This window comes from Acanthochromis polyacanthus, chromosome 3, assembly GCF_021347895.1.
Source record: "Acanthochromis polyacanthus isolate Apoly-LR-REF ecotype Palm Island chromosome 3, KAUST_Apoly_ChrSc, whole genome shotgun sequence".
Lineage (NCBI taxonomy): Eukaryota > Metazoa > Chordata > Actinopteri > Pomacentridae > Acanthochromis > Acanthochromis polyacanthus.
In genome coordinates this window covers 16,064,226-16,207,047 of record NC_067115.1, presented here as the reverse complement: position 1 = coordinate 16,207,047, position 142,822 = coordinate 16,064,226, and the positions used below count along the sequence as shown (strand labels likewise).

At 41.5% G+C, this 142,822-nt stretch overlaps 4 protein-coding genes across 5 annotated transcripts; all 4 read right to left on the bottom strand.

Annotated features, from left to right (window-relative positions):
* Window positions 1-1,364: 1,364 nt before the first annotated feature.
* On the bottom strand, window positions 1,365-20,849 carry slx4 (SLX4 structure-specific endonuclease subunit homolog (S. cerevisiae)). Of its 2 annotated transcripts, none has more exons than XM_022189449.2 (13): window positions 19,908-20,849; window positions 19,171-19,378; window positions 18,509-18,724; window positions 17,993-18,237; window positions 16,184-16,479; window positions 12,462-12,690; window positions 11,098-11,297; window positions 10,437-10,583; window positions 9,167-9,336; window positions 6,221-8,496; window positions 3,498-3,597; window positions 2,982-3,269; window positions 1,365-1,999 (listed from the first exon to the last, which is right to left on the bottom strand). In XM_022189449.2, exons 1-13 carry the CDS (start codon window positions 20,332-20,334, stop codon window positions 1,618-1,620), a joined length of 5,184 nt encoding a protein of 1,727 aa, XP_022045141.2. In that variant the 5' UTR covers window positions 20,335-20,849; the 3' UTR covers window positions 1,365-1,617. The 2 variants fall into 2 exon arrangements, with proteins under 2 accessions (XP_022045141.2, XP_051801665.1); XM_051945705.1 differs by having other exon boundaries at window positions 1,780-1,999; window positions 2,947-3,269.
* A 1,443-nt stretch (window positions 20,850-22,292) lies between these two features.
* crebbpa (CREB binding protein a) lies at window positions 22,293-68,526 on the bottom strand. The gene is given in 32 exon segments (XM_051945703.1): window positions 22,293-25,928; window positions 26,174-26,455; window positions 26,763-26,924; window positions 27,331-27,498; window positions 27,698-27,863; window positions 28,019-28,132; window positions 28,230-28,376; window positions 29,124-29,274; window positions 29,726-29,793; window positions 29,883-29,960; window positions 30,761-30,817; window positions 31,268-31,348; window positions 32,657-32,745; window positions 33,126-33,365; window positions 33,487-33,605; window positions 34,272-34,443; window positions 35,393-35,572; window positions 35,907-36,218; window positions 36,524-36,736; window positions 38,369-38,490; window positions 39,047-39,109; window positions 39,472-39,643; window positions 39,800-39,917; window positions 40,083-40,220; window positions 40,794-40,893; window positions 41,281-41,547; window positions 42,836-42,949; window positions 49,378-49,645; window positions 50,419-50,598; window positions 56,060-56,218; window positions 56,221-56,792; window positions 67,600-68,526. Coding segments are annotated over 32 exon segments (7,449 nt in total). The 5' UTR covers window positions 67,688-68,526; the 3' UTR covers window positions 22,293-23,639.
* Window positions 68,527-69,364: 838 nt separating this feature from the next.
* Window positions 69,365-116,148, bottom strand: adcy9 (adenylate cyclase 9). Its single transcript, XM_022189445.2, has 11 exons — window positions 111,804-116,148; window positions 86,873-87,069; window positions 86,255-86,362; window positions 85,829-86,103; window positions 85,118-85,220; window positions 83,799-84,016; window positions 82,774-82,933; window positions 79,066-79,208; window positions 77,407-77,436; window positions 75,344-75,620; window positions 69,365-74,863 (listed from the first exon to the last, which is right to left on the bottom strand). Exons 1-11 carry the CDS (start codon window positions 113,686-113,688, stop codon window positions 73,853-73,855), a joined length of 4,407 nt encoding a protein of 1,468 aa, XP_022045137.1. The 5' UTR covers window positions 113,689-116,148; the 3' UTR covers window positions 69,365-73,852.
* A 6,465-nt stretch (window positions 116,149-122,613) lies between these two features.
* LOC110948056 (sarcalumenin-like) lies at window positions 122,614-140,301 on the bottom strand. Its single transcript, XM_051945944.1, has 8 exons — window positions 140,217-140,301; window positions 131,277-132,404; window positions 129,544-129,645; window positions 128,657-128,752; window positions 126,136-126,252; window positions 125,814-126,047; window positions 124,432-124,781; window positions 122,614-123,818 (listed from the first exon to the last, which is right to left on the bottom strand). Exons 1-8 carry the CDS (start codon window positions 140,299-140,301, stop codon window positions 123,318-123,320), a joined length of 2,613 nt encoding a protein of 870 aa, XP_051801904.1. The 3' UTR covers window positions 122,614-123,317.
* Window positions 140,302-142,822: the final 2,521 nt, after the last annotated feature.

The following is a 142,822-nucleotide window of genomic DNA, read 5'->3' as shown; positions in this document are numbered from 1 at the left end:
GTTCCATTTAACCAGCCCCTCAGGTCTCTTTGAGGATTTTGGATGGAATACTCGGTTAAACCAACATTTTAGGAGCATGTCCAGGGATTTTTGGTGGAATGTTGTGGATGTATGAGGACCTTGAAGGTGGAATACTTCCTGAAACCAACCTTTTAGGTCAACATTCAAAGATTTAAGGTGGAATATTCCTTTAAACCAACCTAAATTTCATGTTTTGATCTTTATCAAGTGAGAAACCTCAATCCAGACTCCTCATAAAGATGTTTGAGATTTCTGCTGCTGTTGTTTAGTCCAGACTAAATGACAGAAATCCACAACTGTAATTTTATTTCAGGACTCGGTTATTAAACGTCGAAACAATCCATGTGACTAAAAATTCAACAGCTTTAAAAACTCTAAGATTAAACTCTCCACAAGGATCCAAAATAAGTTGGACTTCTACATGAGAGCTTTAATGATTCTTCATCTACTTCCTGAAAAGTTTGGTCAATAAAAAGGACAAAAATTAATATTTTCAGCTGAACTAAAGACTGACTTTGTGATTTTTCTGCTCACATGTTATGTTGTTGTAAACTTACTCTTTCAAATAAATAGCCACCTAACCCCTGGAAACCAATGTTTGTCCTTTTTTGTGCCGCTCCTTGGCGACCCTAGACAGATGGTCGTGATGTTTTTTGAGCAACACACCATACTATGACGTTTTTACAGTGAAGGTTCTATGAAACCAGTTTGACACGTTCAGGCGTTCTATGTGTGAAAACTCAGAGATTTCAGGTATCAGAAGGTGGTTTTCAACTTTCTACTTCTACTTTAAACTCCCAAACCATGGGAAAATCTGCAGAACAATTACTTGCACTGCTGGCATTTTTTGCACTTTTACATTAATTCCACAAGCCACTTTTTGCTGATGTCATTTATTTGAAGTGTAGTAATACTCTATTTATTCATTTTTCATCCTTCACTCTGTATATATTGTATATATTATTGTTAATATAATTACTACCTTTACTGTGCACTGCTGCTGTAACACGGGAAATTTCCCCAGATGTGGGGAGTAATAAAGGATTATCTGATCTTTGCTGTAAAAGAAATAATGTAGCCCAGTTTTCTCCAGAAACTGGGGGTTGTGTAGGGGGAAATTACAGCTGTCCTGCTGTAATTCACTCCGTAGCACTAATGGAGTTTCTTTTCCAGAGAAAGCAAGGTTTCTGGTCCTGGTTGATGTTCAAAATGACACTTTGATGTTGTTTTCAATAGCATCCAAAGGGGAAGGGTTTCTTACCTGACTTGGTATCTCCTCTGGAATCCCAAAGACCAAGCAGAGTCCGCTACATAATATTTAACTCAAAGCCACTATTTGTGACGACGGGCCACAGAAACATTTATTTTGTTTTATTTTCACAGTGGGCTTTATAATAAATGCAACATCTGCAAACACTTAAAACCTTAAAATCATCTTAAACCTGCCCTCACTATGGATACAGCTGTTAAGAAACAACTTTAAGGCCTCAGAATCCTACATTTCCACATGGTGTATTCAGCCTGGAGATTATGTGCAAACAAATGTTCCAAGCTCTGAAATAAAACTTGCCACCTCGAACAGTTTTTGTGTAAAACTTAAGTCATGGCTGCAACAACTTTTTTCCTACTTGCCCCTCGTCCACCTGTTTTTGCCCCCCTCTCTGTCCTCCTGCCCTGCCTGCGGCTGGGTGCAGAGTGGCCCGGCTTGGCCGTGGTGAAGGTGATGCACTGAGAGTCCAGGTAGTCCACCAGCTTGGCGGCTCCGAGGCGGATCCCGGCCGCCTTAAGCTGCTGCTGGAGCCGGGACAGAACCAGCGGCTGGTACTGGAGGATCTGACTGTAGAGCTGGGAGTCAGACAGAATGAAGGAACGCACGGCCTTTAGGCGATCCTGGAGACGGGACGCTGCTTGGGAACACGAGATGCCGGCATCGCTGTCAGATTCGCCATCAGAGGAGACGCACAACTCTGGGTTGGACCTGATGGGAAGAAAGTGGATAGATAGTTTATTTATAAAAAGGTTTAAGAAAGCTACAACAAAAAAAGGAACACTGAGCTGCTCATAGTAAAACTCAAACACAAAACATAGAACACTAATTTATATGTCACTTTGTATTTGTATAGCACTTCTTTGTGTATCACTCCTCTTTCTAACTTTACCGCATGTTGTAAAAGGAATTTAAAGGGGATGCAAAATATAGGATAAGTTACAATAAAAACCATCCTGTTCATCTAACAGAGATCACTAATTTGGCTGCAACAAAACAATGGACAGAAGTTGTAGCTGTGTCACGTGTCCTATTTTACTGACGGCATTTTACAACAGCTCCGAGGCGAGGACGTCTAATTCCGTAAATCCCTGTTGTGTTGATTCCTCTCTTCTCACGTCTCTGTTACTATAATGGAAGGAAAGGAGTTGAGGATGTACGAACTGGGACGTGAAAAGTGGCGTATGACTCTGGCCTGTGCTGTGTTTTAATGCACCGAGTCACAAGATATTTGTTCTAGTCTGCACATTTTTATGTTTCAACTGTCAAAATTTATGTGAAACATGCTCAGAAATATGCTGTAATGCTACCTAGATGTTGGGGTGGGGTCAAATTGATTAATCAGGACATCTTCTGAAAAAAACTAACAACTAAACAGGTGAGATTAACTGTACTGAGCTTTACAAAAGTGACGGCAGTAGATTCTACAATTCTACAATTTCATTTAGCAGACGCTTTTGTCCAAAGCGACGTACAACACAAGCAAGAACTCAGACATGAATACTACTTGATACTTGAGGCGTGAAGTGCGAGCAAAAGTGTGTTCAGTATCAGACGTTCTGCACCTGAGCAGTAAATGAGCCGAAACAAACTACAGCCGGACAGTATCGATTTGAGCTTTTCTGAAGTCATGTAATCAGTGTGCAGATATGCAGCACCTGAGACAATCTGCACACTCAAGTACACCGAGCACCTTTCAGATTCTTCGCTGGCTGCGGTTGAAGAGGTGTTGGAGCCCTGTGAGGCCGACAGCGGCTCTGCTTCGTCTTCTCTGCGCTGCTTCACAGGAGACACTGCAGCGAGTGGTTCTGTAAACTTGACGCTGGAGGCAGGTCTGCTGACAGGAGGCTTGATTTGAGCCGTCTGGCCTGCAGGGGGAGCATCGTCCTCAGAGTCGGAGCTGACCAGCTGGTGGGTGTACTGGTGGATCTCCTTCAGTTTGAGGATCATCTGGCGCTTTGGTAAAGGCCGAACACCGAACCTGCGCCGAGGACAGAGTTGAAGGCATTTGTGATGCAGAGGCAAACAAGCAGAGGGGCAAAAGGAATGCAGCCTGAGACAGAGCAGAGCTAGACAGGTTAAGCTGTGACACTGGGGGAGCTAATCAGATAGTTCCTCACCTAATCGCCTTGATGAGGAAAAAAGCCCTCGGTCCTTGTATAACCTTTCTTTAAGGTAACGTAACAGAGATGAAAGCGAACCGACCAACCTGTTGAGCTTGTTCTTGAGTTCTGGTGTGTCCATGTCAGAGTAGTGCGGCATGGGAGTGATGGGCACCAGGGAGCGTTTCCTTTTACTGCATGTTGACACTGATGAGACACAAACAAGAAGACACTGTTCAGTCTGATTTCAGCCCTGGAATTTCTGAAATAAATAAAATTGCATGCAGTGACAACAAATGTTTAAAGTTCTTTAAATAAATCCCTGGAACATAAACACAGGGTAGCTTTAACACATCATTTACATGATATTTAGGGTAGAATCAAGTTCAGTAGTTAAGTGTTTTAAATTAGATTTTAGTTGTTCCTTATTTGAATCGAGGATGTAAGAACAGAGAATATCATCTGCTTTGTATACTGTAAAGCCCTCAAGCCCCTTATGATTTGTAATATCGGGTAATACCAAATTAAATTGACTCGACAAAGCAATTTATTGAAAAAACAACTGCAATTTAAACTGATAATGACTTAAGTTGTGCCTTAAGTTAATCAAGCATCACTCACTGCTAGCAGTTAGCTTTCATGAATCGAAATTAGATGCAGCAATAGAAGATATATTACGAGAAACTACATTTAAGCAAAACAAGGAACTTGAATTAAAATTTCTCATACACCTCATTGAAGTTCTTAAAAAGAATTTGAGGTAGTGACTGTGCAGGCTGTTCAGAGTCACTGATTCAAATATGTTCTGTTCATTTTTGGCTGTTTGTACTTCTGTTGTCTTGGATTGTTTTGTTTTCTTGAAGCAGCAGTCAGACTCTACAGATATAGTTTAGGTCTGTCACCGTCATGAAATTAATTCATTGATTGATGATGAGTTATAATACAAATAATTTGGATTAAGACTGTTTTTGTCTTTTTCGGTTCATTGTATGCCTTTATTAGGTTCCGAGCACCGAATGGTGCGAAGACCCTATTGAAACCCTAGGGTTTTTTTATTATTCTTTGTCGGCCTCGAAATTGGCCTTTTTGACCCCCTAAACATATATGAAAATGCGTGAAAATCGCCACACATATCAGGGCCAGCGAAAAATTTGATATTTTAGGGGAATGGCACACGTGCGTGCCAAAAGGGCTCAACAGCGCCCCCCAGAAAACTAAGAAAATTCAAACTCCGGACAAGGTTTCACTTAGAGCCACGAAATTCGGTACGCATGTCTAACTCGCCAAGGCGCACAAAAAAGCCTCTTGGACCATTACCCATAATCCAACAGGAAGTCGGACATTTTGAATTATGACTCATATTTTGGACAGTTTTGTGTCATTTTTGGACACTTTTCAAAATCTATAAACTGAAACAGTGTAACCCCGAGAGGGCTGAAATTTGGCCAGGATGTATTCCAGTCTGGGTGATCAAAAGTTATCAAAATGCTCCGCAAAAGTCTGAGGGCGTGGAAATGGCGACCCATGGAATGCGGCCATTTTGAAATATGATTCATATTTTGTCATTTTTGGACATTTTCAAAAATTATTAACTCAAACAGTGTAACCCCAAGAGAGCTGAAATTTGGTCCGGATGTAAACCAGTCATGGGTGATCAAAAGTTATCAAAATTGTCCGCAACTGTCTGACGGTGTGGCCATGGCAACCAGTGGAATGCGGCCATTTTCAATATGATTCATATTTTGGACAAAGTTGTCATTTTTTGACATTTTCAAAAGCTAGAAATTCAAACACAGTAACACAGAGAGAGCTGAAATTTGGTCAGGATGTACTCCAGTCATGGGTGATCAAAAGTTATCAAAACACTCCGCAAAAGTCTTAGAGTGTGGCCATGGTGACCCACGGAATGTGGCCATTTTGAATGTCTCGAAACAAAACAGAAAGTGCTGTCTAACTAGCCTGTAAATGCTCCAATCTGCTTCAAATTTTACAAGTGTCATCCGAGTCCGGCCCTAATCACATCCATGTGACACCTGGTGACCATTTTGGAATTATCGCCATGAATCAGGAAGTGCTGTGTACCTAGCCTGAACGTAGTCCAATCTGGCCGAAACTTTTCACTCTCAGTTTTAGCAGCACCTGGTGGACATGCGTGGGCCAGCCGGGCCGCTCGGATGCAAGGACCCGACCAACACTGCTTGCAGCTTTAATTAATATTTGTCACCATTTTTTGGGGCATTTTATAGACAGAGCCATATTCAAGAAAATAATGGACAATGAAAACAATAGTTTCAGCCTTAGTGGACATGATGAAACACAATATGTAAAAAGTTTCTGTTTTCATGCAGGACAAGAAACAATATTCTATCAATTCTGAAAAACGACCACTGTCAGCTCAAATCATTGTGACTGGATGATAAAGTAATAATTGTGTTCTTGTGCTAAGGCCTTTGTGTACCTTTGGTCTCCTTAGGTCCAATCTTGTGAGTGCATTAACTCAATAGGTATGATGACAACTTTATATGCCCATCACAGGTTGCTCTGCAGAGGATCTTATTAGATTTTAAATTACTTTTAAATAAAATTATTATATCAATGATGGAAATGTGACAAAGAGTCTAAACTATTGTATACTAATGCTTTAATCATGCTGATATAGAGAGCACTACCATTCTTAGGTGAAGAAATGTTGACATTAGTCTGAGCATATATGTGTTCATGATTTAGGCCTCAGACTTTTCGTAGTATGTAGATTTACAATATATTTGTAAATTACAAAAGAATATTTGTGCCAGATCACAAGTGCTGGATGTAAAGGAAAACTGCTCACCTGGGGTTTTGAGCTGTGCCGACGGGTTCAGCCTCTGAGAAAGAGGAAGAACCTCCTCTTCTTCTTCTTCCTCCTCCCAGCTGTCCCATATTTTGGAGTCCAGGAGGCCTTTATCAAACCCTGGTGAAGCTCGTGCCTGTAGTCTGCTGCATGGTTGCTGACCTTTCGGTGGTGCAGGAGGAGTCACACTGTCACGGGTGTCTAATGACTGAACACTGCGCTTAGACGGTGGAGAGGCTGTTTCTTGTTGTCCTGAGCTGTGCTCTTGTTTGCCAGATCGTCCGCTGTCCTCCAGCCTCAGACTGACGCAGCCTGGACTGTTGTCCACACAGGCGTCCAGACCCCACGAGTCATTAAAAGCTATGGGAGGCTCATCCATGTCCAAGAAACTCTGATGGAAACTGGACTCTGCACCATCTGCCCCTCCAGTTGCTCCTTTTGCATCTTCCTGCTCTTCACCTCCCCAGTCTTTATTATCTCCTTCTAACTCCTCGTTTCTTTCTTCCCTCCTCGTCAGCTCAACCCCTGCATTGTCTCTGCTGCTGGACTCAACAGAGTGTTGACTTTGGCTGGAGGACTTGCTGTGTCTCTTTGAATTTTGAAGACCGCTGTGAGAGGAAGAAAAGAGTCGCTCTGAGGGGTCGGACAAAGGCGAGAGATGGAAGCTCCCTAATTCTGTTGTTTCTGTTCTTTCTAAAGGTGCTGACCTCTGCTCATCAAGATCAGTGTGGAGCGGTGAGGCAGCGAGAAGAACAGGGGGCTGGTGGAGGTCAGTATGAAGGGGAGTGCTGCTGTGAAGCTGTGGCTGCAGGTGGAGGGGGGTATCCTGCTTTAAGGAAGCTTTGAGGGAATAAGAGTTTGTAGATTTGGACAGGAGAACCGAAGAATTATTACTTTTATTAGGAAAAACACTGAGGTCCAAGCTGGAGCTGCTGGGAATCATCCTGCTCAGCTTTAACCTGGAGACACTGTCCTCTGTTGGGCCAACATAGGCAGAAACTTTGGTTGGACTGTTGGAGGTATGAAGCCTGCTGTTGCTCGGTAAAGCAGGAGAAGAGAAAACAGAGGCTGAAGGTGGGGAGGCATCACCTTTAGGGAACAGTTGCGTCCTGCACATGCTGCTTTGGGTCTGAGTGGAGCTGCTCGTGGTGCTTCTTCCAGGATGGACTGGTGTGGACGGGATCAGCCAGGAAACCTCTGGAGAACACGCTAGTGCATCAGCAGGACTTAACTCCAAACTGCTGGACTCTTTATTCTCCAAAGCAGGCACCTTACGTGGTGGGATCTGCTTGGACTTAATCTCTGTGCAGCTCTGGACAGAGGGTGAAAATGGCAAAGGACTGTGGGAACTAAGAACAGCAACATCCACCTCCATCTCCTCGCCGGAGTCAGACAACACTATGAGCTCTGGTTCCTCTTTTTTCTGAGGTGAATCAGTGTGAGGCGGGATGCAAATACTACGAGGACCTTGGCTTTCTCGCTTTAAAGGGACATCCTGTTCAACAGCTTCTTCTCCTTTGTCTCCACCCAAGTCACCCACTGGACCGGGGGACAGACCTGCAGTGGGCATGTTGGATGTACTGGGTGGAGGGCTAAGGGAAAGATCGTCGACTAAACTTGCTGAGGACTGAAGCAAAATTCTGCCAGATAATTCAGAGGATGGTTTATGAAGAGATTTGTGTTTGGACTGAGTAGTCTTTGTCCTTGTAGAGGTAGAGGCAACAGAGGAGCGATCTCCTTCCTCGTAGACCCCCCAGGAGTCTGAAAAGAGACGATTGTAGCTGCGATCCAGGCTGAGGTTTGGTTCAAGTTCAGAGTTGGGCTGCAGGCTTTTTTCACAAAAGCCTGTTTTGTGTTCTCTAAGTTTTGTAAACACTACATCACCATCTTCTTCGTCTAACCTCTCCTCCTCATCCTCCTCCTCCTCCTCCTGGCTGTCTGTCTCCTCCCTCTTCCTCTGCGTGGCAGCAAACTCGTAGATCTCCTCCAGCTCTTCCTCATTCACTTGTTCCTCACAAATCTCTCTGTCACCTGATGCCACCTCGTCAGCTTGACGGTCCTCCTCCAGACGCCTCCCTTCATCATGTCCGTCTGAATCTGCCCCGTCGTTATCTTCATCCTCTCCGTTCCACATGGAGCGGAGGAGCTCTAGGATGGCCTGGTCTGTTCGGCTGTTGTAATTCTCCTCCTGGCTTGTGTAATCTGCCTCATCTCTCAGAGCTGCTGCCTCGTCTGGGTGGAGCTGACAAAGCTGCTGTAGCTCCTGCAGGTCAAACCTTAACAAACACAAAAAGAGCGACAGAGAAGGGTTGACACAACTCAGTATGAACACTCTGTCACAGTTATATGCCTACAGAAACTTCAACATACACTACTATCCAAAAGTTTGGACATACCTTCTCATTCAATGGTTTTTATTTAACTATTTTGTACATTGTAGATTAATACTGAAGACAAGGAAATGATAAATGAATACATATAGGATTATATTGTAATCAAAAAAGAGTTTATTTTCAGTATTAATCTACAATGTTGAAAATAATACAAATAAATAAAAAGCACTGAATGAGAAGGTGTGTCCAAACTTTTGACTGGTAGAGTAGGTCAGAAAATTCCAGCAACAATACAATGATTTTCTGTGTTTTATTTGGGTTTACTGGGATCAAATCATTTTGATTTAACTCGAGGATAAAAGGGTATTCTTCACTGTGATTATAAGACAGCAGCAGCAGATAATTTATAATCATAGTAAACAGTTTCTGGTTATCAGAATCCATGTTAATACAGAGCATAAACAGCAAAGGAAGATCACAAGTTAGATTTGTGTTTATAAGAGCAACTTTGGATTGTACAAACCGCTAGAGCTGGAACTGAAATGTAAAACTGGAACTGCAAGAGATGCCCGCTTTCTGAAAATGCTTACAATTGTCAGGACTTTAAACTAACCTGGACGCCAGCTCCAGTAAATGAGGCTGCAGTGATGCTGGGATGGAGCAGTGGGCCGTGTAGAGGTACTGCAGCAAAGTGAACACTGCCTGGCCGGGGACGTCGTTTATTAACACCCTCTTACCTGCAGGCGTGTCTTCCTCCTGCACTCCAAAACCACTTTCATGCACCTGTGAGAGGATCGAAGATAGAGAAAGTGTTTGGAGAGGATGCATACAAGAGGAGAGTGCTCATGACATGTCCAAGCAAAGAGGTTTTAATGTAGAAGTTAATTTTCAAAGTGACAAAGGAAACCACCAATCAACAACCACATTTCAGAATAGTAGAATTTACCCTTAACATGCCTTACAACTACGTAAAATAACACATATTACACTTTCCATCCAAAATGAAATTCCTCATCCATTTTAATATGAATTTAAAGCAACAGAAATACGTCATAACTGATTCACATTGTCTCTGTGGTATCACTGACACAGACGCTTTGTGTTTAACTCACTCTCAATCTTGACAAAACCATTTTCAAAAGCCCCTCTCTGGTCATTAAACCGCTGAAAACTCATTTCTGTGGATCAAAGTTCAATATTTAGACATTTTCTTCATGAGAATAATCCCACCTGCCTTCAAACGGTTTAAAACTAACTCCACTGTTTTCTCTAGAACATCTATCATGTCCCTGCCTCGCTCCATCCACGCCTCCCTACTCACTGCAGCTCGAGCACACCAGGCCTCCTACAACTCTGCTCAAAAGCTGAAAAACTACTCTAAAGTACACAATGATACGTTTGACTACTGGAGGGGTATTCCTATCACGTTAGAGGCAAAAAGTGATTCTGCAGAAGAACAAGGACATGCCAAGTCCCATCCCACAAGTTGTCAGAAATGGTTCTTTAGGTTTGTTACATATAAAGCCCCTGAAATCCATGCTTTTGAGACGGCATCAGTACACTGCAGCTTCAAGGTGGAAATGCTTCACCGTGGTGTTGACTGCTTCTTTTGTTCATTATATGTCTTCTGGCATACAAAAAAAAACCCTATGGACATGATACCAAGGTAAACAACTTGATTTTCATCAGAAAGCCTCTTTAATTTAGCTCTCTTTCTATTATATGATTGAAATTATACAACTTAAGTGAGTATTTACAAATTATTCTTATATGAAACGCATTATTTTAAAGCAAACCATGATGACATATCATTAATCTACACAATTATGTGTCCCTGGTCTAACAGCAGCTTTGCAACACGCCAACAGCAATAATTGTTTTACCATTTCAGCCAGCAGGGGGCAGCGAGCGTACACCATGAAGGAATGAGCAAAGTAGATCTCTCCACTGTCCACCTGGAGCTGCACGTCACTCAGCTGAGGGTTGTTCACCATGCTGCTCAGGTCTGACGCCAGCCTGGACAGCGTCGCCTACAGAGGAAACAGCACACTGAGGTCAGTGCACAGTGGGCACCCTCGACAAGATATACTACAGCAAACTGTGTGTGTGATATCGGTTTGGAAGTTGTCTTTAAAGTGGATCTATCACACATCAGGAAGCTAAAGCTAAACAGAGCACAGGAGGCATCATGTATCATACAATATAACAGTGCATTTGTTTAATTATGATACATGTGAGCAGACTTGCAGTTTCTACAATTGAAAAACTCCCAACTAAGTGTTGAAAATGAAACCAGAAAAGGCATAATTTTCTTCTCTATTTTTCAAACTGATTTGCAGAATCTTATTGGGTGAAATGAATAAAGTTAAAGAGGACAGTCAGTTTACCATGTAGGACAGTAGTGGAATGGAAAGCAGTGAGTGCAGTTAAGACAAAAGAAAACGCATCGACAAGATGTGGTCAGAAACAATGGATGGAAAAAAAATGAGAATGAAGGACCCAGATGGGAAATAGGAATTCTGACTCTATCATGAGTTGTCTTACCGATTGGTGCCTGTTTGTTTCTTTGACTGCTCTTGGCTGATCAGTCGTCCTCACCACTTGACTGTAGGTTTCCTCTAAGTCTGCGTTGGTCTTCTCTGGTAGAAAGCCGCTGGCACAGAGATCAACCTGCTCCTCCGACTCCTCCTGGATGAAGCCGCTCAGAGGAAGATTTGTGGACAGACCCGCATTGATCTGGCTGCCTGTGGACACAGACGTGATCAGGACCAAAACTTGTGGCTGAGTAAGCTGCTACCACAGATAACAACACTGCAGCAGCACATGAACGAGGTCCACAGCGTAAATTAAACCGTGTGCTCTTCTTAGAAGTAATATATAATGACGGACTCGCTGTTTTCATTCTTAGAAACAGCGCCAAAGTTCTAACCTGAACAGTTGAGCTAAAAGCCATTTACACCCAGATTTTAAGTGTTTCCTGCAAACAGAAAGCACTGGCAATATAAACACTGTAATTTACAATAAATGAGGTTACTTTGTGTCAAGTATAGCTCAGAAATAGCTTCTGCTAATTGAAAATCAACTGTCATCTAAGTTTTAATTTTCAGTTTAAACACTCATAATCACTATTTTCAGATGCTAAAAAGTCTAACAAAAATGATGTACCCTGAACGCATACCAAATAAAAAGAAGTTTTATGAAATATTTAGCACAACATTATTTGAAACCTCACTGACTGACATGCAAAGATATGGGAGCGAGTATTCAATGCACAGGGCTCCAGACTGCGACCAAAATGGTCCCATTTGCAATCTTTTTGTGAGAGTGTGAGTTGAAATTTCAACGGGTCACATTTGTGCAAAGAATGACGAATGAAGAAAGAAAGAGTGCATGTAGAAAAAAATCAATCCATTTCATCTGGGACAAATCTGACATTTGAACGTTCTAGTTTACTCTTTTCAGGGTCATTTTTGGTCACACACCTGTCTGAGCACTGCAGCTACCACAGAATGTAATGTGGGGCATTTAGGGAGAAGCAAACGAGAAAGTTGGTCACACCGGTGATACCAGCGAAAAAGTTAGTCTGGAGCCCTGATTCATCGTAAAAGATTTACAATTACAGAGCAAAGAGCAATCATTTCTCTAACAGGATGAATAAAATTCACTATAAAACTAAAATATGCCAGTTTCTCTGCTTGTAGATCAAATAACAGGAAGTAGTTCATCATTTTAACTACTTTCAGAAATCTGACTTCAAAGCAGTTCTTATATTTCGGCAGCATAAAGCAATAAACAGGTTTCACAGCTTTTTTAAACAGGCAATATGAAATGAACAACGCCTTTGGATAAAGTTACACCTTTGCGACACTGGTGAGCAAATATTTTAGAGTAACATTTGTGCGTTGTACCTCTGGCAGTGTATCCATACTGTGAGAGGGTCATGCCTTCTTCGGCCAGCTCCATCAGGTCTCGGAGAACCTGGCTGCCCACCGGAGTGGAGGGAACTGGAGAGCAGGAGGCTGTCCTGGATGGAGAGAGCAGGATGGAGGCCCTGGTCCCTGAGAGAGGAGTTCTTTCAGCCACGGGTTGGAGAGAAGACTCAGGCTTGGTGTTGGTGCTGAATGAAGCTGCATCGGTCTTAAAGTAGAGGAGGACAGCACTGATTTAACTCAGCTCTGATTTGACTCAGTTTTGTCAAATATTCAGTGCATGTAAGCTCACATTTTACTCACTACATACTGTTTAAGTTAAACAATAAAATGTGTAACAAATCTATGTGAAATGGTGAAATAGCTGCTGATTTTTTTTCTAGTGGTTTCTTGCATTTTTCAGTACCGAGTAGACTTGTGAAAAATGTATGTCCCACTGTATGCGATAAACTCTGGGTGTCTGGACATACACACGTGGACAAAATTGTTGGTACCCCTCAGTTAAAGAAGAAAAAACCCACAATTCTCACTGAAATCACTTGAAACTCACAAAAGTAACAATAAATAAAAATTTATTGAAAATTAAATAATCAAAAACAGCCATTACTTTTGAATTGTTGATTAACATAATTATTTAAAAAAACAAACTAATGAAACAGGCCTGGACAAAAATGATGGTACCTCTATAAAAGATTGAAAACTATTTGACCAGAGTGACATGATTAACTCAGGTGTGTCATTTAATTGACATCACAGGTGTTTCCAAACTCATAATCAGTCAGTCTGCCTATTTAAAGGGAGACAAGTAGTCACCCTGCTGTTTGGTGAAAAGGTGTGTACCACACTGAACATGGACAACAGAAAGCGAAGGAGAGAATTGTCCCAGGACATCCGAAAAAAAATTATAGACAAACATCTTAAAGGTAAAGGCTATAAGACCATCTCTAAACAGCTTGAAGTTCCTGTGACAACAGTGGCTCATATTATTCAGAAGTTCAAGACCCACAGGACAGTAGCCAACCTCCCTGGACGTGGCCGCAAGAGGAAAATTGATGACAAATTGAAGAGACGGATCGTTGGAATTGTATCCAAAGAGCCCAGAGCAACCTCCAAAGAAATTAAAGGTGAACTCCAAGGCCAAGGTACATCAGTGTCAGATCGCACCATTCGTCGTTGTTTGAGCCAAAGTGGACTTCATGGGAGACGACCAAGGAGGACACCACTGCTGAAAAAAACTCATAAAAAAGCCAGACTGGAATTTGCAAAAATGCATGTTGACAAGCCACAAAGCTTCTGGGAGAATGTCCTTTGGACAGATGAGACCAAACTGGAGCTTTTTGGTAAGGCACATCAACTCTATGTTCATAGACTCAAAAACCAAGCATACGTAGAAAAGAACACTGTCCCTACGGTGAAACATGGAGGAGGCTCAGTAATGTTTTGGGGCTGCTTTGCTGCATCTGGCACAGGGTGTCTTGAAAGTGTGCAAGGTACGATGAAATCTGAAGACTATCAAGGCATTCTGGAGAGAAATGTGCTGCCTTGTGTCAGAAAGCTTGGTCTCAGTCGCAGGTCATGGGTCTTCCAACAGGACAACCATCCAAAACACACAGCCAAAAACACCCAAGAATGGCTGAGAGAAAAGCGTTGGACTATTCTAAAGTGGCCTTCTATGAGCCCAGATCTGAATCCCATTGAACATATGTGGAAGGAGCTGAAACATGCCATTTGGAGAAGACACCCATCAAACCTGAGACAACTGGAGCTGTTTGCTCATGAGGAGTGGGCCAAAATACCTGTTGACAGCTGCAGAACGCTCATTGACAAATACAGAAATCGTTTAATTGCAGTGATTGCCTCAAAAGGTTGTGCAACAAAATATTAAGTTATGGGTACCATCATTTTTGTCCAGCCCTATTTCATTAGTTTGTTTTTTTAAATAATTATGTTAATCAACAATTCAAAAGTGATGGCTGATTTTGATTATTTAATTTTCAATAAATTTTTATTTATTGTTACTTTTGTGAGTTTCAAGTGATTTCAGTGAGAATTGTGGGTTTTTCCTTCTTTAACTGAGGGGTACCAACAATTTTGTCCACGTGTGTAAAAGGGACAGAGCTGAGTGACACAGGTGTACATCTGTATCTGTTCTACACACGTTTATGAAGGTAATATATACAATGAAATTAGTTTAGGAAAATAAAGCCACTTAGTCACTTTGCAGGGTTGCTAACATATAGTGTGGGGTAGTTAAAAAATCTAAATAATGAAGGTACTAATAATGCAGTTTGTAATTATACCAACTGTTCCAAAAGGCAACATTTCATGTAGGGCAGGGGTCAGCAAGTAGATGTGGCTTCGGGCCAAAAAGTTTGTAAACAATCGAACAGCGGGCCAACCTGCGGGGGGGTGCGCTCCGATTCCGCGAGTGGGGGGGGCGATACCGCGAGCAGCGGAGCTTCTACAGCTGATCGCTGCTGCTTGGGACACACGTCTCAATTCTGATCACAGATGTATTAAAAAACACTCCCGAGACACACACGTTTTGCAAACACTGTTGCTCAGTGAAATGTGGCTGGTACAACCGTGTAGCGCGAACGCGGAAATGCCAGGCAGCAGCCGACCACGAGAGTTTCGTGTTGCGGTGACGGACTGGCTTGGTTCCGTGCCAAATCAAATTTTCAAAATCATCTGGTGGACAAGATATTATTCCTGACGGGCCAGTTTTGGCCCGCGGGCCGCCAGTTGCCGACCACTGATGTAGGGAGACAAATAGTATTAGTTCTGATGGAAGAACTGATCTAGAGGTGTGTATGAAGAAATTTGGTTGCTTTAGTGCAGTTTGGATGAGATTAGCTGTAGTGCTGCACCAGAGACATCCTAAGGGAAAGACTCACCACTTAAAGAAACCTGAATAGGAATCTATTGCACAAAGATGGAGGTTGTTGGACATATCTCTTGCCACTTTCTTCAAAAAGTCAATTGCTTGCTTTGCAACAGCTGAACCTGGAAACATTCAGCAAATCACAAGGCACTAGCCAAGCCCTGTGTTCTGAACCAGTCCCAGTGATTCTACACATGCAGCCTTAATGTCCCAATTACCACTGATATTGCAATTATGGCTCTTTGTCCAATAATTCAGACTTTATTTGGTCATTTTAGACTGAAATAAGTGTCAGGGAATGTAACTAAGACAGCTGATGAATGGTGAGACTTTCTTAGGAACTTTAGCTGCGTTGCATGTAGGTAGAGAGAAATGTGTATGAGGTTTTGAAAAAGTGAACCTTGGACTTAAGAATGTAGGTACTCAACTATAAAAAGCTACAAATGAAGCTGAAAATTATTTATAAGGATGTAATTTGAACAGAAAAAAAATGTTTTTTTGGTATCTAGGCAAACTACTTTTAAAGCCAAGGCCCATATTAAGAATAACTGTGATTTTAGACCAGCAGAGTAACATTTGGATCCGCTGGCAGCTGTTAAAGACAAATAAAACACTCTCTCACTGTTTCAGACACTTCATATGCTAACCTGCCCAGTGTTGTTTCCAGAACAGGGCAAACTGCTGTCTGTCTCAAAGGGCACTTGATTAAAAAAAATGAGTAGAAGCCTCACGTTTAGTATGATTTAATTTCCCCAGTCAGTTCAACAACAACAGAAACAATAAAATAAAGTATAAAAACATGTCTTCGCTCTCTTACCGTTACCGATTCCTGAGGTGTGAAGAACTCCCTGAGTTGTGGAGCATAAAAATCAGACATACTGGTGGAGCCTCCGTCCAGCAGTGCGCTTTTCTGCCAGAGGGGGGCAGCACCGCTCCAGCTGGGCAGAGTGCTGGGGCAGAGGGTCGGGGTGGGAGGCGAGGGGGCCCGGCTGCGTAGAAGAAGAGCAGAAACGCGCTCCTGCAGCCTGGTCAGGGCCGCCTCAGCATCCTGAACCAGGAGGAGAGGAGGAGGACGAGGGACGGCCCCCTTCTTCCTCTTTCCTCGTCCTTTCCCTGCACCAGGAGAGCAGAGGGTTGTAGGTGCTGATGCGTGTCAAAAACGCAAATCTGGACAAAATTTGAGTATTTAAAACATAGTCTCTATTTTAGCCTCTGCACAGTTGAATTGAAAGTAACTCACTTTGATCTAAAACCAGTGATTTAAACGACTTCAGCAATACAGTTGAAAAATGTCCAGCAGACAGAGGTGTGTACACACTGCTGCAGGCCTTCCCAAAGGTAACATGCAGACACATAATACACAAACTGTTTTCTAAAATAATAGTTTACCAATGAGAAAGACAACATGACAATTTCCTCTAGGTATAACAGTTCCTCAGTTTAAATAAACCTGTTTATAACAATATAACAGTTTGTTTTTTTTCAAACACACAAGTTAGAGCCTTAATGTGAAAAAAAAAGTCTTCCTCTAACCTGCAGCAGTTTGTTTGTACCTGAAATGGTGCTGTATACTGTGAATGGGATACTCTGTTGTGTGTCTATGGAGATGGGCTGCATGATCGGGGGAAAAATGTTCTTGCAAAATTTCAATTTTTTAAAAATTATATCTATTGCCATATTAAAAAACTGTGCAGGATTTTTCATTAAATAACCTTTCTTAGATGGTGTAACACTTAAGAAGGTATTCAAAACAGAATTTGCTGTGGATGGCATTCAGACTGGGCTTTGCTCTCATCTTACAGAGCTCTGTAGAGTTGATCGAAATGTTTCAACTAAATCTTGCTACATGCAGTGGCAACATTTGCAAGACTGCCAACAGAGTATCCCCTTTTGGTCAGCATCCTCCTTTCCCTAGCTGTCATATTTCCATACCACTGACACTGTTTGTTGTTTCGGGTTTTTTTGCCACCTTCCTTGTCAGTGTTTCTTCCTTATTCTTCTAGAATTTTACAGTGCACATATGGAGCTGTAAGTTAACAAGCTGTGCGTCTGGTATATAAAGCTAGTGTATCCAAGAACTTGAAAACTGGAGAAAACAGCGTTCAATCAGACAGATACATGTTGCAGATTAGTCATGGAAAATGAGAAACATGTGAGTTTTCTTTTTGCATCAAGCCACAAAAACAGTTGGAGCATGATGTGTTTGCGTTACTGCGACTGAGTTCACATCCCTTTTTGTGTGAATCACGACTTCTGCACCTGCAGCATTAATGTTGATACAACAGTGTATATCGTGCACACCACCACAGAGAAATGATCAAGCAAAGTCAAAGGAAAGCTATGAACCAGGCAGTGTTGCAACTGGATGCACAAGGGCATCAGAGTGGACTTGGATGAACCAACACACCCTCAGATACAGTGAATGCTGTTAAGTCTGAATTTTAAGAGATAAAACTGAACACAAAAAAACTAAAATATCTATAAAACGAAACCAATGATTCTGACTTTGTAAAATTTAGTTGAAAGCTCAGATAATTTAAATTACTGTATAGCAATATATGTATAGCTGTACTAACACAAACGGTTTCTGTCTACACAAACAATGATATTAGTTACGTTAACATACCTGCGTCTGTCCTCCACTTCAGCAGTGGAGTAATGGAGCTGTGTGAAGCAGCAGTCTCTGGTTGTAGCTGCCTCTCTGCCTCCGTCTCTCTCAGCTGTTCCTTCTGCTGTTCCAGCAGGGAGGAGGACAGAGCCAGAGCCACCATGGTCTCTTCATCCATGGGTTCAGTCTTCTTCCTGGGCTTCTTCCTCGCTTGAAGTCCCGACTTTGATGGGCCTTTCCTTTTGGTGCCCACAGTCTGTATGCTGAGGAGAAAAAATAGACAACAGCTCGATTGAAGCTTTATTTTAAGTATTCAAATACAGATGTCAGGTGATATGCAAGCTCTTACTACAAAACTAAGTTAAGTAAATTCTTTCTGGTCATTAGGATTGGATGTTAAACACTCATCATGAAAACTCAGGAACAACTAAAAAAAAATTAGAGAGGTGCATCAGTTATTAAGGGTCGACTGTAACCTCACAGTAGCAGAATACTTTGTTGTGGCTCAGCTGGGAAACTCTGAGATTGACTCACTGTGTGTTAGCAGTGGCGGTGCTCTTGTTCTCTTCAGCTTGTCTTTGCAAAGCCTGCAGCAACACAGCTGGAGAGACGCCCATATCTGAGGAGCAGCGCTTCAGGTGGGCCGAACGACTCTTCTGGGATTTGAACTTTTTGCCACAGATGGGACAGTCGGGGACACTGGGAGGTGGAGGAGGAGCTGGAGCACTCTCTTCACTCTCATCTAAACACCTGCATGAGGGGAGTAATCACAAATATTCAGAGTTGTAGTTGAGATAAATTGCATAAATCTTCAATAGTTAAGAATCAAACATGTATAAAATTGTGAGATAAAAACACTGAGGACAGGAATTGAAGTATAATATGTTCTTGTTGTGCTAAACCTTCTCCATTATAGCTTTTATTACGGTATTTTAAACTGATTTCATTCCGTGTGTTCTATCCTTGAAGCTTCCCTTTCTGGTAATGTATGGCTCATTATAAATAAAGATTTATTGTATTCAATTCAGCTGATGAGTAGTTTAAAATGCAGGAAGGTATTTAATTCACAGGTACATCCTCCCATTAGAGAACCAGTACATATTTGATATTGTAACTACATTAGTGACTGAACTGTTTAGAGGTTCTTTGAGTACAAACATAGGGCAAACACCAAAAATGAATATCAATGTTCAGACCTGTTGAGGTGCTGTGTGCGTCCTTCGGGTGTCATGTGTGACAAGTCTTTGTGGCAGATCTGACAGAAGAAAAGGCCTCCATCCTCCAAGTCCACAGTCTGGGCCTCGGCTGCCTCCCTGTCCAGCTGCTGCTGCAGTCGCAGGGCCAGAGCCTCATCGCTGTCTGGGGGCTCTGGGTGAAAAACAGAGCTGAAGGACTCTGTAGTACCTGCAAACAAAAGGAATCGCTGTGATTATGTTGCATTTTAACTAGTTATTACAATTGCGTGATATACTGACACACTATAATTTGCAGTTACAATCCTGCAGAGTATATTTAATAAAAGCAGTGATGGAGTAGGGAAGGAGACCACATTTTACCCTCCTTACTGCTTACTGGCTAAAGGATACAGTAGGGATGAAAAACATATTAATTTCAAATTAATTTAAGCTGTTGAGTCACTGATTTCAGACAAAACGTTATCCACTCCATGTGCCTGATACACCCGTTGATGGGATCACATCTGTTAAAAGTCCAATGTTGAAGGCTATTAAATGATTGCTGGTTAACATGTAGTCTTAACTGGCTGCACTTCAGTCATTTTTCAACATCACTTCGTTGCCTAACAACAGGGACAGAAAAATAAATTTAAAGTTTAGGTTGCACTGAAGCTCAAGGGGCAGTCAAAATCAGTCTGCTATTCTCCTCAGCCCAGGATACAGTTTAATAGAAAACACTGACCATCGTATCAACTCACCTTCTCTTTGTTGCTCTGCAAAAGGAGCACAGTCCTGGCTTGTTGGCTGGCTCTTATCTGAATGCACCATCTTTGGTGGACTGGCTCTCCTGAACTGCTGCATTCTGAAAAGTACTTTGTCTTTTGCTCTTTGGCCTCTGTCAGATCTCGGCCCTCCAGCTGCAGAAGGCACCACCGATGACCCAGCATCTCCCGAGTCATGTCCAGTCCCTCCACTGTCCACATGCTGCTCTGCTCCAGCACTTACAGGTTGGCTAGCAGAGTCTGTATCTTTTCTGTTGTTCCTCCTCCTAACGTCTCGATCGCTTGTTTGACTGCAGCTCTGATGTTGTGCTTTCCTTGGCTGACTGGACACACTTGGTTTCTGTCGGACTCTTTTTAGCGGCTTCGAGCAGAGATCTACAAAATCCTGATCCGAGTCGTCCATGATGATGTACTTTTCCTCACATTAAATAGGCTTGCCAACATATTCCCAGCTGCTGCGATCAGTCTGCACAGACAGCTAGTTCAGGCAAGATTTCCCCTGCGACTGTTTAATTTGCATATTAGCAAGATTTGCGCGGTAACTTTAGAATTCAACGACAACAGCTTAAATGCAAGCTCAGATCTAGAAACTTATGTTCGCACCGAGGCCATTTCTTAACACATAACGTGAAAACGTACGCAGGCAGTAAAACATATTAGCCACACATAAAGCAGTTAGCCAGCTAGCTGTTCATGCTAACTCTTTCTTCTTACCCAGGTTTCATGAATTAGCTTTTTAACTTTCCGCCTCATTGATTCAACAGTCTATCCAATAATTCATAACGTAACTATATGTCGCGTTGTGAAGTAATTATTTGGCTAATAAAACATGTAATAACCAAGCAGGGTTTGTTTTCACTTCAAAACTAGCAACTCATGTCAGCTTCCGGTCATGTGACGGTTTGCGAACGAATGAACGGGCGCCTCCCTGGTCATGTGACTGCAACGCGTTGACTTCAGTTTAGTCACTTAATAGCGTTTTTATTTTTCTTTACACCAGGCCTCAAGTATTTTATCGTATAAAAAGCAAATTCTTTAGCATCTCTGATTATAGGTGAATTATATTTAAATGAACTTAAAATAATCTATAGATCCTTGAGCCTTAGATTAGACCATAGACTGTATATAAAGATGGATTAGACAGATTTTATTTTTGTCACAACTTTAGCTCTAAATTAAGGTTAGTCCTCTTAATTACTAATACTGGTCTGAGCCTTAATATCTAAATTCTTCTAGTTAATCTCCATAAATAATACTATATGGGTGGCTTGACTATATTTATCACATTGCATATTTGTCCTTGGTAAAGTACCAAAGTACAGCCTTGTGTGAAGTCAATAGATTCTAAATATTAGGTTTGTCAGTCAGTATGTGCAAAATAGAAATAGAAATTTGCTTCATGTAATCCAAATGGACTTTAAAAAAAGTCACCAACTTAAATCACATATTTCCTAAATTGCCTAATTTTTGTCGGGTTGTAACTACACCGATAAATACAACTTAACTTTTCATTTTAAGATGGGATACACACAAACACCAAGACTCATCCATCTTCGACTAATTTGTCAAAATGTGTTCATGAGCCTGGAATCCAGAAACGACTTTAGATTAACTCAAAATCCTCATAACAGCACATTCGGAAATGCTTCAGGAATCAAGTGGGTACACCTCATGCTGCATAATGTCAGCCAGGGACCCGTGTTACATGTCATATCGCCACGTTGCCAGTCTGCTTCTTCATTTGACTCATCAGTAAAGGCCAAAAATATTTTTAAAAAGCAGCATGTGTAGAAAAAACACTCAATATTTACTTTAAAGAACACATACCTTGAATTAAAGGTAGGGATTCAGTTGTGACAGAAATTCACTCAAGATTTAACTACAACTTGACTTCAAAATGTAGCGGAAGTAGTTTAGATTTTGTGCATAAATGAATCTTCTCAATTATACACAAACATTTTTTCAGTTTGTATTGGAGCCATTTGATTTGAATTGATTTTCTCATTTCATTAGAGCAGATCTGACTTGCTCATATATAATGCTATATTCTCTGCAAGTTAGTCAAATGAGACATCTTGGTTACCACATCCCTCATAGTAATAAATAATTAACTACTAGAGTAACTTCTTTCCCCGCCTCGACCTGCAAAGTGCTGCAAGTCCTATAAAATATCAAAGTTATATTATAAAAAGAAACATATTAGAAATAAATACGACTGAAGGCATACATGAAACCACTTGGCTTCAGTTCAGTTGTACAGGAAGAGTCCTTGGACCGCTATCAAGTATTTTTGCACGCTCTGATCACAAAAGATAAAACACTAGTGATCTGAAACAAATGAACACACACCAACAGGAGGAGTGATGCCTCATTATTGAGTCAACAGAGTACTGGAGTTCTTCTGTTGCACACAGTTTATTTAACAATATGGTATATAAGTAAGAAATGAGTCTTTTACCAGTTTATACAGTGATTTCATTCTCTCTTCCTTATATTTATAGTATTTTGCTTAATAACTTGATTTACAATAGGAGAAAAAGTAAATCCCCCTAATTCAAGTTTTTGTGAGAGAGGAATGAGGGTTGATGACATTTAGTTTTCCTCGAGGTGAATCTCAAATGTGCCCTTCATCCCTAGATAGCACACAACTTAGTGTAAAATTTAGAGGACTGGGCGTCATCCGAGATGTTGCCTACAAACAACCGGTGATCATTCCACCTCAGCTTAGGGGGCTGGTCTCTTTCTCACACTCTCTTTACACTTTACAACATTTGTATGACAAAAAAGTAGGACAAATTTCTTTTTGATGTCAAAGCAACAACTTTCTACACCCGCAAGACAAGATTTTCCAAACTCCAGGCCACTGAGATGTAAGGTTGCAGTCCTTGTCGTCTGTGTTGGTGAAACCATTCGGAGCCGTGTTTCTCTTAGTGACTGTGAGGGGTTTGTATCAGTGTCTTCATGTGCGCCTGCATACATGCTCCGTGTATACACAACCTGCTGCAGGCCATTTCTTACTTTAATACAACTGAGTGCTCTTCATACACACAAATAGGAAGGGAGCGGTCTCTGTCCCTGAACGCATCGTCTTGCAGTAATGGTACAACACTAGATTACAACTGCCAGGAAAAACAGCTTGAGAAGAGAACGAAAACCTGGCCCGATTCCCAGACAAAATATTTTACAGTTTTCAACACAAAAATGCTTTAAGTTTTTTTTTTTTTTCCAAAGGTACAAAATAAAAAGATATGAATAATATAATGCAATTGTACATTTTCTTAAAAAAAGAAACGAGAAAGGCATGAAACCATACCAAGAACAAACCAAAAATAAACTGAGTACTGAACACATTTGGTCTGAACCAAAAAATATATTCTTTGTGATTTAAATTTTTATTTAAGAAGCAACTTGCAAATCCCTCAACATCTTAAGGAAGAAATACCCACCACTTGGGTGAAGGAAACAATTACATTCCCTAGAAGTGTTGACTATTTTTTTTGTTTTTGCTTTTTTTCTCAACCAAATTTTCTTTTTTCTTTTTGCAACAGTTGAAACTTTTTACATGTCAGTACAAAAAAACCGTTGTCAACCTTAGAAAGAACAAAGCCCTCTAACGGGATAAAGAGTCTGAGGGGAAACTACGAAGATGAAGGGCAGGAGGAGAGTCCCTGGGAGTGAGAATGTGTTCTTTAGTTCCCAGCAAAAATGCTACAATCCCTCCACAAACTTCTCCAGCGTGTCCCCTGTAGCATCTCCCACCATCCCCAAGTCACCACTCAGCCCTCCTCTGTTGGGTGTGTTGAGCTGCGGTAGCATTGCGCTTTGTTCTGGCGTCCCCAAATGTCCCTGCTCCATGGACTGCAGCGGACCCCCGAGCCCTGGGTGGGGAGAACCCGAATGGGGGGGAGGCGGGTGCTGTGGCGAGGGTTGAGGCTGGCTCTGGATCTGCGGTGAGGGACTGGAATGTGGCGGCTGTGGCTGCTGCTGTTGCGAGGGTGGACAGGGGGACTGGACTGGCGCGGGGGAGCGGACCTGGTTGCTGAGGGCATTGGCTAGTGCAGGCTGGCCAGGGAGGTGGGCTCCACCCTGGGGCTGGCCAGCAAGCAGGTGGGTCTGGGGGCTCATGGGGCTTGGCTGAGCAGGGGAGCCCATCTGCTGCTTGAGGACGGCCTGCTGCTGGGGAAGTTGCTGCTGCTGTTGCTGCTGCTGTAGCAATCTTTGATGCAGCAGGTTCTGGGAGTCCATCCCCATGCCAGGCTGGGCCATCTGTGCCATGGGCGGGAGCTGGCCCATGGATCCCCCGGCTGCTCCTGCTCCTGCCTGCATGGCTATTTGTTGCTGTTGTTGCTGCATGCGGAGCTGGGAGTACGTAGTTGTTGTACCCTGCGCCTGAGCAGGAAACTGGCCAGGATGGCCCTGAGGCATCACTCCCTGCTGTTGCTGCTGCTGCTGCTGCTGTTGCTGCTGCTGCTGTCTTAACATTTGCCGACGGTAGAGCTCCTGGATCTGGGGGTTGGTGTTGTGCGCAGCATTCATCAGCGCTTGAGGCCCTAACTGAGCCATGCCCTGCACAGGAGCCTGCTGGGGCTGCTGTGGAGGCATCCCTGGTCTTTGCACTGCCCCTCCTGGCATAGCCATGGTCTGCATTGTTGGCATGCCAGGCTGCTGTTGCTGTCCTGCTTGCGGTTGTTGCTGCTGTTGTTGCTGCGGCTGGTTGGCATGGTACTTGGCTGTTCTCTGTTTGATGAAAGCAGCCATTAGCTGAGGGTTGGATTTGAGGATGTTCAGGACTTGCTGCTGCTGCTGAGGCGAGCTGGGAGACTTGAGGGTGCGGAGAAGGTCCTGCAGGGCGTTGGGGGGTATAGCACCAGATCTCTGGGGTGTCTGTGGCCGGGCACCAGGCTGCTGTGGTATCAGCATCCTCTGGTTCGACTGAGGTTGCTGCCCAGGTGGCATCATGGCTCGCTGCATGTTGATGGTCTGCGGAGCGGTCTGGCCTGGAATGAGGCCTGGTTGTTGATTCGTCTGCATGGACCCTGCAGCTCCAGGCCACTGTCCTGGAGCCATGCCAGGCTGCATGACCTGTTGTCCCCGGGGCCCTGGAACCATCTGCATTGGTGGTTGCATTGGTCCAGTCATGCGTGGCTGTGTCTGCTGGGGATTCATGGGTAAGCCATTCATGTTAGGCGGAAGTCGGTAGTTCTGCTGGGCCTGTGCCATCATTTCGATGTGCCGTGCCATTTTAACTGCAGCAAGTGGAGGCTGCTGCGGTAGCTGCTGAGGTGGCTGGGGCGGCTGGGGGAGAGGGGACTGCTGCTGGTGTAGAGGGGAGGCCTGGGGTCCAGGTTTGCCCTGGGACACCGGTGTTTGAGGCTGGCCTGGGCGAGGTGCATTGGGAAAAGAGGGGGACATAACACCTGCTGAATTGGGGGTCTGTGGCTGGTTGGAAAGTGGCTGCTGGGGTGTTTGAGGAGTGTTAGGCTGGGCATGGGAAGTGGGAGTGCTGGGGGCAGCTGAGGCTGGTGGGGACGGTAGCGGCATCGTTCTGCCTTGCATGGTGGCCATTCTTCTCCTCATCAACTGGGCCTGCTGGAGCCTGTGCTGCAGCTGCTGCTGGCGAAGCTTGTGCTTGATGTTCAGGCAGAACGGGACAGGACACTTGTTCTCCTGACAGTGTTTTGCATGGTAGCAACATAAAGCAATAAGCTGCTTGCATACGGGGCAGCCACCGTTGGTTTTGCGCTTGCAGCCCTTGGTGTGCTGCACCACTCGCTTCATCTTCTGGCAGGACGGTAGAGAGCAGTTGGCATTGCGACACTGACAAGCATGGACCAGGGACTGAATGCATCGCTGAATACTTAAGCGCCGGCTCTCCTGCGGGCTCTTTGAGGCCTCTCCACTCTGGCTGTTGTTGTCATCATCCAGGCCAAGACCCCACTTCACCATCTGGTGCTCGTGGCCCTTCGTGTTGTAGCAATTAATGCACAGATCAAAGTCCTAAGAAAGAACCGAGAGAAGGGGACATGGTAATTAACCAAGGCTGATAAATATATTTATAACAAGTTTAACAAATGACCTCTTCAATCTAGTCCATCTATGTCACTCCGGATTCCTCTTCACATCTGTTCAAGTCTGTATATTTAAATGACAGACTTCCACTGAAAATCAATGATCTTTACTGTGTGATTCTGACTGTCTAGAACATGGACACACAAGAAAAGTCAAGGACAGCAGTTACTCACCTCACACACAGTGCAGTGCCAGCGCGTCTCCACATGGTGCTTGCACTCATTGCAAGTGTAGACAAAGCGATCCTGTCCCTGGTTGTGCAGCTCAACCAGCATACACATGGTGCTCCACTTACACCTCCTGAGGGAGCTGAACTCCCAGTGTTTGTCCCTTGCCAGAGTCAGGAAGGCATCACGGCCATCCATCAGGTCACAGGACAGCAAAGGGTCGGGGTCAACGATGGGCGGCAGGGTGTTGACCATGGGCCCGGAGTGAAGGTGGATCACAAAGAACACCTTTAGCAAAGAAAGAGAAAGAAAACACTAAGTTAGAAGAGCGAAATAGAAAAGTATTCCGACGTATTTTAGGACCACATCTAGTATTATACGTCATCTGATAACTTACAGAGGTTAAACTACAATACTTCAGTAATACTGTAGAATGTTTGACTGTTCATTTGCACGTCTTTTTGGGGGGCAAAAGTTTAAAATAATTTGACATTGCCACAAACCTTCTGATACATAAACATTCAGAAAATGCGTGTCCATTACCTCCAATTTTCAGTATTATCGAACATTTTATGAAGAAAAACAGAAATCTGACCTCTTTGTGCTTTTCCATGGTAGCATATAACTTCTGGGACAGATCATTAGCTACATTCGGCATCCCAGGCTTCTTCTTACTGGCTCGGCTCACGCTGCTCTTGTTTTTATTGGTCTTCTTGTTGTTCTTCTTCTTAGCGTTTTTGCTGTCACTTGGTGTACCCTGTGGGATAAATATGACATATTAAATAAAACCTTCATACTTTTATGATTTTTTAATCATTATAAATCCTCGTTGTTTTATTAAATGACAAAATCTCTCCACCTTTCAAGTTTGTGCTTTTTACCATTAGCTTTATTTCATCTTCAACACACCCTGTGCTTTTTAGTAACTGTTAACATTAGGTGCACCTTAACCCAATTTCTCATCAAAATTCTATTCAAAATGTGTTCACAGGTTTAAGGAAGTAGTACATGAGAGCACTGCTTTGTTAAGTCTTGAGTATTCAATCTTTAGAAGGAATCCAGCACAAAATGGGTGTAGAAGATTGCAAAACAAGACCAAAAAGTGCAATAGTAAATTTAAATCTCCTCTAGTATGTCATCAATCCATGATACAATAGTCGCACCTCTGGAGTTTCAGAAGCAGCTGTGTTCTCCTCCTTCTTCCTCTCCTCCTCCTCTTGTTCCAGTTCCTTGATGCTCTCCTCGAGCACGTTCGGCCAGAAGTCGCCTTCAAAGTATGGCAGCTCGTTGGCGCTGGTCAGTCGATCCTCAGTCGCCTGCTTGAAGATGTCCTGAGACAAAGAGGGCAACGTAAGTTATTGGAGCCTTTAGTAGCTGTCTAATGTTTTCAGCATCACTCATTTTGTATTTTTGATATTTCCACAAAATTCTACTAGTAATGCACTAAGGAAAGCAATACAATGATCATACTCCTTTTCAATTTTTGTTTTTGCTTGCACATGTAAATTTAACCACCGTCTCTTCTCTTACCTTGTAGTCATGCAGGATCCTCTCTGCAAAGGCCTTGTCCAACATCTTCCTGTACCACTCCTGCAGTCTTTTAGGCTTGGGGATCTTCTGGTCGGGAGGATGGCAGTGGAAGATGTAGTCGTCTCCTTCACTGGGAGGACATGCCCAGATGTGGCCCTGGGCGTACCTGTGGACACATGCAGGCCAGAGAGATGGTGTAGAGGTTGGTTTAGTGGTCCTTTGTTGGAACAGATTTTGATGCTATCACAGAGATACTTTCAAAGAGTTTCGCCACTTTTGTAAGCTCTCATATGGTAAAGCAGACTGAGGGGTGATACTTACCCAAGTTTCTTGACATATTCAAGATAGCCAATGAGGATCTCATGGTACACCGCTGTTCGTAGAATCCGAGGTCTGAAGAAGTGAATACTGTCAAGGTATGATATGTAGACCCGTCTGCAGAAGATCAGAGAAGAAACGTAAATTTCACAGACAAAAAAACAGCTTAAAATGCATTTCCTTCATTTCCATGTACATAATTAAATGTACACACCTAGTGTTGGGGAATGGGCACTCGGAGCCGTATTCCTGCACGTGCATGCCAAAGAAGCACACGTCCACACCGTCAATCTCCTCAAACGCAAAAAGTGCTTTGGTTCTGTAAGGAAAGGTCTCAGGCATCTCACCCGTGTCCACAAACCTGTTGTAATGAACAAAAACCAGGCATTAAAATGTGTCAGCAGCATAATGACAGACAAGTCAGAACATGATGTGATTCACCTCAATGCACAGCTCTCGACACAAACGCTGTTTAATGCAGTACCTAACCAGTTTATAAGCAATTTTCTCTCATTTTATTGTGACTTTAAAAGCTTCTAAGACACAAGAGTCAGGAGCTGTTTGTCGGCGCTTTTAGCAACACTGAAGAGCATGATGGGAAAATTCACGTTAAGTGGCCTGAGTCAATAAAAACCCAACAGCCTTAAATCAGTCAACCTGAAGATAACAGGTTCTTAGATGAGGGACTCCTCCTTGCAAGGATGGGACAAGCATCGCAGACTTTGATCTTGTGTGAGGAAACCGTGAACAACCCTGTGTCTGTGCTTCTCTGGGAGGGTGTGCACTCCATCTTGTAAAACATGCAGGTTCCACAATTACTCTGAGTGGGTATAAAATCTTTATAGAGTACATTCAGCTTTGTATGGCAGAGACAATAAAGAATAAGCAAAGTACAAATACGAACTATGCCAGCGTATCTACAAATCCAAAAGGTCAAGGCTGGTATTCGGTATGCCTAGTCTTGATTGTTGACTCTTTGGTTCTTCATTGGATCAATGCAATTTTAGCAGATGAACAATGAATAACATACCAAGCATGTATTGGTTTGGTAGATTTTGATTCAAAACATGAAAGATCACAATTTCATTTTAATCGCAGATGTTCTTACCTGGTTTTCATGCCTGGTTTAACCTCCACTGTTTTGTCAGAGCTTGCCACCACTCGTACAAACACCTCTCCAGCCTCTGGGTGGTTTTGTCTCTTCAAGTATTTATTCACACGGTCCTCTATGTACATTCCCAATCGTGTTGACTGTAGCCCTACAAAGAACAAACGCATGGGAGAAATATTTCAAAACCGTCCAAAAAAAAAAAAAAAAAAAAAAAAAAAAAGACGACAAGCAGGCGTTTAGGTCTTAAACCTGCAGCAGCCTTACATTTAAGCAAAGCTAAAACCAGCTGAATGATAAAGCACTGCTGTTGCTTTATGTAATACGGTGAGACCTCAACTCTGTTCACATCATATGCTATAAAGAGCAGATATGGTCTATGAGGCTACAACATAAAGGAAAATACCAGGGAAACTACAAAGCCAACAACAACAAGGCTGCCACTGCAAGAACAGCCACAGAAAGAGACATATGGGGCCCATGTGCAGATGGCAACTGTCTGTTATTTTGTGGGACAAAACTGCAATAATCTGTTGACAATTTTAACACTCAACAAAACATAAGAAAAGTTGCTCAAAGGATCTGTAGAGAACAGTACGAACTTTTTGCAGAGAACTTGTTTTCCTTCCGTGTTTTCCCGCTCTTCTTCAAACAGTTGTCACAGATGAATCTAGAAAGAGATGATTATAATTAATACAAATATTTGAAAGAAGAATAAATTATGTAAACGGACAAAAAAAATAAGAGCTGACGTCTCACCCAGATGGCCAGATGACCTCGTAGTGTAAGACGCATATCTGGTGCATTTTCCGTCCACAATCTTTACATTCAACGAACCTGAAGAAAAGCAAATATATGTGCAATGTTTGATGCATTCTCACATTTTGAAGCAAAAAAGCATTTGAGGGGACACTGAATGAGTGCGAAGTGTTAAAAATGCCAAATTTAGCAGCAATAATCAACGGCAATTATCCAGTTCATGGAAGATTTGAGATTTTCCTGATGCGTCATACACCATTCGAAAACCCCCTGTTCCAGTTCTCAAAGTTGCTCATGTCAAGTTCCCCATGGTCATCATTTGTATGAATGTTGAAATCTTAACTGCTCAGGCAGCAAGTAACACAAAAAAATCTCCATTCAAGTTAATGTTCCTCCAGTCGTTACGCACTTGCAAGCCAGCCAATACAAGAGCGCCTTTGTGGGAGGTTTAGGGAAAGAACTGTGCATCCTATTTATGCACACAAGTCACAATTAGAATGCAATAATAAAGTAGGTAGGGTCTGTCTCAAGTCAATCTTGTCATTGGACACACAATTTTGACTCAGAGTTCCACTCAGCAGATGGTGCTGCTGAGTTACCACTGAGCTTCTCTGAATCCAAAGTGATTGATCTGAGAGCTCTAGAAAAAATATGCAGCCTGTGCAGACACACACACACGGACAAAAAGTACAAAAACAAAGCCAGATGTGGGTGACAGATTAAACAGTTAAAGATGTGATCGGCTAGACATGAGTAGGAAAAAGCTGATTATTCATGACAAATGAGAGTTACTCCTGGAAAGGAAGCAAAGAAAGGACACGTTCTTCTGTCAGTGCGAGTCCCTCTTACTAAAGGGTGTGCGGTTTGTGTCGACTTACGGTTCAGGGTCGAGTACGTCATTCTTCTTCCGCTCAAACTGGTCTTTTGATATCATCCTGAAGTGTCAGCAAAGTAAAAGGAAGGGAAAGACAAAATGAAGCAATGGTGTGAAACCCTTTTGCAGTGCATGTGTTGAATCTGAAAGTTATATCCAATAAATAAGCTCAACATGCAAGACGTATGTCAGCAATGACATGGTTTAACAACTGGAGAGACACTCAACATACATGCTGGATATTGCAACCATAATTGCAAGATCAGTTTGTTGTAGCCTTAATATATAATGAAACCTGAGAAAACATTGTCTTGGGCAAGACCATATCTATGAGCTGCTTGTTTTGAAAATGAACCTTTAATCTGATTTGAACGGGGTTAAGTGTTCAGTCATATACATACAATAATAAACATTTATATACTTTGATATGTTTGACAAATAATATCAAGAGCAGAGAGATCTTATCAGAACAGGCTCCAAAGCTTATGTGACTACAGCTTAGTTTACTTACGTCTGTGGCTGTGCAGGATCATCTCCTAACGTCACACTCTCCCCCTGGATCTCATTGAAGCATTTTTCACAGAAATGATACCTGCAGGAAAAGATATTCCGCTTCCTTAACATATGTGTAGCTGAACAACAGCACAAATAATGGTCTTTTTCAAGAATACAAATGTGAAAAATTTCTACTAGGTTGCTGCTAGAGGTACGGACCCGTACCTGTAGCCTGTGGACTACGGATACGGCACTTTCCATTTGCCAATCAGATACGCGAGATCTGGTCACATGACTCCCGGTAGACGCTAGCTGTACGGACCCGTAGCATCGGTACTACAGGTACAGACCCTAAACCTAACCCTAACCTTTGCTTACCTTTCAACAGTTTGCAGTGGTTAGCCACCTCTTGACTCGCGAGACTCTCGTACGGGTCCGTATCTGTCTGGCAAATGGAAAGTGCCGTATCCGTAGGCCACAGGCTACGGGTCCGTATCTGTAGACACTACCTTTCTACTATGCAGCTACTTGTTTATGTGCATCCAATACAACTGTGCACAGAATAACACTTGTTTTTTATGTTTTTTAACAGAGAGCAGGGAATCCCTGAGCTCCCATTGAGAGTGTAAATGGACTGCGCTGCAGGAGCCTCATGCTGTCTGTCAGGCTATGCTGTTTCACTACTGCTGCTGTGCTGCTCTGCTCTCAAAGTGCCCAGTCAAAGTGTGAAAATGGGGCTGCAGTTCCACAGTCTATACAGCAGGGGGTGCAAAGGAACATGGTGTACACAATCATGCTGGATTTCAACTGTGAGGAAAAGCCAATGATGAGCAAGGCAGTTTGTGGCTTATCCAAAGCATTATATTTTCATCCATCGTACAAGAGAGGGGGCAGAAACACTGAATTCACACAGTCCCCTGATAGATGTAGCGAGAAAAAAAAAAAACTATCTACTCGCTCCTTTTTTGCTTTCAGTGTCTGACAGTCTTTGGGGTGCCGGGTCTTCAGAGTGTTTCTCTTTTGAGCAACGCTGAAACCTGGCAGTTAATAAATGTTGTGAGCAAAACCATTTTGTAGTCTCATGCTGTGCCAGGACTGGGAGGCAGAGCCATTAAAGCTGTAGCTGTCAAGATGACAGCACTGCCTGGACCACCACGGTCCCTCTAAAGCTACAGAGAAACACAACTCAGACTGCAGGGGACGAGCATCACAGCCCAAACGGCTGCTTCTACTGCCATTAAAACTGTAAATGCCTGCATGCAAAAGTGTGACAAAAATTAGAAAACTCAGTGAGAATTTCAGCTACTCCAATAGTATTTAAAAAACCCAACACCTGTGTGAGATCAAAGCTACCCATAAGTTCAAAGATATTCATGGCAAACAACATTCATTTCCACACAGATACCTGTTCTGGTAGCTGTAGTATGTGCCTCCAGTAGGTATGGTGCACAGCTGCTTTCCATAGCAACAGAGGGTTTGAGGGGAGAACTCGTACTGCAAAGACAAGTGACATGGCAAAGGTCGTCAATAATGTTCAAACAAAACAGTTACGTAAAACTTTTCAATCACAAGCAAGAAAACTGGTTAGTCTGAAGATGATCATTTTTGGCTTTAGTGTAGCATCTCAATATGCCTCATTGTTCAGTTGGTGCTTGACGATGTGGACAAAATGTGTAAAAAATCTCATCCTGACAAATCAACCATTGTGTGTTTTGATTATATTAAATACAAAAGTGAAAGCAGAAGTTAACTTAGCAGTCATGCTACAAAAATAATCACTAACCTAACAGTTGTTTTATGAAAGACAAATAAAATTATACTTAAATTGTTTATAGAATCTTTAACTTCCCCATTGGCCAACCCTTCCATCTTACCTTCCTCCCGCAGCAGTAGCCCAGGCCCTCCATGACAGGATCAATCTCTGATTCAAACACCTCAGCCAGCTTGGAGCAGTACTTGTAAACACGGGATGTTTTGCGGTTGTAGAGCCAGGCGTTGTTGAACATCAGCCACACATCGTCCACATATTGCCAGGGCTCTTGGTACTGCCCGGTGTCCAGCTTGCGCTTTATTGTGGACAGGTCTATTGGATTCTTAACAATGTCAAAGTAATCCTAGGGAGACAGAGACAAGGAAAAATTTACACACTCGTGGAGCTGAATGATATGCGTGCCCCAAAACAAATCATTTAAAAAGGTTTTCTGTTCATGTCGCCAGTGCTTCTGTGCTACCTACCGGGATACCCAGCAGCATGGGGTCTACTGGCTGCCTGAAGGGCAGCGACTCGGGGTCCTGCCTGTAGAGAGACTCCAGAGTTGGCATCAGAGCCTGGCGCAACTCCTCAGGCTTAAAGACTGAAAAATAAACAGTAAAAAGACAAGGTAAGCAGCATAATTAAAAAGACAGGCAGATGAGGGGAAAAGGTTTCTTTTAATAAAGGTTTCATACAAAACAAAAACAAATAAAACAAGAAAAAGAGGGCCACTGTAAAAAATTTTTATACTGAAACGCAGTCGTGTATCTTTTTGAAAAATTTTGAATGGCTTCACAACTGACTTACAGAATAGACCTGGTGACATGTTAGCAAACTTTACCCTTTTGATCTCTATTACAGCAATTGTTACTAACAAATCTGAAACATACAGACACATAAACACCAAAACTATTCTTAGAATGTTCAGTCTGAGCGATTAAAACGGCACATTGTAATGCTCATTCCATGCCTATGCAGGGTTTTATCTTATTTTCTTAAGCACACATTGGCCTGAGCCTGCAAGTCAACCAGAACTGAAATGGTACAAAAGCTGACCTTTCAGCAGGTATCAAGGGTATTTTACCAGCATGTGTACAGTTTCTTGATTATTTCTGTTTAATACTGACACGATCTTAGTCTTATGGGACAGACTAATGATGTCATTAATTAACATTACAGGCAATAACCAAAACCATCTCTCTGGAGCTCATTTCTGTCAGTCATGGCTTCTACATGGGTTTTAGTCATCCTTTGGCCTCAGACTCACTTTTTCGCCGTGACTGAGAGGGTGATGAGGAGGTTGTACTGTTAGCTCCACCCTCTTCCTCTTCTTTGGGTTCTGTCTTCATTTCTGGCTTTTTCTCTTCCACCTCCATTGGCTCTGGCTTTTCATCAGGCTCCTCCTTCTTCACCATCACTGAAGCAGAGTCGTCCTCGGTCTGGAGACAAACAGCACCAAGGGGGGGGTTGGTAAATAAAAAATTTGTCTCTGAAACATTCATAACTGTAACAATCCACAGGGAAATGTTTTCCTTTTCATTTGTTAGGTACCAATAGCAGCCAAGGATGAACAAGCTCACCGTCTACTGACAAGGAGTATGTTTAAAGTTACCAACACAACTTAAGACGTACAGTGTCAAGTGTGATTTTTTTGTTCCAAATGAATCCACAAGACTGATGCTAAATGAGGACACAGATTGATTAAATATATGGACGGATGCAAGGATGCAAATTTAAGCCATTTAGCATACAGACAGAAATCAGGAAAACACAAAAATTCCACCAGAATTTTAAGATGTACAGCCCTCTTTCAATCTCCATTTTCTGTTTTGAGTCCCTCCCACAAGAGCATGCTTCATACACGCATAGACAGTCAAGCTAAAAGTCAACATTCATTTGCGGCTTCACCCAGGATTTGATCCCACTCCCCCAAGTGAACATCCTCTGTCTAACTCATTGTACCTCCGTATCCTGCTCCAATTATAAACTTTGTTGTTACATAATACTAACTCAACTACTCTTGGGGGGGGGGGAAATCACATTTAACAGGTGTAACTGTCCTGTTATGAGCTAAATTTTCTTAAGGAGGAGGTGCAGAACGCTATTTTCCTCTCAGACCACTTCAGTTACAATATGCTGGAAAGTCTGTAATGACTCTTGTCTAATAGCAACAAATACTCCCTGCCCAAGCTTGAACAGAAAAATGAGGGGTAGATGAACCAGTTGCAAGTCTGGATAACGTACACGATGACTGCAATCCACCAAGTGTGCTAGTCAAGGAACCCCTACAATTCCAATTTCAGACAGGGTTTCACATGTTTGACCATCTGACAGGCACTTCATTTCAGCATACTGATGGACGTATTTGAACACGCAGCCCCAGCTCACCTCCATCTTGGGCTCAATTTTGCCGCCAGCGGGCTCAAACTCTTGTTGGTCGTGGTGTGGCTCTGCTTTGACCTCCTGGACAGGCAAGTCTGCTCCAACATGCTGTGAGTGCAGGTCGGCGCTGGCGGCTGAAGCTGGCGTGGGCACCCGGTTATCCAGACTGGCTCCTGGTTGAGACAGCTGTAACACAAAGGAGGAAGGGAAGGACAGAGATAGAGAAAGAAAAGACACATATGAGGTATGTGCAACAACTTGTTTGCTTTCTTTGCATGCAGGGCTGAAGCTATGACATGAATGCACACCTCCTGTATTCATATCATTGCTCCCCTAGGTTAAAAGATGTAACATTCCCATTGTGATGGAGGCTACAAACAGTAGTGAAGATGCAGTTATCAGACAGAAAGGTAGGTGGATGTGAATGGGATGGGTTGGTACATGGCTGTCAGAGGGATGGGAGCTTGCACGGGAGGGTGGAGGGTCAAAGTGGAGGGCATGCGGAGGGACTCAGTCTCACCGGCGTGGTAGGGGGCTGTGGCGGGGGCTGCGTCTGCGCTGCTGCAGGGAGCTCCGCCTGGGGTTGGGGCTGGGTGGGGCAGGGCGGGGTGGCACCCTGGGCTGGGGCTGGGGCAGGGCCAGGGAGGGTGGGGGTAGAGCTGCGGCTGGAGGGCTGGGGGTGCGGCAGGTTAGTGGCCCCCACAGCCGTGGAGGCGGAGGAGGCAGCAGGCGGAGGCGTGGAGTGCAAGGGGGTTTGGGAGGAGGCTAGCTGAGGGCCCAGCGAGGGGCCAAGTGCATTCATGGGGAGGTTAGCGCTCTGCTGCTGCTGCTGCTGGAGAGAAGGACACACACAAAGAGCAGGTGGACACACGCAATCACACACACAAGATAGGCAGACAAACATACAGTCAAAAGGTCAAACAGACGAACACAACACCACACACATTTTGGGGTTTAGAGAGCAACTTGTGATTGACACGACCGCAATATAAGAGCAATTAGTGTGTTGTATGATTGGTTAAAGTAGCTGGAGTTTAGTTCCCCGTCTACTAGTTGGAATTAACAGGACTTTGCAGCAAATCTACATGGGTTAGCATTACGACAGCTCAACGCCCCTCGTCTCTCTTCGTGGCTCACCTGGGTCACAGCAGCCTGTGCTGGTGGCTGGCCCATGCCGGGCCCCACAGTGACATTCATGGCTCCTGTAGCAGCCACTGCAGCAGATCCTGGAGGGAACTGGGTCTGAGACATGAACTGTCCCTGGCTGGCCGTTTGACCCACCATGTTGCCGCCACTGTGTCCAGTCATCATGCCCTGGGCCTGAGGCATCCGGGAGGGAGACATTCCCATCTACAAGGCAGGAGAAGGAGATGTTGCTTATGAGCTAAGTGATGGGAGTTTCCACTGAACAAATCAAAAAGCATCAACCATGGCAAAGCCCAATCACATTACTGGTATTCCAGCTGCATGATAATGAAAGAATAATGGGCAATGAATTCCTTGCATCTACAATAAGACTTTATGAGAGGCAGTGTGTGTATGCATGTGATGAACTGGGTGGAGGGCTGAAACAGGGTTCTCTGTGTCTCAATTGTTTTTCTTCACAGTTTCCCTGGTGATAGCGTGGTACAGCTATAGTGATTATTAGAGTAATTAACTAATGAGAAAGGCTGTTTAAGTGTTTGATATCATGTAGACTGTAAATTACTGAGAAACACTGCGACCTTGACTGTCTAAATTTTGACTAATGACAGACAGCATAAGGACTTGAGGAGCAAACATCATTAATAATTCAGCAGTTAAAATTAAGAGTCTGAAATCTGTATTATTTGTGCTCAACTGTAAAAATATGCCATGCCACCAACTTTTTAAACTTTACAAAGATGAAAATCAACAAGTTGGTGCCATACAGCATTGCCTTTATGTCAACCTGCAGCATCTCAGTGGAACTCCTTCAAGACTGACAGAAAACCATTTCAGGTGACTGCTATCATCGAGAGAATGCCAAGAGTGGTGCAAAGCAGGGATCAAAGCAGAAGGTGGCTATTTTGAAGAATCTCAAATCTAAAATTTGTAAAACAAAAAACATTTTTTTACTTTTATCACATTTTTTGTTTATTAAACAATCACGTGTTCATTCATAGTTTTGACGGCTTCAGTGAGAATCTACAATGTAAACAGTCATGAAAATAAAAAATATACATATATAGCTGATGTGTAATAGCATCACGCAAACATCACAAACAGTTGAAATGTCATGTAATCCATCCATCCATCAGAGCACTAATAAAAATTGTTGATATCAATGTTCCAGTGAATGCACATCTTCCTCACAATTCTCCAATAACTACCTTTGAAACTGATGCATTTGTTAGAAATAGCATCTTTTGTGTCACATATGTGTCCACGCAAAAGTTCACATTAATGAAACCTTTATTAACAAATGTTGAAAGGCCAACAGCTGGAACAAACTGCTTGTCTCAACCCAAAATTTAAGAAATTACTTTCAGTGGAGTTCGGTTAGTATTTAAATTGGTCTCTGACAAAAAAAAATAGCCAAAACACAGTCTGTGCTCAGTGCTGTCCTGTTCTTTAGACAGGCATGTAATAACAGGACACATTAGTTCGTACTAAAAGGTAAATACCTCTAATTTACATCTGGTTTGTAAGAGTTCTAACAGCACATTCTAAAATCTACACTTTGCAGTTAGACAAGAAACTCACTGAAGTAATAGCCTGTTCTTGTCTTTGTAATTTGCCTGCTCCTGCTAAAAGCTGGTCTTTACGTCCACCTGGTGAAGGGACTCATCCATCTTAAAAATCTATTGGCCACTTCTGAACAAGTCTTAACCAGTCAACTACATTTTTAAACAAACTTGAAGCAGATTGTGCAGACCGAGCGGGAGACTGGGAGCTGGATGATGTTACTTTTATGTCTGTATGTGTACGTATAATTTGCGTGGCTCTGTGTACCCTCCTCACCGCTGGGACAGAGCTCATGTTCATCTGCTGTGGGTGGTTCATGGGTGAAGCAGCTCGGGCTCCCATCGGTGCCGGAGACATCTGGGCATTGGGCAGAGCCATGTGGTTGAACTGGTTGATTCCTGGACAGGAGAGGAGATCAAAATGTTCAGCAATGGACACATAATGGAGCAAGGAGTGCAAAGGCACAGCACATGGCTGAGATAGTGGACATTTTAATTCACTTGGGAAGGTTATACAACACAGAGACATTAAATGAAACGGTTATGATGCAGCACTTGCACAGCAGAAATCCAGCAGGTGTCACATAACCTCAGGACCGTTTGACTTGCATGTTTACTTGAATGTGTACTGTGGGTTCCGCTTCACTCATCCTATCCTTTCTTCATACTACCAGATATTTTAGCTCAGCGTCTCTCTTTTCTATCCTAATTATCTTTCGTCTTCCTCTTTTTTGGTTAATCATCGCCATTTCTGTATTCTAAAACTTCCTTATTCTTCTTTTGTCTCTTGCTCCTCATTTCCCTTTACATAAATGAGACTTTACCGTATATTTTCTGCATTGTTATTAGAACTTGTGTGTTTTGCTCTAATAGCCACTGTCACTGCAATTTATTTTATTTGGTTTCCTATGTCACCTGAAAGTGACAGGTGCAACCTATAACATGGAATAAGTACCTTGTGAAACCTGCATGCGATTCATGATCTGATTTGGCATGTTGGGCAGAGGAACAGGTCCATCTGTAAAACAAACAGAAATTATGAGGACAGCTCATACACATTTATATAAATAACCACAATTCAAACTGTAAGGGAAAACTCCACTGCAGCTTTTTAGATTTCCATTTGCATGCCACAGTGGCTAAATATATAGCACGGCAATATGGATAAAACATTTTGGCTCGCAAATATAACTGTAAAGGTTGAATTTATGACTCTGCCATAAATCTTTGGAATTAAAACAGACCGTACAAGTGTACCACCAAATTAGCCAATGGGTGTATATTAGCATTTTGAATAGCCCTAGTTGGGTAATACATCAAATGAAAAACCATGAGATTTTACTTGAAAGCCTATATTTCATTATGTAGACTAGTACTCACTCTGTGGTCTTGGGCCCAAGGCATTAGGCTGGGAGAGGCCAGGTTGTTGGGTCCCCTGAGCAGTCATAGGTGCCTGGTTGATGATCTGCTTTTGTAGCCTGGAGCGTCTCTTCTCCTCCAGTTCCTTTTGGATTTTGTATATTTTCTCAGCCAAGAAGTGATAGTACTCATCCTAGAGGGAGGAAGGTTGGAAATGGAAAGTTAAGCTGATGAAAACTGTAAGTATTTTGTGAAATTTGGAGCTATAAGAAAAGACTCTGTGTGATTTTACATGAAGATAAGTATTTCAAGTTGGGCCCTGGTTTTGGCATCTTTTCAGAAAACTCACCCGGCTGTTAGCTGACTCGTACATGTCACCCTCCACCTTTCTGGCGTATGCCACCAGGTTCTCCATTCGTCTGTCCTTCAAAGCTGCCGGGTCAGGGGTAGGGAATATGGCTTGTACTCTGCCATAACAAACAAATAAATAAATAATTGTAGCCATGAAGGTCTTCAGCAAGTTTTACGACTGCACTTCAAAATTTTGACTTAAAAATGCAGTTTTGAAACAAGAAGCAAAGAGGTGACTGACAAAGAACAGTTGCATCTCTCCAGCAGAGGTATGCACTTACAGTTTGTGTACGAGGTGATTGCGCAGGTCCTGAGTGACGTGCTCATGCCAGGCTTTCCTGGAGCCTGTGGCAGAGATGGGTGCTGCTGTGGGGAGGCTGCCCATTGATCCCACAGCTGACCCGTCTGACAGCAGCTGACTGGACATCAAACAGGAGAAAGGATAGAAGTTACATACATACACTGTCGATCAAAAGGTTGGGGTCACTTAGAAATGTTATTTTTAAAAGAAAAGATGCTTTTTCAATGAAGATAACATTAAATTAATCAAAAATACAGTCTAGACATTGCTAATGTGGTAAATGACTGTTCTAGCTGTAAACGGCTGATTGTTAATTAAATATCTACATAGAGGTACAGAGGAACATTTCCAGCAACCATCACTCCTGTGTTCTAATGCTACATTGTGTTAGCTAATGGTGTTGAAAGGCTAACTGATGATTAGAAATCCCTTGTGTAATTACGTTAGCACATGGATAAAAGCGTGAGTTTTCATGGAAAACATAAAATTGTCTGGGTGACCCCAGAATGGTCACTTGAATGGTAGTGTATATCCTAACAGACATCCATCTGTTTTTATATTTACATCATTTTATTTTCTACAGTCATAATACTATCAGATCCAATAAACATTTATAGTCTTTAAAGCTGCTTTCCAACAACTTAGGTCAATAAACGAAAGGCTTTTTATGTTGTACTTGGCTGGAACTGACTTGTTAGTGTTGAGACTGTTGGGAAGAGAGTCCGTGTGCAGGTTTGTCTGTTCCGAAGTTGTCACGCCCATTGTTGCACCTCCGAGAGCCATCTGGTTACCTGGAAATACAGAACATTGCGAGTAAACAGCACTGCCTTAGTTTAACATCAAACTTAGTGCATGAAATATGGCTTTGGTGTCTTTTCAGAGCTTTTTTTCACTTGCACTTTCAAAATTTAGATACCGGTGGATAATGTCAGATTTGTTCTACATACAATCTTAAGTGCTTGAGTGGAATTATACTAAGCTGTGGTTATTGAAAGTGTTTCTCTTCCTATCATAGAGGCTTCCGTAGAGGCTCCCCTTTATGAGCCTCACAGTTTGGTGTAATAAGCATTTATAAATCCATCAGCACAGACATACATAAATCTGACACAGGACCCAGTATCTTCTTCCAAAAGGGCACATGAAAAATCAAGGAATTAATTAAACTTATCTGACTTTACCAAGTGTATTGATGGGTCTCATCTGCTGCGGTAGCTGCTGTTGTTGGGCCTGGGCGTTCTGAGCACCTGCAGTCTGCCCTGGGGCCTGCTGGGTCTGAGCCTGCCCTGGTGCCTGGCTGCTGTACGGCAACCCAAGCGCCGCATAGGCTCTCTGCATTGAACTGGGGTCTATGGGGGTTGAGGTATTGATGGTGGGAGCACTGGGCTGACCCACACCAACGGAGCCAATGGGGTTCTGGAGGCTTGTATTGGGGGAGCTCAGCATGGCTGGGGAGAGAGAGAGCGTGAGAGCAGTCAGTCCACAACACCCACATATAATCATACGGTCTATGCAGCTAACAGCTTGCAATGTTGACCATCTTGCTTCCTCTAATGCTGCACCAAGTAGGGTGGGTAAACAACATGCAAATGCTTAAGCTGTGTGCCAAGTCTGAAAAATATGAGGAGAATATGTTTCAGTCAAAATAGGGCAGATAAGTGGAATAATTCAACAGGTAATACAAAGTACACATGCATTAGCATACTTTGACCTCTGGCAAGATTAAGTCATAACATGGAAGCATGATACAGTGAGAACATTAATGTAAGGCTAAACGCTTTAAAAAGCAAGGAGCTGAATAAATGCATAAATCCCTTCAGGGGACAAAGCATTAGCATATTCTTCTGAGTTCGGGATTTGGTCGGGCTAAAAAAGCTCTGAGATTGTGCAAAGACAAAAATCGGAGGAGGCAGAACAAAGAAACTCTGCACTCTGTTTGCGTTGGCAGGAGCACAAGACGGCATCATGTTTTTTAACACGCAAGCCAATCAGGGACAGACTCACACTGGAATGCTGTAAGTGATGAAAGATGCTCAGCAGAAGAAAAACGGCAAAGAAAGTTTAAGTCTCTGCACAGTAAAGAATCCACGGAGTACAGAAAAGATGGTAGAGCACAGACAGACTGTGAACCCATGACAGCAGTTACAACAAAACCAAAAGAAAAGCAGTTCTGATAAGCACACAGAGTGTTAAACTCGGCTCTGGTCTAGTGAGGGGTAGCAGTAAACAAACAAACAGCCAATCGCTCTGTGGGACTTCTCTAGCACACACTCCGTTTCTTCTCTCTCACCCTTCATCACAATCCTATCCCTCCTGTGTGTCAGATTACAAGCCCAGCAGGACTACTCTCTTACTCATCGATGGCTTTGCATCATCACAGAGGAGCACAAACCTCGAAATGAATTACTTGGTCGACTCTGAATGGCAAGACATACACCTATTCTAGACAAATGTATTTGACTGGTTTCAGGAAAGCTAAAGGGTATTTCTAAAATTGCCACTATGGACAATTAAAGCTCAGTATACCGCCACAATATCCTGATAACGACAGAGTTTAAAAAAAAAAAAACCTGAGGCTTTCGGTGGACAAAAATCAGAGCTCGCCAAGTCTGGAAGTCCTGCTACCGAACACAATCAATGCAGGCAATTCTGTCTTGTGTTTGGTGTCTGCGATTACGATGAGCGGCTTGACAATGAATAAGCGACAGCGGGCCAGAGATTTCTGCTTGTACTTACGCTGCTGGGTGCGCTTGTCGCTGGCATTTTTCAGCGGCAGGCAGACGGGACAGTCGTGTCGTGTGCAATTTTTCCAGTGGGAGATGATCTGTCTGGACGACGCACAGTGAGCCACTGAAAGGGAAGGAAAGAAGCAAGGTTTAACATCTTGATGCCGACTGTTGTTCAGATCGCTGACAATTTATACATCAAAACTAGGTTATGCAAAGACAAGTATGCTTTATAGTTGTCACAATGCAGCAGCAAAATAAGAGGGGTTAAGGCGTCCACATCATGTGTCATGCGACCAATTGAGAAAGCTGGCTCAGTGGTACCAGAGGAAAAGTCAGGGAGGAGATTTTTAAAGATTTTTTTTTCATATTTTAAAACAAAAAAAAAAAACACCAACAACGTTCCAAAATGTAACTGAGAGCATCATTTGTTATCGTAACGCATGTTAATCTAGAGATGATATTAGGCAGCAGATTAGTTTTGCTCGTAACTGAAATAAACAAATACACCAACCAGAAACTCTCAGGACCCACTCAGTTTTCCTGCACGTATGCATTAAGGCAAACCACCTACATTTTCATTAAATCTTAAACATTTTATTTGGTGAAAAAAATACAATTTTGATTTTAAGTACAATAAATGGTGTCAGATTTCTTTTACAATTATGGTATCAATAATGATTATAAACAATGTAAAAAGTACAGTAAATAATTTCCTTCCTTTAACTTTAAACACTGACATCATCATCTCTCCATCAAATGGGCACTCTTGGTAAATTTAATCACTTCAAACGGTCAAGTTGAACAATTCAGAGCATCTTCTCAGTGTACAAACAAAAATGCAAGCACACATTGACAAATATGATTCACCGATTTTGACCTTTTCTGTGATTTTTTTTTTGGTCAATTACCCAACTGACCTAACAGTTTATTTCCAGAAATAACTTTTAATTATGAGTTTCCTGGGCAAGGTACTTTTTCTTAGTGTGCCTGAAAATGGCATATACAATAATACTACTGCACAGACAACGCTCAAAACGAAGACACAAATGATTGTGACAGTAACACAAATAAATGATGGGTTTGGTGGCTTTCTGTGTAACAGAAAAAGGAGAAAAATGCAGATGTAGGGAGACAGAAGGACAGCAAGAGCAAATGACAGGAAGTTTAAAAACAAAAAAAAAAAAAAAAAAAAAGGCTGTTGTCCAAAACCTAAAGACCTCAGTTTCAGCATGTTGCTGTAACTTTCACTCTTGAAAGGCTGCTGGTTTGGCCCAGAGACAGGGGAATCTAAACTGTATTTCATAGCGGGAAACTGAACAAACTGGGGTGCTTCATTTCATCTGTGGCCAGGCTAATGTAGTAGCAGCTAATCTAAAAAAAAAAATCACAACAAGCCTAAAAGCTCTGTGAGATACCTGGCACTTGTGAGTGCTGTTCCAAATAGAATGACTACATGGCTTAAAGGGCTATGCACCAGTAAGCGTAATAAAACTTTATTATCTTTGTAAGAAAGCCAGTAGTACGGGCTCAATCTCAAACATGGCAGTGCTATCATACTCATATCTTTTTTGCAGATTCAGTATGCAGTGGCAAACAAAAAAATAGGCCTCAGATTTAAGTCCAGCTCCAATCCAAGCACAACTCGTACCACAGACTCTGGGGTTCATCAGGTGAAAATGCACTAAGCCAACATCACATAAATCTAAAATGCTAGAGATAACCGTGTTGGGAAACAAAATCTCTCTACACGGTTATTTCAGTGGTACTGAGAGGCAAGGATCCGGAGCAGAAGGAAATGAGTTGGCATGCAGAGAGCAGAAAGACAGACGCCTTCACACTTAACACACCTCGGCCTCTTGTGTGTTTGGCCTGCAATTTAGCTCAACAATTCTAGCCCAAAAGTGGCGCAAAGACGTGGAGCCAAATTTAAATGAGTGTAGCTTGAGGGGAATTTTTCATCACGGTAATGCTGGGATTGGCACACAAAGGAGCAGAAAGAAACAAACACAAAGAAACTGCACTAATTGGGTCAATGAAACTATTGGGGGGGAGAAACAGCTGACAGCCACAAAGGCCAAGCAGGTGGGAGGTCAGTGTTTTTGTTGAATGTATGGAAATTCCCCTGTGCCAAATCTGGATTAGGAAGACACACAGAATAACCAACAAAGATTAATAAAAGTGCATCTAATACATACTGCCAACCAAAAACATTTAGCTTCTATTTAAGTAATATATATATATATATATATATATATATCAACTCAAGCTGGACATAGAAACGTTAAACGAAATAAATGCATGAATGTAAAAATAATGTCATTAATTTAGGCAGATCATTTGCATGCAGATAATTCTCAAAGTATTCAAATCTTTTTTATTTTGCACTTTACCAGCGCTCGATTTAGACGGTCGCCATTTGCGACTAAAAAACGATTTTGGCGACCAAAAATGACAAAAAACACGCTGGTTAGGGGCCCAAATATTTTGATTTGGGCTACTGACCTCCAAATCCAAGTTTCAGGGATGGCAATTTTCCGCGGATCCCCGCCGATTTAATTTCAAATTTGAACACTTTATTGTCGCTGATGTTAACCTCGTTAACATCTCGCGGGAGTCCGCGAGACTCCGTCAGATCCAGAACCAGCCCAGAATGTGGTGGCGGCATCCGGAGGACAACACCAACTGAGCCCGAGCACCGTGAACGGAAAGCACCAAGCCACCGGAGCTGTCTTTTTTAACTCGGCGGGTCCGCCGGCTGCTCTGCCCGGTCACAGACTGCTCAGACTCCCCGGCTGGCTAGCTATCCCCCGCTAGCTGCTCAGCTAACACCTGCTGCTCCTCGCCGCTCATCTGCCCGGGACAAACCGCACCTGCTCCGGCTGTCAACGTCCCAGTCGCCCACTAGGAGCTCCGGACAATGCGCTGCTCATTCGTGGGTGACTTTTCACGGCCGTGGGGGCTTTTAAGGCACACTTTGCCCAGCGACCAGTGATAGCTCGGCGGCTCCAGCTAACAAGTTGACGTGGAGGAAGAACTGGACACCCCCCCCAAAAAAAAAAAAAAAAGTAGGATTAATTTTTTGGCCACTAAAAGTTGATTTTGGCTCCTAAAAATGTCTAAATTGACGTATGTTGGTGGCCCAAAAAATGTCATTTGGGCGACCGGACCTCTCGGCCTTAAATCGAGCGCTGCTTTACTATGTTGTAGATTTCTGTTTGTTTAGATACCAAATTGCCATTTTGTCTATCAATTCATACTCAGTAACCCATAATGACAAAAGTACAGTTTTAGAATTTATTTTGCAACTTCACTGAAAAGCAAAACGAGAACTGTCTCATTTACTTAAGTATTCAGACCCTATGCTGTCTGGAACTTGATAGGAGTTTACCTGTGGGAAACTCAATGGACTGGGCTTAATTTAGAAACTCACAAAACTATGTAGATATCAGTGGACACACATTCCCATCAGAGGACACAACAGGGAAAAACCAAGCCATTAAGTTCAAGGGAACTATCTGCAGAACTCTGTGATTAAGCTGCTGTGAGCCATAGATCAGGGAAGGTTATAAAACCATTTCCAAAGCTTTGAGTGTTCCCAGGAGCACAGTGGCCTCAGTAACAGTGAAACTGGGTATAAAAAAAACAAAAACAAGGAGAGCCCTATTTAGAAACCTAACACTCATTCAACATAATTTCAGAAGCCCTCTGTAGATACAGATGAACCCGTCATCCATCAATTAGTTTTTATAGTAAAGTAGCAACGTGACAGCCCATTTGGAGTTTGGCAAATGGCTTTAATAGAATATAAAACACAAGGGAAGAGATATTTCTGTCTGACTAGATAAAAATTCAACACCTCTGGCAGAACTCCAAGCGCTATGTCTGGCAAATACCAGACACTGCTCTACACCTGGTTAATGCTTTCTCTACAGTGAAGCATGGTTTTGGCGGTATCACACTATCAGACAGGAACAGGAAGACTGGTCACACTTGAAGGAAGGACAAATGCAGCCAAATACAGAGGTGTACCTGAAGAAAACCAACCATTCACCTTTCAGCATGACAAAGACACAGCTTGAGTGGCTTTGAAACACCTCTATGACAGTTTTCAAGTGGTTAAACTGCCCACACTCAGGAGCGCAAAGCTGGTGGAGACTTAACTAAGAAGACGACTCACAGCTAAAATTGCTTCTAAAGGATTTTCTACAGGTACTGATTTTTAATAGATTTGCTGCTACTTTCTGAATCCACTGCCTTTTACCAAGATGATGGCAAAAAAGAAACTTGGCCTAATAACAGCAACACAGATGGTGACAATACGACAAGACGGACAAGAAGAGGAGGAAAAGTTTCTAGCTACTGCTGCTCTTAAAGGGGAAAGTAAGTAAGTATTTGGTCAAGTTAGTATAAATCACTACATGTCTATCCACTCTGATCAGAAGGTATATAACAAACACAAAAAATTAAGCATATAAAAGGAAAAAGAAGATTCTTTTGCGTCATTTCTCCAAAGGGTACCACCATCTTTGAGTACAACAACCTGTGACGTTGTTAGCGTCACATGTTCAGAGACAAGAACACTAAAACACAGACGGTGAACAACAGATCGTGGACAGTAGAGAATGGGAAAGATGGAGGCTGGGGAGCCACAGACCATCAGAAGATAAAAGGGAAGCCACAACTGCATTGCTTCTGGATGCAAGAATGAATTTTGCAGGGTTAACAGCGACTGAAACAGAACAGTACTGATGTGCTGCTAGAGGCACAGAGGAGAAAGGGTCCTCTGATGTTCTCTGACTCCAGGAAATGTAGTGAGCACTTTCTGGAGTAAGATTACTTTGAGGTGAAGGTGGTGGAATCCAGTAAGCTAATCGTTCACCAGACTAACAGACTAAAGCCTGGCGTTGTCCCATCAGTGCTCAGTTTCACCGGCTATTACATGTGCTCTACCAACCGCCCAGCTCTGGAAACAGCAGTACAGCAGGGAAAGGACGCTAAAACACACCAGTCAGGCGAGGAAGAGACAGGAAGGGAACTTAACTTTCCTTCCAGCATCAGAGTTCTCTGATGGGAGCTTGGCAATACATACAGCAGCTAAAATGACTTAACGCTTTCGAAAGCAGTCAATCAAGACTCCAAACTTTAGATAATCCTCAGGTATTTCCAATTCTGTTACCTTCCTTGTGTTTCCTCCCTTTGCAAAGTGTGCAAAAAGCCTTTCAGCTGGCTGTCAAAAAACATTGTGTCATGCAGCGAATTACTATTGCACACAGTAGTGTTTCAAATACATCCATCAGTGGGTGTACAGTTGTCTCAACTGGTCTGTCAATTTCATCTTGTTCCATTTTAACAGGAATATGTCAACGTGGTTCAGAACTGCTTCATTCTGTCGACTTGCTAACAGAAGCAACCGACAATGTTACGTACATACCGACGTCACTTCATCATGGCGACTCACTGGCTCAGTATTTTTGATTTATTTAACCTTTATTTTAGCAGGAAGTCCCTTGAGATGTAAAAATTTCTTTTCCGAGGTAATTAGAAAACAAACTTGTCATATCAGTGGTTTCAACAACTTTTAAAAACAAAACAGACTTTAGACCAAGTGTTTTTCTAATATATTTTGGCACTACCAATGCTAAAAACATCCACATTTCATGTTCCCCTGAAGCAGCTAGGCTAAATATTTCTTCTGTTACTAATTAAGTGTCAATGTGAAAGCGATTTTTCTGAGATCTTGACCACATACAAAATAACTGGGATTATCATGGTGCTGCTACTACCATCTGCTGTGCCTAAATAAGGTACACATTACATTTGGTTGTCAACATCACTCATAACTAACACCACACGCACTCTCAACACCCAACATGGGCAAGATTTTACCATTAGGGGATTTTCTCAATTTTTCAAGGCATTTTTCCCCTTATAATGTTCTATGGTTTTCATAGCTTGCTTCTGGTTTTTTCACAGCAGGTGCTTTTTCCACCTCTGGCTTAAAAAATGTGATCAGTTTAAAATCCAGCCAGGCTGTCACTTAAAAAAAAATTACAGAAAAATTAGGTAGAATGCCAGTCTTTGTGTTTAAAGTCTGCTGGCTTTCTGTTAGTGTAGCTGCACACAGAGGGCTGCTTAGAAAGTCTATGAAAAAAAGCTTTACATATAGTTTAACATACAGCAACAGATAAATGTCATTAACATTAAATTGCTAGTGACATATAAATAAGGTTATGAACACAATCCTCAAAGAAATTCATATCTTTTGTCAAAGCTTTACAACGTAAGCATGGCCGGAAAATAAAAAACCAGCTTGCAGCAGCGAGATTTCAATATTTTAAATGCTTTGCCTTTGATTTGAAAAACAGGTCCAGTTCAAAACAAAATTGCAACATTCAGAGGTGAAATGGTTTGTGATCTGAACAAAGTGACCCTTAAACAATGTGACCACATAGCAGCAAAGCCACGAACAGTAAAACAGAAGTAATTTCTATGGACTATGCAACATCTAGATGTGATCAATTTCATCGTGTTTCAAAAGCTCCATCTCACCCTGGCAGGATTTGCCGGCCTGGCAGTGGGTCATGTGGTTGAGGACGTTCTTCATGGTGCGGCAGTGAGGCAGGGCGCAGGCCCTCACCTCCCCATTCGCCTGCTCCCGTCGCTGGCACTTGTGTGCATGAAGCAGCAGGACCAGCTGCTGCTGGATCAGCTTGCGCTTCTCAGGGTCAGCTGTGGGACCTGCCGAAGGCACTGCCACTCCACCGCCACCAGCCAGTGGGAGCATCGCTGCCTGTTGCTGAGGCTGCTGCTGGAGCTGCTGTACGAATGACAAAAGCAAACAAATGTCAAAGTTGTAGTGAGTCTACATCAGTTCCATCAATGCAGCAATGGCAAAAAAAATAAAAAATAAAATCTAATCTCAAAGCAGTCCTTTAGAAGAAGACAATTCTTCATCTATGACAAAGGCTTTAACTGATACTACAATAATAAAAAAAATAATAAAAAAATTATAAAATAATAATAATCAACATATGGCAAATTTTATCTTTACGTCGACTACGTGGCCTTTAGGCATGCTTTGAAATGCTGCACAAAGTTACAGAAAGCAAACTGAAATATTTCTCAGTTCATTTTTAGTGATTTCTGAGCCTTTTAAAAAAAAAAAAATGTTTGCCACTAACGTGTCTATGTCCCCCGCCGCAGACAAGGATTTGAAAGTCAAAGTCAACAAACGCTCGGTGTGACCTTGAAAATTATTCGAAGGTCACCCAAATTGACTGGTGTCGGGGGATCATCCTAATACATGCTGACATCAAGTTTGACGAAGATTCGACAATTCCTTCATGAGATATCGCGCAGACAAGGATGCGGGCATCAAATATTTTAGCCCCAAATTTCAGTACTATACAGTACTTGATCAATTTAGATCGTCAAATTAACTGATCACTTTAAAAAAATGCAGTACTCAGATAGTACTATGCAGACACTGTTTGCAGCTCTATGAGGATTTCACTACATCAAAGAACACAGAGAAATATGCCATTTTATTTTATGTATGATAATGTTTGATTATTTGCAGAAAGTACTGACCATGTTTGGCACGCTAGTAACAGCAGCCCCTTTGAGCTCATTGGGGAAGGGCGGCAGGCTATTGGCAAGGGCGGCCTTGTTCTGGAGCTGCTGCTGAGGGTTCAGTTGCTGGCCTGGTCCTGCGGCTCCCTGACCGTAGGGCTGAGCTCCAAACGGACCGCCATTGCTGCTCATGCCCATCTGGAAATACAGACAAATTAAATGAAAGTTAACATAATAATTTAGCAGTGTGAGCAGTGTTAGCTTGATAGACTAACCAAACAGGCTACTTTATTGCCTTAAATCCTGCAGGGTTGTATTGAGCTTGATCAAGGTATTCATGTGTTGAAAATCCCGATTTGATACGCTTCAATGTTTCCCTGAGGGGTGCACTGTCCGACCAGTCATTTACAGTACCAGTGTGCCAACAAAGGTTCCACCTCCATCTCAATGCCAATTTGTCATTACAAGTCCTCCTCTGCCAAGACAAGCACTATTGTAGCTATGCCAGGATACTTGTGGCTGTCGAAACCAGTCCAGTGATGCTTTGGCACCGTGATGGCTCAGCATGAGACCGGCTATTGGCAGAGAAGACTTGTCTACCTCTTGCCTACAGAATCATTTCCAACCTGATCTCCTCCTCCTACTCCTACTCCTCCCTTCCCCATTGAAGCTAAAGCTTGAGTTTGCAATCACTGAGTCTGCTAGACACAACACTATTAGAAGCATTACGAACACTGCAGGCAGTCAGTAGGTTAGGGAGTTACCAGCAAAATGCTCTTTTGGGTTGACTGCTCTACGTTTCTTTAATTAGACACTTAAATTAACCACCCAATTAACCATAAGTTGACAGTTGTATTTTAAGATTCTGTTGGTTGTAAAAGAAATTGTTATGTTCTTAGATAATTAGAGCCCATTAGTGACAATTTCCTGTAAACAGATATTATCCCAAAGGAAGACAATTATATGAAAAGGTTATGGGGCATCAGATTCTGTGCTTGGCATGTGTGTCACAGCAACAAAAGGAGAAGTGAGCACACTATGCTTCAGAAATAACTGTCCTGGCAGACCTTAGGCGGACAGCTTTGGTGTATTGTACAGATATAGTATAGTACAGGGGTATTCAACTAAAACTCAAAGCCATGAGAACCCAACATCTATTTTAGTTGGTGACGCAGAAATCGCATACATATGTTTTTAAGTTTGGTCTGTTTAAACTGCTTGTACTGCAGCTGATAAAACACAAATAAGAAAAGTGATTAGTTTATTAGTATTTATTACAGAGAATATTCCATAAGTAACGTTGGTTTCACTTTGATTTCGCAAAATCTTTCATTATGGGACAGTGATAGACCTAAATGCACTTCAATGTAATATCATGATTGAACATACGAAGTTTGTCAGATCTGGGGTAGAGTATGTAGTGGCAGTACAAACAAAGTCTTGATTCAGAGAATTTTGCCTCAAGGAATTTTAGTAATCAAACTATTCGAATAATTCGAGGAATTGTTGCAGCCCTAATAGCCTAATATAATTCAAGAACATAAAAGTCTATATACTTCTAAACACAAATGCTTCTGATCAATTATAGATCAATTAATTATTGATAGCAATTTTATCAATAAAAGTATATTAACAAACAAGGCATAAGTAAGGGACATGCAGCTTAACTGAGGGAAAAAGCATTGTAGATTTTCTGCAGCACATTGCATCGCCAGCTGGATGCTTTTACTGTTCAATGAGATGTAGCTGTGTTGGATAAGAAACGTGAAAGGTCTCAGGATAAGCATCGTATAACACTATTGCACCTCCTTAACTGCTCAACATGGCTAAAGTTGATTATTAGTCGTGGCTGATGCTAACATTAAATAAACTAGGATAATGACACAAGCCGAAAGTGAGCCTGAGTGTCTATGAGCAGCAAGCAGCCATAGCTGCCAACACTGCTAACGTTCAGGAGCAGGACTCTCATTACAAGCTTAGAATGAGATTAAAACTAAAGTTGGAATAACATTAACTACAGTCAAGCGTCACTCTGTCATCAGGTATGACAATCATTTTGATATGAAACCATTATGGCTCTAGTCCGCTGTTAACACATCAATAGCATTACAGCTTGACCGGGACAAACAGCAGCAATGTGTATGTAGGAGACAGACACTTTATCGCCAGCAATAAGAAAACAGTTTAAATGAATCTTCGATGGTTGCACTGAAATGCACTTGTTGCAAACCGCTGTGAGGAAAAAAAAACGGCAAGTTCAGTTCCATGAACAAACCGCAAGAATGCTTCCTCCCTGGCTCATAGCAGTTCTCCATATCTCTCTTTAATGGTGGCCTTTTATCCTCCATCCTCTCCTGTGATTTCCATGCAGGTCTCCTAAAACACACCGATTCAAGGCTACCTGTGCCTCTTCTCACCTCTGTCTACACTTGCAGAACTCCCCTGGTGGAACCTATGGCTGGTGAAGACTGGTGTTTGCCCTTGCAAGACAGATTTCACGGTCTAAAAACAGCCACGAGCCAGTGACTCCCACAACCTTCACCTTAACAACACACTCCTAGCAGCCTGCGAGCAGAAAGATGACGAGCAGGCCTCGATGCTGAGGCGCACGGGAAGGCTGGTGCTGGGTGTCCGTCCAGCGATACCTAGGACAGGCTGGCCACTCTGAACCTTAACTTGCTCACTGTGTGGCGGCAGCTTAGTCACCCTCCATGGTCTGTGGGTTTTACTTGTTTTCTCCACATAATATGTATGAATGTAAGATTATTCCTTTCCCCATATGTATTTTTTTTAAAATGTATGTATGCACTTTTTAAGTGTGTTTTCATGCTGTTTTTCATTAAAATGATTACACATGTTCTTTAACAAATAGGCTAATTCAAAATAAACTATTTTTCCCTTCTTGACCTTAATTAAAAGCAGGCAAATTAAAAATGACTGATATTGACTCACATAAAAATTTTACTGTGATACTGCATGATTTTACTGTGAAAAATTTTACAGCTTATTTACATTGGAAGACTGCAGTTCAATTGCTGTGTTTAACTCTTCGGACTCTGCCAACCAACTATTGCATTACTTTTTTCCCCTATTCATTATTAATAATATATAATTCAGTAATCTAGTGTTCACTTTATTTGTACTTCAAATCACTACTATCACCAAATCAATTTTATGATAAACATAAGTATCAGCAGTTTAAAAATACTACTACAAATGATTCATTTATCTATTATTAATTTTTTACCATAATGTAGCTTCATGAAGGTTCATCAGAGTAGGGTTTACATTTGACTGCATTACTAGATGTACCTACAGGAGTGGCAACAGAGTGCATATACAAATCACTGCATGAAGTTGTGATAAAGAGTTTTCCCATATTGCCCACCCTCAGGAATCATCACTGCATATATTAAGATGTGTGTCACCAGAGGGAACAAACATCCTTGTTAGTGTCTTGCTTTACACACTGATTAACTTGCTGCTGCTCTCTCTTCCACGGAGCTGCTGGAAGACCAGACCAGAGACTGCCATGCCAGACCAGGCTGTATCCCCTCAGGCTGTTGACACTGCTCCAACAGACCAGATAAAAAAGACCCAGCTGAGACGACCAGACACTGGCAGTCTTTCAACACAGCTGAGCAGGCGGACATACGCAGTCACACACACACAAACACATACCCCCTCCGTTTCACTCCTTCCCATTCAGCCCCCCCACCCCATCCTCTGACACACTCCACACATCGGCAGGCAGGACGGTTGCCAGCTATCATCTCGCCGCTCTGCTGCCAGGCGAGACTGTTCAGCTGAGTTGGCCACCCTCCTTCATCCTAAGTGCACTCCCCGCTGTCATTTTAACTGATTAAGTGGTTTACAATACCTGTCTTTCTCTCCTTCACTGACGGGGTAAGCAGCCACCCAATAAGCGAAAGAAAGCAAGGGGAGTGTTCACGCGTACACAATAACAAAAGCAGCATGTGGCTGGAAGGAGGGACAGAAGCCTCTCACCAACACAAATGCTCAGAAAGAGATTTACAACCTGTGATTAAAGCACAATAGAAGAAGCCACACACAAAGTCTGGGTCTGGTGATTTTTTTTTTCCTCGATAGCAGTTGGTGACATGACAATCACCCAACACCAGCTGAGCCTAAAACACACACACAGACACACTCAGACAGGCCTTTTCTTTCAAAAGCTGACAGTCCCCTCGCCGATACTTCCAGATCAGCTTTTAATCTTTCCTGTGGTTACAGCATGTCTGCAGAGTCTATCTCAAAATGAATCTCAAAACACACATTCACTATCTCTGCTCAGTGGCTTGGGGCATCTGTCTGTGTGATGTGGTTACGTACAGCTTTAGCATCTTAGTGCTGACACACATCCAGTAAAATAGATGGCTTCCTACTGAGTTCTTGCGAAACCACATTGATTGCAAGCTCCCGACTAGCAGTCAATGACACTATGAACTCTCTCACACACATCATTTTCAGTCCCAAGACTAATCTTAACAATGACTGAGCTCCCAAGTGAGAGTAGAGGTGCCAAGTGTGAAGTGAATATCCCTTTATTGAGCAATGACAACACTGTAAATGAGGAGAGAGGGAGAAACGACTGCATAGATGAACCAACAGAGCAACCAGTGGAGTGTACAGATACATCCACTACATGTATGCCAGAAAAGCAATTTGCAGTGTGAGGCTTAAATTAAGTTACATACCAATGATATGCAATGAATGGACAAAGTCATTCGAGACCATTTGTTAGTGGTGTTACAGGCAGCCACAGAGCATCTCAACTTTCATTCATCACCTAATGAAGAGCTAAGTGAAGATCAGCACCAGCAGTCATGTCATATGTACTAATGTCTTTTAAAATAGCCCACTGCATGCAAACCATCACAGCAACCAGTGCTATCTAATTGATTGCTAATACTTCAACATGGGCCACTTTGCTGTTAATTTGGAGTAACAAGCTCCTAAATTAAAAAATGTAGAGTTTATACAAGCACCCCACCCTCTGCCTGTGACAAACTGGAGAAAACTAAAGACGGATGAAGGCATTGCCGTGTCAAGTGTGACGAGAGAGGCGCTCTACATTGTTTGCATTGCACAAGGATGATGAGATACGCATTTCTACCCATGGAGGAGAAGAACTGTACTTTGGCAGTGTGCCCTAAACACTGCAATGTGCCAATAACAAGGCAAGGGCAAGTCTGTGTAAACAATACTGGTTTAAACAGAAGCCTTTGAAACTGTTTTAGGAGGTAGAAGAAGTGTTTAACATGGTTGTTTGTGTCAATTTAAACACGTCATGGTGTTTTGGTGAGAAACAAAACCATGTTTGTTTACAGTGAAATCTCCATAGGGTAATTTTAACCTGTGCTGTGTCACTCAAATAGTTACAAAAAAAAAAAAAAAAACATCTCTGTTGTTATAAGGCCATGTCAGCTGACCACATAGGAGCTGAATGAATCATATTTATTTGTGCTCACTATTAAAACAGTTTCCACCCACAGCTGAATAACAAATTGATAATTCTATGCCAATGACTAATCACTGCCTGAGACATATTCTTTGTGTGCTTTAACACAATCTTGGCTCAAAATGTGAAAACACTACCCCTAAAAGAATCGTCATGAAAAATGGGGGTGTGACTCACCTTGTTCATGTTGCCTGCTTGCTGAGCTGCGTTGAGGGTGGTGTGAGCTCCCATCTGCTGCCCACCCTGGGTGAGCGTCTCTGCCAACGCACTCCCTGATCCTCCTGGTCCTGCTGCAGTCCCCTGCATTGTCGGTCCCTGGTACTGCATGCCTGGTACCCCGCTCCCCGTCCTCTCCCTGCTCCAGGCACCAGACCACCATTCATCACCTGCCCAGCTTGAGGCTGCCCTCCCTGGGCCAAGAGACCAGCGTGGCCCTGGCTATTGTTAATCATTGCCTGGTTAAATCCTGTTGCGTTCAATCCCATAGCTGCAGTATTATTGTTGTTGTTCTGCCCTGCTACTCCAGTTGGTGTTCCCGCTTTTTGGGCCTGGGGAGACGGGTGGTTGTTGGGGGAGCCCTGGCCAAGGGGGCTCTTACCCAGTGGTGTTCCCAGCTGTGGCCCCATGCCGCCTGGCTGAGGGCTAGCTGAGTTCAGCCCTGTGCCTGTGATACTGGAGGTGCTACCAGCTCGAAGGAGCTCTGAGAGCTGCTTGTGCTTGGCGGCTGCATCTGGAACACCAGTGCCACCGCCGCCACCAAGGCCTGCCGGGGTGCCACCTGGCCCCCCACCTCCAGGTGCTGCTCCACCGTTTGAAGGCATCGCACCCATCAGGCTCAGATCACCACCGTTGGGAATTAACTCATCTGGAAGATCATTCTCCAAATCATCCCAGGACAGTGATCCCAGATCTATGAGAAGAAAAAGGAGAGTAAAATAAGAATCATTTTGCACTAGATGACTGTAAAAATTCTGCATGTAACAATTTGTGACAACAGAGACTATTCCCTTTACCTTGATCCATTAAAGAGACCTTTGCAAGAAGAATTCAGTGCACAATATACATTTTTTTTCCATGTACCACTGGCATCTAATCCCACAATTCAACACACAATATTAGGTGCTAAAAATCAAAAACATCCTCTTACTCCTCAGCTGACCCTTCTTCTCAGTCCCAATGTTAACAACACACAATTATGAGACATTAATGAGCCAACATGCTAACTGCTGCTGCACTGTGGCCTTGTCCCTGCAGCACAAGACAGAAACAACACGCACACAGCGTGATAATAAGAGCATCGCTACTGGCTGACAAACACAGTGTGACAACTGAGAGAATCCAGCAGCACTCAGGGTTCCTGCTGGGCGATGGAGGAATATTTGTGTCACACCATCCAGAGGTGTGAGCATAATGCTGAGAGCCTAGGGAGCCATGATTTGTTTGAGATGAAGTGATTAAGACAGTGCAAAAAAATTGGGAGATGTGTGAATTAGGGTTGTCCTTGACCAAGAAAATTATCTCACTGGACTAATCAATTAGGACAAAAAAAAAAAGTATGCTTTTTCACTTGGGGGTGTGGTCACTGGCATTTGTTGTGCATCAAGCAACTATTATGGTAAGGAGAGCACAAGTGGTTTTCAATATCATACCAAAGCCATACTAAATGGCATTAGGTGCCAGTGTTTGCTTTCATGACATGTAATAGGTACAGTGTATGAGCACTCCAAATGCAATAAAAACACCCATCACCTGCAGCTCTTTGTTTTGCTGTTTTGTTATTTGGTTGGTTTTAACCTTTTGCAATACTATCCCATGCAAAATTGGTCAAAATGCCTACAGATGATCATCAGTAATACCTACTACAAAACCTTTTGACAAGTAAGGCATTAAACTCTGATGAAAGCATCACAGGTAACATCAGAATAATAATTGCAATCTACAAAACAACTTCAAAATTAAAGATAATTGCAATGCTAGCCAAGTTAGCTGAGCAAGGACTGTCCTCAAATTGTGGGACTATTACAATCAAAATCAAAGCACTCCACTGGGTTTTCAATTAGTGACTTACGTTTGCTCTTCCAGCTAAAAAGAGAACATCTGGCTTGCTTTGCTCATGGCTAAGACATGTTGGAGTCAGCAGAAGCAGCAACAAATAAACAGAAACAAAAACTAGCAGACTGCAAGACAGCTGCTCGATTCATAATTCCTCAGCTCAGAAGAAGTAAACAGTGAGGGGGCAGGTAAATTTTTAGCTTAAATATTGGCTAGTTTAACTATTTCTGTCTACCATGACCGGACAAGGGTAGAACAATTATCTTAAATCTTATACATCTAACTTGGTTTTTCAAAAGCATGTGGTGGAGTGATTTGTTAATGCTGGATGAACCCAAAACTATTATTTCTTACTTACTAAAAAAAAGACAAGGCCATGATCAGGGTAAAAGCTTCAATTGCCTGCATCTGTACATCTGAGGGATGTCACTTTATCCAAAACGTAATTAAACTTATCACTTAACATATGATGAACAGGGGTTTGGTCCTACTGCTAAGAGAGATAGGAGTGGACAGACTGGAGCAGCCATCTCTCGTCTGCTGTGACTCGATGTCTTCATTGAGATTCAGTCAGGATCCTGCCTTTAATGAGGCCACTTGGCCTTCGCACTTCCCTGAGCAAACACAGCCTTACTGCACAGATCTGCAGTGCTAACGCGCTGTCTGTCCCTTGCATCAGACATGCAGGTGCTCCATGTGGAGGAAGCTTGTGTTAGGCTGAAGGAACCATCCGTCTTTGCCTCCCTCACTCCTCTCAGCCCATCCTGTCTAACCAGCAGCCTAATGAATGCCTTCAGTGCAGCAGAATTCATTTCAAGCACATGCGCTCAGGCCTCTGGCCCGGCATTAATTTCTGAATGGGACCTACACATACGGCAACCTTGCCCTTAAGCTCCTTGGCTGGAGACCAAAATGCAAAGCAATGTTTTGGTTAGGTATCACCACATGCAGTCAGGGGAACCCCAACCATGCAGGGAATGGGAAATATAGAGTACAACTACTGCTGTCATTGTACAGACTTCTTATTTCAGGTTTTACCTCTTGCATATTCAATCACTGTTTCTTGCGCTCTTTTACTCAAGTATCCCTTGTTCCTTAACTAAATGACACCATAATGCTCTACTATTCCTCGTTTATCTCCGGTGACTCCTGTCTCAGAGGTGGTAGCTATAAATAGTCCCAGAAGCAGACCCAGCAGCAGTTCTGACTGGGAATGTCTGTCATCCTGCCCTAAGGCCATGTGTCTGGCCTTAGAGGAACAGGTGCAACATGACTGCTGGCACGCTTTCATTTACTGTTCAGTGGAAGCTAACAATACTTTTGGGTTGGAGTGTTGATGACAGTCTAAGAAGGTAGGCACTCTCAACACAAAATGTTGGAGGAAAGGGTCAAGGGAGAAGACATGACTGTATGGAATAATTTTAAATTCAATCATTTACTTGGAATTTCACTGAATAAATAAATACTTTGAATGCAGACTAAAAAAATTAGTCAGTTCCATTCGATAACATGTTACCAAAATTAAAGTTCAAGCATTGTACACAAATCAAGCTTCAGTGAATCATGTAGGACTCACAATCACAGATAATGTGTCAGCTACACAGCATGAAAACCACAACAGCTTTGTTTACATTCCAGTTAACAAGTCTATGCCAAGTGCAAACCAACATGCATAAAAAATTAATTACTACTGGCTGAATTTAGAGCTGTTGTGTCTTCCCAACCAAGAGCTACACCTACTGCTTGCAACAAATTGGTCCTCCCTCTGTTCTGGAGAACATGTGCTCGCAAGTGAAATCACCAGTTACACAGACGGGATATAAAAATACCAAACTGATAAAGAACAAAGCATATGCCATTTTAGATTTGTCCTGACTCAGTACCGTGGTATAGCACAGATCAACGTGTGAAAATTACAACTGCACAGCACTGTGTGTTGTAGGCTCAATATAAAAGATCATATCATTGAATCCAGTAGTTTTAGTTGGATAAAATTCAAAGGCACAACTTTTCATAAATAAATCTACACAGGCATTAAAGGAGATGAGATGTGGATCTGTAGCGAGAAGGCTCATGGTTTCATTTCATCACTGATATTAACAAAATACTGAAGATGAACAAACTGATAACTTAAAATCAATATGTTGTTTTCAAGACTGATTACTGATAAAAAAGAAAGAGCCAATATTTTAAACCGATACTAGACATTAAAAAGTAGGAAGCAGATAAACGGTCATTCGTAACTAGGCTACTCCATTAATAAGGAATACTAGATCCCAAGTTCAACAGAAATAACAGTGACGACATCAGAGCGTCGCGCAACGATCAAACACTGTTTCCTGTGAGATCGACTAAGACGAAACAGTTTTTCCTCCCCTTCTCCTGCAGTTCCATGTGCTATTTTGTTCACTCACTGTTCTATTATTTTTATTGCAAACTGAGGTTCATATCTTACAGCAGTATATGTTATTGTTTTCTAGACACTGTTTAGGGGTAATCTGTGACTGCTAGCCACTAGCCTTAGTGACTGTGAAAGAAGCCAGTTTCCTGATCGATGGTGATGGTTGTCCGTCCAGTCCTTGTTCAGTTTTTGCAGGTTGCGTCTCTGTCAGGTAGAGCAGATTGCAAAAGTAAATCTTAATTTATAAAGATGTAACGTACTCCTAATGGCATTAGCTACAGGGGAAAAGGCACAGCAAACCTCTTAGTGATGGCCCAAGCCTTTCACTGCAAATGTCTGTAAACAGTAGCTTAGAGTGTCAATTGGCAATTACATGCGACGTGTAACCAATTAGATAACGCTGTGTGCGGGACATTATTTGAGACCATATAGTAACTACAGACTATCCAGAGAGTTGGCTGAAGCTTGCCAAAATAGTATATTTACTATATTTAATGTGTTATCCATTAATAAAAAATACAATACCAAACATCAAAGTCAACCATTTAAAAGCTAGGTCTACTATCAATACAATAGTCTGCATTTTTCCAATTATTGATAGTTTTTAAAACAAATTCCTGAAAACATTATTAAATTTTTAAAAACGCTACTTTGGCTCTGATGCAACTGCCTCCCTTCATCCTTAGCCACCACTGTGTGGTCTCAAACAATGTCGGAACCACAGGATTATTTGATTGTTGCATGACACAAGTAATAGCTTAACACTAAAGACCGAATATTAAAAGGTTTCTCTAAAACATTTGTAAAACATGAATACACAAAAGTATCTTGATAAAGGTTTCTGTTGGAGATTACACCAAAAGCACATCAGTTCTAAAAAGAGGTTATCGGGCTCCTTGATAACTCAAAGTCTACATCAGTATCAAATGTGAAACAAACACATCAACTCTAATATATTACAAGAACTTGGGTGGAATGTGTATTTAGAAAACTAACTTTCATTTAAATTTCTGCACAAAGAAAATGCAGATTTTTAGAGGTTGTCATCGAATACAAAAGCATACTTTTTCAGCTTTATTCTCACTCCTCTTCACACAAACACTGCTAATTAGGAATCAGCACAGACACCAATGCAGATTAATAATAATAATAATAATAATAATAACAGTGTAAAAAGCCTAATACATGTAATACAACACAACAGTGGCATTTAAGAAAAAATACCAATTACCCCATGATCCATAGTAAACTAGCAAAAAAAAAAAAATTGGGGGAAATATGAGTGGGAATACACCACCTTGCATGTTTCCTTGTCCTGCTACTCCCCCTTCTTTTTTTCATGGTTGTTCGGGTGGCCTCAGGCAGAAGCGTAAATGGCTCCATTAGTGGCTGCGTCATGAGCTTACCGTCTGCCTGCTAGGTATTAAAAGTGCCATTTATGCAGTGGTAAGTGAACACTGGGGTGTTTTGGGGTGGGGGTGAGAGGTCCACTGTCATGACTATGACTAACACATGAAGCAGAACTAAGACTTTTGCAAGGCACGTATGAAATATTCATTAGTTTTAGCGCACTTTGGGCTTTAGTGACCATGAAGACAAACACAGCCATCCTGAGACTCAACCTATCCAAACACACCCTGACTATGCCTGATAAAAGACATCTATCGGTCAAGAACGTCAGAAATGTAAAGAGTATGACTGAAAAGTACAGCAGCTCTGGATATAACACATTTCTACTGACAACCGTCACTGTCTCACGATGAAATAAGCCACTGAAATGTCAAGACATCCTAATGAAATCTATGTGAACAACCACTGGATATATTTGTGGATTGTGGAGCAAGGAGAGTTGAGGGACCCTGCAGGGGGGTGACAGATGGCCTCAAAAGACAGACAGGGGGCACATGTTTGCTCTGCTTCAACAATAAAAAAAGAACCTCCCCAAGTGCACACAAAACTTGACTACAAGGACAGACACTGCAAGCATGGACATTATGCTCTGCCACACAAGAGCAAAATAAAAAAATTAAAAAAAGCTTTCTTGATTAAAACTATATTAAACTGATCAGCCGGCAAACTTAACACAGCATGGTGGTCTGTTCAGTGTGGAATTTGGAAGAACTGAATGATACCATACTTTTTATTGGACTAAGTTCGTCAGCAGCTGCTGATGCCATTATTATGTGTATTTCAGTGGCACAGCTCATGGGTACACACGGAAACGGCAACAGCTTATTTTACCGTCGTGACTTGATTTTTAGACTTTTTCTCCTCAAGCAAATGCAAATTTTGAACCCCTAACATTACAACCCAATACCAGATGTGCAACTCAAATCAGACTCTCTACTGTGAAAGGAAAAGGCCAAAAGTCAGGGCAGATGGGTCACAAAGCTCCAAGCATGACAGTCATCAATGAGCAAAAGACAAATAAAGAGCTGTAAATACGACAGATAAAGATCTGTCGTATTTACAGCCGATTATGGTGTGGCCCAGTGCTGTCCCATGGGGTCTGTTAAGTCCCAACTGTACCTGGTCAGAACTATGAAGAGGGGGCGGGGCAGGTCTAATGACCGATACTGATTTACTGCAGACATGTGGCGCCTCTGTCATGCACACTGTAATTTATAGTTATTGAGGCTGTGGTTGTCGTGTTTTGTTTTAAGGTTGTCCAGCTCATTCCTCTTGCTGGCTAGACATGAGAAAACTCAATGATGCACACATATTAGGAGAACTATTTCCCTGGACATACATGCAGCTGTATGACAAAATATGCTAAACTGAATCACAACTTTTTAATACGCACTGATAACGGTAAATGTCACAGAATACATGTAATGCAATTAATGAGGAAAAACAAAATTCATGTCTGGTATACCTCAGAGTTACACACATTATGCTTTGGTAAAACAAAATGCATTTATTTATAAAATGAAATTGTATTTCTGGGAATTTTCATGGATTTCTCATGTAATTTTCCTTGAATTTTTCAAGAATTCCATGTGAATTTTACTGGGATTTTGTGGACATTCTCCTAAACTTCCTTGAATTTTATAGGAATTTTCTTGAAATTTTACCACAATTTTCCTGGAATTTTATGAAAATTTTCAAGAATTTTTCTTGTAATTATATGGGAAAATATTTCTTCCACATCGTCTCAGTTTCTCCATGCCTGACGTGTAAACAGTCAATTCCACTGTTAGCGTGATTTAACGACAAAATGATCTACATCCGATTGTGTTAAAAACCCAGTGAGGACAGAGGAGGAGACTGGAAGAAAGGAAGACGTTCGACACACAAGATGATAAAGGTGTTCAGGTACCGGATGGCAGATCTCACCTGGGTCAGTTATGAAGAAAAAGTAGCCCCCGTGGTCAGTGTCAATGGGTCAAATCTTGACAGCAGTCACAATTTTGACTATAAACGTGATCGACTGCTGTGTTGACATTTAAAATGCGGTCCGCTCATACAAAACTCACACAGTTTCAACTTTGGTAAACCTGTATAAAGCGGTTTTCACAGTTTTCCAACTAACTTCTGGTCGCACACCTGTGAGAGCTGATACACTGCAACTGCCTGGCAGCATCGACCACAGCCAGCGTGTGAGGTGTTTAGGGAACATTGGTAAAATTTTGTATTTTCTGATAGGCAGATGTTTGGTGTTCAGCCTTCCCAGTTTATGACTGACATCAAAAGAATTTAAAAAAGTGACAAAAAAAGTATATTTTCAGATTAAAGTGTTTCACAAATATGAAGTCTTGTATGACTGAAAGTCAAAGCAAAATAACTAGGTTATGCAAAAACAGCTGTTCATCAGCATGCATGGTGGACTAATAGCTGTGGCAATGCTGAACCAAAATACAGAGGGTGACCAAGTCATTTGCTGGTGAAACCAACCAAACAAGTTGGAAGCACCAGAGCTACCAGTGGAAGAGTTAGTCTGGAGCCCTGCTATTTCTAACCTTTTATTTTGAAGACTTGGAATGACTTTATTAAAGCATTTGCTCAAAGAATGAAACAGTTCAGATTAAATCTGTATAAGAAAATGAGCAGAAAGGTGGTAGCTCTGAAAGGTCTTTTCTATTCAGATGATTCTAAACTCAGCCTACATGGATCTGATAATACAAAGTGTGAGAATCAATTCTTCTGTAACAAGTGACCTGCAAAATTTAATTCAAAACATGATAGTGATTGTTCTTTTGTAGCACCAGAGGTAGGTACCATACATACTTCAAACAAATATAGAAAGTAGGGCTGGACCCGAATATCCGAATATCCGTTCGCTACGGCGGCATCCGGATATTAATTTTGGTATCCGAATACCCCCCTCCTTTTCTTGTTCATTTTATGGTTCTATTAATTTAAGATTTGTTTACTTTTAATTAATCTTTGCTGCAAATCCACAAAATGTATTTAATTAAAATTAATTAATTAATTAGTCAAAAAAAAAAAAAAAACACTTCCAAGTTATTGGGCTCTAGTTTTTCATTTAGCTTAATTCCAAATGTGCCCACATTGGTGCAGAGGTGTTTGGCTTTGCTAAATCTGTGATATTAATGTCAATAGATATTTATCAAAATGCAGCTTGTAAAAATGTGAAAGCTAAGAACCTTGAGAGAAACAATTGGTGCCATTAAACAGACAAAACAGGCACAAATGATGGAAAAGGAGATGCAAGTAGCAACAGAAATATGACATATGTCAGTTTTATCCAGCTGTTTCAGCAAATATCAGCAGTCCACTCAAATGATTGTATGCAAATAGTGTCTAGCAAGCCGAGCAGCCTACAGGAGATTGTCCGCTGACTGATGCCACACATTTGCTGTCTAGTAACTAATGTACAGCGGTCGACACAAGTCAAAGTGTGGCAGTTTTGGAATTTGGTACATTTTTAGTAAAGCAAAGACAAAGCAGCAAAAACAAAAATTATATTTTTGGTCAGATAACACACACACACACACACACACACACACACACACACACACACACACACACACACACACACACACACACACACACACACACACACACACACACACACACACACACACACACACACACACACACACACACACACACACACACCACACACACACACACACACACACACACACACACACACACACACACACACACACACACACACACACACACACACATCATGCTTTATACTGCAAATAAGGTACTCAACTGCCTGCACATAATAAATGAGAAAAACAAAAAAGGCAAATATCAATATTCATAAATGTTCATTATACTGCAACACATTTAATGATTAAAACAAGCAGTGCGATTTCAGCTTTTCAGTTGTGCAAATAATGTTACATTTATTTGATCTTGTTTGAAACTTGAATGGGAAAAAAAATGACCAGGAGTGTCACGCTTCAATGTGAGCTCTACGAGGTGGCTGGCCGACTGACCCACACAGTGTGAAGCAGACTCTTTAGAGGCGAGAAGGCCAGTTAAATTGTGTGGTGTGGGTTAAGACATTGTACGTATTTATTAAAAGCAGTCCTGTGTATTCCCTGCTGTAGCAGCTCACCCTACTAGCATTCTACAGCTGACATACAAGAACTAGCGGAGATCTGCCAAAACATCCCAGATGGAACTCCAGAACATTTGTTCTGGGAGCGCAAGTATTTAGACATAAATAGTCTTTTATGAGAGTAATTGGTGTGATCACAGGACGCACAGAACCCTGAAGAAGTCTCATACTAAGCTGAACATTTTGTACCAAACAGTCTGAGAGGAATACATCCCTGGGGATTAAATTTGTAATGTTTTCTACATGACTAATGACTTATTTTAAAAAAAAAAAACTTATTTTTCATGCATTTGATACGCTCTGTTCATTTACTCTAGTTAATTGGACAATATATGTCAAAAGGTACAGTATTTGCTTGTTTACGCATTTTTAAAAAAATCTTCAAGCTATACATACTCACAAACTGTGTTTCCAAAATGGGAGTTGGTTTTCTACTCAGATCTCACTATATTCTGGGGTAAAAGCAGTGATCCGTGCCTCACATTTCTCCTTTCAAACTAAAACTCATGTGATCAACATATAAGACAGACACGCATTTTCTGATGACAACCAAGCAATTACAGAGAATAGATGCAGATATCTATCTTGCATTCCAACACATTTCATTTCCTAAGTGCATGTTTGTAAAAAGAAATGTGACACAGGACCTTGCCCCATCTTAAAGAACTTGAAAAGAGAAAAAATGTTTTGAATTTTTAATAAAAAGCTGCACAATCAAGACAGCACAGTCCCTAACAGAGATCCTGTGGCAAAAGAGATGACTGAGATTTTATCTCTGCTCATTTATGGTTTTATAGTTGGTAGCTGAACTGGGAATCAGTATCAAACACCATTTGTCATCGTCACTCACTGGCAACTGCCACAATCAACTATCTACAAGTACCTAAATGAGACATAAAACGGAATCCTTTATTAAAATCAATGGAACTGCTTCTGCGGGACTGGTGTGAAAATTTCATTAGCTTCATTGGATTTCGGATGGACGGTATGCTATAAACTGGAGTGGCATCTTGTTTGAGAATGGGTGTAAATTTGAAAATTATCATTATTTGATTATACAAGGCAAGCAGGGCCTACGAGATACCAATGTGTACCAATATTGCAAATGGAACAAACTAGCAAAAAGGACAGTGCAGTCTATTTTATATATGATCTCACGAATGAACATAAAATGTTTCAACATATGGCAGTAAACTTGTAAAAACGTGCACAGGTAAAGCATGTCCTTTGCTAGAACATGCACATTCGACAGCAAAGGAGGTATAGCTATCAAAATTAGGTCAGTACAAAGCAGCAGACGTGCACCAAGTGTAACTTTTACTGATGCAATAATGTTGAGTTTTCCTCAGACTTTAGAGAAGCCCAGCTTGGACTATGTGGGTCATTTTAGAGGCTACAGGTTGCTGTTAAACTGCACTATGTTATATCTCTTTGAGCTGTTGCGGAGCTGTACTAGACCACATTACCGCAAGGCCTGAGTGCCTAATAAACCGGCATTTGCGTGTCCGGAGCTTAAACTCACCACAGAGCCAAACCACAACACTGCAGTAAAACCACAGCAACTACCACCAATATAGAGTTCTGCACACCACACTGAGCTGATAACTTCAGACTGTGCTGCATGGGTGGCCAGTGGACTTAAAAGCTAATTGCACGGGAATGTGAAGTGTAAATGTTATTGATATTGGTGTTTACATGTGGAGGTAGTATTGAGGCCTTTACCTTGTCCATCAGACGCTGACAGGGCAGGTGAATTCAGCTTCGGCCGCTTGGAGTTGGGAGGTCCGATGTCCAGCAGGTTTTCAGCCATAGTTGTTGTCTTGTCTGGCTGCTTGTTAAGTTGATTATTATGGTTAGCTTATGACAGAGAAGTCGTTCTATCGACCCAAACCTTCCCGGTTAGCACATTAGCAAGCTGGCAGCCTGCTAACGTTAGCTAACTGGCTAATAGCTAGCTAATTGCCTGCTACTAGCTAAGTTAACAGTTAGCGTTAGCTACTCCTTGCTGTAAGAGTCGGTGCCTTTCAAAAGAGATGCAATAGCGCCCCGCTTCGCCACCGCCATTCACCCCATGATAATCCAACACCCAACACCCACATTATTATCGTTAAATAACCCGAAATGAAATATTCCCCATGTAAAAATTGAGCTTCAAAGTGTCGATCCAGTGAAATCAGGTGGATTGATGCATTCCAGGAGATAAGTCGTAATTTCTAGATGTTCAAAGTACCCATTTTGCGTGACGTCAAATTTCTTCATGCAAAAATCGCGCGAAGCTCCACAAAAATGCACAATTGCATAAAAATGCCGTATTTTTGCAAATCACTTCGAAAGTCACGACCTGGTCTCCGCTTGCCCACGGTAAACAATACTGCTCCCGAACGGCGACAGGGGCTGAATCGCCGCACTCTGAAGGGGAAATCAGATATACAGAGCTTTTCTGCCCGACGACCACCGATCCAATTCCCGTTTTTTCGCACAAAATGTCTCCGAGGCGACGTTAAGATTTCGTTTTCGGCAGAAGGACGCTGTCATACCGCGGTAAGGATGCTCGATTTCTACGTAAAACCCAGTGTTGGACCGAAATCCTAATTCCGAGCCACGACAAGATGGCGGCTGTTGATTCCTTCGATACAAAAAAGTTTTTTTTTTCTTTTCTAGATCGGCTGTGGAGGGGGAGGGGCCGCGCAATCACGCCCTACGTGAAAACACCGTCGCTGCTGGCCGATGGGGGCGCTGCAGCTCCGCCAAAGACGCACCAGCAAGCAAGCTTAATTATTAATATATAAACTCACTTGTACAAGCTGGTTACAGTAAAATTATAGGGGATACTAAAAAAAAATCCAAAATATTCAGTCCGGTTAAACCTATTTTGCACATTCGGTCAATGCATGTTATTTGATGAATTAAATAGACCTAATTTAGTACAGTTCAACAAGTGCAATTCCATAAGCTTTGTATGATTATTACTGTTTTTTAAAGCAAAAGATTATACCGTTTTTATAAATCAAAAAGACAGGTAGTTAACCTACATATAGGTATCCCTCAGCATATCTTCACAGTATCTGGATTTTTCTTTTAATAATCTTGATATATCCAGCATCAGAAGTAAAGCAGCTAGTTCGGTTTTCTTTTGTTCCCTGGCGTTTTACTTTACTTTTTTATTAATGTGCACTTTGCATTTATTTATTATGCACAAAGAGATTAATGAATTTTGTAGCAAATTTGCCATGACAATAAGACAGTCTATTCTATTCTCCTAGTTTGATAATAAAAGCACTTACTACAAATGCAAAAACCAACAACAACAAATAATTGCAATTATATATAATGTTGAATATTTACTGAAGTATAATGTAGAAGGACCTTGATAGAACCAGGCCGACTCATGATGTGTGCGAGTTGTTGCCCGCCCTTCTGATTTGTTTTTAGCAACTGAAAAAGGAAACACAACAAAATGGCTACATAATCTGATTGTCAGCCAGTGTATGGTTTAAAATGAACCCATCTTTACTTTCCACTTCACAGTACACTCAACGGTTTTCTGCTTGGAGATTTATTTCTCTCATACTGAAAAAAAAAGAGGAATAAAATCATATAACTCACGCAAATAGACACACATTAAATCAATCTGATAATAGGTGTCTCTTTTTCATTCTTTCCTGACAAATTCTGACACATGCACATGTATTAAAAAAAATCATATGTGACAAAATAACTGCATATGTACAAACACTGAGTGCTTTGTGCAAATGTGTACAGATTACGATCATGTGTTGATAAGTGATACATGGGTAATGTGCACAAAACATACATAATACATCTCATTCATGAACATGAAAACAAATACATTTTTAAAATCAAACAACACTGCCGAAGTTTTGTCCCAGTGTAATTAAAAACACCTACGGGTCGAATTTCTTTGCAAATTACGATGAAAAGACGCAGAGCTGTCGCCATTTAAATGAGTGATTAGGCAGTGCTGTTTCTCCACGGTGATTTTAGCAAGTGCTGACGCTCTGTGCCTTTATGTGTCTCCCTTATTTTTCCATCACAAAGCAAAATCAAACTTCTTTAAAATCAAAACAACAAAAATGAAAAATCACTGAATGCCATAAACGTATCCTCATTGAACTGCATTTTTTCCATTTGGAGCGCTGCCTTCTAAAGACGTGCGCTGCCTCTGCCAAAACTGAAACAAATCATGTCAAACACACACCATCTACCAATTCACTGTCAGATGGACAAAATCCAAGCAACCTTCAAAGAGAAAAGCTTAGTGATTTGATTTTTCACCTGCATGTTAGGAATATATGCTCCACATAAACATAGAAATCATGATGCTGAAAGAAAAAAAAAAAAAACAGACGATAACACAGTGTGGAATCAAACTAAAAATGTGTCCAGCAAAGAAGAAAATTGCTCACATGCAAACACGATCACAAGGACACACATTTCTCCCCCTTCTCCATCAAAGATCACATAGCCAGCAGTGTTCACGTTTTATTTATATGTGTGTACAGATGTGTGCTACTGGAGAGGTGGTGTGCCCATCAACTTGCAGAGTCTTTGCCTACACCTCAGATCCACTAGTTTCTGTCTGTCTGCTATGGCCTGCAAAATCACAGAGAATTTCCTAACAACATAAGGCAGGAGGGTAACCTGGAAAATGTGGCGGAATTAAAAAAAAGCAACAACTTTCCTTCACAAATGAAAACTGATATTCTCATCTGTTTCCATAACTTTGTACGCTGCGCTTCATTCGGTTTGGCAAGTGTGAGAATGTACACTACATGATTGCAATAAGAGAAAATACTTTAAAAGCAATGATTTTGGCCAACAAAGCAGATCTCACGCAACTATCTACAGTGACAGCTTCTGCAGAAACCTCTTTGGATTTTCAGGATATTTATGCTACTGCAGTTATATCATCTAATACAAATAATCACAGCTCTCACACACTAATTAAACATTCCAAATTCAAAAGGCACTGGTTGTGCATCTTCAGAGTGCACCGTGGCAGAGGTAAACGAATATGTTTTTACTGCTACAGATGGAGACGGCTACATAAAGATGATTCCTCCGTTTTCGTGTCATCACTGCATCCATTCCTGTCTGGCTGTATTTTCTCAAAAAACAGATTCTTTAAGCCAAATGTTAACCAATTTCTAAAATATGTGATGATGATATGTTTGCAGGATTTCAAATTTCAGGTCTTTTTCTATTTTTCCATTTCAACTCATGCAATGTAAATGTAATTCCTCCACAAATGAGGCTGCAGCAGCAACATAAGAGCTAAACAGCGGCCCAGATTACTTGCTTTTGCAGGTTTTTGGTGTCATCAAAGTAAAACTTTACACCTCCCTCACACACATACACACAAAGTCCGAGAGAGAAACAAGTGCTTTCAAGAGAAAAGAACAAGTATGAAGTGAATAAAGATCAAAGAGATGTAAAGAGCTAGAAATTCAATGGGAACACTACCACACTGTTCCAGATTACTAGTTCATGTCAGAATGAAAGAACTCGAAAGGAGCCAAAAAAATAAAAAAATAAAAATTGATGGAATTTGTCAAAGAGATTTGCAGCAAAACCTGCACAGTGAGGATCATTTCCTCAAACATACAATCATAATCTATTCTCATTATGACAAAACATGATAAAAAAATTTGAAAACCAAAATAGTCACAAATACAGTCAGACTTTTAGGCACCACAAAACAATCAGCTAGTTTAGGCTGCACTGCACCTACAGATCACTCAATTAAAGTGGCACAATTATAATGATACAGTAGAGGGCCTCCTCAGTGACGAGGCTGAGAAAGGATCAAAGTTAAAATTCCCAACCCTTCAAACGGCAAATCACACAGCAAAAGGCAGACACAACTGAACTGTTGAAGAAATCTAACAATGATGCACTGACTGATGTCTGATTTTGATTCTGACAAGTTAAGGCAACGCATGGATCGTCACAAAATTTGAGGTTTGTAGTGTAAAAACCGTGACTGATCTGTGATTTGACATTGAAACTAAACACCATGTGGACCATCCTATTGTCTACCATCAACTACACAGTGATTGTCCCTCACAGTCCTACTTAAAGTCATACTCCACCCAAAATCATCTGAGTATTATACTCTCACTCCACTGTCTTTAAAGGAGTCTGGTGATATTCTAAATTTGTGTCAAGTGAAAAGACCAAAACCAGGAATTAATCTATCCGTCAGGCAAATATTGCCTATTTATCCAAAGCTTTTTTTCTTAGAGCTGCAAAAACTTTCTTCTGCCATCAATGCTCATGAGTCCAAAAAATCCAATGTGGAAAAATCCCCAATAAAAGCACTTTTTACTCACTGGCATTGTATTCATCTAGGGGTTAAGGTACAACCAAGAAACATTTATTGGATGTCACTTTATTTTTCCTCTGTGCTTCTCAAATTAGTACTCTACTGTCTGCTATACGAAAACAAGGCCTAAAAAGTCTCAGAACTACTACACTATTCACCTGTTTTATGAAACTACAGCACTCTTCTAAAAAATGAAATGATGTATTTATGGATTTTAGTTGTGGACTGCCACTACAAGGTAGCAAAATATTCAGTCAGACTAGTATATGTTTGGTTTTGGTGTGTTCATTCAATTTTTTTTGCATTACTCAACAACAAAAATATAAAATATCACAAGGAAAAGGAAGGTGTAGCAAGGTTGTAGTTTGATCCTGCAAGCAGCACATTGGCTTTTCAGAAACCCCAGCAAGGGAGCTCTAAAGGAGTGACCAATAACGAGCAGATCTTATCATGTAAAAATACTGACACTGAAAAGGAGTGCTTACTTATACAGCGGTAAAATATGACTGAACCCATGGAGCGTACAGAAGGACAGCAGTGCTGCAAAACTGGTTACAGAAGTTTCTGTCTGAGTTCCATTTAGGATCAAAGTTCAACATTTTTACACCCATTTTTCAGGACGACAGGGGTGAGAGTTACATACTCACAAGACAGATTTTGGTATCACTTTAAGTACATTTAAAGTGCCTTCCTGCTTTTCTGATGATCTCACATTTAAAAAAAATCACCTTTCTTCCAGATCTATATTCCCTTATCTGATTAATCTGATTTGTGCTTTTGATTTTAAGAACTCTGTTTAAAAAAAAAACTATTTAACGGTAATAACTACCAAATACAAGTGGTCGAAAAAAAAGAAAACACTGTGCAAGACCTTTGCTTAAAATGTGCACTTAGCTGCTACACCTAGTAAAATCTATGCAGCCTGCTTTGTAGCGTGTCCCCTTTGAGAGAGAGACTCGAGCACATGTGAATACTGTATTAAAAGCCCTCGTGTCAAAGCAGAATACATAAATTAACACTGCTTCATGTGATTCCCTCATTCTTCCCATAGTTTTCCTGCTCAGCCCATCATGCTGCACTGGCACTTATATAAAATCTAAAATTATTTTCCCTTAAGTAAGGTCAAGACTTTGATCAAGTTAAAACAACTGATATGGCACAACAATAATAATTTTCTTAAGAAATACTTGCATTCAAAGTAAAAGCATGGAGTAAGAAACCACAGCATGTTCTGTAGTCTAAGATTGTTAAAACTTGTTCAGTATTCATCTTTGTTTGTTCACTGTTCTAGTCCTGAAGGCACTTTATAACAAAATGAAAAGGAAAAAAACATAAACAAAAACAACAACAAATCCTCTTTTCCCTCGTGTCCCTTTTTCAGCCTTTTCTCCATTCTAAACTGCTGTGTTCAACACAGGTCTAACCCACCCCAGCACTGAGGCAACACTTCCATGAAAGATGTTGGAGGCTGTTTTATAGCCACCATTTGCGCCTAAGTGACCAACTCCCTCTTCCACGTTAAAGACACTTGACGAAAACGAGGGGACATCCTGCCCCACATTTGCAATCAGTCCTGGAGAGTCAGCAGCTGGAGGCAGCAGGGAACAGAAGAGGAGGGGAGAGGAGGGATCAGAGACGAGCGTAAAACTCTTCGTTGAGTTTTGTTAACTCGCAGGGGTCCTCTTCTTCCTCTTCCTCTTGAAGTGCGAGAGGAGCAGGCTGCACCTCGGAGGGCACTTTTGCAGCACTGGGTTGTGGGTCAAGTTCAGAAAGGGGAAGGGTGTGAATGTCTGTGGGGAGGTATGCAGCGTCCCTATAGCCCTCCTCCTTCGCTTCTGAGGATTTCGCTGGGACCGGCTCAGGCGCTGCTCCTGAAGGCCTTGCAGCATTCTGGGGTTGAGGAGGGAGTGGAGAAAGTGAGGAGGAGGAGGGATTAGGAGTGGAAGAAGAGGGAGGAAGAGTCACTGTCTGGGCAACAGACGAGGGCCCGACTGCAGCAGCCAGCTCCATTCGATCCTGGCTTATACTTTCCCCACTTCTGGGATACAGGAAGGTCCTCATTTGACCCTTGCCCTTAACATTCACTGTACCTCTATAGTCAAACTCTAACCCCATGCCGTTGAGCACAGCATGGCTCTCCTCGCTCACCTGCACCCGACACTCCACACCGGTGGAGTCCATGCGACTGGCGATGTTGACTGTGTCTCCCCAGATGTCATAGAGCAGCTTAGTGGTGCCGATCACCCCGGCCGTCAGGGGCCCGTGGTTAAATCCAATTCGGAGCTTGAACCCAAAGCCGAGCATATTCTTGTTGAAGTCATCCAGGACGCCCATCATCTCGAGGGCAAAGTTGAAAAGCGCCCTCAGGTGAGCGTGCGGAGAGTCATCGTCATTCTCAGCCATCTGCCGGACGTTCAGCCCCGATGCTGCCATGTAGGTTGCCCCGATGGTCTTGATTTTTTCCACACTTTTAAATTCAGGTTTGCGAAGGAGCTCATCAAAGTCTCCAATTAGCTCGTTCAGGACGCGGTAGCACTCTTTTCCCCCCTCGTAGCTCTCTTCATAGAACTCACTGAAGTTCACAATACTGGCAAAGATCACACCCACACTGTCGTGGTTCTTGGAGTAGCTCTGGGTCACCTGAAGAAACAATGAGTGAAGACAAGTGCATTACAATGAGCTCATGTTATGACTGAAACATGCTCACATACTGTAAACATTTAAATGTGTATTTGCAGGTGATTCAGAAGATACTGAAATCTCTTATCGTTTGCACACTTATTGAGTTCATATCTAATTTTACACGGATAAATTGCCATTTTTGATCATCAAGCTACACTTAATAGCACAGTCACAAATTTTTTTTAGAATATTTGCAAATTTATTGAAAATCGAAAAATAGAAACTATTGAATCAAGAAACTTGAGATTAGTTTTTGTTTGCTCATCAAAACTACACGTCTGTGTGGAACAATTATGCAGTGGTTTAGATTTTCATCTTTTATCTGCTACTACTAAGAAGACTGCATTGTTGAATTTTTTAAAAAAATATGATCTGATTTCTACTTATTGACAATGGCTCTGATAAGTCTGATAGTCTCGATTCAACAGCAACAAAAACCTTGAGCTGGTCAGCGACATGGATGGGGATGATGTTGCCCAGTAACCACTCGGCCTGATCTCGCATCGTCTGTATCTTGGAGCGGTGCTTGTCAGCCTCCACGTTGCCATGGTAATGCAGACGGTAGCTGACCTCAAACTCACGGTTGAGGAACCAGACCAGGAGGAGAAGCAAGAAGAAGGCCAGGATGGCCTCTGGGACCAAAAGGTCAAAAATTCGCTGGGGGGGATCAGGCCCCGATTCTGAAGCACCATCATTTGATGTGGAGACGTTCAGTCTGAGGGAGAAAATAAAGAAAGAATTAGACTGGAATCAGAGAAATGTGGAGGAAAATGATTGCAAGAGAGGCAAAGAGAGGCTATGAGATAGAAACTTCTTAGTGAATCCTCAGCACAGCACCTTGTTAACAGGGGAAAAAAAACTTTTACCTTGTAATTTGTTTCAATTTCTATGCTAAATCCAGACGACCTGCCATCATAAGAAAATTTTAATCAAGTACAGCCTTGATAAAGTTTATTTGCAAGATTTTCTTAGTCAGTCCCAATTAGCAAGAGTGTAATTCTAGACTTGTACTTCAATGTTTAGATTCATCACAGAGCATGCCTTTCTACCTACACAGGCCTAAATAAATTACACTCAGTGAATACAAATATTTGACTGTTTAGCTACACTTGTCACGTGTCCATCTTCGGTTCAAAACAACATGTTTACTCTGAGGTTGTTGTCAAAAGATGTTGTGGTAGATGTGGGAAATCTGACTGAAGTCAAAGCAGATGAGGGATAAAATTACATTATTCTACCCACAAAGAAACTCTTGGAATGCAGACTACTAATTCAGTCTTCTCTCATTCAAAGCCAAATTCTGTGTATTTCATATGCCATTTTCTTCTTTTAAATGAAGTATATGAAAAATCAGTTTGTTCTATCATTTAATTTTTGATCTGAAGATGAAAGTAATAAATGAAAGTCTATTATAACCCCACAAACCCTATGCAGTAATGGCTGCTAGCATGTATGAAAGCTCTACAAAAATTAAAGAAAGGAAGACTTAGCACTCGTCACCAGTGAGATCTGAAAATATCCAGCAAAAACTGGCATTTTTATCTCCACCTAATCAAGACTGTCAGACTGATGTTATTGAAACTGTCCAAAAAATCTGCAGCTCTACCAGATTTAAGGGAACAGACAAGAAGCACAAGAAATGCTACATTATCCACTTCAGTTATTTGAATTTCAGGCGTTCAGGGCACGTGCCATTCTTCAAAAAAAAACAAAAAACGGCACCAGCTACATTTTTACAACAAATAGAGATTACTCTAAAGACAAGGACCTCCAGGGTGGAAGGAGTTAGGCGAATCATTCGCAACAAGCACACGAATACAAAGAAAACTGAGTGCATATATTCTTAATTCCCCCCTCTCCAGAAAGAGCTTGCTTGATTGAGACTTTAATGGCATTGTTCCGACGTAACATTTTCTATGATTTTAGCCATTTTTATTCTGAAAACATGCTACTGATGTGCTAACTGTGTTACAGATTTCAGGCACCAAGGCTGCAGCCTCACTCATACATCACTGAATGGAAAAAACACGGAGAATTTGGCAGTCTTGGTTTGGTTTTTGAATTCACTCAATACAATGACAATAAAAAGGGCATTTGGGAACAACTGACTGGATCTAATGACAGGAGCTGAATCCTAAATGCCACGAGAAGAAACTATCAAAGAAAGAAGAAACGGAATAAACAGTCTACTTCTCTTCACTTGTGTACTTGATTCAAGCTCAGTTGTGGCTGTAATGCAAAAATCAAGCCAGCATGGGCTGTATGAGTCATTTCCACCACTAGTGGCATTTAGCAGTCATTACTACTGCTGCACACTCACAGGCAGAGACGCAGGAGGAGAGAGAAATGGATGGAAGCATAAGGAGCAGGAAAGTGTGAGACTGAGTAAAAGCCAGAGAGGGCTGCAGTTATGAAAAACATAAAGGAGAGCTGTTGCTCCTGTTGACCCTCGAATTGTCACTCATCGATCAAAACCCGCTGTTTCCAGCGGAGACACTCACCCATGAACTGGAAGGCTGTTATTAGTGGAGCTGAAAGAGAATAGAGCGGTGTCAGTCAGGGGAACGGAACAGTCACATACATGCACACAGACACACAATACGCACACAAGAGACCACACAGGATGCATATGTATACAGATCAGATTATCTTTTTTATAGCCTTGGAAACAGGTAAATGTATGTACCATGAAGCTAAGTGGCTAAATTATTTAATCCTCTGAAACCCAAAACCCAATGGTGGATTTGAAAGGTGTGGTATTTTTTCAAAATTGTCAAAATTGCACCATTGATCAGAGCAGGACACTGTAAAAGCGGTAAGAATCATCACATTTACACCTTTGAGACAGTTCTTGAGCTTATCATATGTGAATTTCAGTTTTTGTCAAGATAAATTAACTAAACCCAAGCTTAAAATTGTGATATTTTATCAAAATCACTTAATTCTACGTACCAATTTAAAAAATGGCAAAAATAAATAATTTTCCCGAACTAGATTCCGTAAAAATTAAAAATTCTGCACTCCACATCACTGCTGAAAAGGAATGAGCGACCTGACTGAAACAAACAGTCATGGCAAACAGTCAGGGACTTTTTTTGGCCAAACGTGGTTGAACTGCAGGCTGTGCTTTCAGAGAGACAAGCATGAAAAAAACAAAAGCAGTAAAATACAGTATTGTATGTAGAGGCACATTTTTTCCCCACTACTGGTAACACGTGTAAGCACTTGGAAAAACATTAAACATGCTGATTTTAGTTTTTTTTTTCTGTTTTTGAAAAGGAAAAACAATCAAAGAAATGAAACTTTCATGTTTTTCTTCTTTCAAAATGATTTATGGCAATTTTTTAGACTGCATAGAAGACAGTTTATAGTTCTAACTTCTAGCCATGGTTGTGCTGTTTCCATAGAGGAGCAGGATTTTATATTGCAGTGAGAAATTAGTTAACAGTGAGTAAAAATGTAACAGGAGCAAATAAAACAAGTTCATAAGCTATTTGGGATTCAGATTGTTTAGGAACAATAAATTCATGTATAAAATTGACATGATTAATTGGAATCAGCAGCAAGGGGTGTAAAATCTACAATTACAGGAAAATGCAAATTTGTGTTTTTCACATTGTGTTCGTAATTCTTACCTTTTCTGTATGAGCTGCTTATAAAACTAATATTCGGGGATACATTGGTTTCTTAGACACTTGAGTGATTCGTAAATGATGATCACCATTTGTTGATATTCACATATATATATATGTATATGTATGTGTGTGTGTGTGTGTGTGTGTGTGTTTGTGTGTGTGTGTGTGTGTGTGTGTTCTTGTACTTGCTACATGGTGAGTACCATTTTCTGCATTTAACTATCAAAGTGAGGACATTTTTACAAAGTGAGGACATTTTGGCCGGTCCTCACTTTGAAACAGCCATGTTTGAGGGTGAAGACTTGTTTTTAGAGAACAGGTATGAATTGAGGTTTGGTTAAGGTTAGGGTAAGGATTAAGTTTAGGCAATCAGTTGTGATGGTTAAGGTTAGGGTAAGGCTCTAGGAAATGCATTACGCCTATGGATGTCCTCACTAAGATAGAAGTACAAACATGTGTGTGTGTGTGTGTGTGTGTGTGTGTGTGTGTGTGTGTGTGTGTGTGTAGGTAAGTGTTCACTTGTACCTGTGCAAGGGACTGTAGAGCAACAGCAGCAAAGCGACTCCTGTAGCAGTGGCCAGGACTGAGCGCATCCAAAAACTGAGCTGACAGAAGTTGCAGTACTGGATGATGGCCAGGATGGTGGCACAGCACAGGAACATGGTCACCTGGAGGAGAAAAAAAGAATCACGGAAGTGACTTGATGAAGCCACAAACAGAACAATGGGTAAGGCTCTCTTTAAGCTCTAATCAAAAACAATAAATCAAAGCTTCCTTCACATGTCCAATTGTTGTATCTGCTGTAAAAAAAAGAAAAAAAAACACTGATAAGCCACAATAAGTGGACTTTTGACACGTAGTCGAGGAATATTGATAAACGGTGTAAAATCAGCATACAGCAGAAGTGAACAAATCACTTTGTTGGTGGCAGCTGAATAGCATTTAACTCTTTAAAGTGATCTGACTTACAGTAAGTGCTACTTGTCATTTCCAGAAACATTCCATTTTTTTTCTTACACAGTACATGTTTTTCTCTGCATTTCTTTTTGCCTGTCCCTTTGCATGCTAACAATATTACAACATGCTACCTAAAATATGGAGGTTACAAACAGGTTACAAATACCCAAAAAGCAGTCTGGGTTACATTTAAGACCTTAACCACCCATTAAGGTTTAATTTACGTTAGTTCAGTGAGTGCACATACAGTTTTAGTTTCTATTTCTGGACCAGTTCTGGTTCATTATTTCATGTTCCAGCTTCACTTATAGTTTTTTGGTTCACCTCGATTTGGATTCAAGATGTGTGAAATGTGACTTTCTTATGACAACTGTCCACTAATAATGGTACTTATTAATGTGTTTCCAGTCATTGTCATTGTATTTATTGTGAATTACAAAGAAGAAATCATGACAGCAGGATTGTAAGCTTAGTGCAAGTATGACAAGATAAACGGAACAGAAAGCAGTTTCTATGAATTTTTTTTTGCAACATTTTAACTGTGAATAGATTATTTGACCAGCTCCAAAACTTTCAGAGAAGTGTAAATTAAACAGCCGATTCAGTAACACCTATTTTTGAGTGTCTGACTTCAATCTGACCTAAAAATGATTTTGTGAACGGTTCTATGACCAAAGAGAGAAAATTCTGTGATTTTTTTTTGGCATTCTCAGAGCACATCTTGGTCTCAGTGCTCATTTCTTAACCTGAATATTTTTAACATTAGCAACTTACAGTTTAGCACCATAGAATTAACAAAATGCAGACATCAAAAGACAAATGTCATCTTGTTTTTTTCTCTGTTTTGTCTTGCTTTGGTGTCTTTCCAACTTATTCTTATTTTTTATTTCCCTCGTGACGAGACGTCGTTAACATCCAGTATGATATCATTTTTGGAATTCCCGTCCTCTACAGTCAATTCAAATGCTATCCAAAATCTACATGCTAACTGCAAATCAAATCAAATGTAAGGAAAGGTTTTTCAAGGTCAGAAAAGAGAATTTGGTCTAAAGCAGGCTGGCACAGCCTCTCAGTTATACGCAGTGTTCCATTTGTGTAAACACATGCAGACAGCAGTGGTAATTTGGTGACATTCACAGGTTGTTAATGATTACACTGACAGGATAACATCTTTTTCCCTCTCATCCGTACACATGTCCTCCCTCTCTGCCTGCCATGCCCCCCCTCTAGCACTGTTATTGGGTCTTAATATCTTCAAAGGCATTAAAGTCCAGAAAATTGCATGTCTAATTAACAACTCTCCCTGAGACTACCGCTTTGATCTGCAAAGCCCCTGAAGAGATGGAGAGAGCTGAGGAAAGAGACAGAGCAGGGTGGGAGAGGATTGGATCGAGAAATCGGGTGTCGAAAAGCAAGACATCAAAACACCTCACATCTTGCAAGCAGCCGTTGGCTCAAAGCTGCAGAGTCAAACTCATACAGAGCTGGATGTGGCCTTGACTCAAAACAGCACAAAATGCTGCAAAGTGTGGTTGTTCTCAATCTTCTCACATGCAGGATTCAGAAAAGAAGAAATGTCAACATTTCAGGTGCCAAGGTCCACAAGCAAAGTCTCCTGAAGCCTCTCAGCTCTTTTCCCGCTACAGTTCCTATCAGGGCTAATGCCAGCTAATGAATCTGGGGCTTCAGACCAGAGCGGGAAAGATGTCAAACTTGCCTCTGCTTACGTTGGCTTCAAGACATCAGTGACGGCAAACCATAGCAGCTTGAAAATGCAAATATTGCCTCTAACACAATTAGCAGTGGTCTTTGTAACAGCAGAGGTGCAGCAGTTTCACAGCAGGAGCAATAAATCAGCTGCAGCAGCAGGAGTAATTAGTGTGTTTAGGTTAGATCCAATTTTCTATTGTTGATCAACCCTATACTCCAGAAGCTGCATGATTCTTTAAAGAATGTCCATCTGCTGTCATCAACAAGCACCAATCTGTCTTTGTCAACCACATTTATCACGCCACAGTTATGGCCAAAAAAGTAATCCTGATTATTTTTGATCAATTTTCAGATTGTTTATGATAGTTATTCATTGATTCAAGCCACTAAATATATTGATTGGACTTTTCCATTTAACTTTACAAAGCAAATGTAGAATTCTGCTTCAAAATAAAAATAATCTCCACCCAAATTCATAGTATCTTCTACAGGCAAAATACAGATCAAATTTTACCCAAAACCTCTTCTTACTGACAGATGCTACAATTCAATGACGCTCTCTAAAACATGTCACTTGTAGGCTGTAAGGGAATCTAGCTGGGCACAGAGAAGCCTCTAGTCTCTGGTCAAATATTACATTGAAAAAAGTTAATTAACACATTTTAATTTACCCCATTTGGGGCAAAGTGATTTTATCTAAGTGGCCTATGACTGTAAATATTAACCATAGTCGAGCATTTCATTTGCCAGAATCCTGATTCTGACTTGTATTTAATCAGTTCTGCAGCCCTGCCGTCACTGTGAGGTGAAACTTGTTCGAAAACCTGCCATTCGTGGTTCGTTGAAAGGAGGGTTGCCATAATTCTCTACTTTACAGTCAAATCTCTGATTTACGATAAGGAAATATTCTGAAAGAGAAAAACAAGGGAGTCATTCTCAGCCTGCAAATCAACTATGAAATAAACAGGTTTCTAAATAGCAGTGACATCCACATCTGTACTGCAGCAAGTGTAATGCGTTTACACTTACTAAGCCTATCTTTTTGCACCTTTAGATAGGGGTACCAAATGTGTCACATATTTTGAGGTTAGGGCTACACAGTGGCTTGGCAGTTAGCACCGTCGCCTTTCAGCTGGAAAATCCCCGGTTCTTGTTCCAGTCTGGCCTTTGGATCGGTTTGCATGGAGTTTGCATGTTCTCCCTGTGCATGTGGGTTTTCTCCGGGTATTCTGATGTCCTCACACATTCCAAAAAAAATTCTGAGGTTAAGTGATAATTCTAAATGGCCTATAGGTGTGAATGTGAGTGTGCCTGTTTGTCTCTGTATGTAGCCCCACGATTCCAGATGACCTGTCCAGGATGTCCCCTGCCTTCGCCCCCCCAGCGACCCTAATGAGGATTAGGTGGTGTATAGATAATAGATGGAAGAATGGTTGGATTTTGAGGTTATTAGCAAATGTTTACACCTTGATTTAAAAACAGATCTGTCTTTTAACACTGTGACTGTTTAAATTGTGAGCTCCAAATCTACTCTAGTTGAATCTCTGTCATCAAATGCACATTTACCTGGAGGGGCAAGTGGACGCTGCAAGTGAGATGGGACAAGACGGAGATGGCAGGAAGGGAGACCAACACGGCCCCAATCACATGACGAGAGATCCAGCCAGAGACCACCAGGAGCAGGGAGCGAGTGCAGTTCATCACCTCCTCCAAGTAGAAGGCCATGCTGCAGGAGAGGAAAAGAGGACAAAGTATTAGGAGAGGAATACTAGGGATGTGTGTTGAATAAAAAACTCTTATTTTCTCTTCAGCTGTTCCCCCTTCCTCCTACCTCTTTCCACTCAGTCAGGGGAAAAGCTGCAGCACAGTCTCATTACTCCTTAATTAAGACACATTATTAAAACAACAATGCTGTCCAACTCCCAGCAATAAGATGAAGATTTATTACCCATTTATGCAAGGCAATAGAGTGAAAATTAATTCATTTTTAAATACTCTCAGCGCACACTCATAAAACACAGCACAAACTAGATGAAACACATGTTTAGCACTTTGGATAACTGGAAAATCCAAAGAGAAAAGTTTCTATTTTTTCAGGTCTGATACATACCTGGTACCACTACGTTATTAAGCCAGTTTCTGAGCCAGTATAAAAAAAAATGTACACAAGCCAGTTGAATCTGAGCAGGGAAATTAATCCATTGTGGGGGAGAGGCCAAAGAAAATATAAAATAATGTGTGCTGGTTTCAGTGGAGAGTTACAGTGCTGCATGTTGGTCTGTCCGTGGTTTTAAATCTTGTGCCACAGAAGCCCGAGAAACATAGACAATTATTCAAATTGACTGCCTCGATGGCACAGTAGTGAGCAACAGCATAAACAGCATATTCAGATGCTTTTCTATCTAATGAAAAAATGCTAAATCCCTATCATTTGCTTCAGTGACTTATCAAAGTTTAGAATAATGTAAATATTGTGCTACAAAAGTGTCATTCTGAGCATTTTGGTTGAAACATTTTTGATATGAAATGTGTGCACACTCGCACAAAAGCACAACCACAAACATACAGTCCATCTGCCCAAACCTGCTCACCGTATGGAGAGCACCAGGGAGGCCAGCTCCAGCAGACCGGCCAGGGGAGCCAGGGCCAGGGCAGCAGGAGCCGGAGAGCCCACAGTGGCTGGGCTCACCAGGGGTGGGAGGAAGCAGGCCAGAGTCAGCGCTAAGAAGACAAAACAGCTGAGGAGAACATCCAGGAAGGAGCTGAAGGTGGAGCTTGCAAATGTCTGCACCTGAACCTGGTTTTTCACCTGGAGAAGAAGAGGAATATGAAGCTGATTTTCCCAAAACCACACCTGCAACTCTCACTGCACATTCATAAATGTTTTACCACCATGTTTCTCTAAAGGCTTTGGAAAATACAGAACAGTTCAAATTATAAACAGGGTTAATGTTGAGTAATATAAATGTTAAATACAGACACACAATATGTATGTAATGTGCACTATAAGAGAATTTCTTTGCCAGTGTTATTATGACAAGCTACAGCTATGAAGGGTGAGTGTATCAAACATGATCTTAAAATGAAATATTTTATCTTTGTTTGTAAAAAAAAAAAAAAATACATAAATATTTTCATCCCCAAAAAGAAGGATAAGAACCAATGATAAGGTGTGATGATAATAGGAGGAGGAGAAAATCAGATCCGTTCACTGTAAGCTCCTTATCAGTGTCGTTTTGCGTGATCACTCAAGAAAATGTAAAGGACAATTTCAGGACATCAGCCTCATTATTGAGTAGATTTGTTTTGATAGTCTCAGTGCACAGTAAAAAAAAAGTGCCTTTTTTTAATAACAACTGTTGAATAAATATACCAACAATAGTTAAATATTCACAGCTTAGCCAAAAAGTCCAAACCACATACAAACTTGTTGCAAAAATGCACGAAATGAAGATGAAGTGTTTTTCCCTTTTATTTATTTTTATTTTTTTAGCACTGTAGTAACACTTGCTTAACAGCAGGGGGCTGCAAGACTGTGAGGTCAATGCAGGCCAACTGGAACAGGTCCTGAGTGTGTGGCACAAAATTACAGAAACAAGGGAGTGTACAGAGAAAAAAACTGTCCAAAATTCAACAGATGTATCATAACACTGCTGTTTATCATCTCCCTTTTGGGTAAAATGTTTGAGTGCAATTTAGTTTCTGGTCATTTTTCCCATCCATGTACTACACATTCATATGGGGAAAAGTCACATTTCACCAGTTTTCTCTTATGCCAGATCGATCTTCAGGTTAGAGAAATATGAGACAAATATTAGAATCACAGGTAGGGTAATGAAACAAGTCAATGCAGGGTTCTCATCAGTATACCAATACAGAAGAAAGAGTGTGTTTCTGTATCTGTATGTACCTCCTCCTTGTAGCTAGTGCGATAGGCCTTCTCCAGAGGTCTCTCTAGAAAGTTAAGGCTGATCTTGTTAATGGGTGGCTTGAAAAAGTAGTCCTTCATCAGACTGGGGAGCAGACAGAAAAAAAGGAAAAATTAGTAAAACATGTAATCATGGCTGAAAAGGTAATATTGGAATTTATTTTGTTAATCAAGTATTACATATAAGAATCAAAGTGTGTAAAACAGAATTAAATCGACATTCAGGCCGGAGAAAGCATGCTATGAGTCTGATAACGCTTTCTAAAGTCTGGCTTCTGCATTGGCGTTATCATACGAAAATGAGTGCGGAAAATTATATTTTTAAGAGCATCCTGAGGATTTTCCGCATGGAGTTTGCATGTTTGTCTCTATGTTTCTCGCCAAAAACATTTAGTTTATTGATATATATAATCCCTGCGATGCACTAGTGACCCATCACCAAGTGTGGATGTGAATTCTGAACATGCTAAATAGTTTAAAAAATATCTATTAGATAGAGTCACATCCTGAATATAAACTTTTATTCATAAAATGGAAGCTTGCTGATTAAGAAATTGTGAGAACATAACATCTCACTAATGACCAAATGGATCCCTTTATAACTGAGCACTCTGTCACTAAGTCATGCTCAGTCAGCCATGACTTGAGTGATATTATCAGCTCATAAATTCCACCTTTAACCTCGTTTCTTACCTGTCCTCCCTGATAACATCCACAAAGTGGGCGTCGCTTTTCTGTCGGAAATTCTTGGCACGCAGTTGGATCAGGGCGGAGTGATCCATGCCCGTACCTGTCGCCCCCGGGCCTCCAGCCATGCCAAGACTGGTGCCAGTTCCTGTGCTTGTGCTGGTCTTCTTCTCTTTCTCCTGGAGCATGTCACACAGTGAACTTTGGCTGGCCCGAACTGGGTCCTCCAGCGGAGGACTCAGGAGGCCGTTGGCTGCTCGGGGACTGTGACCTGGGATGAACTGTAAAAAGAGGAGATAAGGAGGTGAAGAAGAAGACACAGACAAAGAGGGACAAAGGCCATGACTCTTTAAGTAGCTTAAGTGACAAATGCTTAAAGGGGTGCTTGAGAAGTGCACTGCTGCTGTCACTGTTCATGCATGTGCAGTGTACCTTGGCACTGGCGGTCTTGTGTTCGTCTTGGCAGCCGTTCAGCACAGCCACATCATCACCCTGCTCTCCCACCGATGACAAGACCACACTTTGGAAGACACAGGGAGGCTGCAGAGAGAACAGGAGAGCAACGAGAGAGAGGTTGACAAATTGAAACATGTACCGAGGCAGTTTGTGCTATAACAACACCATATTTCAAGTAGATATGACTAATTGAGTCATAAATACTTGTGTGCTGACAGTTTAGTTTAGTCCAGCTTGAAGGACAAGCTGAAGGGAAATGCAGTTTCTCATTATCTTCCCTGTAATTAAGACTCAGAAATGAATATGAACACATTTGGAGCCAAAATAAAAGGAGTGGGAATACTGCAAAAAAAAAAAAAAAAAAAGTTGTACACAACCTAATCTGAAAAAGAAAAAGCGCCAGAACAATTGGTCAACAGGTTATGACAACTGTTGTCTTCATGCTGCAGGGGCTGGAGAGCAAAATTCTAATCAGAAAACATTCAATCTAGTAATTTAGTAATTTATGAAGTCTTTTATCATAAACACAGAGTATAAATGATAGTTTGAGCTCCATGCAATCATCATCATCAGTTTATTTACCCCTAGTCTTACCCCAGTCCTGTCTGGTGGTTGGTGGGACAGCAGGGGTTCAGCTTGTGCCCCTCCAGGGATGAGGTCCGGTGTGTGGGGCTGAGGGCAGGAGAACTGGCTGACACTCACAAAATCCCCACCTGGAAGTCCAACTTGAGAACAGCCACACTGCACATCGTGATCCAGCTTCCTCCCTGAGATCAGGTAGGTCTTTAGCCCTGAGACAGCGCAAAAACAGTTTGATTTGCTTAGAACTTTGTAATCATGACTTTTACTTTCACTTTCTTGTTCTGATTTGACAGGGAAAAAAAGAGGTGCAGGATCAAACAGAGAACACAGTGTGTGTTTGTTGTCATCCACAGACACCAAAGTGGTGATAGTTAATGCTGAGACCTTCAGGAAATGCATCATTCTTGACAGTAATAACAAAAACATACGAGGCGGGATGAGCCACCACAACGCACGTAGCAATTCATTTACACAAAACAATAACATGTTACTCCAGAAGTTGTAGTGACCAGCATCAGATGCCTCTAAAAGCTCAAAGAAAGCTGATTTTATCCCCTAACTACCCTTGAACTCCTCGTGCTTGATGTAACTGCTAATGGCAACGGCTACAGTGAACGCAGCATCTGCAGGCAGCATTTTTGGCCATTCTGTATCCACCATGTGCCGTCTACAGATTTCAGATAGAATTTTATCAGTCACAGGTGTACAAAACAGATAAAATAAAGCCTGTTTAAACTGCAGCCTAACTGATCGACATGTTAAATGTAAACCAGTACATTACTGCTCCTATCTAGTTTGGCAGGGTTTTATTCAGACAGTTGGGTCTGTAGCTGATTTGTCACTAAACTAAGCTGACATTGAAAGTAAAGACAAATATAGTATATGTTTATACTATAGCATCCTACAGTCTTTCTTGATTTTTACAAAACACGCTTATGTACAGACTAAGTGCTAAATGTGTGAACTTTTGATTCAAACTGGAAAAATAGAAGAGCTGGACAATGACCATTGGCCTTCAGAGCATTTTGTGAATTTATTTCATGCATTTAATTCACTTGTAAAGATTATGTCTAGTAGTACTCATTCCCTTATCTGCCTATCATCACATATGCTTTGTTGACGCACACACACAAGCAGGCAGTAATGCAATACTGGGTGTTTCACCAACTATGTTTGCACATCAGCCCAGGGCTCTGGCCTATTCACACTGGGTGTAGAGCCAACAAGGAAATACACAAACAGTGGATTAGAGCCATGGCCCATAGCCAGCTGCTATCAGCCTGTCCAGACACACAGTAACCTGGCTAACTGGCCTCACTGTTCAAACAGCTAACGATGCTAACCTTGTTAGCATGGAGATGAGCGGAGGAGCAACTGCAGGCCAATGAGGAGATGTGGTCAGGCTGCATCTGTGAGCTCGCTGCCTCAAGCTATGTTTGTGATGTGCACAATATACTCACAAAGAACAACTTGAGGCCAACGTGTAGCGTATCTGCAACACTGTTTGATCGAGTGTTTGAGATTCTGGATTCCAGACAAATATATTATATTGATGCAAGCTGAGCAAAAATATCAGTCCAGTTTTTTTCCCCCAAAGGTTTTTGTCATGTCTTTTCCAGATTATCACTTCCGATCGAGTAGTAAAACAGTTTGTTTCATGTTTCCTTAATTATTGACAGACACAACTGTCCTTTAATATAAACTTATTTTAATTTATGAATTATAGCGTGCATGCAAACAACCTACTGTGGAGATGTTTGTCTATTTGGTTTAGAAAAGCTCTCGAGTGAGTGAACTCAGTGGCCTGGAAACAAAAAACCTAATTTAATGATGTTAAAAAGACTCCCAGACTAAGGGAAGCACTTTGGAAAATCCTTCAAAAAAAAAGTTAATGCAGCTCCTTTCTGACACACTGACACTTTACTTTTGAAATCTAATGTCTTTGAACTGTCCATCCTTTCATTAAATTTAATGACACTTTCATATACTTAATTTTTATTGTTTTTATATTTTATTATACACTGCATTTTACATGTTTTTCAGTTTTTTTCTCTTCAATTATGTTTTTGTTCTTTTTCTATTTATCAGTTTCAAACAGCTGTGTTCTTTTGTCAACTTGTCTGTGCTGTTTTTGATTTATGACATATTTCATTCAGCTGTTTCATCATATATATATATATATATATATATATATATATATACACACACACACACACACACACACTTTTGCCTGTTAAACACTTTCTATGATATTTGTGTAGGATAAGGTGCCACATAAGTAAACCTGTTTGCTTAATGTATGACATGAAGAACTGTTTTTTAAGAAATGAGATCATTGAGGTTCACAGACATCTCTGCCACAGTACCTAAGAATTACATCACTGACACATACCATAGTGTGTAATTATTTTTTCTCCATATATGAGAGCGGCAAAGAAAAGTATGAAATTCTTAAGATGAGAGGGAGGATTCATTCAGTGAAACTGTTCAGGACCCAACTGCATGTCAAGTCAACTGACATGTGTATTTTATTTTGTAGGGAAAAAAGCAAAGTTGTGCATTTATGTGTCCGCCTGTTGAAGTGTGACTGATGAGCATCCGACCTGTATGTGCGTCAGTCTGATGCTGAGTGGGTGTGTTCATGAGTTGGTCTGTGTCCTACAAAATACTTTGAAACATTTTTTTGTGAATCAAACACACACACATCTATTTCATTCAGTCCTCCTTTTCTGTAGTGAACCACTCTGTCTTTCTTCGCTCTGCAGTGAGTCAGTGTAAAACCAATCTAATGTGATAATGAGTACTCCACTGGAACACTGGGTACAAAACAGACAGTTGTAGAGGCACGACTGCTACAAACTAAAAGGTTTTAGGCTTAAGAAATGCTGTACAGCTTTTCAAACTGGCTGGATGTGAAATTTCAAGAATTAATGACGTAAAATAGAAACCTTCTTTCAAAATTTTCAATAATTTGGTCTATCCAGTAATACATGCTGCAAATATACTCCAATGCAAGATACATACTGATGGGAGTTTAGGCACAGCTTTTTTAATGCTTTCTTAGCTGTATAAATAAGAGTAGTTATGATTTGAATTTATCTTAGGCCTTTGAAGCCTTTTGTTGTGGACCCTAGGACAGCATAGCTTTTCCAATGGTCCCCAAAAGGTCTGCCGCTGTCGCTGTGCCAACCATTAGCTCCTAGGCAGTAGATGTGAACACAAGCTTTTCGCAAAAAGAAAAACATACGGCTGTGAATTGCTATTGATAACTCACCTTCCACTATCTATGTATTTTCATCTCGATCCCCAATTGCATACAAATTCTGTCGCTAAAACGTTGTACCTTTTGTAGTCACCACATCTTTCAGGAGATTGTCCAGTGACATGTAAAGCAGCACTCATCACAACGATCGTGAATAAACAAATGAAGGAACACCTCTTGGGAAAATGCTATTCATCACTGTGCTGGAGCTTTAAAAAAAAAACTTAGCGAAGAGAAAATTTAGGCCTCTGAGGTCAGAAGGTGTTAGAAGTAACTAAAGTACTTTCATTGTTCATGGATGAAAAGCCAAGAAGTTCCTGACTCAAGAAGCCTACATCTGTACGAAACTGGTCAAGATACCAAACAGTAAATCTGATCACATAAGAAGTCAAGAGAGGTAAAAGAGCCTATTTTAACAATCTGTGTTCCACCGGCATTTTTCAAAGCAGGCATTTTGACTTGTCATAGTAGGAAAGGCGCAGGCGTTAATAACACTTATAATGTCTCTGATCGATTCTGATGCCCCAGTAAGCCATGACAATGTGACAGGGAGCCAGTACGTATATCATCTTTTCTGTCATTGTATACATCATGAATAGTCTTACTTTTGCAGTCGACTGAGATCAGCTGCTGAAGAACCTCAAACTGTGATATAGCAATAATCTAGTTTTTGTTTTTGTAAAGGCTAGAAAATACTGTAGCGAGAGATACACACAGATACTGACTTGAGACACTTTTTTTGTGACCTGCCCTCCTCCTCCAGCATGCCTTCTCCATAACAGGCAAAATGCTGACAAGTTAGAGACACAGGCAAGATAGTAAAAACAGACAGTTGCAAACGGCACAGAAATGGTAAGGAGGGGGGGGGAGGAAGAGTCCCAGAGCACTCTGAAGGCCACTGAGTTTAGCATGCCTCACATAACCCGCATTCCTCGTCTACTTCCATTTCAGCTTTCTAACTTTATCAACAACCTGCTCTAAACTCTAAAACACACCTTGAATTGTGAGGGCGATGAAATGCTTGACATAACAGACAGTGGAAAGTTGCAGTTTTCCGACAGCAAAGTGCACAGTAAGTTCATGTGAGAGTGCGTCTGAGTGCAACGGTATCTGCTGCCTTCCGGATGCAGTACATTACCTCAAGTACAGTATCTTCTCTGTGTCTGTCCAAGCTCTACAGGATAATAAAGCTAATTTGTTTGTGTGAGTGTGTGTTATTTTGTGTATTGATCTTTACCGGGCTCTGTAAAGGCAGCATTCTGGGAAAGAAACTGACACCAGCACTCTAAAGTCTCAGTGCAGCTCAGTGGGCTTTATTGATTTATTCAGGCCAGCTGGCTGGAGTAGGTAGGGTTCATCCGGGGACAGCTACTACTACTACTACACCGTACACGCACACAAAGACACCAAAATGCCATATGCCCGTACGTTTAGCAATACATACACTAGAGGACTGAAGTGCCTGGCCAGCCTAAACAACATGTCATATGATAGCATGAGTGCAACGTAAGTGAGTGGAGATAAAGGAGGTGGGCCTGGGATCTTTCTGCATGGAGTTTGCATGTTCTCCCTGTGCATGCGAGAGTTTTCTCCGGGCACTCCGGCTTCCTCCCACAGTCCAAAAATATGCTGAGGTTAATTGATTACTCTAAATTCCCCATTGGTGTGAATGTGAGTGTGATTGTCTGTCTGTACATGTAGCCCTGCAACAGACTGGCGACCTGTCCGGGGTGTCCCCTGCCTTCACCCTAAGTCAGCTGGGATAGGCTCCAGCACCCCCGCGACCCTAGTGAGGATAAAGTGGTGTATAGAGAATGGATGGACGGATGTATCATCTTGAAGTTTGTACTTGTTAGTCATGCTTGCTATTGTAAAAAAGATAACGTAATCTGTATATACATATGAATCATGTGTGGTTGTGTGTGGATATTGTGCGTCTGTGAGCATGTATGTGACTGTTCCTTTCCCCTGACTGACACCACTCTGTTCTCCTTCAGCTCCACTAATAACAGCCTTAATGTTCAGAGGTGAGTGTCTCCATGGAAACAGCAGGTTTTGACTGATGAGTGACAATTCAATGGTCAACAGGACCAACAGTTGAATTTGATTGTCTATTGTACAAAAATTGAAGCACGTACAACATTTCTCTGTCCACAGGTGTTATCAACAATGGAAAAATAGGGGACTCTACATATTATAGATATTTTATTAGCAGGTGCTAGGGTTCAGAGGCTTAATTTTTCTGGAATAAGCTATCTACACTGATTTAAATTATAGACTTCTTGCACTCTTTATATGCATCGCTGCAAAAGAAAATGCAGTGTGTACTGTATACGCAACACCCCCCAAAAACCCATCAACGGAAAAAAAAGAAGTCATTTTGTTCCATGCCAGAACAAGGATAATATCAAGCTACATTTGATGTATAATGCAAGAGCTACAAAACAATTTATACTCGCTGAAACACTTTTATGTCCAAAAGGCTTAAATCTCGATAGGGTAAGAGAGGTTAGAACTTAATGGATAAAATTAAACTGGAAGCAGTGCAGTGAAGCAAGTGTTAGTTACTTATTCTGAGTTGATTCCATTCAATCTACATTCTTCTTCGTCTATTCTTCAGGCCCAGTTTAGGTTTCTTCAAGTCAGGCACAAATTTCCAAATTTGTGAAGCCTTTTAAGCTTTATTGAAAAACCAACTAAAACAGCCCGCACACAACACATTCAACCATATTTTTGTGAGCGATTAGAATAACCCTTACCTTAACTCACATTCAATCCAACTTTGAAGCTCATTATATGCCACCACTGTCTGAGGTTACTGTTTGCTCTTACAGAGACTTCAGTCTGCAGCTGTGCAATACACAATACATATACTATCTTTTAGATCACTATTAGGTTTTTGATCAATTTCTCTCTTCAGCTCAGATGCTAACTCACCTCCTCGCAGTTCATCATTTTTCTTACTTTCGTTAGAAGACAAATAGAGTTTATTAGCATCAACCAGCATTTTCATTTCTAACAGAGACTGCTAAAATCAAGGCTGAAACAAAGCTGTGTAGGTTGGCAACAAAACACACAAAGCCTCATTACAAGTTTACCACTAGTGATAAAAAAATACACCTCAAATCCTGAATTCATTGAGAGTGAAGTGAGGCCAAGAGCTCTTCATCGGGAAAACACTAATTTGGACTTGAAGATGTGCTTAACCACACAAACACAGTCAATTACTACATTTACAACAAACAAATATAAACCGAAGCTGACAGCTACTTTTTTCAAGTACCACCTTTGACCTCTGCATCAGGGATACGCTATTAAAGAGAGAATGCAGGCTTTATTTCCACTCCAGTCCATTCCTCTTTTCTGATTTAATGATTGCATTTGAGCTCTGTGTAAGTAATTTAAATCTAAAATCTTCCAGGTGTCTAACTGGATAAACACCTATATAAAATTAGAGACATCATTTTCAAACAATTGGTAACCGTACTTTCAGTGAATGAGGCATTAACTACAGTCATCAATAGAAGAACAAACTGTTTCCAATGTTATTATCTCTTTAGCAGTTCATATTGAGCACTTCCAGAGCTTGTAAGTATGCAAAACAATAGGAAAATAGAAATATCGGTGCAGTTTAGCACAGAAAACCTCTCTAGATTATTTTTTTACATTAATTTTATGTTTGTGTATAGAGTCCATATACTATTTTTCCAAACAAGCCTCTCTTTTCAGGAAGTATGCAGCATCTGCCTGTCTGAGATGTGTATCCAAACACAAACCTGCCATTTTCTGTGTGTATGACTCATGCAAGGTAGAAAGTGCAATCACCTTCGCCGTTCATATCCTCAAATATGAGAAAATACCCCCAACTTTCAAACACATGCACACTGCATTCATGAGACAAGTATGAAGGATATATACACACAAATCCATCAGTCAATCAGCGAATACAAAGATGAATGGAGAGGAAGTGTAGTTGAGTCGTCACATTCCACATGCACATTTGAAGGCCGTATACATCATGGCAACACAGACACACACACCAGAAAATTACTCCCCCAACTCTCTAATGCTCATGAAGACATTTTTCTAATGCAGAAAGAAACACTAATTTGTTGCTTTTCTTGTTTTTTTTATATCAAATATTTTACATTTCAACTGTTAGAAAAAACATTTAGTTGGAGCTGACTCCTTTTTTCTGCCATTACAGACCAAAAAATGAACTGTTACAGCACATTACTGAAACATGCCCTACATTGCACACCGGCTCTTACATAATAACTCACTCATAAATATTGTTGAATGATTGCACAGCTTTGCATTCCTTAATACACACACTGTTACCCTCCCTAACCTGCCCTACTCACAAACAGACACAAATTCCTGCAAGACGCTGAATTAAGAAATACACGGTGCCATAAAAATGTGCAAAACTGCCCACATACACATGAGAAGTTCTGCTGGTGGAGCATCTGGGTGAATGTTTCAAGCTAAAACTGACATTTCAGACAATCCCCAAAGGTCCATCTCAGTCCGAACTCTGCACTTCCTGACAAATGATCTTTGACCCCACGGCAGCTTCCAACCACATGATCAAAACCATCCCCAGTGACCCAAAGGTCGCCGGCTCCTCTCCGGTCCCACACACAGAAAAACTGAACATGAGAGCACATACAAAAAGAAAGATACCTACGCGACTTCAAAATTGAAGCCGAAAAGGACTAATTAAGGCTGGCGGTGCTTTAACGTCCCTCTCTCTTTCTTTGAGCTGCTTCTAAGTTTGTTCTCTCATTCTTCACTTTCATCTTGCTGCTTGGAACAGCCAGAAAACAAACAACTGCAGCCCTAAAAATAGACTTCAACTTGTTTTTCCTTTTTCACAGACTTGGCATTCCAACTGTCCAACTTTGCTCAACTGTTGCCCTAACCTTCACCTCCAAACTCCTCTTTTGTCTTGCCAAACCTTATATCTCACTGTATCTCGCACTACCTCACTTTAAAACTGGCTCTGTCTCGTCTCGGCTGTCTTGTTTTCTCATCCTTGAGCCATCTGTCTTTCACTTAAAAACTGTCTCCCACCACTCACACCTCTTTTTTTCCCCCTCTCCTTCCCTTTTCCCTACCCTCCAGTTTTCTCCCTGGTCGGTGGCGGGTCTTGAGAACGGAGCTTGACAATAGCAGAAGCCTCCATATTTGGACACGCTGATGGGACCGAGGGATGAGGCTCTCACACGATCCTCCTTCAAAATACCCTCCCATTCCTCCCTCCCATCCATCTATCCCTCCCTCCCTCCTCCTTCCCTTCTCGCTTTTGTGCCATCACTTCAGTCCAGGGAGTTCCTCAATCTCTCTTTCCTCCCTTTCTCTCTTTTTTTTTCTCTCCACCTCCTTTATCTCCGTTTTAAATCCCCCTGCAGGAATTTAATGAAGTAACTACGGGGAGCATGGCGGATGAGCGGGCATGATTTCTTGGGTTCGGGTCAAACACGACGCCTTCGTCACATCATCCCTTGATTTTAACTGGATCGAGGTCTGAATGCCTGCGAGTCACGTCAGGAAAGAACACAGCTTTCTGATGTTTGGGTGCCTAAAATTTGCTTTGTTTTTTGCTTAAACATATTTTAATTCAGTGTTGTGGTCAAATAGCATAAGATTTCAAAAAACTGCAGATTGATTAGAAGAACAGGAGTTGGAATACAGTAAATCAAAATGCTCCCAAAACCTTTTTCACCCCTAGCACTCTACTTCCTGCTACTTTCTAATTACACCAATTCTAATAAATCTGAATTAGTAAAAGTTCCTCCGAAAAACTCATCTCTGTGCATCAAAGTTACAAATTTAGATGTTTTTTTCCCATAGAAATGGCCTATTCCTGCCTTAAAATAGCTTACAAGTATGTTTACACTGCTGCATCCTTGCTAGAACTTGCAGATCCATGAAGTCATCACCCATCTTCCCCCTTGCAGCTCGAGCACCCCTACTCACCTATGACTCAAACAACGTAAAACGACTCCACACAATACAATGACAAATTGTAATCTTGGAGTAATTTAACCATCCATGATTGAATGGAAACCAATTTTGAGGAAGCAAACAACACAGAAAGCCCGACCTTGCAGGATTTGTTCCTTATGTTTGTAACATATAAAACCCCACTAGTCTCAATCCGAGTTTTTGAGACTGACAGTGATACACTGCAGTTTAAAACTGGAAGCAGTGGTATCAACTGCCTATTTAGCTCATGATACATCTTTTAGCGTATAAAAAAAAAGCATATGAACTTGTTAACAAGGGAAAAAACTTGACTTTCACTGCAGGAAGTATTTTAAAGACATCATCATTCACTGTGTTTATCAACGGCTCTTCCCTCAGTAGGTCCTACAAGTGTGTGTGTGTGTGTGTGAGTGTGTGTGTCTGTGGCATGTAGTACAGTGGGTTGACAGGAACAGTGACGCACTCCAACTGCCACTGCGTCACTCTGATAAACACACAGACACACACACACACACACACAGTTGTTAAAAGGCATTTTAGTGTCTCACTTCAGAGCCTGCGAGTCGCTCTCGGGGAGGCTGCTGCTCGTCGGTAGAGGACAGTCCTTGAGGAACAAAATGACCAACCTTGGTCTCTTTGCAAAGGGAGTGCTGGTGACGACTGACACGTTATTTTGTTTCATGCATGTGCACACAATTTGTCCACATATTTACTCTGATGCATCAGTGGGTTAAGGCAGAGAAGCTTAACTTGAAACGCATGCAGCACAGCGACATGCAGCTAATATCCTTATAAGGCTTTATCATCATATGACATATTTTTAGTGCAAATGTACTTGAATTGCATAGAGTCAACTGAATCATTCATCTGCTGCATGGGGTGAATCATTCTGCTGTGTGCCATGAATTCACAATGCAATCATCAATCACACGCATAGAGACACACACCTCCCTTGCTGCCCTAAGCTAGACTGTGGGAAATCCTTGGAAAAGGGTCATGACCAGAAAATATGCTCCTTCTTCTCCTCCTTCTCTCCCTCTTCTCTTCATCCCTCTAATGTAACACAATTCTCTCTTTCCACAGACCACCAAAGAACACTGCTTCACTGGCTGTCTGCAGTAAGACTTCACTGATACAGGTTTTGTAGGCCACTATCTATCTAAAGAGCTATGTCACTTGCCGTTCGATTGTGGCATATTTCTGTAAAATAATGAAGTTTGGGAAAACAAACTACAGTCTCACTACATTTTTGTCAACATGTACTCAGAGAGAAAACTACCACAGGGAGGAAGAGATTAATTCTCTAGTTTTAGAGGGGGTGGGCACCTCTCAGCTCTCCTTAACTGGACATACCCACTCTCAAGGAGTGTGGCCACTTTTTATTTGTGACCAAAGGGCACGCTAGGAAACAAGAGGAAATTACTGACAAACGTGGGCAGGTCTCCCTGCATGTACAGTCAAACCTCTACAGATGATCCAGAATGCAGCAGCACGTCTGGTCTTCAACCAGCCCAAAAGAGCTCATGTCACTCCCCTGTTCATCTCCCTTCACTGGCTTCCAGTTGCAGCCAGAATCAAATTCAAAACTCTCCTCCTGGCTTACAAAACATTTACAAGAACGGCGCCAGCCTACCTGGACTCCCTGATCCAGGTCTACTCCCCTTCACGCCCACTTCGCTCTGCATGTGAGAGACGCCTGGTGCTTCCAGCCCAGCGCGGCTCGATATCTCTAGCCAGACTCTTCTCCACTGTTGTTCCCAAATGGTGGAACAAACTACCAAACTCTGTGTTCTGCTGAGTCCCTTTCTACTTTTAAGAGACAATTGAAGACTCAATTGTTTAGAGAACACCTTGGCACTTAATCTGACTCCACCTTAGGGGTAGAAAAAGTCAGGTGGTCCAAAACCCAGCACTTATTTAGCGCTGACAAAGTTAATTAAAAAAAGGGGGGGTTGGCAATTCTTCTGCAACTAGACGGCAACACCTTTGACCAATCGCACTTGAAGCACTTTTTGCACTTACTACAGGTTTTTCCTTATGTCTGAATTCTTGCTTGTGTTGTACGTCGCTTTGGACAAAAGCGTCTGCTAAATGAAATTGTAGAATTGTAGATAAAGCAAAACTCCCCTCCAGAAATCCACCACAAACTGCACCTTATTAGCAAAAAATTATGTCAGTTACCCTATCATGTCATATTCTTTTCACTGTGGATACACAGATGTGTTGTGGAATTTATATAACATTTATGTTTGCAGGTCAATCTGACCTACATGCTTTGACATACTTCATGGACACAAAATAATGATGTGTCTTTGTTGTTATAACTGGCATGATTCTGTTCCGTTTGGCTTGTAAGAGTAAAAATACCTTTGGCTGAAACATGCTGCTGCTCATAAACAAACCTGTAAAAAGGATCATGCACAGGCATTAGCGGTTTCTTTTAGATTCATATATTATATGACATACAGCTTGGATATATTCTGTTTTTAGCCATGTCAGAGATCTTTGGATGGAGTGTTGTTCTCTTAGTCCACCTCTGTGGGTAAGACAGAGAAATCTCTACAGCTGCAAGGTAAGTAAAATTTGGTTGACATTCATGGTACCCAGAGGATGAATGCTTTGGACTGCTAGACAGCTGTGGTTGAGATTTTTGGCTTTTAGTCACATACATGTACTTGTACTCTTGAATGAATTAGTATGAAACATGGTGCCTATTCATGATAATAGAGGCATTTGTGTAATTTCAACAATTTACACAATGACAAAATGTAAAAGAAATAATGGTAAGAGGATGAATCCAAAGGACTTTGGTGATTTCCAGGCATTTGGTCAGGACAGGGGGTCAAAACTTTCACTTTTCATTAATTATCACAACATGCAACTAATAGTTTGCCATACTACTTTATTTGCCTTTTTAGACAGACAAGATTGGCACTGCTGCACTTTGACACAAACAGTTTTAAATGCCGATCATGACCATGGTGGTTGTCACTGTGTCGAACAAAGTTCAAAATAATTGAACACCTGTGCAGCAAATGGAAACAAGGCTTCCAGTCAGGGGCAGAATGCTAATTAGTGGAAATGCAGATAATGTCTGTCTGTGTGTGTGTGTGTGTGTGTGTGTGTGTGTGTGTGTGTGTGTGTGTGTGTGTGTGTGTGTGTGTGTGTGTGTGTGAGTGTACTTGTACTTGCTACATGGTGAGTACCATTTTCTGCATTTAACTATCAAAGTGAGGACATTTTTACAAAGTGAGGACATTTTGGCCGGTCCTCACTTTGAAACAGCCATGTTTGAGGGTGAAGACTTGTTTTTAGAGAACAGGTATGAATTGAGGTTTGGTTAGGGTTAGGGCAAGGATTAAGTTTAGGCAATCAGTTGTGATGGTTAAGGTTAGGGTAAGGCTCTAGGAAATGCATTACGCCTATGGATGTCCTCACTAAGATAGAAGTACAAACGTGTGTGTGTGTGTGTGTGTGTGTGTGTGTGTGTGTGTGTGTGTGTGTGTGTGTGTACTTGTTTCTGCTATACCGGTGGGGACTTTGACCTGACTATTTGCTATAAAGGTGGGGACTTGTCTTACGGTGGGGACCTAAAATGAGGTCCCCACGGGTGGCAACACCGTTTTCTTGGCCATATTGTTGTTAATAAAAAATGTAAAAGTGCAAAAACGTTTGTTTAGGGTTAGGCATTGATTTGGTGATGGTTAAGGTTAGGGTCAGGGTAAGGGTTAGGAGTTAGATATGAATGGGAGTCAATGGTAAGTCCCCACCGGTATAGAAAAACAAACATGTGTGTGTGTGTGTGTGTGTGTGTGTGTGTGTGAGTGTACTTGTACTTGCTACATGGTGAGTACCATTTTCTGCATTTAACTATCAAAGTGAGGACATTTTTACAAAGTGAGGACATTTTGGCCGGTCCTCACTTTGAAACAGCCATGTTTGAGGGTGAAGACTTGTTTTTAGAGAACAGGTATGAATTGAGGTTTGGTTAGGGTTAGGGCAAGGATTAAGTTTAGGCAATCAGTTGTGATGGTTAAGGTTAGGGTAAGGCTCTAGGAAATGCATTACGCCTATGGATGTCCTCACTAAGATAGAAGTACAAACGTGTGTGTGTGTGTGTGTGTGTGTGTACTTGTTTCTGCTATACAGGTGGGGACTTTGACCTGACTATTTGCTATAAAGGTGGGGACTTGTCTTACGGTGGGGACCTAAAATGAGGTCCCCACGGGTGGCAACACCGTTTTCTTGGCCATATTGTTGTTAATAAAAAATGTAAAAGTGCAAAAACGTTTGTTTAGGGTTAGGCATTGATTTGGTGATGGTTAAGGTTAGGGTTAGGGTAAGGGTTAGGAGTTAGATATGAATGGGAGTCAATGGTAAGTCCCCACCGGTATAGAAAAACAAACATGTGTGTGTGTGTGTGTGTGTGTGTGTGTGTGTGTGTGTGTGTGTGTGTGTGTGTGTGTGTGTGTGTGTGTGTGAATCCCAGGAATTATGATACAAGTTTCTGTTAATGACAAACTTGGCACTGGCTTTGACTTATGTACAGACTATCAGGGAAGACACCTCAAGACCTCTCCAACCTCCTACACCCCACCCCTAACAGCCATCACCTGAGGTCCAATGATTTCATATCATTGTCTATCCCCACTGTCTTTCGCCAAAATTCCTTTCGCTTTGCTGCAGCGATTGATTGGAATTCCCTCCAAAAATCTCTGAAACTGTCATCGCTTCCATCACCTTACATTTTTAAGCAGTTGTGAAGGACATCTACACCAAAAATTAAATCTCTACACAACAACCTGTCTCATAATGTGGAACTCAAACATTTCCACCGAGTAATTCATTTCTAAGTGTCTCTGTTTGTCTTCCATTCTTGTAGGGTTTGTTGATCGCCTAAATCTCATCCCGACTGCTCTCCACTCGGGCTATAAACTCTCTTTCTCTCTCTCTTATGAACACTTCAGCTATATAAACCAGTGCAAAGGAAGCTCATGGATTTTTTAACAGGCTCAAGGCCGCACACCGTATCTATTATTCAGAACAGCCGTTTAACAACAGCACCACTCCAGCAAACTGTAGTTAGCGCACACACACACATACAGCTGCACCGGGCAGAAGAGACGCGCAAGATGCCGTAACACTGACACACTCAGCTGTTACAAAAGTGGAATTTTCTGTCATATTATGCTCATACACACAACACAAAGAATATCTGGCAATGTGGGATATTAATGTGCTGCATGCAAACCCAAAGAAAAGTTCAAAATCCAAAAGAAAGCTTTGACCCATCCAACCATACCCACACATTAAATACCTGAGCTCTGCTAGTCTATCAGTCATACATTCTGTATGAGCTGGTCAATTAGTAACAGTGCTGGGAGGTGTGTCAGATAGGCCTTTGTCCCCAGAAAGTGAATTATTAGGACAATCCAACATCTGATGACCAGCAAGTAAGAGCTCTTTTTACAGCAATGACAAGACAGAAATTTCCTGCATCTCTCTTGAAAAAAAAAAAAACAGCATTATAAAAGTTTATAAAAACCCCACTTATGGTGGCCTGATGGTCTGAACTGCTGCTTACCACATAACCACAATGTCCATAGTTTGACCCCAGTCACAGACTTCAATGAACGCTAGCCCTCGCTCTCTGTCTCCACCCACGTTGTTTTGTCTGCCTCTGTACTGAACCCTATGAATTTATGAGAATATCGCCAAAAAAAAATTCCAAACTGATACAACACTGAAATTTTATTGTGTTTTCTCATGATTTTTGTGCTTATGCAAGCCAGCTTTATCAGTCTTTACATGATGTTGAAATATTTAGAAGGCATGTCAAGCTGCACTAGCTGTTCTGCTGATATGGCCAAAAGTACAGCAGGGTGGGACATGTGTGTGCCATAAAAGAGCAAATGAGAACAGACTGTGAGTGAATCCACCTGCAATAAGTGACATTCAAGTAAACCATTAAATAGCTCCTTGTGGCTATTAGGAAATACCACAGAGTCTTTTAAATTCAAGCAGACACACACATATGTAAAGACAATCTAAAGTACTGCAACACAAACAAATATAGATATATGGAAACTTTCAATTCTGTCACAAACATATGCTGGAATATACCACACTGCTATACAGGACAGATCTGCAAAAAAAAAAAAAAAAAAAACTACATTGAACATGCACAGGTGACTCATGAGTTTGGCTTTCAGTTGATTACACAAATTAACCTTTTCCAAAAATAGCAAGGTGTATTACATGGACAGAGAACTGACAGGAAAGACTAGTCCCAGATTAAGTGTGTGTGTGTGTGTGTGTGTGTGTGTGTGTGTGTGTGTGTGTGTGTGTGTGTGTGTGTGTGTGTGTGTGTGTGTGTGTGTGTACTCTTCTGACAAACTTTGTGAGGACCGGTTTGAGTTTTCAGCCTTGAGAGTCAGGACACTTTGGAAAAGCGAGGATGTTTTGGCTGGTTCACAGTTTCTGACACATCATCATAGGGCTGTTTGAGGTTTTATGGTTCGAGTTATAATTAGGTTTAGGGTAAAGGCTGATGTCAACGAGTGTCCTCACAAAGGGAGAAACAAAAATGCGTTTGTGTGTGCGTTTATGTGTGTGTATTTGCGACACATCTGCAGTCAGGCTAGGACAGGGCCAGGCACGCTTATCAACACGGAACACAGACACAAACACTTAACTCATGACATTCTTGGGCAACAGAAATGACAAACTTGTGGAGAGGATGAATAAAAGAAAGCTGATTGGACGGCTGTGTTTGAGAGGGATTGAGTGTTACTATAGATCCAGTTAAGGACCCATATTGTGCCCTTTTTCGGCAAATTAATGCAAGTCTCACATGATTTCACAGTGGGCCTTTCATTTTTTCAGCTCAATATATTGCAAAAATGGTTCATTGCAGCATGATGAGCCCTGTGAAGCCACTGGTTTTGCAGCAGTTCTAAGCGGGCTGTTTTGCTCTGAAAAGCATCGAGCTGCTGCAGTCCGGGAAGAAAACTCTCTCTGTATGTGTGAACATACCTGACTGCATGGTTGCTGACTTGCGTACGGCTTCTACGTTCTCTCTGAGCGACAATTTTGCTAGCAAATATCTGCAAATTCACAGCACATCCATTGTTTTCAACTCGTGTGTGGTGAATTTGTTAGGCCACATTGTAGTTATAAAATTAGTAGCCTAGCAATGCAGAGTCGCAGATTGTAGAATGGCTATGAAGTGACTGCTGCTCACCATTTCAGATTGTCTAGCAACACCAGCAGAAAATGACTGGGAATTACTGGGATTTCAGCTGTATTAAAATGCAGCATATGTGAGCACAGAGAGCAAGAGAGAAGCAAGCAGATGCATGCTGTTGATGTTGCACAACAAGCAACAACAAAACACAGTAACCCATCCAGTCCTTGTGAACTGGTTTCAAAATGGTATTTAATTCTTTCTCAGTAACCCTCACCTACATGTTTCACAGAGTTCTGACCTGTAGGCTTACGATCAAAGCTACTGGCAACATTAGCCACATTAGTCACACATGAGCAACTACTAAAGATTTGTTTATTGTTTGGTGACACAGTCACTTAGGAGTGCATGAAGACTCTTGTGTTCGCTCTTGCAGCCAGCAGAAGAGCATTTGGTGAGCTTTGCTCATAGCTGAGACATTTTACAGTTAGCAGAAGAGCAGCTGCTCATACTGAATGGGTCACCTGGCAAACAGTGAGCAGGATTATCCACAGTTTGAGCTGGGCAACTTCTGCTTAAGCTGATGTGAGGTAGCACCCAGGTCAAATTCTTACTGCCTTGTAAAGAGCCCATCTAGTTTCAGTGGGTTTGAGAAATGGCAGAAGTAAAAAAATATTCACACCTCATTCAGCACCTCCAAACTTGTAACAAACACAAAATTACAAGGAGAGTGTGAGGGCTGCAGGGGAAAAAAGCAGAGCGAGTGAATTTCTATTTGCACTAAGAGCAGAAGGAAGACAATCTGTAAAAAGCTCCTGCTCTCTGAGCTACTGACCCCGCGTTATATTCTACTGGTTGATTAGCTGCTGCCTGTCACTGATAAATTATGATTTAGTGTCGGATCTTCACTCTCTCTCTCTCTCTGAAAACAAACACACAGCATTAATGATAATGGAATTAAGATGCACTTAATATAATGTTGGAGAAAAGCATATTGTAGGTCCACTCCTGTACAGTAAGTGGGTGTCCAGCACCAGAACGTTGGGAGAACTGCTTTGGTAACGTAATATCTTTGAATATCTTTAAATGTTGGTAAATGTCTCATATTTGTCCTTTTTGTCATATTTGTTAGAAATATTATCAATATTTGCTATTTTTAACAGAGTCCAAGAAGACTTAAAATGAAAATAAAACATATGCTCTTGCACACAATAATTTGCATGTTTTATACTTCCATTTAATTTCAAAGGAAGAAAATTACTTTCGAGTTAGCAAAAGCAGCAAGAGCTGACATGAACAGACATAGAAAAAGAGTTTGACATACTGAAACTCAAACTTTACTGACTGCAGTCTTTTCTCAATATCGGGTATGCACATCTTGTACAAGAGATGAATTTTAATACAGTTGTACATGTAGTCCAGTTTGGGCAAGATTAGTCTGAATTACTGCATATTGAATGCAGGTATAAGCCTACCATTGACTGCTCATTGACGGGGCTTTCTCCTCTCCTTCTACAGTCTGTGAATTACCACTTTCAAAATCCCCTTCAGTACAGGATACCACAACAACAACCTGCAGGCTAGCAACCTACCACAGTAACTTCAAGTTTTCTAGAGGATTTGGATTATATGATACAGCAAAATGCCACTGCTCTCCTCCCTGCATGCAAATATTCCACTAAAACAATTCCACTGGCCACTATTTTGAAGAAACAGTAAAGATGCATCCTTTGCTTAGCTCCGTTCAAGACGACGGTTATGGGTTTAAAGAAATACAAGCAAGTCAAAGCATATTTCTCTTACAGCAGAATATAATGAAATGCAGTCCAAACATTATGTATTACAGAATGGGCTGGCTCAGCACGACTAGGACAGGATTAGTGTGTGATAAAACATTAAGCCTAGACCTCTTCAATCGCCTATCAGAGAGATGACTATCACACTTAGGTTTAAGACACAGGTTGCAGCAAAAATGATTTGAAAACAAAGGAAACAATGCATCCGATTACCTAAAATCCCTTTTATCTTTGGTTTCTATCTCATTCACAAGTGAATACCTGCCTGCTCCATCCACCGCTTTCCCTTGTTCCGCTCTAATGCTACTGTACAGCATTTTTCTTTTCAGTCTGTTACATACACAATGACAGCCAGATACAGGCAGAGACACACAGTCCTGCTTCCGAGACCACCTAGTCAAGTGAATGCAGACGACCTTTGAACCATGTAGTGGCAGCGATGCTGAGAACCCGTAAGGAACAAGTAGCAGAGGCAAAGCAACACCATGTCGGGTCTGATGCCTGAGGGTAACTTTATGGCAGTGCAGGAGGAGAGCCTCGCAAAAGACGGAATAAAAACACAAAAATGGCATGCAGAGTTCAGTGTACAAAGACAGCTTTAAAATGTTTGCATTAGCTTGTACAGTCTGAGTTCACCTCTCAGTGATAAATCTGTGTACACGCGCGCTTCTGTGTATCTAAGGCACAAAGACTTTGATCGGTCACTTTGTTTTATTTCCTGGATGCCTAATCTTCATCATACAACTAACATACACTCAAACACGCACTTTGTTTGACAAGCTAGTGCAGCACTGCCGCTCTCACTACATGAAGAACATGTGAAAAATAGAGGCAATTATAATGCAGCAGACAGAGCAAACTTAGTGCTCTGTCTCTGCTGTCTCTCTGCTTTATGGATCACCTCCTCTTCCTCACATGTTTTGTAATAAAAATCGAGTCCACTGGCAGAATAAAGTAAACATACTTTTTCTCATGCTGCTGTCCAGGTGTTCTTGTGAAAGGACTGGTTTCAAATTGCACCAGCGAGGCTTTTCAGAAGTAAATAACATGTCTAGTTTACTTGGATTATTGATGATCAAATGGTTTTTCTGGTTACTTATTTTTTCCACCAGAAAGACATCAGAATGACTTCAATGGATGTCATCAGTTAAAGATCTCCGTGGAGAATTTTCTGTTTCAGCTAATCAATCAATCAGCAAATCTTGTCAAAAAGTCTTTTTCACAGCAGATATTCTGACTTATTTTAGGAAAAAAACAAAACAAAACACAGCCATTACTGAAAACATTAACTACCACAGGAAGCTAGTGCCCTACCTCATAATTTTAATGAAAGCTGTCCGGATGCACACTAAAATTCAATGAGCTCTTCCTGTGCTTGTGCGCCACCTCTGCATCAAGTTTCATGAAATTCGTCTCGCTGGATAAACAGACAAACAGACTCAGCTCTCGCCTTGGCAGAGGGACAATGGCTCGGTTCTGTTCAAGTGTCCCAGTAAGCTACGGCAGTGTGACAATGAGATAGCCTGCACAATACCAGGACCTCGAAACGGAAGCAGCTAAATGGAATTCGGCCATCATTAACTGTATTGTTTACACCTATGCTTTTCCTACTGACATGACAAAATGTGTTTTTGAACAAGTTCTGGGATAAACAATGTAAGCAGGGCAGCGTTGGTGAAAACCTCCATAGCACATCTTCTGTAGAGAGACTGAATACAAGCTGCAAACATTAAATAGCATTAATAAGCCAGGACATCCTTGTCCTGACCTATAAGTTTGAAAGTCCCTGTCTCAGCAGATTTTCACACAAACTTATGGAGAATTTTTCATCAAAACTGGCACTCGGAGCAGCGTTTGGCGATTGTATATTCCGATGATCTAGATGTGAAGTTTCCATGAATCAACAAAAGAAGACGGGAGAACAGAGCGGATTTTCATTTAGCTCAATCTCCACAGAAAGGATCACCAATAAAGAAAGCAATCAGTATTTTTGAAGTGCATGATGGTTTGTAATGAAATAAATCAATTTTCCAAAATGAAATGATTCAGCTGGTCTGCTACAGTTGAGCCACTAACCTTCAACTTAAGAAAAACTGTGGTTGAAGCCAAATACGGAGAGTACAATAGCAAGGCCTGTGACACACTAAGGCTGGCCTGGTTACGGTTAAGGATCTGCCATTTGCAATTGCATATTTAGGTGACATGTTTGATTTAGCACAAACCAACCAGCCTGAGGGCATGGACTTCCCACTGCAACTCACTGCAACAGAAGAATGGACTTGCTTGTACACATGGGTGTATATGTGCACACAAAAGAAAAAGACGTATGAACGCATGCATGTCGCTTGTATGCATGAGAAAACACACACATACGCGCACACACACACAGACAGCACCTGCATACGATGCAGATTGAAAGTGAAAAGGTGCCAGTGCTGCTCTATGATACCATGAGAGCAGTTCAAGGTGGAAACCTTGAGTCTTGCAGACAATTAACATGCTACTACAGTGCTCAATAAAGTACAAATTAAGACAGACTGTCAACAAGGGAGACGTAAAAAAGGCACAAACACAGTACATAAAGGGAGATAAAGACCAGCTAAACTAGAATCCAGGGCAGAAAACTGCAGTCCTCACCACCTGCAGTGAAATATGAGTGTGTTTGTGCGCTAGGAGCTAAAAGAGACACAGCAGGACTGGATTAGAGAAGACGGAGGAGACACAAGCAGTCGAGCAGAGAGACCGGGAGCAACCGGTGACATGAACGACACTTTTATACAAGGCAAAGGCAGGAAAATTAAGAGATCATCTCATGGGAAATCAAACAAAAAAGTGAAAACAGCAAAGATAAACCAAAAGACAGAAAAAAATGCTGTAGAAACAGAAGCGAAACAGAAAGGTACAACTTTTAAAGCATCTACAATTAGGAATGCTACGACAACTGTTTACAATTATGCCTGGCAAAATAAATGTCGTAAAAATGTCTCTTTTCTTCTGCCAATTTGCACATCTTAGAACCACAAACATTTTCATACATTTTATTGTGTGTTTATTGTGGATTCCATTTTTCGCACTTTTCTGTCTGTGCTTGTTCAGAAACATTAGTACAGCCCAACGACTTAATTTTTTCCTTTTCACATATTTGCATGACAAACCTTTATTTAATTTAAGTGCCCCAGACCACTCAATTGCATACAATGGACATTGTAGCTGCATCCTTTCCATGGATTTCCACAGTTCAAACTTCTGGCTAGACAGTCCAAACATCTAATATTTCCAAGTACTGTGAAGCTGGAAAATAATGATTATTTGGCACAGTACTTGGTGAAAATGGCAGTGAATATAATCGCATCTACATTCCACATTATGCACTGTGATGAGAGACTATTTGCAGCTGCATCATCGCTCACCATCCAATACAGGGACGATGCATTTCTGATGCAGCTACTGACAAATTGCAGTCAAACAAAGCTCGACTGGCTCATTTCTCAACGTTAAAGGAGAGCAGACAAATGTGTATTTTGGCATATGATGTGTGTGTGTGGGTATGTAATGAAGGTTATTCTATAAAGACACTATATACAATCAGTTAATGCCCTAGGGCTTGATTATGATAAATATATTCTCAAATTCAACTCTAACAGGCCTAATAGAAAGAGAATGGCTGAAAGCATGCTATTTGAGATGACTCGTTCAGCCTGCTGGGGGATCTATAGCAAAGCCTTGACTAAAGACAGGCAGACAGCACTAAAGCAGTGTTACACAACAGACCACATGTACGGGCCTGGATGACAGGTGGGAGACTGAGGCAATGAATGTGATAACACAAAAAAGGATGAGGAAAAGCAGAGGGAGAGATGTGGAACATGAAAGGAAAGGGGACACTAAAACAAGGGAGTGTGAAGGGCAGAGAGACAACAGAGCTAACAGAGGCTGATAAAGAAACACGCAGAAATATTCAGTTTGTCACGTATGCCAACACTGATGGCGTCAAACAGACACAATGATTGATAAATCCTCAGTTTCGCAACTGTCGAGATTAAATGTACCCGGGATTATTAACTTCTGTGCAACCCATTTCCAAACCAAATAACTGACGAGATAAAAAGTGCCGTTTGAAATTGAATGGAGGAGAATGGAAAACAAGAGGGACAGCTTGGTTTATATTTGACAGTCTAGGTTCTGTCATGCAAAATGATTCTATAGAGACGACAGTGGGGTTAGTGACAAAGATGAGTGGTGTTAACATCCTCAGAGAAGCTGAAGCTGCACAATGTCCACGTGGCATCAGAGGCAAACGTCTTTCTTGTAAAAACTTGATGATTTTGTGACTCCTCTGTTCTATCTGCTGCTCCTGTGAAGCGCTGTAACGTGGATTTGTGCTCGATGAATAACGATATAACAGAAAAACCAGAAGAGTGACAAATCTCTAGCAAACGGATCAACTTAGGAAAACTTGCATTGTGAACACCTACAAAAACTGCTTTGTTCACCAATTTCAAGCATCCTCATTGCCTCTCTTAGACAAATGTCTACAATCTCCTACACAAAGCAAAAGCTGCATCTTTCAGTCAGTTATTCAGAATGAAACTGTGTCCATTCCTCTTCAAAAAAAAAAAAGAAAAAAGAAAAGCAGCGTCAACCCCTCTTTCTCTACGCGACAGTGGCAAACTGTTAAGGTCATCTCTTTCTCTGAGCAGGAAAATGTGTGTCTCTTTTTCACTGGGAAACGAGATGCCATTATCCCCTTTTCTCTCCCTCAACAAAAGCCGCATGTCAATATCTCACTCTGTCACTGTTCGCCAGCCTGGAAATAGAGGGTGATGGCACCATTTAGAGCCAAGTGTGAATACACTCTGACATAAGGGCTGACAATAGAACAGACGGTATCTTTTCACAAGCGACCTAAGATTAGACGGCCCACGAGGAATTCCCTGCTGCAGAGATTAGTTCCATTGATGCCGCTTTCCACAGAGTACTGAGACGGACTGCATGTGTGTGTGAGTGTGGCCACATTCACAGGCAAAGGTGTATTTAATGATTCTATTGTCATATAACTCTTTAAATATCCATCCTGTTACTGAGCACCCAGTGAGGTCTCAGGAGTCCCAACTTAAACTAACCAGCAGCAGAGAAAATCTGACTGTTTGAAAGGCTGCAACCATGAAAATGTTTCTTACCTGATAAACATTCAAGTAATCTATTGCACCGCCCCCGCACTAAATAAAATGTCCCGTTGTTTATGCCTTTTAAGTCCACTGTCAAGCACACAGAGGGACTATGTTAGTTGCAAAGAAATTCCTGAAATACTGAACACAACCAAAACAAATTCCAATATATTTTTCCCATGTAGCAAATATTATGATCCATTTATCTCTGTGCATGAACTTTGCAAACGCTGGACGAGTCGAGCACAGCCACGTTGAACTTCTTTGCGTGCTTTCTACCCTCTGTCTGGTGTCTGTCTAGTCTCTGACCCTCCCACCACTTTTCCTATAAGCGGTGGCCACAATATGACGAACACCTGTTGAATCCTGTGGAATCCAGCAGAATACCTGCCTCAGAACACTAAAGCCAGCCAGTCCCGCTTTTATCAACTGCAATCTCCAGCTCATGCCGCCCGACAACAGCAACACCAAGCATCAAACACAGTCAGAAATACTAACCAAACACTGCACTGATTTATAGCTCTAACACAGGGTAAACAGTCTATGTGGGTTATTTACTTTGAACTGACAAAGCTGATTTTTTCACGGTTCAAAACTGCATTTCATCCAATAGACATCTCATCTGTCCAGCAAAAATGACCTTGTCTGACACGATCAAATATATGACCCTTCTGTATCAGTCACAGTCCCACATCTGAGCCTCCTTTGCTGTATATGCCAAATGCAAACTTAACCTGGCATCCTTGTGTCCACAGTATGCACTAATATTTTTATTATGCAAGCTGCCAACATTTGAGTGTGGCAAGGATTTCAAATCCATTTGTTGAATTTGGAGATTAAAGGTTTTAATCTCAATGACACAAGCCTCTGTCATTCAAAAATAAATCTGCAGAGCCCTGCTCTAAAAATGGCACATTTATAAATTACACAAATACCTACAAAACCACTAATAGCATAATTGAGGTTTTTACACAGAATGTCATGTATGTCCTTGAGCAACAAAATGAATGGAAATATATGTAGAGTGCTCATGTGTCACAGGTTTTAAACAACTTACGCTGGTTTACTGAAAATATTCTACAAGTATTGACAATATTAACTGGAATGTTGAATTATTTCCAACTGATGTAATCACATGCCTCTGCTTCTGGTGCTCAAACACTCCTGTGGCCTGATTTCTTGAAGCTACTGGTAGACTCTCAACAGGAAGAACTGGTCAAATAACATATTTTAGTATGTCTAGGCACACAGTGACCTCACTCAGCAGCGATGACCTCACATTAAGGTACAAAATCTCACCTTCATCCTGTGAATGTGTAGTTTTATTGAACCTCCTCTCTCTCTTGTCATATTTCTAGTGTTTGTTGGGTGTTTTTTTTACGACAAGTTCAGTTTTCATTCCGTGATCACAACCTCAATGAACTCTGAATATGAGCTTAATGGTAACTTCACATGTATCTTTGCTCATTGGATGTGTTCCTCTCACTGTGACTTTTTTAGATTTTTGTCATATGGAAATCTGACATGAGCAGCTACTTACCCTTCAGTTTCTCCACCACACTCTGACCGGCTCTCTCTGCCACCCGTCCGTCCTCCCTCTGGTATCGGTCATCCAGGAATCGGGCCGTGGCTTCTGACAGGTGGACCTTCCCCGCCACACCCAGCTGCTCCATCAGGTTAGCCAGATTGACATCATTTGACCACACATCAAACTTAAAGCGCTTCATTCCCAGGATCCCACACAGGACGGTGCCTGTATGGACACCAACGCGCATGCTGACAGTCTCACAGGTCTCCTGGCAGAACTGCTCGATGGCCTGGATCATGCCTAGGCCCATCTCCACACAGCAGTAGGCGTGATCCGGTCTGGGCTCAGGGCAGCCTGCTACACAGTAGTAGCAATCTCCCAGAGTGCTGATCTTCTCACAGCAGGTTAGCTCACAGAGCCGGTCGAAACGCCCAAACAGGTCATTCAGAAGGCCCACCAAGGCCGGCGCAGACTTATTGGCAGACATTTTGGTGAAGCCGACAATATCTGCAAAGAGGATGCTGACAGGCTCCATGCGTTTCATGTTGAAAGGTCTAAATATTATCTGCCCTCGAGGGATTGAAGTCTTTTTGCGTTTGTGATTGTTGTGAGGGTTATTCTTGGGGCTTGTGACACTTTGGGCTTGGGAAGCTCCACCACTTCCTCCACCACCCACGGAGACGGCTGAGGCAGAGCAGGCACCAGAGGAATATCGCTTACCAGAGCTCTCCCCGCCACCCTCGTCATCGCCCTGCTTCATCAGCTCGTCTGCAACTCGCCGCGGCATCACTGAGTGGATCATACGCTCCTTCAAGGCCTTCTCCACCTCCAAGTCTTTGCCGTGCATGATAGCCTGGCCCACTTTGAGGAAGGTGCTGCGGGAACGCACCTCCGACATGATGAACAGGTGAATGCCAATGACGTGGGCACACAAGTGGAGTAGAGCTTTGGCTGGGCCCAGCCAGCAGAGTGTGTCTTGCTCCCAGTCCGAAACTGAACCCACCAACCCTGATGCATGTCCAGTAGTGTCATAACTCCTTTTAAGCAACGGTAGCCACCCTAATGCTTCAAATAATATAGAATACAGGAGCCCCAGCATCACAGAGGCATACAGTCGGACATGGAGGACACTGTACAACAACAACAGAACCTCCATGCACAAGGAAAAGGTTCCCACAGGGGAGATGCAAGGGGTTGGAGGTGGTGCTCTGTTATTCAGTGATAGATATGATGCATTCCCACCACCAGCCCACTCCAGCTCAGTGTAGCCAGCAGTCTGTATCTGTGGAGCCAACGTGATGGCAAAGGTAACCGCTATGAGGAGCAGGGAGGTTTGGTTGTAGAGCCACGTGTATGGGTGGGTGAACGTGAACAAAAAGAGGAGCACGAGTAAGACCAAAAAGGAGGCTGTGGGGACCAGGAAGGCCACAGGGCTGCAGCGGTCACTGTTGACCCCAAAGTACACCCCCCAGAGTACAGCTGCCACTGCCAGGTAGAAGAGGACATACCGGAACCGCCGCTGCGTCTGAGGAAAGCACCTCTCTTGGCAGGCCTCCTCCAGGATGGGGGAGTCAAACTTTGGGTCCCAGCACTGGGCTGCAGAGCGTTCAAACAGCGGTGGCGCCTTCTTGTGCACCCTCAAGGCGGAGGTCACAGCCGGCCTGGAGTCTGCTGAGCTGCAGCTGGAGGAGATGCTGTATTTGTGGAGGTTAGGGTTCACTTTATTCACAGCCCCTCCACCTGCTGCTCCGCTGCTGGCAGCCCTCGGCGGCTCATGTTGACGCACGTGTGGCGCGCTGTTGGTAATCCGCACGGTGACGGCGCCATCAGCGCCGGAGTCGCAGCTCACTTCCGTGCCGTGCATGAGAACCTGCCGGTGATGTTGCAGAGTGGCCATGTTGACTGGCGGGGGAGAGACGGGAGAGGTGTCAAATATTAAGAATATCTTCTGACGGCGCTCGGGCAATTAGACGAGGTGCGTGGGCGCCGTGTGTGTGCACATGTGGCACGGAGAGAGAGGGGGAGTGCGGTGATGGAGGGACAAGCAGGCAGAACAGAGACGGAGAGAGAGAGAGCAAAAAGGTGTTTGTTGGAATAATCACACTGCATGAATGGTGAGCACGGCACAGACGTATTTGCTACGCACACAGCAGCCTGCGCACTCACTCACACAAGACGCGCCGTTCCAGTTTCTTGAGCAGTCCATTATCCGACCCCGGGTTTGCGTCAGTACTCACATTACATGTATCCCTCTCCAAAGAGGCTCTGGGTATGAGCCCGGCTTTCTCTCCAGCTGCGGTAAAAACACTGTCATCACTCTTTCTGCCTCCCGAATCGAACATCCTTCTCGGAAAAGGACTGGTTAGTGATGCAACGGGTTAGTTTTTTTTTCATGCCTTCATCAGGTCAGCCCTGACGTTGCATGACTGGAAATTACGTCCTCTGGGTGTGCGCAATATTTTGATACTGCTGACATTACATTTAGCGAGTCAGATACCGTCTTAGAAAAGAAAAATAAATGCCCAAGTTGATCCCCAATAACGCAGATACAGTTGCAGGCTGTCAACAGTTGGCGTTGTGCGCAGTGTCTGGTTAGAAAAGTTACTCCGTCTCTCTTATCTCCACAACATGCGCAACAAATGGTCCATTTTCACATCCTTTTCCTTTAGCTTTAAAAACAAAATCTTGTCCCTGTGAACGGCTAGTGGTGCCACGGTAGAAAATATGTGACACAATGAATTGCGTAATTATGAAGCACCAAAAGTAGCGAATTATCTGCCTTAAAAAAGTAATTTGGATGAAAAGAAAACTGTATGTTTTGCATTAAAAAACACAACAGCAGCCCAAGAGCATGGGTGAAAACTGTTGATTAAAAAAGTGGGTGATGTGTAATTAAAGTAGCTTTACCTTCCACTACATCCATTCTCATGCATGGCTCAGTGTGGATTTGCATTTCTAATCCCCATACATTCTTCCTTCCATCTTTTCTCCAGCGGGCCCTTGCAAAAAAATATTCCAGAGTGAGTTATTTTGGAGCCCTGTCCAGTCCAAGACCCAGATCATAAGAGGCCTGACAGACAGGCCTATTCCCACGGATCCAGCCCCGTCCTTTCCTGAACTCCCTCTCCGGATCTCCACCGTTTATTCCCCCGTCTGCCTTCCAAAGAGGGGCTCGGGGAGGGGTGTGCTGTGTTCAAAGACGCATGATCAGAGGGGAGAAGAGCAGAAAATACCATCCGCTGACCCAAATTAACGTAGGTTTGCCTCTGCTGGGAGTGTCTGCAACTTGTTGCGCGCAGTTGGCAAAACATACAGCTATGAGGAACAGCCTCGGTCGTAACAGGCTGGTCTATAAATAGTGATGATCAAAACTCCTTGCAAATAACAACACCGACGGCGTGATAACATCTGAAGGCGTTTTTCCAGCTTTTTTTTTCTGGGGTAGCAGGAGAAGCGCTTAATGCCAAAGAGAGAGAAAAATAGTTCAAAAACAGTTCTTAAAACGCATGCAGAGCGTCACCAATAGGCCCCCCTTCTCGTTTCCAAAAGCTCCCAAACTTTTTTTCCCCCAGGCCGTATTTCCTGCGTTTGGAGAGGAGACCCAGTTAGGAGTCTCTGGTTATTTGGAGCTGAGGCTGGATTTCCTCCCCTCGCATTCCCTCAGAGCAAAGAAGGAGAAAATCCCAGGAGCAATACAGGAAACCCCTCGGATCTCCTCGGTGGGATTATCAACAAGAACAAGCGGTGTCTCCTTATCTCCACCAATTCCTTACGTCTGGGTAGCTCTAGTTTTCGTTGGCATGCATGTTTCCAACAAACACAACACTGTGCGCCCTGGCTGTGGTGCGTCCTCTTCCGTCCGTCGCTGGTTGCCACCCTTTCCCCCCTCTGCTCCTCATACAGCTCTCTGCTGGAGTTTCTGTTGGGAGGGGGGTAAATAAGAACAGATACAGCAGGAGTTTTGAGGCTGTTTCTCTAGTCAGTTTTATCCGAGTGGACGTGATCTCTCGACTCTTGTAGCTGCCACGATCTCCACTGTGCCTGGGTCGGAAATCCTGCCCCAGCTGTTGTGGTAGTGGAGCGGGCTGCTGAGAGCAAAGCAAGTCTGTCAAGCGAACCACCCTGTGAAAAAGGACGTTTTCCGGTCCTGCCTTTCAAAAAGATAGTAAAATACCTCCACTCATAATTTAGCCCCAGAGAGCTCATATGGGTCTGAGTTAAAGAAAAAAACACTTAAGGCTGGATACAAATATATACACAACAGTGCACTGTATGTATTTTATATCAAGTATCTTTTATTATTTCATTCAAGAAACATTGTTTTACTGCCCCATGGTCCACCTATCAAGCACCACTAACCCTGAGTTAATTTTTTTATAACATGATTTACTTTTGTCATCAGTCTGCACAATTTACATGCAATAAACACGCTTATTTACACATATGTGAATACATGTGTTCTGATTAAAGGACTGTTGTCTAAACATTTTTGTATAATTTTTAATATTTGAAGCTTACTTTACAGATGAAATGCTCATTTATCAAAAAATGAAATGGTAAAATTATTTACCGGGCTAACTTTAATGCTCCTCTGTTATTAGACATGCTAAAAATATAATTATAATACATGTTCTGGCACAGCTACAACATTAAAGGCATTATGGAGGATGTTTGTTTGTTTGTTTTTTTGTTTGTTTAATTTGTCTGATTCACATAAAATGAATATACTGACCTTTAGTGAACTTGTATGTATGGTCTCTAAAAGAATAAAAATAAAATAAAAAAAATAACTGTGGACATGGCAGGACCTGAAAAACATCAGCCAATCAACGCGCTCGGACCGAGGCGTTTGGTTTGCTCCCTTTCCTGTCAATCAAAAATCTTCCGGCTCAGGCCTAGTTATGTAGATTACATACGCCTTGGACTTACGTGTTTTCTGTATGCGTTGCTTTGGTATAGCTTCGTAGTTAGCTGGCGACTTGTTTTGCTCATCTTTTTTCACATAATGGCAGATAAAGATCCAGGGGGACCCAGCCGTAAAAGACAACTTCACGAGTGCTTCGCAAGTTTCTGGAGGGGGGCGTTTCTTCGTAAATGTTAAGAGGGGGGAGGTTAGAGGGGGGTGAGGGAGAGGTTGTATGTGCGCATGCGCATGCTACGTTCAAAGTCGTAGGAAATTAAAGCTCCTCTAATACCTTTAAAATAGCTGCCTGTTACATTACCTAAAAACTACTTACTTTTTATTTAATTAAGACTGAATTATTTTATTTGTCACATCAGGGTAGCTAATAATTGTTAGCTTAGTTAGCTGATGCAAGCTAATCAAAACTGCTAACAGTATTTACTATAGCGGTCAGAAATATGAGGTAGGAGAAGTTTTAACTTATTAGCTGGTCTAATTTTTTTCATTATCTTTTTTTAAAAAAATACATTGTATAACTGCTTAGTTTTGTTTGCTTTTAACTGAGGAGCGGTGTTCAGGCTTTGAAATATTTAGCTCTAGCTCTCTAAAGGCTCGCTAAAAGTGTAACTAGTTAGATGAATATTATTAGCAGCAATCCATTAACAAAACGACCAAAACCCTGAACCTAAAAACCGACATGAACCGTGTATTTACCATATATGGCATTTAACATCTAAGTCAATGCTAAGACAAACTATTAGTGTAGCGCCTTTAATCTGAAGGCAGACTCTTACCTCTGGTGTCTCCTTGGTTGTGATGTTTAACTTCACAGTTATTCCTGGGAATCCAGTGTGGAGTTCCACACATCCAGTCACATGTCAATAAATACCTCCACACTCTTATTTTCTGCCTGATATTTGTTGCTACTGTAAATCACTCTGTTCACACTCAACAAGTTAACAAGATATGATGTGCATAGATACTACTAGCTGCATTACCAAACACAGGCTAATAGTGAGTGTGAATCCTTTACACCTAATTTATCTAAGTATTTGTTGTTCCAACACAGGGAATCTGTACAACAGAACAGGCATCATAAAGCACCCAAGCATGCACCATATTGAAAATGATAGTAGACAGATCAAAAGTGAGGTCATAACAGACCAGAAATCACAAGTCAGTAATGATTCACACATCTACAATGCATACAGGTAATAAGGTTGTTGATGCCGGCTTGTCTGATGCTGCCTTGGTCTTTGTAAAGGGCTTGGTGAAGTTGATAGACATTTCAGGGAATTGAATCACGTTGTCAGACGTGTCCGTCCAAAGCATCATGTGTCAGATTATCTGTTGTAAAATGTGGTGTGAAACAATTTCTGAGACAACAAATATTGTAGTTATGGACATTCAACTGTCTGACTATGGCCTTAAATTACATGCCAGCTTCAAACATGTCTTTTTCTGTTATCTGTGGCATAGTGTCATCTGAGTAAAGCTGCATTTTGAGGTGTTTTTTATAGCCAACAGTCAAAGAAGTGTTTGTGTTATCTAATCATTGTCCAGTGTGGATTAACTCAATATTGAGCATCTGTCATCAGTTAAGCATATATTTTTTTTGTTCAGCGTACATTAGAAGCTGTGTGTTAACCAGATAGGCTTTGTCCTCCAATAAATATAGTTTTGACATCATAGTAAAACATTAGAATTGACTTTTGAGACTTGTATGAAACAAGGCTCTAAAACCTGATTTGATTTAAGCCTTTTCAATATATTGTAAAGGCCTCTAAGTTCTGTAATCCATTTGTCAGGTTTTTACTTTTCAGTGATTAAACTTTGCTTAATGATCGCAAACTAGCTCAGTTTGCCTTTCTGTGCTTGATCAGAGGGTACAGATAATGTTACCACCTACATCTGCCTTGTTCTAAAACATGAGGTTCATCTGAGGGACCAGCTGAATCTTTTCAATGCTGCTGATGTTGAACTGCACGCATAATCCATATCTGCCAAATGTAGTTAGTAAATCATTCTGACGTGGAGGGCAAAAATGAAATGCAATACATTGCTTTTCATTTTAATATTTCTGCATTCGCTGCCAATAATAAAAGTGCGCTGATCAGATTTGCAGTGGGGTCAGATTTGGTGGGAAATCTGTTCTCACAACAAAAGACAAATGGTGAAGCTCCATCCAAATAGGGAACGAATTTCAAGCAGAAATAAAGTTTTTGTGACAAGGAGGAAAGGATTTTGTAGGTAATGTGTTATTTAAATTGAAAAACAACAGCGCTAGAATGAAATCGATCCCGAATATCCCTGACTACTCTTAATTTTTCTATTTATTGTTCATTATAGTATGGCATCTTTTAACAAGACATATAGATGTTTCAAAATGTAATTCGTGGCACTGGTAATTTTTGCTGGGACTAGAAGCGCTGGATGTCATTGTAGGTACATTTTTGTGATGCCAAATGACTACAGGATCTTAGATAAAAGTTACATCAGGAATTTGTCGGTTTGGAAAAAGTCCAATGTTCAAGGAAAGCCTCTAGGAAGAGAGAGAGATGATTGGCACGATGACAATAATCCTTGGCAAATCTTACAGAAAAAACACTAAAGCACTGCTATCTATGTGTAAAGCATGTTGTATCAAATATCTAAGCTGGTAAGCTCTTCCTTAGTGAGAGCACTGTGTATTTAACTGAGATTTTGAACAGCAGGTGAACAGGAAGAAGATAAGCAAGGCAGTAAAGATTTATAGTGCTCATTCAGTGTGTCCACATATCCTGAAAGAAGCAAATGTGATTCAGTTTATTCAATAAAACAAGTGCATTGTTGTGTGTGTGTGTGTGTGTGTGTGTGTGTGTGTGTGTGTGTGTGTGTGTGTGTGTGTGTGTGTGTGCGTGTGTGTGCGTGTGCGTGGCATGTGGGCTGCGTGCTTATGTTGAAGAGCTTACAAAAGAGGCCTGTTTGAAGAGTTGATAAAGCTGCTCTGATAAGTCTGACACTGACACTGAGACCTTGGAGGACTGTCTGTCAGCTAAGCAAACAAAGATTATGCACAGTCCATGAGCTCAAACACATATTTGTAATATTTATTAGGCTCCATATGCACACGTGTGCTCATGTATTGATCACTGAGGGTACACTGAGTGAGACAGTGAGAAGAGCTGCACAACAAGGTGCCAAAAACTGTGATACAAACATCAAACTGCCTTCATATGAGACAATGAAGATTTATCCTGAAATCTTTGTGACTTATGAGAAGCCATCTGCAATATAAACTAGTGTCATACAGCAAAGTAGATCTGTTGCTTGGTCATTCATAGTCTAAACTGAAAGCTTCAGTGTGTCTTGACAATGGGTCTCTGAAGTCTCCTGGAGAGATGGAACATCATTCTTCTAGAAAGATAGTCACTGATTTAACAATTTGATGATGGCGTTGGAAAGCTTTGTCTAACAAATCAGTCCAAAATCTCCCATAATGTTCAAAGGGTTTGTGATCTGGTGACAGTGAAGGCCATAGGATATGATTCACATCATTTTTCCATCAAAACATTCAGTGAGCTCTTGTGCCCTATGGATCAAAGAGCAGAGACTATGCCCATCAAAATCTAAAATATTTCATCAAAGGATAAAGGTGATCACTTTAGAACAACTTTGTATTGCCAGCAAAATCCCCCTCCAGTTCAACACTGGATCCCCTCACTGTAGTTTTTTTATATATATATGTACATACATACTGCTGTCCTTATTATAAATGTTGCCCTTGAAGAGTGTTTTCAGTCAAATAGCTTCCATTGAGCTGTTCACAAATAGGTCCATAATGTGCCTTTTGCTTTGCATTCATTTATATGCACAAACTAGTTGGTAAGTAGTTTGGAGTGTTTTCTATTTTGTCAATATCAAGATGTTTTTATTGCTTTTAAACCAGCAAGACTCTTGGCCTCTGCCTACTGCAATGCAAGTGTGCCTGAATTGCCTCTTTATTCTATTTCATTCATTCTAATTGAATCACTGAACAAATCTGAGGCGTGGGAGGCAATTTAAAAGATCCGTGTTAATTGTGTATCAAATGACTGCATGCCCTCTACATCTCTAAATAAATGCATTTCTCTAGTGTCACTGGAATTGTCTGCTTTCAGAATCTACACTGAGTGTATCATACAACATAATTTTGTGTGGGGCTTAGATGAATTCCTGTGCATGTAATTTATTTGGTACTTAACCCTTACATACTGTTTAGGTCAAATTTGACCTGTTTTGTAATTTGACAGCAGTAAAAAACCCCTAAACCTCATTTTTTTTTAGCCTGAAATCTGATGGCTTTTCCTAAAGTGATCAAAACACACAAAATGAAAAAAGAGGTTTGGGGACAAATTGACCCATATATGTTGAGGTGTGTTTTTAGATCTACCAGTGATTACAGCCCCTCTGATGAAGAGGGTTAGGGTTAGTTACACACTAAGTTCCACACACGTAAAGTTTTCTACCACTGCTTTGAATGCAGAGACTAGTTTATAACAAGCATTTTATTATAAAAGGTTTTGTGTTCTAAAGGGTAAATGTTGAATTAATATTGATAATTATGATTTGGTATGATATAGCCGCGAGAACAGCATTTAATTGTTGCAGTGGTGAAACATGGTTAGATTTTAAATTCCGACAGATCCAAAATGTTTATGCCCTTTTCAAATGGCATGGTCAGAACTGACACTGACCACACTATGAAGGCATGAAATATGAACAGTATGTAAGGGTTAAATCTCTCAGAGTTGTCTCTTTAACGTATTCTGGGATCCATCCAAACTGAGTTTATCACCAAGACTAAACTAAATTTAAACAGATTCTTCTTAAAGTTTTAAGAAACTGATAAAATAGGTTTCATTGAATGGTTTAAATGCAAAATTGTGTCCTTTTCTAATTAAATACCAACAAGGGTGTCACTTCAAACACATACAAAGATGTTTCCTTCTTGTCTTTTGCTTCTTTTCTAGTAGGGTATTACTGTTTAATTTATTTAATGGAGGCTTTGCAGCATTAAAAGCAAAATTTTAGCAGTCATTAAAAAGAAATTACTTTCAGTCCTCTGAAGTCAGTCTGATAAACAGATTGAATCGAAGCGCCACCTGGTGTCTCTTCTTAGCCACTGCAGGAGAAAATTAACCAGCTGTTATACAAATAAAAGCATTTTTGTTTTACTGACTGCCTGTTGTGTGTGCTCACCTAGTCGTTACACATTTAATTTTGTTTCAAATCCATACAATGTTCTTACATTTGAACAAATTCATTTGCGATATTCCTGTTTGAAATCACAGTGTCTCCAATCCAAAGCTATTCCTTGTGAGTAACTGATGCATTTAGCCCACATTTCCCAAACCCCATTACGCTGTTTTATTGCAGCCAAACAACCAAATGATATGAATCATATATTGTTTCAGTGGGAGAGGTTTCATGTGTGTCTTTGAGGTCTCACAAAGGAAACAGGCTCGACCATTTGTTTTTGGTGTTTACTCAAAAGAAATCACACAAAACAATGACAATTAAAAACAGATCTAAAAGAATGAGGAAAAGATTCCTTTTAAAAGGAAATGCCCATGTGGTATGCAGCCGTGTTGAGGTAAAACTAGCAACAGTTCAGAGGGCTGAAAAGGCCACACTTGCATTGAAAATAAGCTTATATAAACAGAAAACTGCAGTTGCTACATTTTGAAGAGACCACAACATTCGATTGAAAATTTCTTGTGGATTGGAACCGAATTGAAGCAATTTGGTTCCAATGCACAAGACATGTTAAAATAAAAATGGTTTCTATAATGAAGGTATTCTAGCACATTTCAGAAACAAACTACAGCACAGTTTACAGAAGCAAAGTGAAGTCTAGCATCTCGGCTTGTTTGAGGGCTGCTAAAAACACAACGGGAGCACCTTTCTGTCCGTTTTATTGTACAAATATCGACCTCAGTTTCAGGTCATTAACCTGGTGTCAGGTGAACAGAGGCAGTAAAAACACAGCACAGCAGATGTGACTAAATCTTGAGACTTTGCACACAAAATACAAAAGTGGCAGCACTGACTCTCTTTGCAGGAGTGCAGTCGCTGCCAACATCTTTCTCTGATGAAAAAGAAATGTGAATAAATAATGTACAAACTTGAAACAAGAAAACAACAGTCCTCAGATGTTGTATCATGAGAGACTACATAAACTTAACCTCTAGTGACAGAAGCTTTATCTGCTGCAGCACAGTTTGCCGACAGAAACTGTAGTCGAGTAGTGTGTGCAAAACTGTATTTGCCCTTTAAAAAATATATCTTACATACATGGGACAGCGTTTACCAGAGTGTTGTTATTATTTTAAATCATATTAAAGTATTTGAAAACCAGGTGGGAACATGTTCTGTCCATTTCATGCAGACAAAAACAAGCACTAAGAAATATTCTTCAGTACTCTCTGGCTCGGCTCTGCCAGTTTCTGTAGATCTTTACACATTTTCTATTCTCTTTCTCTTCTCAGTCTCCCCTTAGCCAGTCCTGAAAACCACATCAGTGGGGATTGTTTCAGGAAACCCTCTGGCTGCTGCTGCCATCTGCTTCCTCTGTTCCTCCTCCTGCACCCTTCTCCTCCATCTCACTGCCTCCTCCAGCGGTTCTTGGGTTTCTCTTCACATCCAGGACCCTCGCAGGTTCCGGGGAGAGGAGGCGGAGGCGTTGGTGAGGCCTTCGTAGGGGCAGGTACGTCTGGACTCTTGTTTACGCTGTTGAGTAGAGCCGGCAGCTCGTGTGAAATCGCTCTTTCTATCTTCTCCAGCAGACAGCCGCCAGTCCAGCTGCAGTGGGAGGAGAGCTGCTTGAAGTGGGAAATCGGATTGACTCCGAAGAAGTCCTGGTAGGCCTCCTTGTCCGGCAGGTCGAACTTGCTGACGTTGGTCTTGGCCAGGATGGATTTGAAGATGTAGTACTTATCTGGATCATTGACAATGTCTTGGAAGACCTCGTAGGTGTCGCTGAACCAGCCCAGCTTGTCGTAGTAGGTCTGGAGGTAGCGGTCCACTAGCAGGGCGTGGATACGTACACGGATGCCATGCTGACGGATGAAGGCGATCTTGTTCTCCATCTGGTTTTCAATCACCTGCAACGATGGGAGCGAGAAGTGAGAAAAGCACAAAACAGAAGCTCTGAATATAAAACGTATACAGAGGAACAGTGCTTCTAAAGCTCCAGCAATGCCAAAACTATGAGGAACATGTGTGCAATGTTTCAGACAAGTCTTAGAAAAGGTTTTTATTCACAAAAGACGTAAGGCCTGTGAGCTGCTTATGGGAGCAAAATTCAAGTTTCACTGCAATACACATCCAAATATACCTCTTTTCTTTAAACATTTTATGGTGCTACTCTGATTCTTTTGTTGCATCTGTGCTGTCACATCTTTCACCTTCAAGCGATGCTACTGTTTGGTTTGCCGTTAGTGTTTCAAAAGCCCTACCTCTACCCCAACATCATCTGTTGGCAAAGTCTAATTTTCTGCTGTTGCTAACCGGAGCTTGAAGATTTCATGTGGGGAGCAATGATATAGACCTCAAACATCTACATGAAAATCTATTCTATATCAGCATTTAAAAGAAGGAAAAATACATTTTCAGTCTGAAAGCTCTTGACAATATGGTCAGGCTGAACGTAGCCAGTGTTCAATGAAGCAAGTTCCAAACCTGAGCTCAGTAAATCATCTTATCAACAAGTTGTACCTGGTTGAGGTCCTCGAGCAGAGAAGTCTCCTCCTTCATGAAGAGCTCTCGGCTGGTCTCAGCAGCGTAATCCTGAGGCCAGAAGGAGCTGACGTATACACGAGGAGGCTCTGTGACATTAATCAGTGGCGCCATGCTCCAGAACAGGGCTCCATAGACTCTCATCAGGTCCTGGGTGGTCAGACTGTCGGCCTTGTTGAGGATGAGGCGAATCTGGGACTCTCGGCCCTTCATCTGCTTGAAGAGCATCTCCAGCTCCCCTCCCACGTCCAGCTTGGTGGGGTCGAACACCAGGAAGATCAGATCTGCTCGATCGATGAACCACTGGCACACCTCATTGTACGGGTAACCTGAAGAAGAAGAGGACTGTCAGAGCTGGAACACATAACAAAAAAGCAAGCAAGTTTATTTATATAGCACCTTATCAAACATAGAGGACCTTCAAAGTGCTTTACATGCAGATTTTTTTTAAATAATTGAAACAGAATAAAACATCTCGTCAAAATATAAGCAATAATAATTCATTAAAACAGTACAGACAAGTTGGATGAAGTGCACACAGATTCAAAGATTAGTTAAGATGAGAAAATAAAAGCATGTAAAAGAAAAAAATCTGTTACAAAAAAGGAAAATAAACAAAATTAAATTAGGAGAATAAAAGTGCAGACAAGATTACTTTAACTGCGGGAAAGAAAATCTTTAGTTTACGCAAATCTAAGAGAGAGAAACCCAAGAAAACCTAATTTATTACTGTGTAAAATGCCCCAACGCAGCACATTGGGCACGTATTTCATATAAAATCTCTGGACCAAAGATCACGATTTGAAATTAGCAATCATTTTATTCATGAAACAGCATAGAGTGGAGAAAAACAGTAAAGATATGTAGGTTTTCCAAAGCTGAATCAAACCTTTTGGCCAAGATTGTGTTAAAATTAGCTGAAGATGATTCACACACTTTTTATTAGTGCATACTTTGTTTTCTGTACAAAGCTTAGCAGTGAATTGGTCAAAATTGCTTCACAAATAAACCAAACACACGGTAAAATTTAAAGACTTATTTGACTAACATGATTCTGATTTGTAGATATGGTTGATGCATTTCACTAGATAATGTGATAGTCAGTTCTGCACTATCTACACCGAAAACAGACTCCTCTGACTGTCAGACTGACTGAGCTTCCTGTCTGTAAAAGCTTGTGCTGAAATGCCATTGGAGCGGGTCACCCTGACAACAGCAGCCTATAATTTAATCGAATGTGTCTCAAAGGAAAACCGCAGCCATAGATTCGGTCTAAAGATCTATCACCCTGCTAGAAAACTCTGTTTAGCAAGAATAATGAATATGGGCTGCTACTTTGATACGAAGCTATTTTCTGTCACCTCTCTCCTGCTGCTTGCGGTTTTCAATGATGCCTGGAGTGTCGACAAAGGTGACCCTCTCCAGCAGCTTATGGGGCATCTCGATGCCAACCAGACGCTCCAGGAAGCCCTGACCGAACTTCTCTAGGGGAGAGAAGGAGCGAGAACTGTCTGCTGCCATGACGATGCCCTCGATGGTCCGAACCTTCTCTCCGTGCATGATGACGGTGTATTCGGAGGTGGTGGGTTCAGCACCTGGAGGAGGGATGAAGAGGGAATGAATCAGTGGCACAGTTTTAGATGTTGGCATGCTTTTAAAAAGTCAAATTTTATGTGTGTGGACCTGTGTAGAGCTCCTGGGAGCTTCCGTGAAGGCCCAGCAGGTAGTTGATCATGGATGATTTGCCCACGCTCCAGGGACCCAGAAACAAAACCATGGGCTTGGAGGTAATCTCACCATCTGAGTTTTAAAAGAGAAGAGTAGAGAATGAAAATAAATCTTAAAAAATGTATAAAAATGAAAGAGATGCTGGACTCTAAAGCCTTTTTAGGAAGCTCTGCTAAGCTGCATTAATTAATAAAGCTCTAGATTAAATATATTAGATGCTTCAAAACAGTTCAAGAGGAATATATTTTGCATTTTTCTCCTTGAATTGTCAATTTCTTACATGATTCGTGCAAAGCTATGATAATCTGCAAACGTAATTTCACCACACACTGGCTGTTCAGCGCTTTCATGCATTAAACACTTTAGTCCACACCAGCAAAGGCTTTCAAGGATTTCTTGTACACAGAAAATATCCAGATAGAATGAGGAACCTGGAATGAAGTACTGGCACTTCATGATCTCTCATCCAGCCTCAGCATTATCTCCTAATATAATAGACTTAATGATATGCTTTGCCACACACCCAGATGATTAAAACACTTCCTTTCAGTGCTTTGATTGCTACCATGCACTTCCATTCTGCACCACGAGATGTCCCAGAGTCACATGGCACTAAGTGAAGTCTTCCTCCTGCTCCTCACTTTAAATCATACTCCCTGCCCTCCAGTGCTATGGAACAAAGTTGCCGAGCGCCAGGCCCGCACAATGTTCCCTTTAAATTTCAGCACACAGAGTCCTTATTGTGCTCCTCTGTGTGCCTGGTTTGAATAATGTCAGATCCTGGCTCTAAATTCATCCTTAATTATGACTTTATTTGTACTTCACGGTTTCTTTGCGGCTCCAGTTTATAAAACCAAGCGCTGTATAAACTGAACTGTGTGGTGAACTGATAAAGCAAGGCTGGCGAGTGGGTTTGGTGTCTTGCTCATGGAGTTATGTTGGCTTGTAGCGCAGTTATGGAGGGGTTTCCTAACCCTGCTGGAAAAGGAATATGTAGAAACTAAGCCGATTGATTGCTATAGCTGCTATGTTAGCATCTGTGTTTTTTGTTTTTGTTTTATTTGGCTTGTTTTCAGAGTTGTGGTGTCTCTCTCTCATTCACAGAAAAATGATCCCAGTTAGCAGGAAGAGTTTCCACAATATTCGCTTGTACAAAATGTTTCATAGAAATGTTCAAGGAACCTTGTATGGATATTTTAATCTTCATGAATGCTCCCATAAAGGTAATATCATGTTTTAATGTCAACATTCAGAAGGTTTTCAGGAATATGCATTATTATGTTTAATGTTAACAAAGAACTAACATTCTCAAACTAACATTAAAAAACGTTTTCCAGAATTATTGAGACATCAGATGATGTTTTAGAATGTTCCTGTCATGTAATTTATAAAGGTACTACATTCTATTTTTGTTGAGGGAGCATATTATTCAAGGTTCTTCTATAAGACGTTTCCAGAATGATAAAGGAAAAATGTTCCTCAATGCAACATTCCAAAAACGTTTGAGGATGTTTTATTTCATCTAACACTTCTATAAGACAAATATAATGATTTAATGTCAACGTTCAGAGGAAGGTGTCAGGAACACAGATCACGTTCTATGATAACAAAGGAGGAATGTCCTCAAACCAACATTCAAAAAATGTTTTCCAGCATTATCAGTGCCTGAAATGACAAAGTTCTTTATACAAAATGTGTTGCAGCTTTTCTGTAACACAATATATTAAATTTAGCACATTATAAAATGTTCTTCTATTTGACGTTTCCAGAAAGATAACAAAAGGAAGGATGTTTTCGATACAACATTTGGAAAACGTTTTCCAATGACAGAACGTTCTTTGTAAGATTTTCCTGTACTGTGATATATTAACAAAGGTGGAACGCCTTGCCTGGAACATTCCCACAACACTGGCTAACATTACCTACCTACCTTAAAGAAAATGCTCTCATGAAATGTCCAAAGAACCTTATGAGAATATTTTCATTTCCAGTAATATTCTCATGAAATATGATGTTTTCATGTGTTCAGAGGTAGTTGTCACAAACACAGGCTATGTTCTATGATAGCAAACAAGAAACGTTCTCAAACCAGATGACACATAGTTCTTTGTAAGATGCTGCTATACTGTGATACCTTAAAAAAAGTGGAACATTCTGCTTGTAATGTTCTGATAGTGTTTCAGGGATGTTGTTGAGAAAAAAACATTCCCAAAATATTCCACAGAACATAGAATCTCCAAATATTTCTGTCGTATTTCTGCCTTTAGGAAGAAAGCTGTGGGAACTAAAAACTAAAACTCTCCTGCTAAAAATTTAAGCAGAATTTTCTCAGAATGTTCCTGGAACAAGAAGGTTCTAGGATGAGATGCATGTTACTGTATGCCACGGAAACATTTTAAATACAGATGTAAACAGATTGCATTCAGTTCTTTCTCTCCTATTGCTGCTCTAAGCGGTTGTGTACTTGCAGTGTTACCTGTGACTTCATGCTGCCTGAGCTCATTGTACTTGAAGGCTTCTTCCAATGGCTTGATGGACTTGTGGTAGATGTTCAACAGTGTCTTCACAGCACCTAGAGAAATAAAAGTAAGGAGAACTTGTCCTGTGATAATTGGGATGTAATTCAATGGCGTGAAGGCATTTTGAACAGGACTATTCCTAATATTCTTGCTACCATTATTGATGACAACAATTGCTTCTGCTGCACGTGATGAATGGCCCTCATAAAATGTATCGAACGGGGCTGAAGTGATTAAGAGAGCCGCTTTGCTGCAGCGCTTTGGCCGCCTCTGAAATGAACCAGTCTGGTTCAACAGAACAGAGAGGCTTTCATTGCCAAGGACAGAGTTACACATTTGCGCTGATTAATCACCTGCCTCGAGACATGTCTGGACACACACACACACACACACACACACACACACACACACACACGTACAGTACACACACTCACACATAAAGGCCTCAGGACTGAGACATCATGAAGCAATTTTCAGAATAGTTTCAGCAGAAAAGCCCCCAAATTGTTTCAAACTTCCTTTCATTTGCATGCAAACATCTGGTTTTCTTTTTCACTGACAAAGTAGCTGTAAACACTCTGCTGCATTTTTGCTTGAATACATGACTAGAGGCGATTTTGAAGCAAAAAGTCTGACAGACATATGAAATGGTGGGCAGCGCAGCAATGCCATCACTGAGGATCCAGTTTTTGATCAAGAGGATGTGGTCATTGTGCTGGATGTGAGTGCTTCTATGCATGTTTGTGTGTCGTTGTGTTCAGTGCATTACGCATCACAGAGGGAGGAATTCTTGACCGCATGTCGTTTCATGTCATTAGTTTTGGGACGTACTCGTTCCTTTTACCTGTGAACTCTGCTGAGGGTTCAGATGTTGCCAGTCGCAGCGTGTCCTCGATGTGGGAGCGGTCCCTCATGGCGCGGCCTGACGCCTCACTTTTTGTGTGTTCTGATTGGAGGAACAAACTGTTGGTCAAGTGTTATGGTCACAAAGCCTCAGAAACAATTTGTATGGCAAACACTGACACATTAGTGATCATCTGCACATGAAATACAGTTTTTCTGTCATTAAAACTCTGCTGATGTGGTTCCAAAATAAATGTGTTCTCCCGGGTAAATGATTTCCTGATCTGTGAGTGACCAGGCCGGCTGTGCTGCACGCAGGTCCATCTGTTATATCATGCTGTTGTCCGTCTATCTGTCTATTCCTTTCCACTGCTATTTCCGTCTGTCTATTTCTGTACCAGAGGTTGTCGCTAATTCCTCTTTAGCTACACACAGTGTCATATTCTGGACCAAGGGAGAAAAACAGGAGGAGAATGTGATTGCTGTGGTTTTTTTGAACTCTCAGTTAAAGGTCCATTTCCAAACAATTTTTCTCAAAGCATACTTTACATAGAATTTATATTTTCTAAATAATGGCTTCACTGAAATTTTGAGATAAGAGATCATTAATGAGACACTTTAAACAGCTTTTGTGTTGCTAGACTGTGACAAATCAGTTTTGCTGGTTATTCCCCCAGGATTTTCTCCTTTAGTGATCTGAATAAGTCATTTCTAAGTGTTTTTTCTCCTTCCTTTTTTTGTCTAGAAATGTATCAAAGGGTAAGCAATCGAATGTTCCAGTGGAGGGACTTTCCATTTAAATCAAAAGGCTAATTTTACGATTAAGGAAATACGCTTTCTTGTCAAAAGCAACATCAATCTAGTGTCTGTGTGCGAAAAAAGCCACAATCAGAAGATGGTGAGCTAAGCTTAGCACAAAGACTACAAGCATCACTTATTAACAGATTATATCACAATACCCACCAATAATTTATTTAAAGAAACTTCGCGCAGAAAATTAAAGTGAGAATCTGACTCATGTAGCAGAGCATGCATCATAGCTGAACACATATTAAAAAGTCCATCATCTTCCCTTTTCAACATAAATGTATATAAAGAATATTGGTAAAACAAAATATCTGAATTGTTTTTATCCCTTAACAACTGGTTTAGCTCTAGTTTCAGAAACCAAAGTGTGAAAAAGACACAGAGCTCTAAGTGGGGTCAGTTTTCCTAACTAAGCATAAGTTACAACACCACTGTTGTTGCCCTTTGATTTATGAGCGAAGGCAAGATTTGCTGATTTCCCCCGTTTCTGCTCATTGTGCCTAGCTAGGCTAGCTATCTCCTGGCTACACCTTCATATATTTAGTGCACAGATATGAGAGTGTTGCTAGTTTTATCCCCTGACTCTCTGCAAGCAGGTTAATACGTGCATTTTTACACAGGTTGAAGAAGACACTCGTGCTGATTAATTAATGAAGTGGGATCAGAGTAAGCGGTGAGAAACTCTTTTAAGATGTTGCCATCACTTTTTATAGCAGGTGTCAACACCCAGACACCAGATAATAAAGTGCTCCCTTAATTACAGAAGCACCAGCTGGGTGGAGACAGATTTACTGTAACAGGATCCTTTTCAGAAGACATTTTAAGCAACTGCTCTGCTCCAGTTTTATCTTTAAGATGAATGAAGAGATAAAGAAATAAACATGAATACTTTGTAATTTGACATGAAGTCGTGATATCTTTTTGTACCTTTGGGTTGAGGCTGTGCTGGTTCCTCTGCGGTTACGTCCTCCACTGTCACTTCCTGGACATCCACAGGTGCCTCTTCAACCACGGCAGCTGGTGCTTCCACAGCTACTTCTTCAACAGGTTCTGGTGTGACTTCCTCTGCCACAGGCTCTGGATCCACCTGAGGAATGACTTCTGGTTCTGGCTCTGAAATTACTTCAGTCTCAGGTTCTGCAACCACTTCTGGTTCTGGTTCAGGCTCAGGAATGGACTCTGGCTCTACAGTAACTGTTGGCTCTGGCTCTGGCTCTAGTTCTGCTTCAGAAATCACTTCAGTCTCAGGTTCTGCAGTCTCTTCTGGTTCTGCTTCAGGTTCTGAAGTCACCTCTGGAACTGCATCTGATGCTGGCATCGGTTCTTCTATCGCTTCTGGTTCTGTTTCTTCAGGTTCGAGTTCTGTTTCAGGACTCTCCACTGGTTCTGCTTCTGCTTCTGACTCAGTTTCTTCGACCTCCTCTTCAGAAGTGTCTTCCTGTAGTACAGTTTCCACCACAGTTATCTGCTCCTCAGCTGCTGCTTTTGGTTCTTCCTGCATGTCTTTGTCTTCTGATCCCTCAACAATTTCTTCAGCAGCAGCTTCCTCCTCTTCTGCTGCATCCTCATGAGATCCATTCACTTCTTCTTCTTCCTCTTGGGATAATTCTTCCCTTGCTTCTTCCTCAGTTTCCCCTTCCTCAGCCAATGTCTCCTCTTCAGCTAATGTAACCTCCTCAGCTACTTCCTCCTCTTCCGCCATACTTTGATCCTCTTCAGCCTCCTCAGATGCCACCTCTTCCTCCTCCTCTTCTACCATTTCTATTTCTTCTTCACTCGCAACATCCTCAGCAGAAGAATCCTCTTCGGTTGAAGGTACTTCCTCCTCTTCGTGCTCTGAAGCAGAAGCAGCCTCTTCCTCAGCATCTAAATGTGACGGAGGTTTGCAGGGCTGGCACAAGGCCCTCTCTGGGGCCGGGGTGTCGTTGGAGGAGCTTTGGCTGCCATGATCCTCTGTGGCGTCACATCCACAGGAGAAGAGGTCTCCTTCTGGCTGCTGGAGCTGCAGCTGCACCAGAGGCTCCTCATCGTGGACGGAGGACTCTGGCAGGAGATCTAACAGGGTGGAGGGAGAAAGAATATTACCAGACAAGTTGTGTAATCTTCTCAGAACACCGACCCAAATCACTGTCAGCGTTTTAAGAAAAAAGTGACCATCTGCAGTGATAATCTGCCATTTCTGAAGTCATAAAGTCAACTCTGCATGCTCATGCACAAGTTGCATTCTTTATTCTGCTAATGGGTTTTATGATCATTATTCTGATCATCACAGCACAACAAAACATGGAAGAAACACATTAGATGTACACATTAGAAGCAATTATTCTAATATTGCGTTGTTTTAGCTGGACATCTGCAGTCCAGTCCTCTTTGTTTGTTATGTCAGCACTTGACCAGCACTCTGTCAGTCACTGTGCAAGAACAGAGCGGATCACGTGTTCAGCACCTCCCAAGAGTTCAGACTCCGATTTCAGCTCCTTGAAAGGCAGCACTAAGGAATGAAACTCTTTAAGGTTGACAAACAGAGGACAGTTGTTTTGGGGGATCCAAAGGAAGACAGCTGAGTGGACAGCTTGGAATAAATAAAAATGTTTCTGTGTCATAGCATGGTTTTATTGCTTTTGTGAGGTTTTAATTAAAGGGAAATTTCTTTCTACTTTATTTACAAAAGCACAGGTGAATGAATGGATTCAGGCAAACATGTGAGTTTAATCTTTCGTTGTTTTCTACATTTCGAAACCGGATAATCTCTGAAAAAAACAAGACGCGAAATTCCATTATATACTTTGATTTTGGGGTGGAATACCAACCTTACTCTAATCACAATGAATGTAAATCTGTCAGTCGAGCATTAAACTTGTGTAGCGCCAGAAACAGATATCTAATTTAAGCTAAATGTTTTATGGTGATAATTTTGCAGATGTTGGACCTTTTTCACAATGTACTCATGCACCAAAAACTAGATTATTTATTATTTTCAACAGAATTGTTTTAATGCACTGTAGGAGCAATCTTAAAAATATAAATTAATATGAACTATAAATTAGTTCACTGTCTATTAAACCTGGTGCCTTGACAGCATTTATTCAAATTTTCCTCTTTCTTCATTTACTGTACCTTTTACATCCACCAGATTACAGTCACTGCAGTTCTAAGCAGTCATATCTATAACCAGGGGACTCCCTCTCTGTTCTTCTTCTCACACAAGGCTGTGACCTCTATTTAATTATAACTGCCTGTGTGGAGGAACACAGTGTGATTTGAGACAGTCCGATGTATGTCTGCAGCTCCTGTTACAAGACGGGGTCGGTGTAAAGGATGAGGACTAATAGCTGTAGGCAGCTGTCATGGCATTTGGATACGCCGTTTAGTTTTCTGTCATCATTTCGTCATGCTGAATATGATGCATGAGATATTTTGCGAGGCTTTGATCGAACTTCTTTAGAGTTGGTCCCTAAATTTGGCACATCTTCATCTTTGACTTACAATTCCCAGAGTAATGTGTGACCCACTACAAATTTCTACTGGATCGTCATTCATGCCATTTTTACTGAATAAGTGAATGAATCATTTCCACGGAACTGTACCAAGAAAAACAATTTCAGATAAGCAGAAGTCCTATCAGCCCGTCAGCTTGTCCTGAATCATTGCAGGTTTTCTGCACTCACACAGGTCTTTCTGATATGGTGGAAATACATAACAACAACAACAAAACGCAACCACAGCAGACATTATGGCATATTGTAGCAGGAAGAGCACCGATAAAACTGATGCCATTATAAACAACTGCTTTCCATGTAGGCGAGCCAGTTCCAGATTCCCGGTCTTGTTCTTGCTGACTCACTGTCATGGCTGACTGGGACACTTGCTGGAACTGAGTTTTCATTGATGAAACTGGTTTTACTGTGCTTTTGATGCTATTTCTAGTCAAAGCGTCTTCTGGGAAGAGAAAAAGCAATAGCATAAACTGTAATAAATGAGAATCGGCTGGAGATGCAACACATGGTTCATAGAGAATAGGTTTCTGTCTGTTGCAGTACTAAGACTGTCTCCAAAACTCTGAATCGACGTAAAACCAGATGGTAATTTAACTATCAGGTTACTTTCATTGCAGTCATCATGAACAAATGTCTGTGGAAACTGCACAGAGAGCTGTAAAGCTCTGAGATGCTGTCCGTTTTAAATGCGGACGTGAAAGTAACAGTGTAAAGATGAGAGGCTGAATCCACCAAACCAAGATCAGCTGCTTCTTAGCGAAGACGCACATTACTCTGAGCTTGGATGAAGGACTTAATGCTCATCCAGCTGTCCTGACTGATGACAGCAAGACCTAATGTACCCCTGTGTGTGCACTGCAATCCATGACGCTTTCCCCTATTTTAAGGCCCTTGAATCGCACATCAAACAGTTTTGTTCACATGACGTTGCTTGTCACCTCTTGTATGTGGAAGCTTTGTTAGCTTATCGCCTCCTGAGGGGACTGTCAACATCAGCTACCACAGAAATACAAGTTTATAATCCCAAAATGTCATCAGTGTGTGCAAATGATGAGGAGGTTTTGATCGCTTTTATTTTTCTTTTTGCATTGTGATGTTGGCACAGTTTTGTACACGGCTCTCTGAAGGCCAAAGTAAGAATCTGCATTCTGTAAAATGTCAAGCCTTGGTTAATAAAGTTCAAACCCCAAATCAAAATCACTCAGTGTAAAATCCAGCGAGTAATTTATCTCTTCAAAGATGCATAACGTAAAGGTTTGACTACATTAGTTCTCTTGAGTGTCATGTTGACAGTTTGAGAGAGAGAGTGAGGATGTGGGGAAGTTCCTTCAGACAGTCACACTTTTCACTCCCTCGTTGTCACTGGCTGACTTGGAATATCATTCGTGTCCAGCCTCCAGCACTCAGCGTGGCCCAGTGCTCGGAAAACGTGTCTTGGCCAAACTTAAGTGTACCGTAGGTGTCGGTAATTGAGCGAATTAAATGAGAGGAAGATTAGCAATGGGTAACCGAAGAAGGATGCTCAGGTTACTCAGGGTTGGATGCCTTCCAAAGACATGGTGCTACAGCATCGTCTGCATTGTAACATGAACAGCAGCAGCAGCCAAGATCCTGGAATGAGCCGGCGAACGTGGGTTTCCAAAGTTAAGTGACTTTACATAACAAGGTCTGTCCTGAATGACCCTCCATCAGTTTGTTTGTGTTACACAGAGTACATTTGCTTCCTACATATACCATCTCATAAATACTAGAAATAATACATGTTGTAATTTGGAGGTGAGACTTCCGTCTTGCTGACAACTGACGGATAAAGTTCAAAACAATTGCTATTTACATGTATCATATAAACTCAATTCCTTTGCAATCATAAAAGCTGTATATAGTCTGCAGGCTTTTCTACACCGTTCCAGTCTAAGGCACACCTGTGCACTAATCATGGTGTCTAATCAGCATCTTGATATGGCACACCTGTGAGGTGGGATGGATTATCTCAGCAAAGGAGAAGTGCTCACTATCACAGATTTAGACAGATTTGTGAACAATATTTGAGAGAAATGGTGATATTGTGTATATGGGAAAAGTTTTAGATTTTTGAGTTCATCTCAAATGGGAGCAAAAAAAAGTGTTGCGTTTATATTTTTGTTGAGTGTATTGAATTTGTCTAATATCTGAAAAATTCTCCTCGGTGTGAAGTGCTGGTAAGAAAACACCGGTTATCATTTTACTTGCTACAGATCAGCATGTTTGGGTTGAAATTGTTCGCACACTCTCTTAATTCCAAAAACTGCCAGCAGGTTTGTCTTTTTAGAGAAGTTGCTCAAATTATACTATTTAGCAAAGTCAGAAACTGATAAAGCAAAAAGTATCATGAGATTCTTAACTTTCTGATGGTCCGAGGATGAATCATATGTTCCATAGGGAAAATGATGCAAAATCTGAGTTTAAAATCCTGACATTTCATCAAATAACTTTCTTCAACCTGTCTCGAGAAGTCATCAGTGGGTCAACTTACAGTCACATGACAATAATTCGGATTTTTTTCCGTTGAACTGCAGCCTGTATTTACACAGAGCAGATAAGAAGTATGGAAGCCAATTAGAGATTAAGAGTAAAATAAAAAAAACATGCTTGATCAATAAAATAAATGCAGCACTCCTCAAAAACAGTACCGTTATACTGTTATTGTTAATATAAAAAGGAAAACAATGATCAATGCAGCTTGTTGGTAATACCAAGTTACTTTTATTTTATTCTCATCCTTTTGTCATAAATAAAAGCAGAGATGTCTAATTTTTCCAAAAACATAGAAATAATCTACATTACTAATAAACAAGTACACTGTGTTGTTCAGCTAATTTCGTTCTGATCATTTTTGCAGGCAGTTCTCATCTAAAAAACCACCAAAAAAACACAGTACATCATTTATTATTAACTTATTGGTGCAGAGTGCTGATCAGTTCTCTGCCTCTATCGCTGTCGGAGTGTTGCATGCCTCTCTGGTGGTTCCTCAATCCCAACACCCCACTGCTGCTGCAGAGAAGCCTGGTACGGCGCTGTGTTGTGGGGACAGAGCGGGACAGGTGCCTGGGTGCTGTAGAGCACATCTCTGAGACTGAAATAGTCCCACAATGAGTCAGAGGGTGAAAAGAAGGAGGGATAATTCCATTCCTATTTTCAGGAAGTGTGATGCTCTTCTGCTGCCTGTGATTGTCATGAGGCTGGACTGCAACTCAGCTGCACTATTGCTGACAGTCGCTGCAACAGTTTGTGACTGTGCATGACTCAGAATCTTTTCAAAGGCCAACAATGATCAGAGTATCAACACCAGCACTGATGGCATGCACCGTGCATACTATGCAACTTAAGCAGAATTGTCACAATGAAAGATGGTGCCAATATACTTAAGGGAAAACATTTCAGATAAACGGTGCCAAAAACAAAAATTTTCAAAACACCAAACTGCAGCCAGTAGTGGTTTTAAATTTTTGCTTTGCTTTGTTTTATTCAAAATAATCAGCATCCATCTAAAACCATTCTAATTCATGAGTGCCTTTTAGTTTGACTAAAACTGGCAGTTTTGAAAGGCATGTTAACATCTTGAAAAAATAACAAAAATTCGATTACTTATCAGAGACCAAAATTGTAAAAATAGAAATAATTGTCAGATTCTCAACTTTCTGACAGCTCTTGAATGTGTTATTTGCAGTCCCATTGGGAAACTCATCCAAATGTAAGCTTAGAATTGTGACATTTCATCAAAATCACTTTCAATCAATCAATCAAAGTTTATTTCTATCGCACTTTTCATACATAAAGTAGCACAAAGTGCTTAACAAGTTAAAAACAAACATTAAAAAGACAATGTCCCACATCCCTCCCAACTCCTGCCCCCATCATACTCCCTATCAACACACACACACACACACACACACACACACACACACACACACACACACACACACACACACACACACACACACACACACACACACACACACACACACACACACTTCTACATCAGAAACAATAGCGTTGGTTGGCTGAGAGCAGAAGCACCAGAAAGAGGAAACACCATCATTTATTCTACATGTCTTATTAAAAAATGTGCTGAAAAATGATTAGTCAGATCCTGCAAAATGATTAATCAAATCCTTCAAAAAGCAAAGAATTCCACATCCAAGAAGTCAAGCATGATTCAACCACATTTAACAGTCATTTATAGAAAATTCAGTGACTTTTAGGCTGAACTGCAGGCTGTCTTCATAGAGAGCAGAGAGGAGAAAACTTTGAAACAAACTGAGGATGACAGAAAGTGCCGTACTTGATTAGTAAAATAACTGCAACACGGTTCAAAATTGGCTTACAGAGTAGAAAGATGCCAACAAGTTACTGGAAGACACAATCAGCTCAGTGAAGCATCTTTCATGGAGTTGATGTGCAGAGCAGTGAGAAAACGCAGAGGTTTTAGAGGCTGTAAAAATGTGTTGAAATATTTATAGCATGGGAAGCCACCATTTTTTTCCATTATTAGTAGCACGTGGACACTCGGAAAAGGTTGTACATATTGATTTGAGTTTTGTTTTTTGGTTTATGGCATGAAAACTCAACATACTGCTCAAAAGGCTCCTCAGTCCTTCTAGTTATGGCTGTGCTGTTTCCATAGAGACGCCCGACTTTATATTGCAGTGAAAAATGATGCCACAGTGAGTGAAAATGTGCTAGACGCTGCTTGGGTACCAAAGGGTTAAAGTAGGTGGTGTCCTTTCTGTTGCCAATCCCGTCATTACTTCAATTTATTTCCATTTACACTGACTTTAAATAGTACTTGCTTATCTAGTTATGCAATTTTAAACAGCTCAACTGTTGGGCTACTGTACCCAGGTCCTACATGCCCTCCACTGAGCTCTCTCGTGCCTGTTTTAGTCGGGACATCCCCTGGACATGGACCCTACTGACTGGAATGACAGATTAGCAGCTCTGCAGGAGGAGCAGAGTGATGAGGCTTTATTGAGACATTGGATGCTGCGCTGACTTTAGCTATAGACACCGAGTCTGGTTGTACTCGTGTGATTTTATGATTGTTTTTTAATTTCAGGCAGGTGAGCGAGTCCTTGCATGTGAACGTGGACATGATGTAACTGTATGTGCATTCCTGAAAGCCTTAGAAAGATGTGCACCAATCCGTGGCATTAGTGACCACAGTATCTGGTGACGACTTTGTCAGACCGATGTCTGACACCTGACTACGGCAGACTGTAGGGGCCAAAATGAACCAGTGCAAGGACAGACAAGGGTATTCTCTGCCTCAACATTCAATAAAGAATGACAACAGCCTCTGAAATGACAACAAGCAGTAAATGTGAATATGTGAATATGTCCCAGTTGTAATCTCTGATTTGCTCACTTAAGAAAACAATGCATTCACGTGAAATATCAAGTGTCTGTAAAGCACCCGTATCCTGTCAAACTGAAAAAGAAACCAGTGGGGAAAATAAATCATTTCAGCCAGCTTTTGCTTTGGCAGCAGTGGAGAATACGATTCTTTGTAGTGAGTCCAAGTCACTCCGTCAGCGCTGTCGCTGTGTTTCTCCCTGGAGCAGAGAGAATAAGCAGCAGGCAGGACAGTTTCCATCAGCTGGTGTCACACCTCAGCCCTGACATTTCCACTTGTATAACCACAAATTCTGCACTGTACCACGGAAGCATACGGTCCACTACACTTCACAGTCCCGATCAGCTGAGTTTATATATAAAGTGATGTAAAAACATTGCTTTTGCTATTTTAGGCCACACTATGCTGCACCTTTAAAAGACACAAACCTAAGAACGCAGCTCTCACCTTGACCCCATCTGCTTACAATCTGACACTGACAGAAGGCATAGTATCAGTAAACAGACCTTATTTGGTAAAATTTTTAGCTATTAAATCCAAATTAAACTAAAAAATGCAACCATCTTTTAACCATTCATTCATTCATGATTCGCAAAGTAACCGCCTACAGTCTCTCCAGCTCTCCAGCTCTCAACAGCAAATTCAAAGCTCCGATATGTTCAAACCAAATGCACATGCTATAGGTGGATCAGCATTTCCGCTCCTTGCATCAGGTTGACTTTGAATAACTCCCCAAATGAATCCAACAAACAGGGATACTGGTCAACTCACTCCCCGGACAACTCACTCCCCATATGCTTAGGTTACTTACCTATAACTAGCTGAAATCCATGGATGATATCCTTTTACACTGAAAGCTGAAATACCCTAACCCTAACCCTAACCCTAACTGGGGAGTGAGTTGACCAGGGAGTGAGTTGACCAGGTACCACAAAGAGTGCCAGAAATCTTCAACATTTTCTCAGCCCTCCACCCTACCTGCAGCAGACAGCACCAGGAGAGCCAGAAAGCAGCACACAGACATCAGAGACTTCATCTTGGCTGCCAGGGGCTTTTCGCTCATCTCCCCCAGCTATATATACTGCACTGCTTGAAGGTCAGAGGGCATGCCAGTGGAGGCGGTGCGCACCAGCTGCACCCGGATCAGCCATTGTGTGTTGGAACAGTTGCCTGGTCCAATCACAAACACCAAGTGAAGAGGGAAGCAGGAAGTGATTGGCTAGCCCTTCTGTGCTCTTGTAGTTCAGGGTTGTTGTATAAGACCCTCGACTAATACTAAACAGAAGTTTTACATTTTAATGAACTTATCGGGTAGGTTCCCAGCTAGGATTTTCTTGTTCTGACAACGTTCTGCAAAGGTTCTATTAAGTTCTTGTAATATTTTCAGCAGGAAGTTTACTTCTAGTTCCCAGAATGTTCACCTTAAAGGCAGGTGAGAGTTCTCTAAACCCGCTCTTAAAATGCTTTTAAAACATTTCCCAAATGTTGCTTTTAGGATGTCATTCTATTGTTACTATAGAACACTGCAGGAGCGTTTAGTGGGAGAATCTCATAGAAACATTATTTGAAATGATACTTGAAACGTTCTTTGAACATCATTGCAAAATTTTTTCTTTTAATCTGTCTGTGGATAGGTCCCACTTAGCCTAGAACATCTGGACACGACAATTTTATCCTGTTCTTTAAAAAACTGTCAGGCTGCACAGGGATCATGAGTAAGCAGCTCTTATCAAGTCCAGACACAACTTCTCTATCAGATTGACGTCTGGGCTCTGACTTGGCCACTTTAGAACATCCACTTTGTTATCTTGAAACTATTTCTGTGCAGCTTTGCCTGGGTGCTTGCCACTGTCTCACTGAAACACAAATGTAAAGTTGCAGTTCTGGTGCCAACTGCCTCAGATTGTCCTCCAGGATTTCCCAATACTATGCTGTATTTGTCTTACCTTCTACCTTTACAAGTCTCCCAGGGCCTGCTGCTAAGAACCATGCCTACTTAATGATGCTGCCACCACCATGCTTTATAGTGTGCAGTGTGATGTGCACTGTTTGGTGTCTGCCACACATCTAGTCTAGTCTGATGTGTTAACAGCTCAGTTTTGGTCTCAGACCAGAGAATCTTCTTCTGTTTGATTTCAGAGTCTCCCTCTCTGATGAATTCTAAATGTGGCTTCCCATAGGCCATTGTCAACAGTGTCGTTCTCACAAAAAACTTTGACTGGTGATGAACTGGCAGCAGTTGTACAGTCTCTCCCATTGCAGCCGCTGAGGCTTGTAACTCCTTCAGAGGAGTAACAGGAGTCTTGGTGGCCTCTGTCACTCATCTCTTCCTTGCACAGTCACTCTGTTTTTGAGGACAGCCTGCTCTGTGCAGATTATACATGTGCCATATTCCTTCGATTTCCTAATGATGGATTTATCTGATCTTCTTCTCTGACGCTGAAAAACTAGTTTCTTTTGATCTGGTTAGATTAAGCAGATATCGCTGCAAGTGCTGAAGTCAGGATCATCAAACTTGGCACTGAAGATCGGTCTAAGGTCCCCTGCTCAGTTGTGGAGTTAGAGGTCAGCAGATCAAGGTCAAGGTCACAGGGGTCACTTAGGGCCATTGGGCATGGTTCTGCCATCTACTGAGGGCTCGTCTAGTTGGAAATAGCAAAGGTTTTTGAGCAATTGGTGACTAATTCCACTCAGCTAATCTACACCCTAGTCAGGTGTGGCTTGAAAAGACAATAATCAGATAGAGTGACCAGTACACAGACTAGTTTGACTGATGACTACAAAAAGTCATTATACAAAGCAACTTTATTCAAATGAGACAATGCCTCAGATGACAAGAAAAAACACGAGAACTGTCACTGGCATGCTAGATGTCAGTTCGGGCTTTAGTCAGCCACTCCAATGTCCACAACTGCACTATTTGTCACTCAAGAAATAGTTTCAAACAGCTTGGTACGACAATCTGCTACACCATGCTGTGAATGGACGTATCCAACGAGGCCCCAGAATGTCCGCCAAGTTCCACAAGCCAACCTCATTAGCTCTCTGTATCATGACTCCATACTGACTTGCAATTTCTGGTTTATGACCTCTCAATCTGTTCAATATCATCTCCAGCAGTGTGTGTACTTGGTTGTTTCATGAAGTCCATTCTGTTATAGACAAGTTGTATGTTGGAACAACAAATATTTAAAAGGACAACTTTTATTTTCTCCACGCTTTGTTCACATCTTTGTTCAGTGCATTATACCTGCAAAACATCAGAAGCATATAAGCATCATTTAAAAGCTTTTCAATCTAATGGATTCTAATGTGGCTGTTGATTCAACCTTGCAAACTTCTAGTGAATTATCAATTATTGTATTTTTTTCTCCTGTCAAATAACAGCTATTCTCTGTCAATACATCTCTCAGCTAAAGATCTCTTGTATCTATATTCCCACTGAAAAGGGATTGAAGCGAGGCCTGTGTGCCTGTTTGCCACCTGTTGAACTGAACTCCAGGCCAAAGAGCACCTCCTCTCTGCTGCTGCCAAATGAGTCGCCACTCATTGTTACCATCTGGTGGACAGAAAGAGTCACATGT

Bases quoted from the DNA above. Each gene is read 5' to 3' on its own strand.
- slx4 (XM_022189449.2), bottom strand. From the start codon at position 20,334: ATGGACGACTCGGATCAGGATTTTGTAGATCTCTGCTCGAAGCCGCTA. The intron at 8,497-9,166 runs GTTAGTTTAAAG...GTGTTTGTTAAG, and splicing joins TTACTGGAGCTGGCGTCCAG to GTTTGACCTGCAGGAGCTAC. The intron at 2,000-2,981 runs GTGCTCGGTGTA...TCTTCCCATCAG, and splicing joins GCCAGCGAAGAATCTGAAAG to GTCCAACCCAGAGTTGTGCG.
- adcy9 (XM_022189445.2), bottom strand. From the start codon at position 113,688: ATGGCCACTCTGCAACATCACCGGCAGGTTCTCATGCACGGCACGGAA. The intron at 85,221-85,828 runs GTAAGAAACGAG...TCTGCTCCCCAG, and splicing joins GATGTTATCAGGGAGGACAG to TCTGATGAAGGACTACTTTT. The intron at 82,934-83,798 runs GTGAGCAGGTTT...CCTCTCCTGCAG, and splicing joins TCCCTGGTGCTCTCCATACG to CATGGCCTTCTACTTGGAGG.
- LOC110948056 (XM_051945944.1), bottom strand. From the start codon at position 140,301: ATGAGCGAAAAGCCCCTGGCAGCCAAGATGAAGTCTCTGATGTCTGTG. The intron at 126,048-126,135 runs GTCCACACACAT...TCCCTCCTCCAG, and splicing joins CTCCCAGGAGCTCTACACAG to GTGCTGAACCCACCACCTCC. The intron at 123,819-124,431 runs GTACAACTTGTT...CCATCGTTGCAG, and splicing joins TGCTCGAGGACCTCAACCAG to GTGATTGAAAACCAGATGGA.